Source organism: Dreissena polymorpha, chromosome 14, assembly GCF_020536995.1.
Source record: "Dreissena polymorpha isolate Duluth1 chromosome 14, UMN_Dpol_1.0, whole genome shotgun sequence".
Lineage (NCBI taxonomy): Eukaryota > Metazoa > Mollusca > Bivalvia > Myida > Dreissenidae > Dreissena > Dreissena polymorpha.
Window position 1 is genome coordinate 32,443,706 of NC_068368.1, and position 120,000 is coordinate 32,563,705.

Here is a 120,000-nt window from a genome sequence, read left to right on the forward strand (position 1 = left end):
GACAAAAAAAAATTTACACAGCATACCTGTGAAATGTATTTTTTAAGCTTTTACACTAACGTGCAGTGTGGAAATGGGCTTTGATGAGCTTAGATTCATAATTTGGATGTAAATAACTGATCTGAAAAAGGGAGGTAATTCAAATATTAAAAAATGGCTATTTTCAGCTGGAATCCGCAGAAAGCTCTTACAGTGATTTGGCTGTCGGACATCCAGTTGTTATTATTTTATCACGTTACTCTTACCGTTACATGTTATTTGAGTGTTTCTCATGTTCTTAGTGTCTTATGTATGCTTAAACAGTTGTATTAATGTAAAGAAAAGGAGGAAATAGACAAAAATCAAGGACATTGGCACTCCGCAGGCTGAAAAATCAACTATTTTTCTCAAAATTAGGTCCAGACATGTTGGGAAAGGTATCGGCTGTGCAAATAAGATGTATATAAGCATGAGCAGAGTGTTTACAGGGTTCAAAAAGGATTCAGGAGACATTTTAAGTGTGTCTTTCTTAGAACTCTGAAATCATGAATGATCAGTGTAATAGGAGGAAAGGTGTCACTTCGGGTTAAGTGTTTGGTGTGAATAAAGACAGGCTTTTTGCAAAACAGTCGATTGAAAAACGTCTGTTTTTTAGGATTGTCTAAAATACTAGAAAAGATGCTTTAAAACAGTTTGAAAAAGAGTAATTGGTGTCCTTAATTGGTAAACTGACAATTTTTTTACACCAGCCTGGCCTGTGAAAATGTATTTTTTTTAAGATTTTCACCAACGTCCAGTCAAGAAATGGGATTGGATGAGCTCAGTTTTCATAATTTGGATGTTAATAACTGATCTAAATAAGGGAAATGATTCGAATATTGAAAAATGCTATTTATGTCCCCACAGTCTATTCTGAGGGACATATTGTTTTTTGCCCTGTCTGTTCTTGTTCGTTGGTTTGTTTGTTTGCGTCACACTTTTACATTTACCATAACTTATGCAATATTAAAGATAGCAACTTGATATTTGGCATGCATGTGTATCTCATGGAGCTGCACATTTTGAGTGGTGAAAGGTCAGGTCAAAGTCATCCTTCAAGGTTAAAGGTCAAGGTCAAAGGTCAAATTTGGCAATATTGAAGATAGCAACTTGATATCTGGCATGCATGTGTACCTCATGGAGCTGCACATTTTGAGTGGTGAAAGGTCAAGGTCATCCGTCAATGTCAAAGGTCAAGTTCAAAGGTCATATATATGAGGGGGGTGTACAAAGTGTTTCACAAACACATCTTGTTTCAGCTGGAATCAGAAAAAAGCTCTTAACAGTGAAATGGCTGTCCGACATCGCGTTTGTTATTATTTTATCAGGTTATTCTTACTGTTTCATGTTATTTGAGTGTTTCTCATGTTCTTAGTGTCTTATGTATGCTAAAACAGTTGTATTCATGTAGGAGAAGGAGCAAAATAGACAAAAGTCAAGGAAATTGGCACCCCAGGGGCTGAAAAATCAACTATTTTTTTAAAAATTAGGTCCAGACATGTTGGAAAAGGTATCTGCTGTGCAAGTAAGATGTATATAAGCATGAGTAGAGTGTTTATAAAAAGGAAAAAGGTTTGAAAGGTGTCTAAAAGGTTCCAGGAGACATTTAAAGAGTCTCTCACTCAGAACTCTGAATGCATGAATTCTCTGAAATAGAAGTAAAGTGTGCACTTTGGGTTAAGTGTTTGATATGAAGAAAGACAGTCTTTTTTGCAGTACAGTTGAGTGAAAACAGTGTGTTTTTGTCAGGAATAGTCTAAAATACTAGAAAAAGATGCTTTTGCAGAAATGAAAAAGAATAATTGATGTCCTTAAGGTAGCAGTACACGGTAGGAAGCAGAAATATGCGAATTGGCCCCGGTCAAAAAGTGAAATATTGGGAAAGGGTTGGTTTCAATGTCAAATTTGAGGGTAATAGGTCCTTATTGTACCCCCAAATTGCATTAAATCCTAAGAATATGACCATTTTCAAATGCGAAACTGTGGGGTCATGACCTCTTGTTGTTGTTGTGTTCTTTGTTACTCAGGAAGGGCTACTGCGGTAGGCATATTGTATTTTGGGTTCTTTTAAGCTGGAATCGCTAGTAGGGTCACGCTGTGAATTATTGCGCGAAAACCACTTGGATACCTGGTATTTATTCATGGTTTGATGGGTTGTGCTATGTTTTGCGTGTACAAATATCATTCCAAAAGCAGGCTATCATTACGTTTCATTCGTCCCCAGCCACTTTCGTACATGGTAAAAAGTTGATTTTGAAGCCCCTTTTTGCGGCCTTGTCATTCTTTCATTTTTGTCATTAGTATCTCCTGTACAGGTTCCATATGCTCTTTTTTTATCTTAAATGTAAGTTTCAGACTACTTGTGTGCAGTGAATGTGTTTTTATGATTGCAGGTTCGTGGTTTTCTGAATTGAGCGTGGTGGAGATCAAGAAGGCGTCCGCGGCTCCGAGAGAGTGTGTGTCTACTGTGGTCTGCTACCTTAAGTGGTAAATGACAAAAAAAATTTACACAGCCTACCTGTGAAATGTATTTTTTTAAGCTTTTACACTAACGTGCAGTGTGGAAATGGGCTTTGATGAGCTTAGATTTCATAATTTGGATGTAAATAACTGATCTGAAAAAGGGAGGTAATTCAAATATTAAAAAATGGCTATTTTCAGCTGGAATCCGCAGAAAGCTCTTACAGTGATTTGGCTGTCGGACATCCAGTTTGTTATTATTTTATCACGTTACTCTTACCGTTACATGTTATTTGAGTGTTTCTCATGTTCTTAGTGTCTTATGTATGCTTAAACAGTTGTATTAATGTAAGAAAAGGAGGAAAATAGACAAAAATCAAGGACATTGGCACTCCGCAGGCTGAAAAATCAACTATTTTTCTCAAAAATTAGGTCCAGACATGTTGGGAAAGGTATCGGCTGTGCAAATAAGATGTATATAAGCATGAGCAGAGTGTTTACAGGGTTTCAAAAAGGATTCAGGAGACATTTTAAGTGTGTCTTTCTTAGAACTCTGAAATCATGAATTATCAGTGTAATAGGAGGAAAGTGTCACTTCGGGTTAAGTGTTTGGTGTGAAGAAAGACAGTCTTTTTTGCAAAACAGTCGATTGAAAACAGTCTGTTTTTTTAGGAATTGTCTAAAATACTAGAAAAAGATGCTTTAACAGTTATGAAAAAGAGTAATTGGTGTCCTTAATTGGTAAACTGACAATTTTTTTTACACAGCCGGCCTGTGAAATGTATTTTTTTAAGATTTTACACCAACGTCCAGTCAAGAAATGGGATTGGATGAGCTCAGTTTTCATAATTTGGATGTAATAACTGATCTAAATAAGGGAAATGATTCGAATATTGAAAAATGGCTATTTATGTTCCCCAGTCTATTCTGAGGGACATATTGTTTTTGCCCTGTCTGTTCGTTTGTTCGTTGGTTTGTTTGTTTGCGTCACACTTTTACATTTACCATAACTTATGCAATATTAAAGATAGCAACTTGATATTTGGCATGCATGTGTATCTCATGGAGCTGCACATTTTGAGTGGTGAAAGGTCAAGGTCAAAGTCATCCTTCAAGGTTAAAGGTCAAGGTCAAAGGTCAAATTTGGCAATATTGAAGATAGCAACTTGATATCTGGCATGCATGTGTACCTCATGGAGCTGCACATTTTGAGTGGTGAAAGGTCAAGGTCATCCGTCAATGTCAAAGGTCAAGTTCAAAGGTCATATATATGAGGGGGGTGTACAAAGTGTTTCACAAACACATCTTGTTTCAGCTGGAATCAGAAAAAAAGCTCTTAACAGTGAAATGGCTGTCCGACATCGCGTTTGTTATTATTTTATCAGGTTATTCTTACTGTTTCATGTTATTTGAGTGTTTCTCATGTTCTTAGTGTCTTATGTATGCTAAAACAGTTGTATTCATGTAGGAGAAGGAGCAAAATAGACAAAAGTCAAGGAAATTGGCACCCCAGGGGCTGAAAAATCAACTATTTTTTCTCAAAAATTAGGTCCAGACATGTTGGAAAAGGTATCTGCTGTGCAAGTAAGATGTATATAAGCATGAGTAGAGTGTTTATAAAAAGGAAAAAGGTTTGAAAGGTGTCTAAAAGGTTCCAGGAGACATTTAAAGAGTCTCTCACTCAGAACTCTGAATGCATGAATTCTCTTGAAATAGAAGTAAAGTGTGCACTTTGGGTTAAGTGTTTGATATGAAGAAAGACAGTCTTTTTTGCAGTACAGTTGAGTGAAAACAGTGTGTTTTTGTCAGGAATAGTCTAAAATACTAGAAAAAGATGCTTTTGCAGAAATGAAAAAGAATAATTGATGTCCTTAAGGTAGCAGTACACGGTAGGAAGCAGAAATATGCGAATTGGCCCCGGTCAAAAAGTGAAATATTGGGAAAGGGTTGGTTTCAATGTCAAATTTGAGGGTAATAGGTCCTTATTGTACCCCCAAATTGCATTAAATCCTAAGAATATGACCATTTTCAAATGCGAAACTGTGGGGTCATGACCTCTTGTTGTTGTTGTGTTCTTTGTTACTCAGGAAGGGCTACTGCGGTAGGCATATTGTATTTTGGGTTCTTTTTAAGCTGGAATCGCTAGTAGGGTCACGCTGTGAATTATTGCGCGAAAACCACTTGGATACCTGGTATTTATTCATGGTTTGATGGGTTGTGCTATGTTTTGCGTGTACAAATATCATTCCAAAAGCAGGCTATCATTACGTTTCATTCGTCCCCAGCCACTTTCGTACATGGTAAAAAGTTGATTTTGAAGCCCCTTTTTGCGGCCTTGTCATTCTTTCATTTTTGTCATTAGTATCTCCTGTACAGGTTCCATATGCTCTTTTTTTATCTTAAATGTAAGTTTCAGACTACTTGTGTGCAGTGAATGTGTTTTTATGATTGCAGGTTCGTGGTTTTCTGAATTGAGCGTGGTGGAGATCAAGAAGGCGTCCGCGGCTCCGAGAGAGTGTGTGTCTACTGTGGTCTGCTACCTTAAGTGGTAAATGACAAAAAAAATTTTACACAGCCTACCTGTGAAATGTATTTTTTTAAGCTTTTACACTAACGTGCAGTGTGGAAATGGGCTTTGATGAGCTTAGATTTCATAATTTGGATGTAAATAACTGATCTGAAAAAGGGAGGTAATTCAAATATTAAAAAATGGCTATTTTCAGCTGGAATCCGCAGAAAGCTCTTACAGTGATTTGGCTGTCGGACATCCAGTTTGTTATTATTTTATCACGTTACTCTTACCGTTACATGTTATTTGAGTGTTTCTCATGTTCTTAGTGTCTTATGTATGCTTAAACAGTTGTATTAATGTAAGAAAAGGAGGAAAATAGACAAAAATCAAGGACATTGGCACTCCGCAGGCTGAAAAATCAACTATTTTTCTCAAAAATTAGGTCCAGACATGTTGGGAAAGGTATCGGCTGTGCAAATAAGATGTATATAAGCATGAGCAGAGTGTTTACAGGGTTTCAAAAAGGATTCAGGAGACATTTTAAGTGTGTCTTTCTTAGAACTCTGAAATCATGAATTATCAGTGTAATAGGAGGAAAGTGTCACTTCGGGTTAAGTGTTTGGTGTGAAGAAAGACAGTCTTTTTTGCAAAACAGTCGATTGAAAACAGTCTGTTTTTTTAGGAATTGTCTAAAATACTAGAAAAAGATGCTTTAACAGTTATGAAAAAGAGTAATTGGTGTCCTTAATTGGTAAACTGACAATTTTTTTTTACACAGCCGGCCTGTGAAATGTATTTTTTTAAGATTTTACACCAACGTCCAGTCAAGAAATGGGATTGGATGAGCTCAGTTTTCATAATTTGGATGTTAATAACTGATCTAAATAAGGGAAATGATTCGAATATTGAAAAATGGCTATTTATGTCCCCCAGTCTATTCTGAGGGACATATTGTTTTTGCCCTGTCTGTTCGTTTGTTCGTTGGTTTGTTTGTTTGCGTCACACTTTTACATTTACCATAACTTATGCAATATTAAAGATAGCAACTTGATATTTGGCATGCATGTGTATCTCATGGAGCTGCACATTTTGAGTGGTGAAAGGTCAAGGTCAAAGTCATCCTTCAAGGTTAAAGGTCAAGGTCAAAGGTCAAATTTGGCAATATTGAAGATAGCAACTTGATATCTGGCATGCATGTGTACCTCATGGAGCTGCACATTTTGAGTGGTGAAAGGTCAAGGTCATCCGTCAATGTCAAAGGTCAAGTTCAAAGGTCATATATATGAGGGGGGTGTACAAAGTGTTTCACAAACACATCTTGTTTCAGCTGGAATCAGAAAAAAGCTCTTAACAGTGAAATGGCTGTCCGACATCGCGTTTGTTATTATTTTATCAGGTTATTCTTACTGTTTCATGTTATTTGAGTGTTTCTCATGTTCTTAGTGTCTTATGTATGCTAAAACAGTTGTATTCATGTAGGAGAAGGAGCAAAATAGACAAAAGTCAAGGAAATTGGCACCCCAGGGGCTGAAAAATCAACTATTTTTTTTAAAAATTAGGTCCAGACATGTTGGAAAAGGTATCTGCTGTGCAAGTAAGATGTATATAAGCATGAGTAGAGTGTTTATAAAAAGGAAAAAGGTTTGAAAGGTGTCTAAAAGGTTCCAGGAGACATTTAAAGAGTCTCTCACTCAGAACTCTGAATGCATGAATTCTCTGAAATAGAAGTAAAGTGTGCACTTTGGGTTAAGTGTTTGATATGAAGAAAGACAGTCTTTTTTGCAGTACAGTTGAGTGAAAACAGTGTGTTTTTGTCAGGAATAGTCTAAAATACTAGAAAAAGATGCTTTTGCAGAAATGAAAAAGAATAATTGATGTCCTTAAGGTAGCAGTACACGGTAGGAAGCAGAAATATGCGAATTGGCCCCGGTCAAAAAGTGAAATATTGGGAAAGGGTTGGTTTCAATGTCAAATTTGAGGGTAATAGGCCTTATTGTACCCCCAAATTGCATTAAATCCTAAGAATATGACCATTTTCAAATGCGAAACTGTGGGGTCATGACCTCTTGTTGTTGTTGTGTTCTTTGTTACTCAGGAAGGGCTACTGCGGTAGGCATATTGTATTTTGGGTTCTTTTTAAGCTGGAATCGCTAGTAGGGTCACGCTGTGAATTATTGCGCGAAAACCACTTGGATACCTGGTATTTATTCATGGTTTGATGGGTTGTGCTATGTTTTGCGTGTACAAATATCATTCCAAAAGCAGGCTATCATTACGTTTCATTCGTCCCCAGCCACTTTCGTACATGGTAAAAAGTTGATTTTGAAGCCCCTTTTTGCGGCCTTGTCATTCTTTCATTTTTGTCATTAGTATCTCCTGTACAGGTTCCATATGCTCTTTTTTTATCTTAAATGTAAGTTTCAGACTACTTGTGTGCAGTGAATGTGTTTTTATGATTGCAGGTTCGTGGTTTTCTGAATTGAGCGTGGTGGAGATCAAGAAGGCGTCCGCGGCTCCGAGAGAGTGTGTGTCTACTGTGGTCTGCTACCTTAAGTGGTAAATGACAAAAAAAATTTACACAGCCTACCTGTGAAATGTATTTTTTTAAGCTTTTACACTAACGTGCAGTGTGGAAATGGGCTTTGATGAGCTTAGATTTCATAATTTGGATGTAAATAACTGATCTGAAAAAGGGAGGTAATTCAAATATTAAAAAATGGCTATTTTCAGCTGGAATCCGCAGAAAGCTCTTACAGTGATTTGGCTGTCGGACATCCAGTTTGTTATTATTTTATCACGTTACTCTTACCGTTACATGTTATTTGAGTGTTTCTCATGTTCTTAGTGTCTTATGTATGCTTAAACAGTTGTATTAATGTAAGAAAAGGAGGAAAATAGACAAAAATCAAGGACATTGGCACTCCGCAGGCTGAAAAATCAACTATTTTTCTCAAAAATTAGGTCCAGACATGTTGGGAAAGGTATCGGCTGTGCAAATAAGATGTATATAAGCATGAGCAGAGTGTTTACAGGGTTTCAAAAAGGATTCAGGAGACATTTTAAGTGTGTCTTTCTTAGAACTCTGAAATCATGAATTATCAGTGTAATAGGAGGAAAGTGTCACTTCGGGTTAAGTGTTTGGTGTGAAGAAAGACAGTCTTTTTTGCAAAACAGTCGATTGAAAACAGTCTGTTTTTTTAGGAATTGTCTAAAATACTAGAAAAAGATGCTTTAACAGTTATGAAAAAGAGTAATTGGTGTCCTTAATTGGTAAACGACAATTTTTTTTTACACAGCCGGCCTGTGAAATGTATTTTTTTAAGATTTTACACCAACGTCCAGTCAAGAAATGGGATTGGATGAGCTCAGTTTTCATAATTTGGATGTTAATAACTGATCTAAATAAGGGAAATGATTCGAATATTGAAAAATGGCTATTTATGTCCCCCAGTCTATTCTGAGGGACATATTGTTTTTGCCCTGTCTGTTCGTTTGTTCGTTGGTTTGTTTGTTTGCGTCACACTTTTACATTTACCATAACTTATGCAATATTAAAGATAGCAACTTGATATTTGGCATGCATGTGTATCTCATGGAGCTGCACATTTTGAGTGGTGAAAGGTCAAGGTCAAAGTCATCCTTCAAGGTTAAAGGTCAAGGTCAAAGGTCAAATTTGGCAATATTGAAGATAGCAACTTGATATCTGGCATGCATGTGTACCTCATGGAGCTGCACATTTTGAGTGGTGAAAGGTCAAGGTCATCCGTCAATGTCAAAGGTCAAGTTCAAAGGTCATATATATGAGGGGGGTGTACAAAGTGTTTCACAAACACATCTTGTTTCAGCTGGAATCAGAAAAAAAGCTCTTAACAGTGAAATGGCTGTCCGACATCGCGTTTGTTATTATTTTATCAGGTTATTCTTACTGTTTCATGTTATTTGAGTGTTTCTCATGTTCTTAGTGTCTTATGTATGCTAAAACAGTTGTATTCATGTAGGAGAAGGAGCAAAATAGACAAAAGTCAAGGAAATTGGCACCCCAGGGGCTGAAAAATCAACTATTTTTTTTAAAAATTAGGTCCAGACATGTTGGAAAAGGTATCTGCTGTGCAAGTAAGATGTATATAAGCATGAGTAGAGTGTTTATAAAAAGGAAAAAGGTTTGAAAGGTGTCTAAAAGGTTCCAGGAGACATTTAAAGAGTCTCTCACTCAGAACTCTGAATGCATGAATTCTCTGAAATAGAAGTAAAGTGTGCACTTTGGGTTAAGTGTTTGATATGAAGAAAGACAGTCTTTTTTGCAGTACAGTTGAGTGAAAACAGTGTGTTTTTGTCAGGAATAGTCTAAAATACTAGAAAAAGATGCTTTTGCAGAAATGAAAAAGAATAATTGATGTCCTTAAGGTAGCAGTACACGGTAGGAAGCAGAAATATGCGAATTGGCCCCGGTCAAAAAGTGAAATATTGGGAAAGGGTTGGTTTCAATGTCAAATTTGAGGGTAATAGGCCTTATTGTACCCCCAAATTGCATTAAATCCTAAGAATATGACCATTTTCAAATGCGAAACTGTGGGGTCATGACCTCTTGTTGTTGTTGTGTTCTTTGTTACTCAGGAAGGGCTACTGCGGTAGGCATATTGTATTTTGGGTTCTTTTTAAGCTGGAATCGCTAGTAGGGTCACGCTGTGAATTATTGCGCGAAAACCACTTGGATACCTGGTATTTATTCATGGTTTGATGGGTTGTGCTATGTTTTGCGTGTACAAATATCATTCCAAAAGCAGGCTATCATTACGTTTCATTCGTCCCCAGCCACTTTCGTACATGGTAAAAAGTTGATTTTGAAGCCCCTTTTTGCGGCCTTGTCATTCTTTCATTTTTGTCATTAGTATCTCCTGTACAGGTTCCATATGCTCTTTTTTTATCTTAAATGTAAGTTTCAGACTACTTGTGTGCAGTGAATGTGTTTTTATGATTGCAGGTTCGTGGTTTTCTGAATTGAGCGTGGTGGAGATCAAGAAGGCGTCCGCGGCTCCGAGAGAGTGTGTGTCTACTGTGGTCTGCTACCTTAAGTGGTAAATGACAAAAAAAAATTTACACAGCCTACCTGTGAAATGTATTTTTTTAAGCTTTTACACTAACGTGCAGTGTGGAAATGGGCTTTGATGAGCTTAGATTTCATAATTTGGATGTAAATAACTGATCTGAAAAAGGGAGGTAATTCAAATATTAAAAAATGGCTATTTTCAGCTGGAATCCGCAGAAAGCTCTTACAGTGATTTGGCTGTCGGACATCCAGTTTGTTATTATTTTATCACGTTACTCTTACCGTTACATGTTATTTGAGTGTTTCTCATGTTCTTAGTGTCTTATGTATGCTTAAACAGTTGTATTAATGTAAGAAAAGGAGGAAAATAGACAAAAATCAAGGACATTGGCACTCCGCAGGCTGAAAAATCAACTATTTTTCTCAAAAATTAGGTCCAGACATGTTGGGAAAGGTATCGGCTGTGCAAATAAGATGTATATAAGCATGAGCAGAGTGTTTACAGGGTTTCAAAAAGGATTCAGGAGACATTTTAAGTGTGTCTTTCTTAGAACTCTGAAATCATGAATTATCAGTGTAATAGGAGGAAAGTGTCACTTCGGGTTAAGTGTTTGGTGTGAAGAAAGACAGTCTTTTTTGCAAAACAGTCGATTGAAAACAGTCTGTTTTTTTAGGAATTGTCTAAAATACTAGAAAAAGATGCTTTAACAGTTATGAAAAAGAGTAATTGGTGTCCTTAATTGGTAAACGACAATTTTTTTTTACACAGCCGGCCTGTGAAATGTATTTTTTTAAGATTTTACACCAACGTCCAGTCAAGAAATGGGATTGGATGAGCTCAGTTTTCATAATTTGGATGTTAATAACTGATCTAAATAAGGGAAATGATTCGAATATTGAAAAATGGCTATTTATGTCCCCCAGTCTATTCTGAGGGACATATTGTTTTTGCCCTGTCTGTTCGTTTGTTCGTTGGTTTGTTTGTTTGCGTCACACTTTTACATTTACCATAACTTATGCAATATTAAAGATAGCAACTTGATATTTGGCATGCATGTGTATCTCATGGAGCTGCACATTTTGAGTGGTGAAAGGTCAAGGTCAAAGTCATCCTTCAAGGTTAAAGGTCAAGGTCAAAGGTCAAATTTGGCAATATTGAAGATAGCAACTTGATATCTGGCATGCATGTGTACCTCATGGAGCTGCACATTTTGAGTGGTGAAAGGTCAAGGTCATCCGTCAATGTCAAAGGTCAAGTTCAAAGGTCATATATATGAGGGGGGTGTACAAAGTGTTTCACAAACACATCTTGTTTCAGCTGGAATCAGAAAAAAAGCTCTTAACAGTGAAATGGCTGTCCGACATCGCGTTTGTTATTATTTTATCAGGTTATTCTTACTGTTTCATGTTATTTGAGTGTTTCTCATGTTCTTAGTGTCTTATGTATGCTAAAACAGTTGTATTCATGTAGGAGAAGGAGCAAAATAGACAAAAGTCAAGGAAATTGGCACCCCAGGGGCTGAAAAATCAACTATTTTTTTTAAAAATTAGGTCCAGACATGTTGGAAAAGGTATCTGCTGTGCAAGTAAGATGTATATAAGCATGAGTAGAGTGTTTATAAAAAGGAAAAAGGTTTGAAAGGTGTCTAAAAGGTTCCAGGAGACATTTAAAGAGTCTCTCACTCAGAACTCTGAATGCATGAATTCTCTGAAATAGAAGTAAAGTGTGCACTTTGGGTTAAGTGTTTGATATGAAGAAAGACAGTCTTTTTTGCAGTACAGTTGAGTGAAAACAGTGTGTTTTTGTCAGGAATAGTCTAAAATACTAGAAAAAGATGCTTTTGCAGAAATGAAAAAGAATAATTGATGTCCTTAAGGTAGCAGTACACGGTAGGAAGCAGAAATATGCGAATTGGCCCCGGTCAAAAAGTGAAATATTGGGAAAGGGTTGGTTTCAATGTCAAATTTGAGGGTAATAGGCCTTATTGTACCCCCAAATTGCATTAAATCCTAAGAATATGACCATTTTCAAATGCGAAACTGTGGGGTCATGACCTCTTGTTGTTGTTGTGTTCTTTGTTACTCAGGAAGGGCTACTGCGGTAGGCATATTGTATTTTGGGTTCTTTTTAAGCTGGAATCGCTAGTAGGGTCACGCTGTGAATTATTGCGCGAAAACCACTTGGATACCTGGTATTTATTCATGGTTTGATGGGTTGTGCTATGTTTTGCGTGTACAAATATCATTCCAAAAGCAGGCTATCATTACGTTTCATTCGTCCCCAGCCACTTTCGTACATGGTAAAAAGTTGATTTTGAAGCCCCTTTTTGCGGCCTTGTCATTCTTTCATTTTTGTCATTAGTATCTCCTGTACAGGTTCCATATGCTCTTTTTTTATCTTAAATGTAAGTTTCAGACTACTTGTGTGCAGTGAATGTGTTTTTATGATTGCAGGTTCGTGGTTTTCTGAATTGAGCGTGGTGGAGATCAAGAAGGCGTCCGCGGCTCCGAGAGAGTGTGTGTCTACTGTGGTCTGCTACCTTAAGTGGTAAATGACAAAAAAAAATTTACACAGCCTACCTGTGAAATGTATTTTTTTAAGCTTTTACACTAACGTGCAGTGTGGAAATGGGCTTTGATGAGCTTAGATTTCATAATTTGGATGTAAATAACTGATCTGAAAAAGGGAGGTAATTCAAATATTAAAAAATGGCTATTTTCAGCTGGAATCCGCAGAAAGCTCTTACAGTGATTTGGCTGTCGGACATCCAGTTTGTTATTATTTTATCACGTTACTCTTACCGTTACATGTTATTTGAGTGTTTCTCATGTTCTTAGTGTCTTATGTATGCTTAAACAGTTGTATTAATGTAAGAAAAGGAGGAAAATAGACAAAAATCAAGGACATTGGCACTCCGCAGGCTGAAAAATCAACTATTTTTCTCAAAAATTAGGTCCAGACATGTTGGGAAAGGTATCGGCTGTGCAAATAAGATGTATATAAGCATGAGCAGAGTGTTTACAGGGTTTCAAAAAGGATTCAGGAGACATTTTAAGTGTGTCTTTCTTAGAACTCTGAAATCATGAATTATCAGTGTAATAGGAGGAAAGTGTCACTTCGGGTTAAGTGTTTGGTGTGAAGAAAGACAGTCTTTTTTGCAAAACAGTCGATTGAAAACAGTCTGTTTTTTTAGGAATTGTCTAAAATACTAGAAAAAGATGCTTTAACAGTTATGAAAAAGAGTAATTGGTGTCCTTAATTGGTAAACGACAATTTTTTTTTACACAGCCGGCCTGTGAAATGTATTTTTTTAAGATTTTACACCAACGTCCAGTCAAGAAATGGGATTGGATGAGCTCAGTTTTCATAATTTGGATGTTAATAACTGATCTAAATAAGGGAAATGATTCGAATATTGAAAAATGGCTATTTATGTCCCCCAGTCTATTCTGAGGGACATATTGTTTTTGCCCTGTCTGTTCGTTTGTTCGTTGGTTTGTTTGTTTGCGTCACACTTTTACATTTACCATAACTTATGCAATATTAAAGATAGCAACTTGATATTTGGCATGCATGTGTATCTCATGGAGCTGCACATTTTGAGTGGTGAAAGGTCAAGGTCAAAGTCATCCTTCAAGGTTAAAGGTCAAGGTCAAAGGTCAAATTTGGCAATATTGAAGATAGCAACTTGATATCTGGCATGCATGTGTACCTCATGGAGCTGCACATTTTGAGTGGTGAAAGGTCAAGGTCATCCGTCAATGTCAAAGGTCAAGTTCAAAGGTCATATATATGAGGGGGGTGTACAAAGTGTTTCACAAACACATCTTGTTTCAGCTGGAATCAGAAAAAAAGCTCTTAACAGTGAAATGGCTGTCCGACATCGCGTTTGTTATTATTTTATCAGGTTATTCTTACTGTTTCATGTTATTTGAGTGTTTCTCATGTTCTTAGTGTCTTATGTATGCTAAAACAGTTGTATTCATGTAGGAGAAGGAGCAAAATAGACAAAAGTCAAGGAAATTGGCACCCCAGGGGCTGAAAAATCAACTATTTTTTTTTAAAAATTAGGTCCAGACATGTTGGAAAAGGTATCTGCTGTGCAAGTAAGATGTATATAAGCATGAGTAGAGTGTTTATAAAAAGGAAAAAGGTTTGAAAGGTGTCTAAAAGGTTCCAGGAGACATTTAAAGAGTCTCTCACTCAGAACTCTGAATGCATGAATTCTCTGAAATAGAAGTAAAGTGTGCACTTTGGGTTAAGTGTTTGATATGAAGAAAGACAGTCTTTTTTGCAGTACAGTTGAGTGAAAACAGTGTGTTTTTGTCAGGAATAGTCTAAAATACTAGAAAAAGATGCTTTTGCAGAAATGAAAAAGAATAATTGATGTCCTTAAGGTAGCAGTACACGGTAGGAAGCAGAAATATGCGAATTGGCCCCGGTCAAAAAGTGAAATATTGGGAAAGGGTTGGTTTCAATGTCAAATTTGAGGGTAATAGGCCTTATTGTACCCCCAAATTGCATTAAATCCTAAGAATATGACCATTTTCAAATGCGAAACTGTGGGGTCATGACCTCTTGTTGTTGTTGTGTTCTTTGTTACTCAGGAAGGGCTACTGCGGTAGGCATATTGTATTTTGGGTTCTTTTTAAGCTGGAATCGCTAGTAGGGTCACGCTGTGAATTATTGCGCGAAAACCACTTGGATACCTGGTATTTATTCATGGTTTGATGGGTTGTGCTATGTTTTGCGTGTACAAATATCATTCCAAAAGCAGGCTATCATTACGTTTCATTCGTCCCCAGCCACTTTCGTACATGGTAAAAAGTTGATTTTGAAGCCCCTTTTTGCGGCCTTGTCATTCTTTCATTTTTGTCATTAGTATCTCCTGTACAGGTTCCATATGCTCTTTTTTTATCTTAAATGTAAGTTTCAGACTACTTGTGTGCAGTGAATGTGTTTTTATGATTGCAGGTTCGTGGTTTTCTGAATTGAGCGTGGTGGAGATCAAGAAGGCGTCCGCGGCTCCGAGAGAGTGTGTGTCTACTGTGGTCTGCTACCTTAAGTGGTAAATGACAAAAAAAAATTTACACAGCCTACCTGTGAAATGTATTTTTTTAAGCTTTTACACTAACGTGCAGTGTGGAAATGGGCTTTGATGAGCTTAGATTTCATAATTTGGATGTAAATAACTGATCTGAAAAAGGGAGGTAATTCAAATATTAAAAAATGGCTATTTTCAGCTGGAATCCGCAGAAAGCTCTTACAGTGATTTGGCTGTCGGACATCCAGTTTGTTATTATTTTATCACGTTACTCTTACCGTTACATGTTATTTGAGTGTTTCTCATGTTCTTAGTGTCTTATGTATGCTTAAACAGTTGTATTAATGTAAGAAAAGGAGGAAAATAGACAAAAATCAAGGACATTGGCACTCCGCAGGCTGAAAAATCAACTATTTTTCTCAAAAATTAGGTCCAGACATGTTGGGAAAGGTATCGGCTGTGCAAATAAGATGTATATAAGCATGAGCAGAGTGTTTACAGGGTTTCAAAAAGGATTCAGGAGACATTTTAAGTGTGTCTTTCTTAGAACTCTGAAATCATGAATTATCAGTGTAATAGGAGGAAAGTGTCACTTCGGGTTAAGTGTTTGGTGTGAAGAAAGACAGTCTTTTTTGCAAAACAGTCGATTGAAAACAGTCTGTTTTTTTAGGAATTGTCTAAAATACTAGAAAAAGATGCTTTAACAGTTATGAAAAAGAGTAATTGGTGTCCTTAATTGGTAAACGACAATTTTTTTTTACACAGCCGGCCTGTGAAATGTATTTTTTTAAGATTTTACACCAACGTCCAGTCAAGAAATGGGATTGGATGAGCTCAGTTTTCATAATTTGGATGTTAATAACTGATCTAAATAAGGGAAATGATTCGAATATTGAAAAATGGCTATTTATGTCCCCCAGTCTATTCTGAGGGACATATTGTTTTTGCCCTGTCTGTTCGTTTGTTCGTTGGTTTGTTTGTTTGCGTCACACTTTTACATTTACCATAACTTATGCAATATTAAAGATAGCAACTTGATATTTGGCATGCATGTGTATCTCATGGAGCTGCACATTTTGAGTGGTGAAAGGTCAAGGTCAAAGTCATCCTTCAAGGTTAAAGGTCAAGGTCAAAGGTCAAATTTGGCAATATTGAAGATAGCAACTTGATATCTGGCATGCATGTGTACCTCATGGAGCTGCACATTTTGAGTGGTGAAAGGTCAAGGTCATCCGTCAATGTCAAAGGTCAAGTTCAAAGGTCATATATATGAGGGGGGTGTACAAAGTGTTTCACAAACACATCTTGTTTCAGCTGGAATCAGAAAAAAAGCTCTTAACAGTGAAATGGCTGTCCGACATCGCGTTTGTTATTATTTTATCAGGTTATTCTTACTGTTTCATGTTATTTGAGTGTTTCTCATGTTCTTAGTGTCTTATGTATGCTAAAACAGTTGTATTCATGTAGGAGAAGGAGCAAAATAGACAAAAGTCAAGGAAATTGGCACCCCAGGGGCTGAAAAATCAACTATTTTTTTTTAAAAATTAGGTCCAGACATGTTGGAAAAGGTATCTGCTGTGCAAGTAAGATGTATATAAGCATGAGTAGAGTGTTTATAAAAAGGAAAAAGGTTTGAAAGGTGTCTAAAAGGTTCCAGGAGACATTTAAAGAGTCTCTCACTCAGAACTCTGAATGCATGAATTCTCTGAAATAGAAGTAAAGTGTGCACTTTGGGTTAAGTGTTTGATATGAAGAAAGACAGTCTTTTTTGCAGTACAGTTGAGTGAAAACAGTGTGTTTTTGTCAGGAATAGTCTAAAATACTAGAAAAAGATGCTTTTGCAGAAATGAAAAAGAATAATTGATGTCCTTAAGGTAGCAGTACACGGTAGGAAGCAGAAATATGCGAATTGGCCCCGGTCAAAAAGTGAAATATTGGGAAAGGGTTGGTTTCAATGTCAAATTTGAGGGTAATAGGCCTTATTGTACCCCCAAATTGCATTAAATCCTAAGAATATGACCATTTTCAAATGCGAAACTGTGGGGTCATGACCTCTTGTTGTTGTTGTGTTCTTTGTTACTCAGGAAGGGCTACTGCGGTAGGCATATTGTATTTTGGGTTCTTTTTAAGCTGGAATCGCTAGTAGGGTCACGCTGTGAATTATTGCGCGAAAACCACTTGGATACCTGGTATTTATTCATGGTTTGATGGGTTGTGCTATGTTTTGCGTGTACAAATATCATTCCAAAAGCAGGCTATCATTACGTTTCATTCGTCCCCAGCCACTTTCGTACATGGTAAAAAGTTGATTTTGAAGCCCCTTTTTGCGGCCTTGTCATTCTTTCATTTTTGTCATTAGTATCTCCTGTACAGGTTCCATATGCTCTTTTTTTATCTTAAATGTAAGTTTCAGACTACTTGTGTGCAGTGAATGTGTTTTTATGATTGCAGGTTCGTGGTTTTCTGAATTGAGCGTGGTGGAGATCAAGAAGGCGTCCGCGGCTCCGAGAGAGTGTGTGTCTACTGTGGTCTGCTACCTTAAGTGGTAAATGACAAAAAAAAATTTACACAGCCTACCTGTGAAATGTATTTTTTTAAGCTTTTACACTAACGTGCAGTGTGGAAATGGGCTTTGATGAGCTTAGATTTCATAATTTGGATGTAAATAACTGATCTGAAAAAGGGAGGTAATTCAAATATTAAAAAATGGCTATTTTCAGCTGGAATCCGCAGAAAGCTCTTACAGTGATTTGGCTGTCGGACATCCAGTTTGTTATTATTTTATCACGTTACTCTTACCGTTACATGTTATTTGAGTGTTTCTCATGTTCTTAGTGTCTTATGTATGCTTAAACAGTTGTATTAATGTAAGAAAAGGAGGAAAATAGACAAAAATCAAGGACATTGGCACTCCGCAGGCTGAAAAATCAACTATTTTTCTCAAAAATTAGGTCCAGACATGTTGGGAAAGGTATCGGCTGTGCAAATAAGATGTATATAAGCATGAGCAGAGTGTTTACAGGGTTTCAAAAAGGATTCAGGAGACATTTTAAGTGTGTCTTTCTTAGAACTCTGAAATCATGAATTATCAGTGTAATAGGAGGAAAGTGTCACTTCGGGTTAAGTGTTTGGTGTGAAGAAAGACAGTCTTTTTTGCAAAACAGTCGATTGAAAACAGTCTGTTTTTTTAGGAATTGTCTAAAATACTAGAAAAAGATGCTTTAACAGTTATGAAAAAGAGTAATTGGTGTCCTTAATTGGTAAACGACAATTTTTTTTTACACAGCCGGCCTGTGAAATGTATTTTTTTAAGATTTTACACCAACGTCCAGTCAAGAAATGGGATTGGATGAGCTCAGTTTTCATAATTTGGATGTTAATAACTGATCTAAATAAGGGAAATGATTCGAATATTGAAAAATGGCTATTTATGTCCCCCAGTCTATTCTGAGGGACATATTGTTTTTGCCCTGTCTGTTCGTTTGTTCGTTGGTTTGTTTGTTTGCGTCACACTTTTACATTTACCATAACTTATGCAATATTAAAGATAGCAACTTGATATTTGGCATGCATGTGTATCTCATGGAGCTGCACATTTTGAGTGGTGAAAGGTCAAGGTCAAAGTCATCCTTCAAGGTTAAAGGTCAAGGTCAAAGGTCAAATTTGGCAATATTGAAGATAGCAACTTGATATCTGGCATGCATGTGTACCTCATGGAGCTGCACATTTTGAGTGGTGAAAGGTCAAGGTCATCCGTCAATGTCAAAGGTCAAGTTCAAAGGTCATATATATGAGGGGGGTGTACAAAGTGTTTCACAAACACATCTTGTTTCAGCTGGAATCAGAAAAAAAGCTCTTAACAGTGAAATGGCTGTCCGACATCGCGTTTGTTATTATTTTATCAGGTTATTCTTACTGTTTCATGTTATTTGAGTGTTTCTCATGTTCTTAGTGTCTTATGTATGCTAAAACAGTTGTATTCATGTAGGAGAAGGAGCAAAATAGACAAAAGTCAAGGAAATTGGCACCCCAGGGGCTGAAAAATCAACTATTTTTTTTTAAAAATTAGGTCCAGACATGTTGGAAAAGGTATCTGCTGTGCAAGTAAGATGTATATAAGCATGAGTAGAGTGTTTATAAAAAGGAAAAAGGTTTGAAAGGTGTCTAAAAGGTTCCAGGAGACATTTAAAGAGTCTCTCACTCAGAACTCTGAATGCATGAATTCTCTGAAATAGAAGTAAAGTGTGCACTTTGGGTTAAGTGTTTGATATGAAGAAAGACAGTCTTTTTTGCAGTACAGTTGAGTGAAAACAGTGTGTTTTTGTCAGGAATAGTCTAAAATACTAGAAAAAGATGCTTTTGCAGAAATGAAAAAGAATAATTGATGTCCTTAAGGTAGCAGTACACGGTAGGAAGCAGAAATATGCGAATTGGCCCCGGTCAAAAAGTGAAATATTGGGAAAGGGTTGGTTTCAATGTCAAATTTGAGGGTAATAGGCCTTATTGTACCCCCAAATTGCATTAAATCCTAAGAATATGACCATTTTCAAATGCGAAACTGTGGGGTCATGACCTCTTGTTGTTGTTGTGTTCTTTGTTACTCAGGAAGGGCTACTGCGGTAGGCATATTGTATTTTGGGTTCTTTTTAAGCTGGAATCGCTAGTAGGGTCACGCTGTGAATTATTGCGCGAAAACCACTTGGATACCTGGTATTTATTCATGGTTTGATGGGTTGTGCTATGTTTTGCGTGTACAAATATCATTCCAAAAGCAGGCTATCATTACGTTTCATTCGTCCCCAGCCACTTTCGTACATGGTAAAAAGTTGATTTTGAAGCCCCTTTTTGCGGCCTTGTCATTCTTTCATTTTTGTCATTAGTATCTCCTGTACAGGTTCCATATGCTCTTTTTTTATCTTAAATGTAAGTTTCAGACTACTTGTGTGCAGTGAATGTGTTTTTATGATTGCAGGTTCGTGGTTTTCTGAATTGAGCGTGGTGGAGATCAAGAAGGCGTCCGCGGCTCCGAGAGAGTGTGTGTCTACTGTGGTCTGCTACCTTAAGTGGTAAATGACAAAAAAAAATTTACACAGCCTACCTGTGAAATGTATTTTTTTAAGCTTTTACACTAACGTGCAGTGTGGAAATGGGCTTTGATGAGCTTAGATTTCATAATTTGGATGTAAATAACTGATCTGAAAAAGGGAGGTAATTCAAATATTAAAAAATGGCTATTTTCAGCTGGAATCCGCAGAAAGCTCTTACAGTGATTTGGCTGTCGGACATCCAGTTTGTTATTATTTTATCACGTTACTCTTACCGTTACATGTTATTTGAGTGTTTCTCATGTTCTTAGTGTCTTATGTATGCTTAAACAGTTGTATTAATGTAAGAAAAGGAGGAAAATAGACAAAAATCAAGGACATTGGCACTCCGCAGGCTGAAAAATCAACTATTTTTCTCAAAAATTAGGTCCAGACATGTTGGGAAAGGTATCGGCTGTGCAAATAAGATGTATATAAGCATGAGCAGAGTGTTTACAGGGTTTCAAAAAGGATTCAGGAGACATTTTAAGTGTGTCTTTCTTAGAACTCTGAAATCATGAATTATCAGTGTAATAGGAGGAAAGTGTCACTTCGGGTTAAGTGTTTGGTGTGAAGAAAGACAGTCTTTTTTGCAAAACAGTCGATTGAAAACAGTCTGTTTTTTTAGGAATTGTCTAAAATACTAGAAAAAGATGCTTTAACAGTTATGAAAAAGAGTAATTGGTGTCCTTAATTGGTAAACGACAATTTTTTTTTACACAGCCGGCCTGTGAAATGTATTTTTTTAAGATTTTACACCAACGTCCAGTCAAGAAATGGGATTGGATGAGCTCAGTTTTCATAATTTGGATGTTAATAACTGATCTAAATAAGGGAAATGATTCGAATATTGAAAAATGGCTATTTATGTCCCCCAGTCTATTCTGAGGGACATATTGTTTTTGCCCTGTCTGTTCGTTTGTTCGTTGGTTTGTTTGTTTGCGTCACACTTTTACATTTACCATAACTTATGCAATATTAAAGATAGCAACTTGATATTTGGCATGCATGTGTATCTCATGGAGCTGCACATTTTGAGTGGTGAAAGGTCAAGGTCAAAGTCATCCTTCAAGGTTAAAGGTCAAGGTCAAAGGTCAAATTTGGCAATATTGAAGATAGCAACTTGATATCTGGCATGCATGTGTACCTCATGGAGCTGCACATTTTGAGTGGTGAAAGGTCAAGGTCATCCGTCAATGTCAAAGGTCAAGTTCAAAGGTCATATATATGAGGGGGGTGTACAAAGTGTTTCACAAACACATCTTGTTTCAGCTGGAATCAGAAAAAAAGCTCTTAACAGTGAAATGGCTGTCCGACATCGCGTTTGTTATTATTTTATCAGGTTATTCTTACTGTTTCATGTTATTTGAGTGTTTCTCATGTTCTTAGTGTCTTATGTATGCTAAAACAGTTGTATTCATGTAGGAGAAGGAGCAAAATAGACAAAAGTCAAGGAAATTGGCACCCCAGGGGCTGAAAAATCAACTATTTTTTTTAAAAATTAGGTCCAGACATGTTGGAAAAGGTATCTGCTGTGCAAGTAAGATGTATATAAGCATGAGTAGAGTGTTTATAAAAAGGAAAAAGGTTTGAAAGGTGTCTAAAAGGTTCCAGGAGACATTTAAAGAGTCTCTCACTCAGAACTCTGAATGCATGAATTCTCTGAAATAGAAGTAAAGTGTGCACTTTGGGTTAAGTGTTTGATATGAAGAAAGACAGTCTTTTTTGCAGTACAGTTGAGTGAAAACAGTGTGTTTTTGTCAGGAATAGTCTAAAATACTAGAAAAAGATGCTTTTGCAGAAATGAAAAAGAATAATTGATGTCCTTAAGGTAGCAGTACACGGTAGGAAGCAGAAATATGCGAATTGGCCCCGGTCAAAAAGTGAAATATTGGGAAAGGGTTGGTTTCAATGTCAAATTTGAGGGTAATAGGCCTTATTGTACCCCCAAATTGCATTAAATCCTAAGAATATGACCATTTTCAAATGCGAAACTGTGGGGTCATGACCTCTTGTTGTTGTTGTGTTCTTTGTTACTCAGGAAGGGCTACTGCGGTAGGCATATTGTATTTTGGGTTCTTTTTAAGCTGGAATCGCTAGTAGGGTCACGCTGTGAATTATTGCGCGAAAACCACTTGGATACCTGGTATTTATTCATGGTTTGATGGGTTGTGCTATGTTTTGCGTGTACAAATATCATTCCAAAAGCAGGCTATCATTACGTTTCATTCGTCCCCAGCCACTTTCGTACATGGTAAAAAGTTGATTTTGAAGCCCCTTTTTGCGGCCTTGTCATTCTTTCATTTTTGTCATTAGTATCTCCTGTACAGGTTCCATATGCTCTTTTTTTATCTTAAATGTAAGTTTCAGACTACTTGTGTGCAGTGAATGTGTTTTTATGATTGCAGGTTCGTGGTTTTCTGAATTGAGCGTGGTGGAGATCAAGAAGGCGTCCGCGGCTCCGAGAGAGTGTGTGTCTACTGTGGTCTGCTACCTTAAGTGGTAAATGACAAAAAAAAATTTACACAGCCTACCTGTGAAATGTATTTTTTTAAGCTTTTACACTAACGTGCAGTGTGGAAATGGGCTTTGATGAGCTTAGATTTCATAATTTGGATGTAAATAACTGATCTGAAAAAGGGAGGTAATTCAAATATTAAAAAATGGCTATTTTCAGCTGGAATCCGCAGAAAGCTCTTACAGTGATTTGGCTGTCGGACATCCAGTTTGTTATTATTTTATCACGTTACTCTTACCGTTACATGTTATTTGAGTGTTTCTCATGTTCTTAGTGTCTTATGTATGCTTAAACAGTTGTATTAATGTAAGAAAAGGAGGAAAATAGACAAAAATCAAGGACATTGGCACTCCGCAGGCTGAAAAATCAACTATTTTTCTCAAAAATTAGGTCCAGACATGTTGGGAAAGGTATCGGCTGTGCAAATAAGATGTATATAAGCATGAGCAGAGTGTTTACAGGGTTTCAAAAAGGATTCAGGAGACATTTTAAGTGTGTCTTTCTTAGAACTCTGAAATCATGAATTATCAGTGTAATAGGAGGAAAGTGTCACTTCGGGTTAAGTGTTTGGTGTGAAGAAAGACAGTCTTTTTTGCAAAACAGTCGATTGAAAACAGTCTGTTTTTTTAGGAATTGTCTAAAATACTAGAAAAAGATGCTTTAACAGTTATGAAAAAGAGTAATTGGTGTCCTTAATTGGTAAACGACAATTTTTTTTTACACAGCCGGCCTGTGAAATGTATTTTTTTAAGATTTTACACCAACGTCCAGTCAAGAAATGGGATTGGATGAGCTCAGTTTTCATAATTTGGATGTTAATAACTGATCTAAATAAGGGAAATGATTCGAATATTGAAAAATGGCTATTTATGTCCCCCAGTCTATTCTGAGGGACATATTGTTTTTGCCCTGTCTGTTCGTTTGTTCGTTGGTTTGTTTGTTTGCGTCACACTTTTACATTTACCATAACTTATGCAATATTAAAGATAGCAACTTGATATTTGGCATGCATGTGTATCTCATGGAGCTGCACATTTTGAGTGGTGAAAGGTCAAGGTCAAAGTCATCCTTCAAGGTTAAAGGTCAAGGTCAAAGGTCAAATTTGGCAATATTGAAGATAGCAACTTGATATCTGGCATGCATGTGTACCTCATGGAGCTGCACATTTTGAGTGGTGAAAGGTCAAGGTCATCCGTCAATGTCAAAGGTCAAGTTCAAAGGTCATATATATGAGGGGGGTGTACAAAGTGTTTCACAAACACATCTTGTTTCAGCTGGAATCAGAAAAAAAGCTCTTAACAGTGAAATGGCTGTCCGACATCGCGTTTGTTATTATTTTATCAGGTTATTCTTACTGTTTCATGTTATTTGAGTGTTTCTCATGTTCTTAGTGTCTTATGTATGCTAAAACAGTTGTATTCATGTAGGAGAAGGAGCAAAATAGACAAAAGTCAAGGAAATTGGCACCCCAGGGGCTGAAAAATCAACTATTTTTTTTAAAAATTAGGTCCAGACATGTTGGAAAAGGTATCTGCTGTGCAAGTAAGATGTATATAAGCATGAGTAGAGTGTTTATAAAAAGGAAAAAGGTTTGAAAGGTGTCTAAAAGGTTCCAGGAGACATTTAAAGAGTCTCTCACTCAGAACTCTGAATGCATGAATTCTCTGAAATAGAAGTAAAGTGTGCACTTTGGGTTAAGTGTTTGATATGAAGAAAGACAGTCTTTTTTGCAGTACAGTTGAGTGAAAACAGTGTGTTTTTGTCAGGAATAGTCTAAAATACTAGAAAAAGATGCTTTTGCAGAAATGAAAAAGAATAATTGATGTCCTTAAGGTAGCAGTACACGGTAGGAAGCAGAAATATGCGAATTGGCCCCGGTCAAAAAGTGAAATATTGGGAAAGGGTTGGTTTCAATGTCAAATTTGAGGGTAATAGGCCTTATTGTACCCCCAAATTGCATTAAATCCTAAGAATATGACCATTTTCAAATGCGAAACTGTGGGGTCATGACCTCTTGTTGTTGTTGTGTTCTTTGTTACTCAGGAAGGGCTACTGCGGTAGGCATATTGTATTTTGGGTTCTTTTTAAGCTGGAATCGCTAGTAGGGTCACGCTGTGAATTATTGCGCGAAAACCACTTGGATACCTGGTATTTATTCATGGTTTGATGGGTTGTGCTATGTTTTGCGTGTACAAATATCATTCCAAAAGCAGGCTATCATTACGTTTCATTCGTCCCCAGCCACTTTCGTACATGGTAAAAAGTTGATTTTGAAGCCCCTTTTTGCGGCCTTGTCATTCTTTCATTTTTGTCATTAGTATCTCCTGTACAGGTTCCATATGCTCTTTTTTTATCTTAAATGTAAGTTTCAGACTACTTGTGTGCAGTGAATGTGTTTTTATGATTGCAGGTTCGTGGTTTTCTGAATTGAGCGTGGTGGAGATCAAGAAGGCGTCCGCGGCTCCGAGAGAGTGTGTGTCTACTGTGGTCTGCTACCTTAAGTGGTAAATGACAAAAAAAAATTTACACAGCCTACCTGTGAAATGTATTTTTTTAAGCTTTTACACTAACGTGCAGTGTGGAAATGGGCTTTGATGAGCTTAGATTTCATAATTTGGATGTAAATAACTGATCTGAAAAAGGGAGGTAATTCAAATATTAAAAAATGGCTATTTTCAGCTGGAATCCGCAGAAAGCTCTTACAGTGATTTGGCTGTCGGACATCCAGTTTGTTATTATTTTATCACGTTACTCTTACCGTTACATGTTATTTGAGTGTTTCTCATGTTCTTAGTGTCTTATGTATGCTTAAACAGTTGTATTAATGTAAGAAAAGGAGGAAAATAGACAAAAATCAAGGACATTGGCACTCCGCAGGCTGAAAAATCAACTATTTTTCTCAAAAATTAGGTCCAGACATGTTGGGAAAGGTATCGGCTGTGCAAATAAGATGTATATAAGCATGAGCAGAGTGTTTACAGGGTTTCAAAAAGGATTCAGGAGACATTTTAAGTGTGTCTTTCTTAGAACTCTGAAATCATGAATTATCAGTGTAATAGGAGGAAAGTGTCACTTCGGGTTAAGTGTTTGGTGTGAAGAAAGACAGTCTTTTTTGCAAAACAGTCGATTGAAAACAGTCTGTTTTTTTAGGAATTGTCTAAAATACTAGAAAAAGATGCTTTAACAGTTATGAAAAAGAGTAATTGGTGTCCTTAATTGGTAAACGACAATTTTTTTTTACACAGCCGGCCTGTGAAATGTATTTTTTTAAGATTTTACACCAACGTCCAGTCAAGAAATGGGATTGGATGAGCTCAGTTTTCATAATTTGGATGTTAATAACTGATCTAAATAAGGGAAATGATTCGAATATTGAAAAATGGCTATTTATGTCCCCAGTCTATTCTGAGGGACATATTGTTTTTGCCCTGTCTGTTCGTTTGTTCGTTGGTTTGTTTGTTTGCGTCACACTTTTACATTTACCATAACTTATGCAATATTAAAGATAGCAACTTGATATTTGGCATGCATGTGTATCTCATGGAGCTGCACATTTTGAGTGGTGAAAGGTCAAGGTCAAAGTCATCCTTCAAGGTTAAAGGTCAAGGTCAAAGGTCAAATTTGGCAATATTGAAGATAGCAACTTGATATCTGGCATGCATGTGTACCTCATGGAGCTGCACATTTTGAGTGGTGAAAGGTCAAGGTCATCCGTCAATGTCAAAGGTCAAGTTCAAAGGTCATATATATGAGGGGGGTGTACAAAGTGTTTCACAAACACATCTTGTTTCAGCTGGAATCAGAAAAAAAGCTCTTAACAGTGAAATGGCTGTCCGACATCGCGTTTGTTATTATTTTATCAGGTTATTCTTACTGTTTCATGTTATTTGAGTGTTTCTCATGTTCTTAGTGTCTTATGTATGCTAAAACAGTTGTATTCATGTAGGAGAAGGAGCAAAATAGACAAAAGTCAAGGAAATTGGCACCCCAGGGGCTGAAAAATCAACTATTTTTTTTAAAAATTAGGTCCAGACATGTTGGAAAAGGTATCTGCTGTGCAAGTAAGATGTATATAAGCATGAGTAGAGTGTTTATAAAAAGGAAAAAGGTTTGAAAGGTGTCTAAAAGGTTCCAGGAGACATTTAAAGAGTCTCTCACTCAGAACTCTGAATGCATGAATTCTCTGAAATAGAAGTAAAGTGTGCACTTTGGGTTAAGTGTTTGATATGAAGAAAGACAGTCTTTTTTGCAGTACAGTTGAGTGAAAACAGTGTGTTTTTGTCAGGAATAGTCTAAAATACTAGAAAAAGATGCTTTTGCAGAAATGAAAAAGAATAATTGATGTCCTTAAGGTAGCAGTACACGGTAGGAAGCAGAAATATGCGAATTGGCCCCGGTCAAAAAGTGAAATATTGGGAAAGGGTTGGTTTCAATGTCAAATTTGAGGGTAATAGGCCTTATTGTACCCCCAAATTGCATTAAATCCTAAGAATATGACCATTTTCAAATGCGAAACTGTGGGGTCATGACCTCTTGTTGTTGTTGTGTTCTTTGTTACTCAGGAAGGGCTACTGCGGTAGGCATATTGTATTTTGGGTTCTTTTTAAGCTGGAATCGCTAGTAGGGTCACGCTGTGAATTATTGCGCGAAAACCACTTGGATACCTGGTATTTATTCATGGTTTGATGGGTTGTGCTATGTTTTGCGTGTACAAATATCATTCCAAAAGCAGGCTATCATTACGTTTCATTCGTCCCCAGCCACTTTCGTACATGGTAAAAAGTTGATTTTGAAGCCCCTTTTTGCGGCCTTGTCATTCTTTCATTTTTGTCATTAGTATCTCCTGTACAGGTTCCATATGCTCTTTTTTTATCTTAAATGTAAGTTTCAGACTACTTGTGTGCAGTGAATGTGTTTTTATGATTGCAGGTTCGTGGTTTTCTGAATTGAGCGTGGTGGAGATCAAGAAGGCGTCCGCGGCTCCGAGAGAGTGTGTGTCTACTGTGGTCTGCTACCTTAAGTGGTAAATGACAAAAAAAATTTACACAGCCTACCTGTGAAATGTATTTTTTTAAGCTTTTACACTAACGTGCAGTGTGGAAATGGGCTTTGATGAGCTTAGATTTCATAATTTGGATGTAAATAACTGATCTGAAAAAGGGAGGTAATTCAAATATTAAAAAATGGCTATTTTCAGCTGGAATCCGCAGAAAGCTCTTACAGTGATTTGGCTGTCGGACATCCAGTTTGTTATTATTTTATCACGTTACTCTTACCGTTACATGTTATTTGAGTGTTTCTCATGTTCTTAGTGTCTTATGTATGCTTAAACAGTTGTATTAATGTAAGAAAAGGAGGAAAATAGACAAAAATCAAGGACATTGGCACTCCGCAGGCTGAAAAATCAACTATTTTTCTCAAAAATTAGGTCCAGACATGTTGGGAAAGGTATCGGCTGTGCAAATAAGATGTATATAAGCATGAGCAGAGTGTTTACAGGGTTTCAAAAAGGATTCAGGAGACATTTTAAGTGTGTCTTTCTTAGAACTCTGAAATCATGAATTATCAGTGTAATAGGAGGAAAGTGTCACTTCGGGTTAAGTGTTTGGTGTGAAGAAAGACAGTCTTTTTTGCAAAACAGTCGATTGAAAACAGTCTGTTTTTTTAGGAATTGTCTAAAATACTAGAAAAAGATGCTTTAACAGTTATGAAAAAGAGTAATTGGTGTCCTTAATTGGTAAATGACAATTTTTTTTTACACAGCCGGCCTGTGAAATGTATTTTTTTAAGATTTTACACCAACGTCCAGTCAAGAAATGGGATTGGATGAGCTCAGTTTTCATAATTTGGATGTAAATAACTGATCTAAATAAGGGAAATGATTCAAATATTGAAAAATGGCTATTTATGTTCCCCAGTCTATTCTGGGGGACATATTGTTTTTGCCCTGTCTGTTCGTTTGTTCGTTGGTTTGTTTGTTTGCGTCACACTTTTACATTTACCATAACTTATGCAATATTAAAGATAGCAACTTGATATTTGGCATGCATGTGTATCTCATGGAGCTGCACATTTTGAGTGGTGAAAGGTCAAGGTCAAAGTCATCCTTCAAGGTTAAAGGTCAAGGTCAAAGGTCAAATTTGGCAATATTGAAGATAGCAACTTGATATCTGGCATGCATGTGTACCTCATGGAGCTGCACATTTTGAGTGGTGAAAGGTCAAGGTCATCCGTCAATGTCAAAGGTCAAGTTCAAAGGTCATATATATGAGGGGGGTGTACAAAGTGTTTCACAAACACATCTTGTTTCAGCTGGAATCAGAAAAAAGCTCTTAACAGTGAAATGGCTGTCCGACATCGCGTTTGTTATTATTTTATCAGGTTATTCTTACTGTTTCATGTTATTTGAGTGTTTCTCATGTTCTTAGTGTCTTATGTATGCTAAAACAGTTGTATTCATGTAGGAGAAGGAGCAAAATAGACAAAAGTCAAGGAAATTGGCACCCCAGGGGCTGAAAAATCAACTATTTTTTCTCAAAAATTAGGTCCAGACATGTTGGAAAAGGTATCTGCTGTGCAAGTAAGATGTATATAAGCATGAGTAGAGTGTTTATAAAAAGGAAAAAGGTTTGAAAGGTGTCTAAAAGGTTCCAGGAGACATTTAAAGAGTCTCTCACTCAGAACTCTGAATGCATGAATTCTCTGTGAAATAGAAGTAAAGTGTGCACTTTGGGTTAAGTGTTTGATATGAAGAAAGACAGTCTTTTTTGCAGTACAGTTGAGTGAAAACAGTGTGTTTTTGTCAGGAATAGTCTAAAATACTAGAAAAAGATGCTTTTGCAGAAATGAAAAAGAATAATTGATGTCCTTAAGGTAGCAGTACACGGTAGGAAGCAGAAATATGCGAATTGGCCCCGGTCAAAAAGTGAAATATTGGGAAAGGGTTGGTTTCAATGTCAAATTTGAGGGTAATAGGTCTTATTGTACCCCCAAATTGCATTAAATCCTAAGAATATGACCATTTTCAAATGCGAAACTGTGGGGTCATGACCTCTTGTTGTTGTTGTGTTCTTTGTTACTCAGGAAGGGCTACTGCGGTAGGCATATTGTATTTTGGGTTCTTTTTAAGCTGGAATCGCTAGTAGGGTCACGCTGTGAATTATTGCGCGAAAACCACTTGGATACCTGGTATTTATTCATGGTTTGATGGGTTGTGCTATGTTTTGCGTGTACAAATATCATTCCAAAAGCAGGCTATCATTACGTTTCATTCGTCCCCAGCCACTTTCGTACATGGTAAAAAGTTGATTTTGAAGCCCCTTTTTGCGGCCTTGTCATTCTTTCATTTTTGTCATTAGTATCACCTGTACAGGTTCCATATGCTCTTTTTTTTATCTTAAATGTAAGTTTCAGACTACTTGTGTGCAGTGAATGTGTTTTTATGATTGCAGGTTCGTGGTTTTCTGAATTGAGCGTGGTGGAGATCAAGAAGGCGTCCGCGGCTCCGAGAGAGTGTGTGTCTACTGTGGTCTGCTACCTTAAGTGGTAAATGACAAAAAAAATTTTACACAGCCTACCTGTGAAATGTATTTTTTTAAGCTTTTACACTAACGTGCAGTGTGGAAATGGGCTTTGATGAGCTTAGATTTCATAATTTGGATGTAAATAACTGATCTGCAAAAGGGAGGTAATTCAAATATTAAAAAATGGCTATTTTCAGCTGGAATCCGCAGAAAGCTCTTACAGTGATTTGGCTGTCGGACATCCAGTTTGTTATTATTTTATCACGTTACTCTTACCGTTACATGTTATTTGAGTGTTTCTCATGTTCTTAGTGTCTTATGTATGCTTAAACAGTTGTATTAATGTAAGAAAAGGAGGAAAATAGACAAAAATCAAGGACATTGGCACTCCGCAGGCTGAAAAATCAACTATTTTTCTCAAAAATTAGGTCCAGACATGTTGGGAAAGGTATCGGCTGTGCAAATAAGATGTATATAAGCATGAGCAGAGTGTTTACAGGGTTTCAAAAAGGATTCAGGAGACATTTTAAGTGTGTCTTTCTTAGAACTCTGAAATCATGAATTATCAGTGTAATAGGAGGAAAGTGTCACTTCGGGTTAAGTGTTTGGTGTGAAGAAAGACAGTCTTTTTTGCAAAACAGTCGATTGAAAAACAGTCTGTTTTTTTAGGAATTGTCTAAAATACTAGAAAAAGATGCTTTAACAGTTATGATAAAGAGTAATTGGTGTCCTTAATTGGTAAATGACAATTTTTTTTACACAGCCGGCCTGTGAAATGTATTTTTTTAAGATTTTACACCAACGTCCAGTCAAGAAATGGGATTGGATGAGCTCAGTTTTCATAATTTGGATGTAAATAACTGATCTAAATAAGGGAAATGATTCAAATATTGAAAAATGGCTATTTATGTTCCCCAGTCTATTCTGGGGGACATATTGTTTTTGCCCTGTCTGTTCGTTTGTTCGTTGGTTTGTTTGTTTGCGTCACACTTTTACATTTACCATAACTTATGCAATATTAAAGATAGCAACTTGATATTTGGCATGCATGTGTATCTCATGGAGCTGCACATTTTGAGTGGTGAAAGGTCAAGGTCAAAGTCATCCTTCAAGGTTAAAGGTCAAGGTCAAAGGTCAAATTTGGCAATATTGAAGATAGCAACTTGATATCTGGCATGCATGTGTACCTCATGGAGCTGCACATTTTGAGTGGTGAAAGGTCAAGGTCATCCGTCAATGTCAAAGGTCAAGTTCAAAGGTCATATATATGAGGGGGGTGTACAAAGTGTTTCACAAACACATCTTGTTTCAGCTGGAATCAGAAAAAAAGCTCTTAACAGTGAAATGGCTGTCCGACATCGCGTTTGTTATTATTTTATCAGGTTATTCTTACTGTTTCATGTTATTTGAGTGTTTCTCATGTTCTTAGTGTCTTATGTATGCTAAAACAGTTGTATTCATGTAGGAGAAGGAGCAAAATAGACAAAAGTCAAGGAAATTGGCACCCCAGGGGCTGAAAAATCAACTATTTTTCTCAAAAATTAGGTCCAGACATGTTGGAAAAGGTATCTGCTGTGCAAGTAAGATGTATATAAGCATGAGTAGAGTGTTTATAAAAAGGAAAAAGGTTTGAAAGGTGTCTAAAAGGTTCCAGGAGACATTTAAAGAGTCTCTCACTCAGAACTCTGAATGCATGAATTCTCTGTGAAATAGAAGTAAAGTGTGCACTTTGGGTTAAGTGTTTGATATGAAGAAAGACAGTCTTTTTTGCAGTACAGTTGAGTGAAAACAGTGTGTTTTTGTCAGGAATAGTCTAAAATACTAGAAAAAGATGCTTTTGCAGAAATGAAAAAGAATAATTGATGTCCTTAAGGTAGCAGTACACGGTAGGAAGCAGAAATATGCGAATTGGCCCCGGTCAAAAAGTGAAATATTGGGAAAGGGTTGGTTTCAATGTCAAATTTGAGGGTAATAGGTCTTATTGTACCCCCAAATTGCATTAAATCCTAAGAATATGACCATTTTCAAATGCGAAACTGTGGGGTCATGACCTCTTGTTGTTGTTGTGTTCTTTGTTACTCAGGAAGGGCTACTGCGGTAGGCATATTGTATTTTGGGTTCTTTTTAAGCTGGAATCGCTAGTAGGGTCACGCTGTGAATTATTGCGCGAAAACCACTTGGATACCTGGTATTTATTCATGGTTTGATGGGTTGTGCTATGTTTTGCGTGTACAAATATCATTCCAAAAGCAGGCTATCATTACGTTTCATTCGTCCCCAGCCACTTTCGTACATGGTAAAAAGTTGATTTTGAAGCCCCTTTTTGCGGCCTTGTCATTCTTTCATTTTTGTCATTAGTATCACCTGTACAGGTTCCATATGCTCTTTTTTTATCTTAAATGTAAGTTTCAGACTACTTGTGTGCAGTGAATGTGTTTTTATGATTGCAGGTTCGTGGTTTTCTGAATTGAGCGTGGTGGAGATCAAGAAGGCGTCCGCGGCTCCGAGAGAGTGTGTGTCTACTGTGGTCTGCTACCTTAAGTGGTAAATGACAAAAAAAATTTTACACAGCCTACCTGTGAAATGTATTTTTTTAAGCTTTTACACTAACGTGCAGTGTGGAAATGGGCTTTGATGAGCTTAGATTTCATAATTTGGATGTAAATAACTGATCTGCAAAAGGGAGGTAATTCAAATATTAAAAAATGGCTATTTTCAGCTGGAATCCGCAGAAAGCTCTTACAGTGATTTGGCTGTCGGACATCCAGTTTGTTATTATTTTATCACGTTACTCTTACCGTTACATGTTATTTGAGTGTTTCTCATGTTCTTAGTGTCTTATGTATGCTTAAACAGTTGTATTAATGTAAGAAAAGGAGGAAAATAGACAAAAATCAAGGACATTGGCACTCCGCAGGCTGAAAAATCAACTATTTTTCTCAAAAATTAGGTCCAGACATGTTGGGAAAGGTATCGGCTGTGCAAATAAGATGTATATAAGCATGAGCAGAGTGTTTACAGGGTTTCAAAAAGGATTCAGGAGACATTTTAAGTGTGTCTTTCTTAGAACTCTGAAATCATGAATTATCAGTGTAATAGGAGGAAAGTGTCACTTCGGGTTAAGTGTTTGGTGTGAAGAAAGACAGTCTTTTTTGCAAAACAGTCGATTGAAAACAGTCTGTTTTTTTAGGAATTGTCTAAAATACTAGAAAAAGATGCTTTAACAGTTATGATAAAGAGTAATTGGTGTCCTTAATTGGTAAATGACAAATTTTTTTTACACAGCCGGCCTGTGAAATGTATTTTTTTAAGATTTTACACCAACGTCCAGTCAAGAAATGGGATTGGATGAGCTCAGTTTTCATAATTTGGATGTAAATAACTGATCTAAATAAGGGAAATGATTCAAATATTGAAAAATGGCTATTTATGTTCCCCAGTCTATTCTGGGGGACATATTGTTTTTGCCCTGTCTGTTCGTTTGTTCGTTGGTTTGTTTGTTTGCGTCACACTTTTACATTTACCATAACTTATGCAATATTAAAGATAGCAACTTGATATTTGGCATGCATGTGTATTCTCATGGAGCTGCACATTTTGAGTGGTGAAAGGTCAAGGTCAAAGTCATCCTTCAAGGTTAAAGGTCAAGGTCAAAGGTCAAATTTGGCAATATTGAAGATAGCAACTTGATATCTGGCATGCATGTGTACCTCATGGAGCTGCACATTTTGAGTGGTGAAAGGTCAAGGTCATCCGTCAATGTCAAAGGTCAAGTTCAAAGGTCATATATATGAGGGGGGTGTACAAAGTGTTTCACAAACACATCTTGTTTCAGCTGGAATCAGAAAAAAGCTCTTAACAGTGAAATGGCTGTCCGACATCGCGTTTGTTATTATTTTATCAGGTTATTCTTACTGTTTCATGTTATTTGAGTGTTTCTCATGTTCTTAGTGTCTTATGTATGCTAAAACAGTTGTATTCATGTAGGAGAAGGAGCAAAATAGACAAAAGTCAAGGAAATTGGCACCCCAGGGGCTGAAAAATCAACTATTTTTCTCAAAAATTAGGTCCAGACATGTTGGAAAAGGTATCTGCTGTGCAAGTAAGATGTATATAAGCATGAGTAGAGTGTTTATAAAAAGGAAAAAGGTTTGAAAGGTGTCTAAAAGGTTCCAGGAGACATTTAAAGAGTCTCTCACTCAGAACTCTGAATGCATGAATTCTCTGTGAAATAGAAGTAAAGTGTGCACTTTGGGTTAAGTGTTTGATATGAAGAAAGACAGTCTTTTTTGCAGTACAGTTGAGTGAAAACAGTGTGTTTTTGTCAGGAATAGTCTAAAATACTAGAAAAAGATGCTTTTGCAGAAATGAAAAAGAATAATTGATGTCCTTAAGGTAGCAGTACACGGTAGGAAGCAGAAATATGCGAATTGGCCCCGGTCAAAAAGTGAAATATTGGGAAAGGGTTGGTTTCAATGTCAAATTTGAGGGTAATAGGTCTTATTGTACCCCCAAATTGCATTAAATCCTAAGAATATGACCATTTTCAAATGCGAAACTGTGGGGTCATGACCTCTTGTTGTTGTTGTGTTCTTTGTTACTCAGGAAGGGCTACTGCGGTAGGCATATTGTATTTTGGGTTCTTTTTAAGCTGGAATCGCTAGTAGGGTCACGCTGTGAATTATTGCGCGAAAACCACTTGGATACCTGGTATTTATTCATGGTTTGATGGGTTGTGCTATGTTTTGCGTGTACAAATATCATTCCAAAAGCAGGCTATCATTACGTTTCATTCGTCCCCAGCCACTTTCGTACATGGTAAAAAGTTGATTTTGAAGCCCCTTTTTGCGGCCTTGTCATTCTTTCATTTTTGTCATTAGTATCACCTGTACAGGTTCCATATGCTCTTTTTTTTATCTTAAATGTAAGTTTCAGACTACTTGTGTGCAGTGAATGTGTTTTTATGATTGCAGGTTCGTGGTTTTCTGAATTGAGCGTGGTGGAGATCAAGAAGGCGTCCGCGGCTCCGAGAGAGTGTGTGTCTACTGTGGTCTGCTACCTTAAGTGGTAAATGACAAAAAAAATTTTACACAGCCTACCTGTGAAATGTATTTTTTTAAGCTTTTACACTAACGTGCAGTGTGGAAATGGGCTTTGATGAGCTTAGATTTCATAATTTGGATGTAAATAACTGATCTGCAAAAGGGAGGTAATTCAAATATTAAAAAATGGCTATTTTCAGCTGGAATCCGCAGAAAGCTCTTACAGTGATTTGGCTGTCGGACATCCAGTTTGTTATTATTTTTTCACGTTACTCTTACCGTTACATGTTATTTGAGTGTTTCTCATGTTCTTAGTGTCTTATGTATGCTTAAACAGTTGTATTAATGTAAGAAAAGGAGGAAAATAGACAAAAATCAAGGACATTGGCACTCCGCAGGCTGAAAAATCAACTATTTTTCTCAAAAATTAGGTCCAGACATGTTGGGAAAGGTATCGGCTGTGCAAATAAGATGTATATAAGCATGAGCAGAGTGTTTACAGGGTTTCAAAAAGGATTCAGGAGACATTTTAAGTGTGTCTTTCTTAGAACTCTGAAATCATGAATTGTCAGTGTAATAGGAGGAAAGTGTCACTTCGGGTTAAGTGTTTGGTGTGAAGAAAGACAGTCTTTTTTGCAAAACAGTCGATTGAAAAACAGTCTGTTTTTTTAGGAATTGTCTAAAATACTAGAAAAAGATGCTTTAACAGTTATGATAAAGAGTAATTGGTGTCCTTAATTGGTAAATGACAAATTTTTTTTACACAGCCGGCCTGTGAAATGTATTTTTTTAAGATTTTACACCAACGTCCAGTCAAGAAATGGGATTGGATGAGCTCAGTTTTCATAATTTGGATGTAAATAACTGATCTAAATAAGGGAAATGATTCAAATATTGAAAAATGGCTATTTATGTTCCCCAGTCTATTCTGGGGGACATATTGTTTTTGCCCTGTCTGTTCGTTTGTTCGTTGGTTTGTTTGTTTGCGTCACACTTTTACATTTACCATAACTTATGCAATATTAAAGATAGCAACTTGATATTTGGCATGCATGTGTATCTCATGGAGCTGCACATTTTGAGTGGTGAAAGGTCAAGGTCAAAGTCATCCTTCAAGGTTAAAGGTCAAGGTCAAAGGTCAAATTTGGCAATATTGAAGATAGCAACTTGATATCTGGCATGCATGTGTACCTCATGGAGCTGCACATTTTGAGTGGTGAAAGGTCAAGGTCATCCGTCAATGTCAAAGGTCAAGTTCAAAGGTCATATATATGAGGGGGGTGTACAAAGTGTTTCACAAACACATCTTGTTTCAGCTGGAATCAGAAAAAAGCTCTTAACAGTGAAATGGCTGTCCGACATCGCGTTTGTTATTATTTTATCAGGTTATTCTTACTGTTTCATGTTATTTGAGTGTTTCTCATGTTCTTAGTGTCTTATGTATGCTAAAACAGTTGTATTCATGTAGGAGAAGGAGCAAAATAGACAAAAGTCAAGGAAATTGGCACCCCAGGGGCTGAAAAATCAACTATTTTTCTCAAAAATTAGGTCCAGACATGTTGGAAAAGGTATCTGCTGTGCAAGTAAGATGTATATAAGCATGAGTAGAGTGTTTATAAAAAGGAAAAAGGTTTGAAAGGTGTCTAAAAGGTTCCAGGAGACATTTAAAGAGTCTCTCACTCAGAACTCTGAATGCATGAATTCTCTGTGAAATAGAAGTAAAGTGTGCACTTTGGGTAAGTGTTTGATATGAAGAAAGACAGTCTTTTTTGCAGTACAGTTGAGTGAAAACAGTGTGTTTTTGTCAGGAATAGTCTAAAATACTAGAAAAAGATGCTTTTGCAGAAATGAAAAAGAATAATTGATGTCCTTAAGGTAGCAGTACACGGTAGGAAGCAGAAATATGCGAATTGGCCCCGGTCAAAAAGTGAAATATTGGGAAAGGGTTGGTTTCAATGTCAAATTTGAGGGTAATAGGTCTTATTGTACCCCCAAATTGCATTAAATCCTAAGAATATGACCATTTTCAAATGCGAAACTGTGGGGTCATGACCTCTTGTTGTTGTTGTGTTCTTTGTTACTCAGGAAGGGCTACTGCGGTAGGCATATTGTATTTTGGGTTCTTTTTAAGCTGGAATCGCTAGTAGGGTCACGCTGTGAATTATTGCGCGAAAACCACTTGGATACCTGGTATTTATTCATGGTTTGATGGGTTGTGCTATGTTTTGCGTGTACAAATATCATTCCAAAAGCAGGCTATCATTACGTTTCATTCGTCCCCAGCCACTTTCGTACATGGTAAAAAGGTTGATTTTGAAGCCCCTTTTTGCGGCCTTGTCATTCTTTCATTTTGTCATTAGTATCACCTGTACAGGTTCATATGCTCTTTTTTTATCTGAAATGTAGTTTCAGACTACTTGTGTGCAGTGAATGTGTTTTTATGATTGCAGGTTCGTGGTTTTCTGAATTGAGGCGTGGTGGAGATCAAGAAGGCGTCCGCGGCTCCGAGAGAGTGTGTGTCTACTGTGGTCTGCTACCTTAATGGTGAAATGAAAAACCATTTATGGCCTACCTGGAAATGTATTGTTTTAAGCTTTTACCTCGTGCCAGTGTGCCCGCCATCGGCTAATGATCTTAATTTCATAATTTGGACAAATACCTGTTTGAAAAATAAATTATTCAAATATTAAAAATGGCTATTTTCAGCTTTGAATCCGCAGAAAGCTCTACATTATTCCTGTAAATCTCAAGTTTATAATTAACAATTTATTCCACATCAAGATAATACATTACATTTTAAATTTGAGTGTCTTCTCATGTTCATAGGTCTTATGTATGCTTAAACAGTTGCATTAATGTAAGAAAAGAGGTAGATAGACAAAAATCAAGGACATTGGCACAAGCAAATGAAAAATCAACTATTTTATAACTTTAAAATTATTAAACATGTTGGAATTATCACTGTGCAAAGAAAATGTATATAAGCATGAATCAGAGTGTTTACAGGGTTTCAAAAGGATTCAGGAACATTTTAAGTGAATCTTTCTTAGAACTTTGAAATCACAATATCAGTGAATGGATGAAAGTGTCACTTCTGGTTAAGTTTATGCTATCTATTAACTACAATCATAAGTTTGCAAAACCTTTAAATAAAACCATAAAGCTTTATTTCATTTGATAACAATTCTGTTGCAATCTTTGTTTACATTTTAAAAATATGAAACTGTAGAATTTCTCTGGAAAAGTAACATCATAACGTCATAAACAGTGAAATTGATCATTTAAATGTTTGACACATTATATTAACAGTTTTACATCACTCAACGTTCCCTGTAAAACACAAGAAAGCACACATTAATTTGGAAGAGTTGTGTTTAAGCTAAACATTTTAATAAAAAATCAACATAGAAAGTGATAATACAATCATAATGTATTATAAGTTCATGCTTAGTTAAATATAAACTGTTTATAGAAAATAAAAGGCAAACTTTGCCATTATTGGCTCATGCATTTGTTTAGTTCTTAGATTATCTGTAAATCTTTAGTTCAAATACATACAAAATTGATAGTATGATAAGCAGTAACATTAAATGGCATACTTAAGTAATGCACTAAATTAAAACCTGCCTTAAACCCTTTCAGTGCGGGAACCGGATTTTAAAGGCCTTTGCAAACAGTTTGGATCCAGATGAGACGCCACAGAACGTGGCGTCTCATCAGGATCCAAACTGTTTGCTGTTCTGATAGTATTCTTTGAAAAAAAATCGAAGAAAATGCTAATTTAGAAATTCTGCAGACGACATTTTAGGCAGACGACAAATTTCCCAGCATGCAAAGGGTTAAACAATAATTTAACAACAGCCTATTATCTAATGCAGCATTTCAGAAACCAGTAATATCGGGAGTATAAATAATATAAGAATATCCCATTAATAAATTTGTCCTTTTTATCGGATATTGAAAAAAGGAACATTTAATTCAATTCAGTCCCATGCATTGTATCCATTGATAAAATTAAATATCTCATAGTTTTCAACATATTTTGTCATTTTAAATACGTTTTCAAATATGTCAAGTAACAAAGATATGCTATTGAAATGTTGAATGAAAGTTTAACGAACCTTACATTGACGACATTAATTAAATATCATGAACAAATCAGACATAAAGAGAACACATTGTCAACATTTTTGTTGGTATTGTATATGCCACTTTAAAATAATGTTTATACATGTACATGTATAATAAAATGAAGCAACTAAACTTGCATTATCTGTAAAATAAAGAGCGATATATAGGAAACACAATGCCTTTCCACTTGCATGTTGTTTAAAAACAAAAATTCTATTCTAATCATTCAACCTTACAATATAAAGGCAATAATATTAACTGAAATAATTATGCATCTTTTAATGAGATTGCATGTTATATTGCATTAATACACTTAAAATCAATGGAGAACAAATTAATGAAACTGTATGGTTAATGCAGTATATTAATGAAGACAACATTGATTTTAAGTCAATCTAAGGTCAACTTCATTCTATCACTTTTTATTTTAAAGATTTATTACTCAACAAGGATTATTAAAACATTCAGGAAAGGTTTACAGATAACCAGTGTTATTTATCATGATAAACGTCCTTCAGAGGTTAACAGGTTACAAAACACACTATATTCAGAGATAAAATGTCATTATGGGCTCAGTTTACTGTTTCTGTAATTTAAGTCAAGAGAAATTCAATCCAAAAGTGTCATTATATTTTGACATTGGGCTGACCTTAACAAATTGTTTGTTGGGAGTTTAACCCGACCCAAATTTTTTAAGGTGGGTAGGTAGGTAGTAATATTTTTTTTTGTTTTTGCTATATGGTATAAAATAATACAAAGATGAGAAACCCTATATGGTACTTGGTGTATTTAAGGACATCTTGTACATGATTAAAAGGCAAACTAATATCTAATGAACATTTATTTTTCAGGTTTAACACTGATGTACATGTTGTCATTTCTTCTATGTCATTTCTTCTAGTGTTCTTATGAACACTGGCTGGTTTTCGTGAACTAAAAAAACAACTCTTGGAAGGCTAACAAACATATCAGTCAGGGGGATTTTAGTGAGTCTGTCGGGTAACTCCAAACAAACAATTTATTAAGGTCAGCCTTGTTCACCACTGAAAATAACCCGAAAGTGAAATAAGGAATTTTATATCAAAATACAACTTTGAAGCTTAGGCATAAAAAAAAATATGCAAACAAAGTAAATCTCTTAACAAGAGATGGTAATTATTAGATTTTAAATTGGGGAAAAAACTAACAAAAAAAGGTTATTCAGCAGCTTAGTAACAAATTAAAATTTGTATAAATCAACAAATCAACATTTGTTCAACTTTTGGCACAAAAACAAAAAAAAAATTTTTTTAAATATGGACATAAACATTTTTTTTTAAATAATGTTATAATAATGAGTTATCAGCATTCAAAAATAATAAATGTATGAAAGGTTTAATCTGAAATAAATCAGTATATTTCTGTTTCTTTGCAGTATAATACTGTTTGACTCACACTCATCACTGCAATAGAGTTGTTTTATCACTGTTAGTTTAACCTTCTTTTGATCCTGACTTATACTAGGGGCTAAGACAAAATAACATTTATATAATGCTTGCATCACATTATTTTATGATATTCAATAAACAAAAATTCTCCCCAAACTGAAATTATTTTCAGAGGAATGACTAGCAGACCAACCAACCATCTGAGCAACAAATCTATTGACAGAGTGACTCTAACATTATCCCTCTACAAGTTTGTTTGCATGAATAATACATGTATCAGGGTTTTTTTTTAGGGAAAGGGGAAGACGCTGGACACTGGGTGAAAGGGGAAAATAGAGTGCAAAAGAGACATATTTGGGTGAAAAATAAAAACTGTTTAATCAAATGTCTATAACTCATCTACTCTGATTTTAGGCAGGTTTTTTGGGGGGTTGTGGGGGATGGGGCCTTTAGCCCTTATGTGGGGGAAATTTTACGCACGATTTTCTACTTTGGGGGGAAAATACTTACTCTCTCATTATAACATTTGTACATGTTTGGACTATATTGATTGCTTTTTTTTATAATTTAGTACGTTTAGCAAGATTAAATTAAAATAGAATTGAGATATTATAATCATGAGACACATCTTTCTATTAAAAAAAAAAAAAATTTTTTAGGGGGAATTTTTTGGACCGGAAAGGGGGAAAAACAGCCTAGTTTGGTGGGGGAAGACGCCGATATTCGGCGTCTGTTATATAAGGTAAAAAACCCCTGTGTATAAGTAACTGCAATAGCCGTGATTCACAGGTATACACGGTAAGTATGTCTTTTTTTCATGCACATTTTTGGGGCCAGCATATATTTTCCCAAATGGGACCAAAAAATTCCCAATTTAAGGTTTAGATATCAACATTAAATTTTATTTCCTCTCCAATCCAGCTCTCTAAGTTGAAACTTACTTAATTTAATATTGAAAACACTTATAATCTTAGTTTTGAAGCATTTGTTAGCAAAACAACAACAACACTACTTTCCCAATTTTAGTTAAAACGCCGCATTTTTCCCCAATCCAAAGTGACATGGCCCCATTCCCAAAATGGTGAAAAATGCACAGCAAAATTAATCAACATTCTTAACAAGCTAATATGGCACAGAATAGCACTTATCAACTAATAGGATCAAAATCAAACACCTGAAACATTATCAGAAAGAACAATTTGTGTTACCATCTGCTAGTTAGAAGGTTTGCTAATTACATTTTGTCAATCATAAGAAAATAATATAAAACAAGAGATGTGTTTGTCAGAAACACAATGCCCCCTACTGCGCCCCTTTAATACATTTTTTTGGGACATTTGACCTTGAAGAATGACCTTGACCTTTCACCACTCAAATTGTGCAGCTCCATGAGATACACATGCATGCCAAATATCAAGTTGCTACTTGTATGTGAAGGGACATAGAAGTTATTAGCATTTTTTGAAACCTATACGCGAAACCTAAACGCAAGTGTGACAGAAGGACGGACAGACGGACGGACGGTCTGATTACTATATGCCTTCCTTCGGGGGCATAAAAACGTAGCCAAAACATGTACATATCAATTTAAAATATGTTTATACAATTAAAATTTAAGAAAATCTAAATGGAATTTGGCTTCTGGATTACTCTTACTGCAAGTGAAGGGCTGATGATGCATTTGGTTTCCATAGCAACACCTTAAACAAAATTGAAAATTCAAAGAAATACACTTCTTTTCAGACTTGTTGTCTGTTCTTATTCTACTATTATTCATACAAAACTGCATCACTTCATTTGGTTCTAAAGGTTAAACGCACAACATAAATATACAGCAGAACTATGAAATGCCTTTTAGAGCTATGAATCAGCAGTAGAGCAATCAAATAGCATTCAGCAGCTTTTAGCTATGAATCACAGCAATAAGCTCAATTTCCCTTAAACATGTGTATGATACCTGTTTATATATTCATTAATGTGATATAAATTGGTCATGGTTACTTTTGTTGCACTGAATAGTCAGTCACAACTCACACATCATGTCGATCCACTGTTTAAGGTTACCCTCCACACATATAAACTAAGCTTTCACCTATTATTTTCCTTTTTTTTTCGGAGCATTTTCATAGTCTTCCTCGTCATCTTTTCGTTTCAAGTCTTTTGTATTTTCATAGTCCTCCAAATCAGCTTTACCATCTGCATCCACTGTTGAATCTCCTTTGGCAGATTTCTCTCCCTTGTGAACTCTTCTTTCAGCCTTACCTATTACATTTCCTTTCTCTATCTCAGCATTTTCATAATCCTCTTCGACAGAGTCACTTAATTCATTGCCAGCTTTCAGGTCAATCTCAACCTTAGAGGCAGCACCACCAGCATTTGTTGTTGGAATTCTTAACATAGGTTTAGTGCCAACTTTTCTTGCTCCTGCGCCTGCGATAGGCTTAGAACCAGTTTTTGTTGTTGCAGTATTTGCAATAGGATTTGCACCTATTACTTTTCCTTTCTCCACCTCAGCATTTTCATAATCCTCTTCGACAGAGTCACTTAGTTCTTTGTCAGCTTTCAGGGCAATCTCAACCTTAGCAGCAGCACCACCAGCATTTGTTGTTGGAGGTCTAACCATAGCTTTTCTTGCTCCTGCGCCTGCAATAGGCTTAGAACCAGTTTTTGTTGTTGCTGGGCTTGCAATAGACTTTGCACCACTTTTAACAAGTTTAACAGTGCTCTCTTTTGTTTTATTTTGGAAAGCAACGTTTTCATATGGCGTATACTCTTCAGCCAAATGTTTGGTCCCAGGAAGTATTGGTGCATCAATTTTGCTGTTCATCTGTTCATAATCTTCAGGCTCGTCCTCGTCAACTTTCGCAGCAACTTTAAAATCAAACAGATTTAAATGCATGTAGGCCATGCAGTAAAATAGTAAAATTAAACAATGTCTTCAAATTTTTAGGACCATGATTTTACACAAAGTAGAACAAAGGCCCAAAGGAGGTCATCTGATGACCCTTGGAACTTAATTGTTCTGAGCAGGTAGTGTTCACAAGGTTAAACAACAGACTCATAAGGAAAACTACCAACACCCGGCAGCAATGTTCCCAAACAAACATCAAACAGTTTCAAACTACCCCAACACCCGGCAGCAATTTTCCCAAACAAACATCAAACAGTTTCAAACTCAGCCCAGATATGTTCTATTATTCAATTCTCTCAGCAAGTTTCACAATTAGTGCGTTCAATGTGTACACTGCCTGCCTCATGTCAGCAACGTTTTTCAATGGGAAATCATTTCAAATTTGCTCGAGATAACACTGGGAAAAATATTCTAACCAAGTTTCATCACCATTGGGCTCTAAATATGGGGATTGGTCAAAAGGCAATTGTTGTCAACTTGACAATTCATTACTAACCATGTGTACTAACAAATTGACAATTTTCTAATTTTGTGACTTAACTACAAAAATTATCTTCATAAAATCTAAAAATAAACCTAATTATTTGCGATATCTTGAAGGAAACAGACATGCTTTTCAGTATCATACAATGATGTTCATAAAACCTGGAATGATGGATATTATACAATCAAAAAGGTAGGAAAAAAAATCCTTTATCATATCACAGCCATGTTTTGTTTTGATTTGTGTAATTTCTTCAGTTTTCATCAGTATTTTAGTTAAACTATGTCGGTCAGTGATCTACTCTCTCATTACATGTGCTAGCTGGTTTATCTGTACTAATGTACACATACCTACGGCAGTTACTAAAACGTCTCTCTCACTCTCTCTCAATGCCTGGCTTAGCCTTTATTTGTCAGTCAGCATTCTGCTGAAACATGACTGGCATGTATGTGCCCCGACCCGGGATCGAACCAGGGACCTCTGGATTTCAACGCAAGCGCCTTATCCACTGAGCTATGGAGGCAACAACTTAGGCAACTAAAAACCTACCATTTTGAATATGAGGTCAAAGTAGAACACCAAGAGAAATGATTTCATTACCATTCCCCACACAAGTTATGCACATAATGCTGCCAGGCAGAAAATCTTACCCGCACTTCTTGTATTTGTAGTCCTGCATTTTATAAACTAAGATAGCCAACAAGTTTCACAGACTATAAACATTTGATGTAAAGAAGACAAAGTGTACAAATTGTTGGTTGTTTCCTTGGGCAATTAACAATGAGTATTCAACATGAAACTATTATTCCTGCTTCACGTTTCTATTCAAAATATAATAGTTACATGCTCCATTAATTCTTAATACGTCTGCTGCTTCAACAACCTGTGTCTGTACAAATCTGTTTTACATTTTACAAAATCTAACCAAAACATACCAATAGGTTTGCTCTCTTTTGCTTTGGGTTTCTTTGACTCTCCTTTGCTTAATTGAGGAGGGGGAGGAGCAGTCCCCAGCTTGGCCACTGTCTTACGTTCTTTGATCTTTTCCTCTATTTCATGAATGTCCATATTTGATGTGTCCTCCAGTTTCTGTAACTCAGCCACCTCGTTATTTTCGTAGATTTCATCCTCGTCTAAACCTGTGACCTAATTATTTGGACAAAAGGGGATAATTTATTCATGTTTGAGATTTCAATATCACATAACGTTAGAAAAATGATGATCCCTTTAAGAAAAGTCTATTTTTAACAGTTTCTTTGCAGTTTAAAGACCTAATTTTGAAACACAATCGAAAGGTATCCACTTAACCCTTCACCACTTAGATACTGATTTTTACGCATTTGTAGTCGCTATTAAAGTTAAATTTAATTCAAGACCTTTCTTACTAAATTTAAGTTTTAGAGGCATCAACTCCAACTCTTATAAACTGAAGAGCAGGCTGTTCTGGTTTTATGCTGTTTGCTCATGGCCATTTTCACTATATGCTTCTGAGAAGGAAAGGTTTTAAAGAAGCAAATCAAATCCTGAATATAGGAAGTTGATGAGAATAGTAAACCTTGCACTAGATGGAGAGGCCACAGAAGCCCAATGCCTCATTCACTAAAGGTGAAAATATGAAAACCTTCAGAACAAATTGCAAATGTTGGGTAACACAAAGACGAGTTTCTGGCGAACGTTGGAAATTGAAAGCTTATGCAATCAGGAGGTAGTTCACTTACAAAACTAAAATGGTATACGGGTATGTTGCGGCAGAAATTACAGCAACACATATATGTTATTTTTCGCCTTCTCGAAAAGTGACCCAATGTATTAATGATGAAAACAAAAACTTACCGAATTTTTTGGGACAACGAGGTTCTTGGTAGGATCAGCTGTGTAGCGGGTAACGTTGTCATGACCATGCTGAATGTCCCGTGTTGTTGGCAAGGTGTTTGTGGTGTTCTCGTAGTTGGGACGTCCCAAGGTGTTGGGCTTAGGAGTGCCAGGTTTTGGCTCCTGCAATCCTTGTCTAGCCTGAACAAAGGTGAAATAAAATTAACAAGAAACTGTCGGAGACGGGTGATGCTCCCAAAAGTTTTTTTTGTCACAATATTGCACTATATATTCAGATAAAAGGAAACGTCTTGAGGGGCATAACTTTGTAAAAAATAATACGATGGATGGTTTAGCAACTTAAAAATTTCAAAGGGCCATAACTCTCTATACTAGTGACCTGAAAATCGATAGGGGTCATCTGCCAGTCATGATCAATGTACCTATGAAGTTTCATGATCCTAGCCATAAGCGTTCTTGAGTTATCATCCGGAAACCATTTTACTATTTCGGGTCACTGTGACCTTGACCTTTGACCTAGTGACCTGAAAATCAATAGTGGTCATTTGCGAGTCATGATCAATCTACCTATCAAGTTTCATGATCCTAGGAATAAGGGTTCTTCAGTTATCATACGGAAACCATTTTACTATTTTGGGTCACCATGAACTTGACCTTTGACCTAGTGACCTCAAAATTGATAGGGGTCATCTGCGAGTCATGATCAATGTACTTATGAAGTTTCATGATCCTAGGCATAAGCGTTCTTGATTTATCATCCGGAAACCATTTTACTATTTCGGGTCACCATGACCTTGACCTTTGACCTAGTGACCTCAAAATCAATAGGGGTCATCTGCGCATCATGATCAATGTACCTATGAAGTTTCATGATCGTAGCCATAAGCGTTCTTGAGTTATCATCCGGAAACCATTTTACTATTTCAGGTCACCGTGACCTTGACCTTCGATATAGTGACCTGAAAATCAATAGGGGTCAACTGGGAGTCATGATCAATCTACCTATAAAGTTTCATGATCCTAGGCATAAGCGTTCTTGAGTTATCATCCGGAAACCATTTTATTATTTCTGGTCATTGTGACCTTGACCTTTGACCTAGTGACCTGAAAATCAATAGGGGTCATCTGCGAGTCATGATCAATGTACCTATGAAGTTTCATGATCCTAGGCATAAGCGTTCTTGAGTTATCATTCGGAAACCATTTTACTATTACGGGTCACCGTGACCTTGACCTTTGACCTAGTGACCTGAAAATCAATAGGGGTCATTTGCCAGCCATTATCAATCTACCTACGAAGTTTCATGATCCTAGGCATAAGCGTTCTTGAGTTATCATCCGGAAACCATTTTACTCTTTCGGGTCACTGTGACCTTGACCTTTGACCTAGTGACCTGAAAATCAATAGGGGTCATCTGCGAGTCATGATCAATCTACCCATCAAGTTTCATGATCTTAGGCCTAAGCGTTCTTGAGTTATCATCCGGAAACCATTTTACTATTTCGGGTCACCATGACCTTGACCTTTGACCTAGTGACCTCAAAATCAATAGGGGTCATCTGTGTTTCATGATCCTAGGCATAAGCGTTCTTGAGTAATCATCCGGAAACCACCTGGTGGACGGACCGACAGACCGACCGACAGACCGACATGTGCAAAGCAATATACCCCCTCTTCTTCGAAGGGGGGCATAATAGATCATCTTAACAGAACCCACAAATAACATGCGCATCTCCTCAAGGTAGTTAAGCTTCCCATAAAGCTTCATTGAATTCCAGTCAGTACAGTAGTTGGGGGGACAAGAATTGCACTATATGTACAGTTAATGGAAACTTTCAAAAGGCCATAACTCTGTGAAAAATCACCCAACCAGAACCCGCTGATAATATGCACATCTCCTCTTGGTAGTGAAGCTTCCCATAAAGTTTCATTGAATTCCCGTCATTAGTTGCTGAGAAATAGCCCGGAATATTTTTTTTGCACGGACGGAAGGACACACGGACAGACGAAGCCGCGACTATATGCTCCCCCCAAAATAAAATTTTAGGGGAGCATAATTAACAAGAGCAACGCATAACTGGTGCCATGCTCGGCTACAAAAGCTTGTCAGAATTTTAGAGGTCACAGTGACCTTGACCTTTGACCTAGTGACCCAAAATGGGTGCGGCGTGTAGAACTCATCAAGGTGCATCTACAGATGAAGTTTCACAGTTGTAGGTTGAAGCACTTTGATTTTAGAGCCAATGTATAGGTTTTAGCACGACGCCCGCGGACAGCGAACATCAAGCAGGCTATGACAATACCTCGTGTTTTCTCCGAAAACAGCCTCGCTAAAAAGTTAATTGAATATTTTCTTCTGCCAGAAGATTTGCTGCTTAAACAGACATTCCCAAAAGTGCCGGACCGGTCCGTATGTCCGGCAAATAATTCAAGAGCGAAGTTTATTTATGTCATAGAATTAACACATGAAAACAAAAGAGTGCTATTATGAAATATGAGCAGTAAAATGTACATCCCATTTTTGTTAACATTCATGAAAATTTACTCCAAATGCCCACCGAACACTTCCTCCTATGCGAGTTAATATGTTGTCAATAGTCTTTTTACGGTTAAACAAAAACTAGTTCTGCAACTCAGATCATTGTAATCGGGGTATTAAAAGCTCGTTCCTGATCAAATTTATGTTTTATAGTGTGTTTTCATTGATTTATATATCTTTTTTGCCTGTTGTTTTAGATACTCTATTGATTCCTAACAAGAATAAATGTGCTTTATTGTATAAAAATAATTTGATTACTTTCTTCAGTCAATGTCACACTTAACAAATATCAGTCTCTGAAAACACTTGTTTTCACAGCAATTTGCATACCAGTATACAATTCTGGAATTTTCAATTGAGAAATTGCATTGTTTTTAAATTATGTTAGGGGTAAATATTTTTCTTAAGAAAAATGTGAGTGTTATAATTTGTTAGTGTTCAGTGTTGTGTTGTTTATTTTACATTTCATTTTTCCAATTGTCATTATTTCAATAAATTTGTGTTTGTGACATGATGTTTCGGTCCTAATGAATCCCATTTCAGTCCTGCAATTTTTTAAGTCCACGGGACCAAATGTCCTGAGGACTTTAAATACTTTTGGGAATGTCTGCTTAAGCCAAAAAGGAGATGGTTAAAATGATGGATAAATCAGGATAACTTGTTTTTTACTAGTTAACCATTAACCTTTGGAAATATTGAGCATATCATTTTTCTTAAATTTATCACTCATTAAACTTTGAACAAATCACAATCTTGGTGTTCAAATCTGCATTATAAAACTAATCATGATTAGTCAGCATTTTACAATCACAATTTCATTTTTGGAGTTGACAAGGATATTAACCTGTTACTGAAATGCGATTGTGATTACTGAATTACATTCATTTTTCACAAATAATGATTTATATTGTAGGGCCTTGAAAATGCAGATTTACCACTTTCTCTAAATAACTGTTAAACTCAGGTCCATAACACAATTCACTTTGTATTTAACTGTACAATTTAAACATTGAATAAACTGTTAAACTAAGGTCCATAACACAATTCACTTTGTATTTAACTGTACAATTTAAACATTGACTAAATTAAACATTAGAGATGTGTTTGTCAGAAACACAATGCCCCCTTCTGCGCCGCTTTGAAGCCATGCATTTGACCTTTAAGGTTGACCTAAACCTTTCACCACTCAAAATGTGCAGCTCAACGAGAAGTAAGTAAGAAATTAAATGGAGAAATGAAAATTATTTTTTTTATTTTTGACCTTGAAGGATGACCTTGACCTTTCACCACTCAAAATGAGCAGCTCCACGAGATACACATGCATGCCAAATATGAAGTTGATGTGTTCAATATTAAAAAAGTTATGATAAAACTTTAACGAAGGTTAAAGTTTTAGGAAAGAAAAATACCGTTGACCTTGAAGGATGACCTTGACTTTTCACCACTCAAAATGAGCAGCTCCATGAGATACACATGCATGGTAAATATCAAGTTGCTATGTTCAATATTGCAAAAGATATCAAACTTTAACCAAGGTTAAAGTTTTGGGACAGAATGACAGACAGACAGACAGGGCAAAAACAATATACTTGGAGTGGCCGATCTATCGATCTGGGGGCATAAAAACAAACATACTGTGCGTTCGTTTTCTAATAGCTTAATTATTAAGATCATATCTGCATTTTTATTGAATTAAATAATCTCACACCAGTTTATTCAGGAAATTAAACCATATATGTGAAAATAAACACAGGATAATACAGGAAACTATTAATAAATTTCATGCAAACATCTGTGACATCAATTAACATGATAAATTATTGTATGAGATGGTAATCAATGGTTTAGTTTCAGCATTGCTAATTTCTTTCATAACCCATTCAAGATGTTTTACTGGCAACATCATGTTTGAAACATGGTTACAATCTTAAAAGACAAGAGGGCCATGGGCCCTAAGGCGCTCACCTGAGACCCAAAGGAACTAAACTATTCTGGGAAGGTGGAGTTCAAAATAACAAGGGCTGTTTGTAAAACATGCATGCCCCCCTATATGGGCTATAAGTTGTAGTAGCAGCCATTGTGTGAATACGTTTTTTTGTCACTGTGAATGGTGGTGGTGGTGGTGGTGGTGGTGGTGGTGGCGGTGGTGGTGGCAGAAGAAATAGTAGTAGTAGTAGTAGTAGTAGTAGTAGTAGTAGTAGTAGTAGTAGTAGTAGTAGTAGTAGTAGTAGTAATAGAGTAGTAGTAGAAGTAGGTGGTGGTGGTGGTAGCAGAAGAAATAGTAGTAGTAGTAGTAGTAGTAGTAGTAGTAGTAGTAGTAGTAGTAGTAGTAGTAGAAGTAGTAGTAGTAGTAGTAGTAGTAGTAGTAGTAGTAGTAGTAGTAGTAGTAGTAGTAGTAGTAGTAGTAGTAGAGCAGTAGTAGAAGTAGTAGTAGTAGTAGTAGTTAGTAGTAGTAGTAGTAGTAGTAGTAGTAGTAGTAGTAGTAGTAGTAGAGCAGTAGTAGTAGTAGTAGTAGTAGTAGTAGTAGTAGTAGTAGTAGTAGTAGTAGTAGTAGTAGCAGTAGTAGCAGTAGAAGTAGTAGTAGTAGTAGTAGTAGTAGTAGTAGTAGTAGAAGAAGTAGTAGTAGTAGTAGTAGCAGCAGCAGCAGCTGCAGCAGCAGCAGCAGCAGCAGCAGCAGCAGTAGTAGCAGTAGTAGTAGTAGTAGTAGTAGTAGTAGTAGTAGTAGTAGTAGTAGTAGTAGTAGTAGTAGTAGTATGCATTACAAAAATGCAGTTAGCCTTACATTTGGTAAAATTTAAATATATTACAAGGGAGGCAAATCTGTAACAATAAATTTAAACTTATTGCATTTGTTTCCCCTGTAGTGTATTACCTCCCCTGTCCTGCTTATATTTATATTAATTAACAAAATTAAACATTAACACAATATTTAACATACAAAATATACAAAAAATCTCATATTCTGATAATATTTTTACTGATTCACTATATTTTACTAAAAGGATGATGTTTCATTGGACTGATAATTATAGATTTAGGATTACAGACCAGTTGCTTCAGTAATATTGTTCAGAGTGTGCCCTGTTGGCCGCGTATGCATTCTTAAATTATCATTCAAATGAAAGTTTTCACAAAATAGGCAAAAACGAATAAACATGCAAAGTTCAACGAGCTCCTGCGGCCATGTTTTTTGACGAATTAAATTTCTTTGAACACCTTTTTCAGGGGAGCCTTCAAAGGTCATCCCTGTGAAATTTTTTGAAAATCTGATGAGCGGTTTCTGACAAGAAGATTTTTTAAGGTTTTTACCATATATGGTTATGGCGGCCATCTTGGTCATGTGATCAAATTTTTTTTAACAATTCTTTCGTCCCATGACCTAGGGATGCTCCACATGAAATTTAGTTGAAATTGGCTCAATGGTTTAGTAGAAGAAGATGTTTACAAATTGTTTACGGACGGACGACGGACGCTGAGTGATCACAATAGCTCACCCCGAGCTATCGCTCAGGTGAGCTAATAAGTACACACCACTTAGTATAACAAGGCCTCTATTGTTTACTTATAAATGTTGCACATAGATTATTCCTATGTATATATATATATATATATATATATATATATATATATATATATATATATATATATATATATATATATATATATATATATATATTTGTTTATTTTCCTCTGTATATAGGGACAATGTGATGAACCAACCAATTAATTATTACAACAAGAAAGATTGCATGGGCACAAAACCAGATGTTCTGAGGTTTTTAATTTAATCAATTGTGCAGTCCCAAGCTATAAGGTTGGCTGTAGCAATTACCTTGACCCCACAATTCCCAAATACATTCCCAAGATATATCTCTATGCAAGCTTAGTAATTCCATCAGGACTGGTCTACGCAAAGTAAAGTAATTGACCAGAAAACCACCAGGTAAGTTTTGCTATAGTGACATAAAGTTAACTTCCCTGCATTTTTATGGCCAGGTTTTTCAACAGACCAGGCCTTGAAGAATTTTTCCAGAGCCACTCGCCCTGCAGGGCGAGTAGCTAGGTCTGACAATCCACTTGCCCTTCACTTTAATCTACTCGTCCTGCTTTAAAAATATATATATATTTATAGTTATGATCAACCAGAACAATTTAACCTACGTAACATAGTGACACTAAACTGCAAACAAATTAACTACATTATCTGATGGATTGTATTTGCTTTCCTTATGTTTTCTGCACCTGTTTCCCTTTCTCAATACTTTCCGCTTCTCGTTTTGATGACCTTTCTTTCGGTTCCCTCAGTCTCCACCACCTTGCATATATTTTTAAATAGAACCCTTTTCCATGCTGAGTTTTAATATTTCAGACGAACTTTTACTGAAAGACACGCTTGATTGACAAATGGTTACAATATGGTAAATTTTGGCTAAGGCTTCTGATAACGAATTATTATTCTGTTTATTAATAATTATTTTCCTGTTTATTTTTAATTAAATATAAGAAGTATTATAATTAACCAGTTATGTTTTATTTTTTTATTGATATTTACATTAAAATGAAATTTTATTCTTCACGGAATGACCAATACATTTAACTGTTTTTTCACTTTTAATCGATTAGCTAAGAGCACTGACACCTACGAAAAGAGCGCAGCCGATTACGAGAATTATTTTTACTGTGCCCAATTGACGTCATTTTTCAATGTCAAAACGAAAGTGCAGTTTCTTTGTGTAGTAAATCTACTTTTTGTTCGTTTAAATTTTTTTTCGCAATTGGTATCGATGTGGCAGGAGTTCTGAAACTGAATTTATATTTCTCAACTTGAAAAACAGCACTCGCCGGGTCGGTCGAGTATTTAACAAACTTTACTTGCCCGACCGTCAACTTCACTCGCATATGCGCGCGGTCGAGTGGATTCTTCAAGGCCTGCAGACTAAAACCCTTTGCAAACTAGGGCCCTGATATAACTAATTCAAATATTCTGAGCAAGTTTCATAATTATTGAAAAAAAAGTAACTTTTAGAGTGTTCACGGGTGCTATTTAAAGTTGACTCAGATACCTTAGTTTCAAACTAGCTAGATTTCATGAAGACCCACCACAAAAAACGAACAACAGACCACTTATAACAGACAAATGGTGTACCACTTAGCTCACAAGAAGCACATTGCTCAAAAGGTACCACCCTGGGAAAACAGGTTCATGATCTTCATGCATTTATTCATGAACTTCATGAATTTACTTCATTAACTTCATGAACCAGTTCATGAATGGACAAAATATTCATGAATAACACATACGTATTCATGGACTCCAAGTTCTTGAACTTGAAACAGGTTTGTGAACTTCATGAATTGATTCATGAACTTCTTGAACTTGTCATGAACTTCATGAACCAGTTCAATAATGGACAACATATTCATGAATAACACAAGTATTCATCAGTGTGTGAAATTCAGATTGTGAAGTTATAAATACCCTAAGTTCTTATACACCTATATAAAAAGTAAAATTTCAAAGTAGCCTGACTATATAGATTTTAAAAAATCCCACTAGCCCAAATAGATTTTCACTAGCCAAAACCCTTCCGGCTAGTGGGAATTTCACACACTGATTCATGAACTCCAATTTCATTAACTTGAAACAGGTTAATAAATTTCATGAATTTATTCATGAACTTAATACACTAAATGAACTGGCTCATGAATAGAATATTGCTGTTTTTACAAAGTTAGAATATTGTGTGCACGGGAAGTTGAAATGGAATTTAGCAAGCTGAATGAAGCCACATGGTTTATGTTTTTTTGAAATGTAAGTCTTTAATAAATTAACGGCTAAACTGATCAGCCATTGGTTTCATTTCAACTTCTTTGGCACTGCGTTCACTTATGTTTCCCAATTTTTGCTACATTGTATCACTCTTTCCTCTGCTTTATGAATGTTTTGTCATCAACAGAATCAGAAGCATAACCAATCATTTCATACTCATAAACTGTACTAACATGCCGATGAAGTATCAGCAATTCTAATGATTTTATCAGAATGTTGAATTTAATCTTTAAGTTCTTTAAATTTACAAGGAATATCGCTCCTGTAGATTTTAATGACTGTGCTAAATAAGCTTTAGTACATAACTTTGTTGAGTTATTCGTTGTCTTTTAAATGAAGATCCTCAAATCATAAAATGTTTATGAAAATATTAAACTGCAAATAAAACAACATTTTTCTGTTATTATCATATTTCCATTGTTTGTCCTGTTAAAATATTTCTCAAGTTGTCTTTTAACAGCTCTATATTTTTCTTTGTGAAACTGTTCATGAACAAATTCATAAGGTTCATGAACCTTTTTTGGTTCAGAGTTCATGAATTTGTTCATGAATAATTTTATTAAATTTAAAAATTCATGAAACATAAATTATGCTTTTCATTGATATCTTGTTCATGAATTGATTAATGAATATTTTCATGAAGTTCATGGACTTTTTCAGAGTTCACAAATGTTTTCATGAATAAGTTCATGAATTCTAAAAGTTTGTGAAACATAAATTTTGCTTTACATGAAAATCTTTTTTATGAATTGATTCGTGAATAATTTCCTGAAGTTCATGATCGATCCTGTTTCCCTGGGGCAATCTGAAGGTCTTTAAACATTGAGTGTTTTGTAACCATGTTCAAACATGACCTGTATTTCATGATATCATATTAAAACTGTGAACCTTAAGTAGATTAAGAATGTGAATTCTTTAGTTATCATCATGAGTAAACCATGTGTTCTGAGTTCAGAGTTCAAAGACTGTGATCAACATTATGTGTTTAGTAACCAAATTCAAAGAGATTTTTGTAATCTAACCGTTTGTTTGAATTTAAATTAAATGAAAAAAGAGGCCATTACTCAATCAACATAATGCGTTTATATAAACTAATTTGACTGTAAGCCCTAATTTATGATAATACATTATTATTAGGACCAGATAAGGCCATCCTTAAAAATTATTTTGTTTTTTTTTTTTTTTTTTGAATTTATAGCGTTTATTCACCTCCATACATTACAAAGTGTATCATTAGTTTGTTTGGCATAACCTGACCGACCCACTAAAATCGGCCCGACTGAATTTTTTTTGTCACATTTCAAAAAAATTTTTTTTGCTCGCAGAAAATTCTTTCCGCTAAATTTTGCCTTTCCGCTTTTTATCCTTTCCGGTTATTTGCGTCATTTAATTGAATGCTCTTTCAAGGATATCTAGAATAGCAATGAACAAAACGCATACCGGTATTTATTTGAGTCGCCTATTTATTTGACATACCCGGGTGTACATTGTCCAGGGTAATCATGGAACTTAGGCTGGAAATCCATGGTATAACATGGAATTCCATGGAAATCCCTGGAATTTGAAACAGTTTCCAGGGTTTTCCAGGGTTTTGTTCTAGAAATGTCCATGAAACGTGGACTTTTTTTCCAAGCATTTTCCAGCCTTGGATGGAAAAGCATGGAAAAGGAATGGAAAACGCTGGATTTAGGCTGGATAACCATGGAAAATATTTCCAGATAGCATGGAAAGTGGAACATAGAATTTTTTAAGCATGGAAAAGACTCTAACATTTTCAGCTGACCCTGGAAAAAACTTAGACTTTATAAGAGGAGAAAATAACTTATAAAAATGCAACACATTTTATTCAAAGTAAATCAGAGTTCAACAATTTACACAACATATGAATAAAACATAAAACATAAAACAATGTGCATAGTTTGGGCAGAAATAGTAGTAGTTATAGTAGTAGTAGTAGTGGTAGAAGTAGTAATGCTGAGGCTGGCAGTAGAATATGTTGTAGGAGTAGAAGTAAAAGTAGTTGTTGTATAAGTTGTATAAGCAGTTAAACTACTGATAATTATACTATTGGTGCAAATTTAAGTGACAGTAGCAGTAGTAGCAGTTATTATTGTGTTGTTGTTTAAGCATTTACAGGAATAGTAGCAGTAACGGTAGCAATAGTAGAGTAAATAATAATAACAATACTAGTAGCAGCAGTAGTAGAAGTAGTTAAGGAAGTAGCATTAGCAGCAGCAGCAGTAGTAGTAGTAGAAGTAGTAGTAGTAGAAGTAGTAGTAGTAGAAGTAGCAGCAGCAGCAGTAGTAGCAGTAGCAGCATCAGTAGCAGTAGTAGTAGCAGTAGTAGTAGCAATAGTAGTTGAAGTACTAGTAGTAGTAGTAGTAGTAGTAGCAGTAGTAGTAGTAGTAGTAGTAGTAGTGGTAGTGGTAGTAGTAGTAGTAGTAGTAGTAACAGCAGCAGCAGCAGTAGTAGTAGTAGTAGTCGCTGCAGCAGGAGTTGTAGTAGTAGTAGCAGCAGCAGCAGCAGTAGCAGTAGTAGTAGTAGCAGCAGCAGCAGGAGTAGTAGCAGCAGTAGCAGCAGCAGTAGTAGTAGTAGTAGTTGAAGCAGTAGTAGTAGTTGAAGCAGTAGTAGTAGTAGTAGCAGTAGTAGCAGCAGTAGTAGTAGTAGTAATAGTAGTAGTAGAAGTAGTAGTAGTAGTAGTATAAGTAGAAGTAGCAGTAGTAGTAGTAGTAGTAGTAGTAGTAGTAGTAGAAGTAGTAGTAGTAGTAGTAGTAGTAGTAGTTGTTGTTGTTGTTGTGGCTGTTGTAATAGTAGTAGTAGTTTTGCAGAAGTAGTAGTAGTAGTAGTAGTACTAGTAGTAGAAGTAATAGTAGTAACTTTCAAAGCAATGTCTACAAGTTTAAATTCTTTAACCCTGTTCAAGGTGTATACACACTCAATATTTAACTACAGTCCAGGTTTGCCATTAAGGTTACAATACACTAAATACTTTTGGTGTTCAATGCTATACCCTCTAAAAACAAAATCTTCATTTATTTGAAGACACAATTCTCTGTACGGGCACTTGCCATGACTTTATTTTTGAATATTTCTGTGTTCATGTGGTAGGGAAAACATTGTTGTATACTACAAATTCCCTGTTTTGCTTTTAGGTTGGAGACTACATAAGACTTTGACAGTTGGCGGGAAACCATCATCAACTGGATTGATGTCGGTAAAAAGATGGCCATAAAACAGTGACCACTGATTCGCATTGAGTTCTTTCTTACATATTGGATGACCTATGTTTTTTATTGTTTAAATCATTGCGGCTTGGAATGCTCTTTAAGAAAAGGTATGGTTATGGGGGTGTCTACGCGCAAAAGTTTGACTTTATTTTTTGTTAAAGTTATTGCTTTTACATTGAATTTGTGCAGGAAATCTTTTGGTATGTTGTGACCTAAACTAACTTATGATAAAAATGAAATATCATCTGCAAGTGCAAAATATGACTGGAAAAGCAGATTTTTGGTCATTTCTCAGCAAAAGGGAAGAAAATAAGTGCATTAAATGCATGAATTCAGATTATTTGACCTGGAATAGTTGTTTTTCAAGTTGACCCCCCACCCTTATATATTGGAATAAGGGCTAAATTGCTTTCCGACTTAAATTCAACCGCATATTGGTTGACCGTGTCGCGTTAATGTGTTACATGAAGTTAGAATTCAACGCCAGGGACTCCGTGATCGAGTAACGCAACTAAAACTTTTGCGAAAAGCATGAACATTCAAACAGAGCCCCATTTCACCGACATGGAATGGCAGGCATTTTTACAGTATGGACAGTGCAGCAGATGCTTAACTGAGCCAGCCTTCATATTTAGTACAATCATGAATTGAGCAAGATTTTATCACTTCATATTATTCATAAAAGTACACTTAAAATACATAAATGCATGTTTTTGTTTCATTTTTTTATCTTTTTCTATTGGGTATTTTGACTTTTTCAGGAAGAGGAATGTCTGCGACTAAGTCAAGGGCCACTGGATAAGGGTTGTTGATGGCAAAACAGGTAATAATATCATTTTGTTATCATGTACACAAGCAAATAAGCATATGTATGATGCTTTAGGTGTGAAAGACTGTCATAATCAGGATTGTGGTCACTCACACCCTTGCCGTCATGTAATTCTCCTCGCAGTTTGTATTGATAGTTCCGCGTCCTGACATGTAAAGCTCGTGCTTTGTTGGCAGCTGAAGTTGGCACTTAACAGGGTTATCCTTGTTCCTGAGCATGTATGCAGTACAGCTGAGTTGATTTGCTACTTGTTACCCTACAATTAGCTTGTTTTTTGTATTGTTTTCTCACAATATGCTTATATTCATGTTTCCGGCTTAAAATGGTGTCGCGCCTTACTTAAACATAGGATTGTTATAGCAAGTGTCCCCTTCATCATTTACCTTAGAGGGATTTTTTTGACAAAATTTGGCACTTTCAGCAACTTGTTTTGTTTTTTATTTGGTACATGGTTCTCTCATTCAGTGATTTAATGACAGTATTGTCCTTATTCTTTTTTCTTTGCATAGAAAGGTGACATGAATCATTGATATTTGTTGTGTTGAGAATTCTGCAGGAAGCTGTGTCCCCAAAAGAAGTACTAGAAACCCCTTTCAGGACACTGCCTTGATCTGAACTGCCTTTCTACCCCTGTTACTACATGGAACATCATTGCTAAGCTTATAATGCTTGCCTACATATGTGTTTTTTGTTCAATTTAACTTTTCCTTCCAGCTTAAAACCCTTCCCCCCCCCCCCCCCCCCCCAACAAATGAGCATTGTATTCTTTCGCTTGGTTACAAACTCCCATTTGGACCAGATTACCACCATAAAAATAGCCTAAAGTACTTATTTTGTGTCCAAAATATGAAAATTTGTATTGTCTTGAACCTCTAAATGAGAGCTGGCAATGCATTTTGACCATCTGCTGCAGTTAAAAGGCACCCATGACATTACATGCTAGAATATTTCATTGGCGGCTGGTAAATAAATGGGCACCGATCGACAAGGCGCTTTCAAGATTTTACACTTTTATTGGTGTGAAATAACAAGTTATTGGAAGCTTATTGATTTCTACACTTCAAAGTATCTTTGATCTCTTATTTTGACTAATAAGTTTATTGTCTTGGATGAAATTGGATTGTTTTTGCTTTGAAATTGGCATTTTTGGGATGATTAAAAAAAACACACAAAACAGACATTATCAAAATTGCTTAGAGTGAAAATATCTAACAAATTCATTCTTTCCCCACCACACATTAGCCCCACTTGCATGTCTTTTTGGTTTGTTTTGGTATTTTATTGCAGATATTGAACACAACAGCTTTAAATCTTAAAGGGGCAGTTAAGCTTTAACAGGCCTAATATCGCCTTCTTCGGACTGAAAACACCCGCGTGTGAAAATATGATACAGAATGGCCAAATGGACAGCTTATCCAGCCAAACTTAAGATATTGGTGCAATATGGATGGGATGATAATAATATGAAAGAAAAACACATTTCAGTAAAAATAAATTTCTCTTATAGGTTACAATACACTAAATACTTTTGGTGTTCAATGCTATACCCTCTAAAAACAAAATCTTCATTTATTTGAAGACACAATTCTCTGTACGGGCACTTGCCATGACTTTATTTTTGAATATTTCTGTGTTCATGTGGTAGGGAAAACATTGTTGTATACTACAAATTCCCTGTTTTGCTTTTAGGTTGGAGACTACATAAGACTTTGACAGTTGGCGGGAAACCATCATCAACTGGATTGATGTCGGTAAAAAGATGGCCATAAAACAGTGACCACTGATTCGCATTGAGTTCTTTCTTACATATTGGATGACCTATGTTTTTTATTGTTTAAATCATTGCGGCTTGGAATGCTCTTTAAGAAAAGGTATGGTTATGGGGGTGTCTACGCGCAAAAGTTTGACTTTATTTTTTGTTAAAGTTATTGCTTTTACATTGAATTTGTGCAGGAAATCTTTTGGTATGTTGTGACCTTAACAAACTATCTGATAAACCTGTGTGTGAGTCAGATATGTCTGCTGCTAATCTATTGGTTATAAAATATCACAGCCTTTTCTGATTGGCTGAGTTCAAATACAGAAAGTTTACCTGTTAGATTGAAATTCTGGCGTATTGCAGAAAATATGCAGGTTAAACTTGTTGTTAAAATGAAGTTAATGTGATGTTCACAAACAGTAGAGTTAATGAGGTTTTCCATTAACAAGAATTTCTTAAAATTATAATGTATGGATATCATTTGGAAAGTGACATGAAATGTTGTTAAAAAGTGATGCATATAAGTGTTTCAGAAGTCTGTCTAGGAATAGAACAACAACTGAAGGTTTGTGCTTTTCATTATTTCTAAATATTCCTTTAAATTTATTCTTCTTATGTCATCATTGTAGACCTTTTTTTATGTGACATTTTAGGTAAAAGTATGGCAAATATAGAAGTTTAAAAGCAGCTGTCACACACATTTTCACTAAGTGCAGTTTGCAGCTTGATAAAGGAAGTCCTATGTGGAGATATTAATAAGCTTGAATGTAGTATCGGAAGTTTATAATGCATGGCTAGGGAACTGAGGCTAAGGGAGTTATGTGCTGTGCATGATGAGAACTCAATGCTCATTAATGCTGTTAATGTTTATAAATAAATTAATTAAACCAATAGCATTGTTTTTTAGGTTTCACTGTGCATTTTCATACCAATAGAATTACACATCATTCTAATTATAGCAATAATAAATTTGTACTAATCATACCTACAAATTTTTTTATGCTATGCTTTGTGATGCATACATGCCATAATTTTTTAGGTCCAAAGCGGGACATTCCATAAAAATTGTCGGGACATTTGACCAAAAAGCGGGACACCTAAAACGATCTATCATTCCACCTTTACTGTAGTCAGTATAGTATAGTACTAACAAATACTCTTGATACTTTTATTCAAGACACAAAACATCTGATATGAAGAATGGAATCTAAAACATAACAATAACAGTTTTATAAAGTAATACAATAGCAAACAACGAGGATAATATTCATCTTTTATAGTACAAAATCTGGAACATTACGACAACAATACTCATTATATTAATTTCAATGGCAAACATTAACGCGAGGGAGGCTATCCAGTACACTGAAATTACGGGTTACAGTAAACTATCTACCGAACAGTTACATCAGTTACACACGGAATGCGCGGCCGTACACATTTCCGAGGTAGGTTTTTGGTGCAAACCGTCTTTGTGTTCATTTTAACTCTCAACAACGCCTCAACCGTTTTTACACCAACAAAAACAAAAGGACAAAAGAAGTCTATGGATGCTTTACTCGAATTATTTTTCTCTAATGTTAATAATCATATTTTGTTTTCTTCTTATATATACAGATTAAACTGAATTGTGAATTGTCAGGCGCTGTATTGGGGTAGTGTCAAACTGTCATGAATAACAACACGTTGTTTTTATTACAATAACACAAGACAAGATGGGTACCACTTTTACTGTTTGTTGCGATGTTTTTTAAGCATGTATCCATGCGCAGTTTGTTACTTGTCAATTGTAGCGGCTTAATTGGAGTAGGGTCAAACTGTCATGCATAGCACCTCGTTGTTTTTAGCTTAATTGGAGTAGGGTCAAACTGTCATGCATAGCACCTCGTTGTTTTTATTACAATTACACCCAATTACACTAGACAGGATGGGTATCACTTATTGGACTGTTTGTTGCGATTTTGGTATATTGCACATTCGGATTATCCCGCCATTTATGAACTAAACATTGAATGTTAAAGACTCATTAATGACGCAGCGTTAATTTTACAAAACAATTGTTTTGTAAACCGTTTCCAACAAATACAAAAATAAACACAATTTCAACATTTATTTCATTATAATACAACTATCGATAGCAATAAGCGACCACTATCTTGAAGACCACCATGGTGTGAATGCCTGATGAAATCAATAATTAGCCGATAAATCGCAGATAAGGTGTCATAAACAACACTGGTACACACGATAAGTAGAATCGGATTGTTAATTGGGGGCAATAAAGGGATTAGCGGGGGTAAGTGTTAGCGAAACAGAGCTTGAATAGCGAATTTTATTGGGAACCTATAGACCTTACATCGTTTTTTACGAATGTCGGGACAAATCGTCTCATATCGGGACGGCGGGACAAAGGGCCCAAAAGCGGGACTGTCCCGCCGAGATCGGGACGTATGGCATGTATGGTGATGTATTAACTTCATTGTAAGTTATGATTTAAAGACCATTTTACTAAATATTTAAAACAATACTTGAATTATTTTCTATATACATTTTCATTATGTGCTTTAACTGTAGCTGACCAGTTGATGGAAGATACTGCAGAGTTTGGCAGGGAAATAACCCAAGACAGCAAAGCGGCTCTTTTGGCGCATTTACCAAGAGGACTAACATGGCCACAAATTCATGGTAAATATTGTTATGCCCCGGGCTCATATAAGTAATTTAGTGTTAACCACCTGAAAGTATTTTGTCTTTTTGGTATCCAATATTTTGGTCTAGTTTCAATTACAGGTTATTTTTATATGAATTAGCAAATTAGCATAACTTTCATATAGCAATATCTGAATATAAAATTCCTATATATGTTTGAGTTTCCAGATACATGCTACTGTACCCTGTTTTGGGGCATTTAAGAAAACAACAATATAAATTTCAAAATAAAAGAGAGTCATATAAAGATATAAGTTAAATCACCAATTTATTCACTTGAAAGTCTCAGTTTTCCTGTGTGGTTGCCTGTTTGCAAGTAGATTAAAGCCCGCTTGCAAACTTTAAGAGAATAAATTTCAGTAAATGGAAAAGAAATAATTGCTAACTACTTAGGATCGTAAATGTTCGCTCAAATACAAAAAAGCCAGATGTACCGAATTGAGCAGTGATATGAAATATCTAAAATATATTAAAATATGAATGAGCATTGAAGTATAGATATTCAATCATATGATTGCTGCACATTAACTTTTACAGATAAATGTAAAAAACTTATGACTTTCTTGTAATATTGTTTGCTTTGTTTTTCTTTCAGAGATCATGCAGGAGCCGTACAGTATAACAGCAGTACAAGTTCTATAAAAGATCCACGACCTACTGAAGCCTAGCTAATTAACAAAAAAGTTTTTAAAAAACTGTAATTTTATCCCACCTGGGTACTTATAATTTACTAAGCTGCCTTCACAAGTTTTAGACTTGCAATTATATTTTAAACTGTCACTTGGAAAGTAATACATGTACATGCATTATGATCTGAATTTCTTTGAACAATAAAATTATATAAAAGTATTTTAATGAAATTTAGCACCTAAATTGCATTAAAGTGAAAGTAGCTGAGAAAAATAGTATCCTTGTGCTCATGGGCAGCTACATATATTGTGACAAACATGAAGTAGCTAAAATAACTTTAATTTTTCATTTTGTTTCTTGTATATCGTTTGTACAGGGTTCGTGAATTGTTACTGTATATTACTTGACTTGCTTGTATTTTGTTACTTTGAATACATGTTGTTAAGGTTGCATTATACTTTTTAACTTTTAAAGTAGCGCCTGTTCTGTTATGTAAGGGCCTGATTTATGATAATGGACCTAGAGGCTTTGTAAGCATGTATTAAACAACACTTGTTTGATCTGAATAATTTATTAAATAAATGTAACACAATTTGTAATCTGATGTTATATTTTGATGAATTGTGAACAAAATAATACATCGAAGAAACTAAGGCATTATGTTGATTTTTTGTTTTGTTTTAATCTAACCTTAAATTATGATTTATTTAAGCTGTGAGTATTGTATTCATTTAATACATGAATATTGTTTTTAGACCAGAAATTTCTTTTTCTATTCAGTGACCATGGTAAACGCTGGACAATTTTCAATGTTATACCAGGCATCCATGGAATATTAAACAAAGAAAAACCCTGGAACATTTTCCAGGGTTTTCCAGCCAGCATGGAAAAAATACCGTCCGAATACTCCATGTAATCTGGAAAACCCTGGAAAAAAATCCATGGTTTTCCAGATTACATGGAGTATTCGAACGGTATTTATTCCATGCTGGCTGGAAAACCCTGGAAATTGTTTCATGGTAATTATTCCAGGGAGCCTGGAAAACCATGGAAACTATTCCAGGCTATTTTCACATACCATGGACAATTTTCCACCCTTTTTTTTTAAATATTGACGCTGGAAAAGGCTGGAAACTTAGTCCGAATACTCCAGCCTCATATTTTCCATGGATTTCCATGGAAAACCCTGGATTAAGTACACCCGGGTATGCATATGCGATTAATTAGACTTTAAATACAATTAAACGGCTCCTGTTTTTCTCGTATCCCTTTAATTAAAATACGCTGCTGTCGTTCAGGATAGTTTGGGAGTAAAAAACAAATTGATTAATTATCACCGCTCAATTTAATTCAGCAATCGGCAGAGATGTGTAATATTATTGCCATATAACTAATTATTTAATTATCACTCTTTAATTCAGATCGGTAAATATTCGGAAGAAAGATGAAAAGTGGTCAGCTTAGAAATATTTATTAACGGGTATTGTCACGTTTTTGTTTCATTTGTTTATCTCTAGCGACCGGCCGCTATTTTGAAGGCAGACTGCGATATTAAATGTGTATTCAAATTATACAACATCTGCGCATAAATGACCCAATATTATCCGATTGCTCCACCCTTTCTCACGTTTCATTCGACAACGTCATGTCATGTGAAAGCAAGCTCAATGTTGATTGGCCAGCTACCATGTGCACTTCAATAAAAATAAGGTCAGGTCAAGCGATGTCTAATCGGGTACAGACCGGGTTTTGTTAATTGTTCGAATTGCGAACACTTTCATTGAAACAAAGAGACAAATATAGAAAACCAGTCCAGATTAAAATGGCGGGTGTTTTCAACGAAATTTTATTAGATTTTCGAATTTTTGCAATTTAGATTTTTCTTGAGCCAAATTCTCAATATTTTTGCAAATGGCGCAGATGGCTCAAATGGCGAACGACATCACGAGCATTCCAAACGTGTTATTATTGGAATAAATAATCACTTTTACAGGGCTCGCGCTGTCGTTCGCCATTTGCAAAAATGTAGCGATTTTGGCTCAAGAAAAATATAATTTGCGAATATGCTAAAATCTCGTTAAATTTCATTGAAAACATCCGCCATTTTAATCCGGATTGTTTTCTTAAAACTATTTTTTGCTCTTTTTTTCCATAGACGTTTTGAAGCGCATAATGGTAGCTGGCCAATCAACATTGAGTTCGCTATGGGGTAATATTGGGTAATTCATGCGCAAATAATGGAATACACAATCATGCAGTTGAAATTGTCGTCTGCCTGCAATATAATGGCGGATGGCAAAAGTCGTATAAAAAATAAGCAAATGAAAATAAGCGTAACACTTAATGAATTATTTTTAAGCTGATCATTTTACAACTTTCTACCGTCTATCGATCTGAATTAAAGGATGATAATTAAATAATTAGTTACATGTCAAAGATGTTACACCTTTCTGTTCTTGATTGAAATTAAAATGTTATAATTACTTTGTTGCTTTTTACTCACACTTAACTATGCTATTGTAAAGTTATACGTCAACCAAATAGTATATTAATTACGTATTTGCTAGGTTACTTGTTTTTATTTTCTGTAGTCAAACGATATGCACATTTTCATGTGCAAAATGCGTACAATTTTTCTGACTCATGTTATCGGATAAAGTATTTTTTGTCGATTATATAATATTTTCGATGTTCTTTATACAAAAAAATAGAGTTACGAATACACATGCGGTGATACGGACGGTGCAGAAAAAAATTTACCAATTTCCTTACATGAGGCAGAAGACTTGGAGCTTTATTTGATTATTACCTTTCAGTTTGGTATATGTCAGAGTTCAATGTCAGAAAAAAAAATTACTAAAGAAAAATAAAATCCCTACCTACCGACCCACCCAAATTTACCTTGGTTGGGTTATGCCAAACAAACAATTTTTTAAGGATGGCCTAATATTAAAATATATCATGTCATTTTTCACTTTCAAGTTATCATCCAAAAACGATGAAAACCACTAGGCATATTAACAGACGGATATACTAATGCTTCTATAATCAACAAGAAACTGTACATGCTTGTTATCAACATTATTGTGAGACTTAAATAACCATAATACATACATTTAATATATTAAAAATGCATTATAATGACATTAAAGAAGCTATTAGACACGGAATTGAAATGATCTCCTAAAGTATACAGTTAATTAAATATAACATATTTTTATGATTTGGTTATATTTGCATAGTATGTTATACCAGCGATTTTCTTCCTTCTTTATAAAGTACCGGTAAACGGTACTTTCCCAATCAAGCAAAAATTCCCAAATTCCCAAATCGGCATCTGAAAAAATCCCAATTGACGTCCGAATTTTTTCTCAAAACGACCAAAATTTTCGTTACAAAAAACAACTTTCGGCGAGCGAACAAAGAAAATCGTATAGTTGTGTGTAACCACGCGCTCGATTAATTTGGGGTTTTATTATTCAGCGCATGCAATCAATAGTGTCGTTACTGTTTCCGGTTCTTTTGTCAGGCAGCCAGCGTACTGTTTTATGTTGGTTTGTAACCTTGCCTCTGTGGAAAGGGTGTTCAGTCTAATGAACAATCTTTGCACAAACAATCGGGACCGTCTATCACACGACACATTGACAGCACTAATGATGCTGTGCAGAGAGGTATGCCAGCAACTGATAGATGATCAAACATCAAAGATTGTTGAAATTTTCAAAAAAATGAAAGACAGAGACATTGCTTAACAAGAGATTAAAACAACTTGTAATTGATTTTGTGTGTTCTTTATAATATTTTGTTATTTATTTCAACTTAATTACTTAATGGTCATTAAGGCATGCCTGCAAATGATTCTTTTAATGGGTATGTTCAATTAAGTATGAACTGTATGATGTATTCAATAAGACCCAAACTTCACGACGCGATTTTCCCAATTTAAGGATTTCACGACTCGATTTTTTCCCAATTTTGAGGTTTTCACGACTCAATTTTTCCCAAATGGACCGGTACGGGTACTTTTCCCAATTGGACAAGGAAAATCACTGGTTATACATTTACTTCCTCTATTAAGATGTAACACGTGGTAGATCAGATAATAAAAGTGTTATCATTATTTATTATCATCACATTCCTGTGACATAGAGAACATGATAATAATAACAAGTACAAGTATGTGCATGACGTACAGAAAATCCCATCTGGCAAATTTGAAGTATTGATAAAAAATATTTTCAGGAACAGCTATGACAAATACAAGGAAATATAATATGCAAGTTATTTTCAAACAACACATCATATATTTCACACTTGTACATATTTATCACTAAGTTGCTCTTTGATCTTAAATAAAAATTATCAGAAACACGGAATGAATCTCTTTGAAAGTTTAGTCAGGAATACTATTGTGTGTATATGTTATTAATAATTGTTAGAATATATTATTCCTATTATTATTCAACCATTCAAATATAATGCCTACAATGGGGAATAAATTAATTACAATGTAATAAGAGAATTATTAATTATTTTTTTAATTTTTTTTTTAAGGGCAGGGGGGGCCCTAGGAAGGGCAGGGCGGAGGTTCAGATGGGGCAGTGTGGGGCACCCCACAATTTAGGCCTAGCTGGAGCACTGCATATGTTGGATGTTAGTGTTTGATAAAGCGCAAGACCATAACACATCAGGGCTATGATTTTTACTTTACGAATGAAGTTCAAACATTTTAAACTACTCACTCTACTCCTGATGAAAATAATAGAGCCAGACAAAATGACATTGTTCTTTGTAAAGGAGAAGTTGAATGGCTTACCTCATTGATTTCACTCATAGCTGTCCTTTGCGGCTTTGTCCTTTTGTCTCTAATATTGACTTTTCTAGCCACATCCTGGAAGCAACACACTTTCTTTCTACGACAACAGAACACAGCAAGGATCACTACCAGAATGGCAAGCAGCCCGCCACCGCCAGCACAGACTCCTATTATAATGGTCTGATAGTTGACTTCCTCATCATTTGATTTAGGCCTACTGCACGTTGACCCACAGATTTCATCAGTCCCATTTGGACATGAAGAATTTTTTATTTCAACAGTTCCATTTGGACATGCCGAATGACATGTTTCGTTGAATTCATATTTACATTGAATGCACCCTAATGGACCTGTTCCATTGCAATCTATGCACGATTGGTCACATTCTACACATGTCAATTTGTTCTTGTCATAAAATGAATGTGTTGGACACTCTTTAATACAATAAATGTATTCTGATATGTTGTTAGTTGCATTGTCCTTGGATGGTGATGCTGCTGTTGTGAGTGTTGTCACTGTTGCTGGTGTTGTTGTCATGATTTGTTGACACTTGGTTTCATTTATCCTTAAGTAGCCGTCATTGCATTTGCATGTTTCCACATCTGGGCAGAGGCAGCATGTCCCATTTTCACGGGTTTCACATTGGCCAACCGAGTTTTTAGATTCCTGGAAGAAAAGAACAAGTAACAAAATTTATATTTTAAGTACTTTACAGAAAAAGTGAAAGCAAGAAATAAAGAAAAGGCAAACAGCTGCCTTAAAATTAATGATTATGTATCTTTAGCTCTGAGATATATCATTTGTGTTAGGGCTTTTTTTCCTTCTGTGAGAATGGCCGTTTTTCACAATGTTGGAAAATTCGCGACTCAAATTTTCACATTTCAAGAAGTTTGCGACTAAAATGTTCACAATTGTAGAAAGTTTGTGACCCATTTCTTCACAATTTTGAACAGTTTGCGACACATTTTTTTCACAAAATTGGGAGTCAAGGCCACTTAACAAAAACAGGGAAAAAGCCCTGTTTGTGTAAGTTTTTATTTCATTTTGTCCCATTAACTGGTCAAAACACATCAATCAAGATATGTGCATAACCTTCACTTTGCTCATTTGTCTATACATGGTTCATAATGCCAAAACTTATATTCGAAGCTGAATTGTTGTATTTTAGTTCTATTTTTTGCTAACAATTTGACAAGATATTAGAGATCTTGTGATATTAGAATTTAGTACACATCATTATACCCATGATTGGATATTAAATGTCTAATACACATGCACAAACTTTCTTTACTGCATCTTAATAGGCATTTTAGTTTATGTACAGTGACTTGACGTTTGACATCTGGTGCATCCTGGATACACTGTTTAAGCCGACCTTTGACCTTATATATGCATGCTGACATTGTTGTTTATAAGTAGAACTAAACTTTAAAAAAGTTATCAATTGTTTTACTTATCGTACATGATCTAGTATTGTGAAACCAGAGGAAGGGACTTATATTATGTCCACCAAAAGTCTGAGAAACATTCAAATCTGGCAAAAACTTCAACAAACATTATAAATATTTTTTTGCTGCTAAATTTTATGATAAAACTTTAACATAAATATGCAGCATGGCCATCGCTATCTATTGATCGGCACATGATTTAACCCTTTGCATGCTGGGAAATTTGTCGTCTGCTAAAATGTTGTCTGCTGAATTTCTAAAATCAGCATTTTCTTCACTTTTTTCAAAGACCACTATCAAAATAGCAAACAGTTTGGATTCTGATGACACGCCACGTTCTGTGGCATCTCATCTGGATCCAAACTGTTTGCAAAGGCCTTTAAAATTCGGTTCCAGCGCTGAAAGGGTTAACCTAAAAATGTAATGTTTAATGACAACTCTATTTTTTTTCAAAGAATACTATCAGAATAGCAAACAGTTTGGATCCTGATGAGACGCCACGTTCTGTGGCATCTCATCTGGATCCAAACTGTTTGCAAAGGCCTTTAAAATTCGGTTCCAGCGCTGAAAGGGTTAACCTAAAAATGTAATGTTTAATGACAACTTGATGTCTTAAAGCTAACTTAGAGCCCAACAGCCTGCTATTTGGGCTTTAAGACAAAAAATAAAAACGATTGTATTTTAGTATCTCTTTAAATCTATGTTACCATACCACATCTAGCATTGAAATTTTGGCTATTGCTAGAAGGAGCACTAAAGTTTAATGGTTTCACTAATGTACAAAATATTTTGCAAAATATTTGTTGATTTTAAGTATTTATGTTACTTGAAGGATATAAATTGAAACAAGAGGGCCTGAAAGGCCCAAAGTCGCTCACCTGAGATAAAAAATGACCTGTACTTTGCAGCCCAAGATATCAATGGAACAAATGTTCTAACCAAGTATCATGAAGAATAAACAAAAAATGGCCCCTTGGCGGCCATCTTTTTTTAACAGACCTGAACCATTTTTTAACTCTTCCAAGATATGTCCAAATTTCATGATGATTGGGAAAAAATGTGTATTCTAGACTGTTCACATGTTGTCACTATATACATATAAAGAAAACTACCCCACTCCCTGGCGGCCATGTTTTTTCACTGATCATGACCATTTTCAAAATCGTCCGAGACATCCACATAACTAATGTTTTGACAAAATTTCATGATGATTAGGCAAAACATGTGACTTCTAGAGTGTTCACAAGCTTTTTAACTATATAAATATAAGGAAAAAGACCCCCCCCCCCCTTGGCGGCCATGTTTTTTTACCGATCCAAACCATTATCAAACTCATCTGTCCTATCCAGGTGTGGTAGTGCCATCTCCTTCGCTTACGCAAATGAACCGGTCACAGGACGGTTACAAGTTATGTAACTTTGTGAGCACTTATGTAATGCGGAAATATTTAGTTTAATAACAAGTTTCATGAAGATCGGAAAATAAATGTGTCCTCTAGAGTGTTAACAAGGTTTTACTATAGCCATATAAAGAAAAATGCCCCGCCCCCTGAAGGCCATGTTTTTCAACCAACCGACATCATTTTCCAACTTGTCCAAGATATCATTGGGATGAATCTTCTGACCAAGTTTCATGAGGATCGGACAATAAATGTGGCCTCTAGAGTGTTAACAAGATTTTGTTTAAGCCATTATATAGCCATATAAGGAAAAATGCCCCGCCCCTTAGCAGCCATGTTTTTCAAGCAAACGTAACCATTTTCGAACTCATCCAAGATATCATTGAAACCAATCTTCTGACCAAATTTCATGAAGATTGGACAATAAATGTGGCCTCTAGAGAGTGAACAACGCAAATGTTTGCGTCGCACAACGGACAACGCACGACGGACAATGCACGACGGCCGATGGACAAAAGGCGATCACAAAGCTCACAATGAGCACGTTGTGCTCAGGTGAGCTAAAAAAACACAAGGATTTATATTTTGTCGTATAAGTTATCATACCATGAAACAAGAGCTGTCAGAGGACAGCGCGCTGCAGGACTTTTCGAGTGCCTGACAGTATAACGTAAGCCTTATGGGAAAATTGATCATATTCAATAATTTATTAGACGATCTTTCAAAAATAAAAAAAGGAAAAATAAAATTTTTTTTTTTTTGGGGGGGGGGGGGGGTAGGGGGTATAGAGGGGGGTATAATGTGGGGTGTGGTAATTTATTAGATGATGTTTACAAAAAATATTTTTTTGTGGGGTGGGTAAGAGGGGTAGGGGGGGGGGGGGGTGAGAGGGGTGTATAATGTGGGCTGTGGTAATTTATGAGATGTTTAAAAAAAAAAAAAAAATGGGGTGGGGGAGGTTGGGGGAAGGGATTCTGGGTAGGGGCGTGCGGTATTGTTTGGGTAGAATCCATTGTGGTATTCAGGTAAGTGTTGTTTTGTCAAAGTTATAATAAAAATTATGTGATCATAAATAAAGAAGTTATGGCAATTTAAGCAAAATGTTCAATTATCTGAGTGTAAAAGGGGCCATAATTATGAAAATTTATTTCGGTCCCCCTTTTTTTTTTCCTACCCCAATTTTTTTTTTACCCATTTTTTTGGCATAATTTTTGTACCCACAATTGTTTTGTACCCAAAATTTTCGTACCCACATACACAATTTTGGTGATGTAGATTAACTTAAATTGATGCTTTAATATCCATCCTCTTCAAAAGCATCGTCACATGATCAGTTCTGTCAGTACTTTGATTTGAGCTTCAAGCATAACATTTACAATGTCTGTATTTTTATCATACACATACTTACGCTAGCAGTGGACAATGACTGTTGCATGGAAAAATTATTTTAATACTTTTCTAAGCATTTTAGGGCAATACCTATGTATGAAAACATTACATTTGATAAGAAAAAAATAAGACAAATAATTTCCCCAATAATGCTTTTGTCTATGAAAATTCTTCCCAATTTGAAAGATTTCGTGACTGGAAAAATCCCACTTTTGCTAGATACTTTTTCCCAAAATAGACAGAAAAGGGCCTGAAAAAAAAAACTTTCAGCGCTGGAACTGAAGTTTAAAGGCCTTTGCAAACAGTTTGGATCCAGATGAGACGCCACAGAACCTGGCGTCTCATCAGGATCCAAACTGTTTGCTATTCTGATAGTTTTCTTTGAAAAAAATAAAAGAAAATGCTAATTTTAGAAATTCAGCAGACAACATTTTAGCAAACGACAAATTTCCCAGCATGCAAAGGGTTAAAGGATGTCAGTGTCCATAAAACCTTGAGATCCTCCTACCAACTGGCAGTGGGGAAATCATATCTAAATAAACATGAACAGGATAGTATAGGAAGTAATTGTCAATAAAGAAGTCATGATTGTTTAATTTTGATAATTAGGATGACTCACTTAGGAAGTAATTAATGGAAAACCACTTGATGTAGAAAAAAAATGGCTAAAGCCTTTGTAATATGGACATAAAAATTAAATTAGGACTGCGCAAAAGATTGATAAAATTTATTTTAATTATACAAAACATCTTTTGGAAATATCAATTACAATATTTAGGCATTATTATAATGTATATAAAGTGCATTTTTTATTATGATAACAGAATGGAGAATTGTTTTCATTTACATTGTATACTTTGCTAATTCAAAGTTATTTCATGGTCCCATTATTGCCTATTGAAATATTGTTGTTCAACTGTTTTTAAAAACGCTGGCTTTGCAGTCTGTTCAGGACCTTGTTGGCTAAATGCTACAGAGCGACGCAATCTTTTGTGGTCTCATTAGCAGACTGCCGTAAATAATGACCAGACTGTGTGGTTGCACAGGCTTGTCTCAAGCCAATCTGCCCCTAAATGGCATATGACCCATTTTTGTATGAAGCAGGTCATATGTGCTGTTTTTCCAAAAAGCATGTTTTTGGTTAAGGTACAAACAGCGTTTTGCTGTTGTTTTTTGTGTGTGTATTTACCAAAGATTGTTGATATTCAAAAATAGAATTATAGCCAAAGTGATAACAACAGAAAATGTGCTTAAACGTTACAAATAGTAAACTAACGTCACAATTGCATTACCTCACGGAGATTTCATCGGAAACAACAAGCTTGACTGAAAAAAGGGGAAACTTGACAATTTTAGGAAAGGCTTACAATGTTTGTTTTTCCTCTTAATCCACCTACCACTATTTAAAATGAAAGTGTAAACAAGAAAACTGATGATATCATTCTATGATGTTGTCTGAAGGTTAAAATATTTTACTTCACAACATATATATTTTTTCTTCCTGTTATAGAGGAGGGTAATAAGCTAACACTTAGCAAAACACTTAACAGTTCTTAAAAACTAGCCAAACAATAGTAATCAGGATATCATGAAACGTGCTAGCTCTTATGCCTGAATCACTGGTTATTTGTATAAAAAAACGCACATCAGAACAGCTGCAGGAACTTGCTTTAAGCGGTGCACTTGTGTACAAATAATTGGTTTTGTTTTCTTTCTTCCTTGAAACTGCAATTGACCTTTGTTGACTATTGTTTTAATTATTTCAAAATGTAGCCTACGTATAATTACACTTCAGTTACAGTTTTATACAAGAGCACCGCATAATGGGTGCCACGCTCGGCTATGGGTGCAGTTTTGAATAAATGAAAGCTTGTCAGAATTATTTTTTTTTTTTAGAGGTCAGTGACCTTGACCTTTGACCTAGTGACCCCAAAATGGGTGTGGTGTGTACAACTCATCAAGGTGCATCTACATAATTTATGAAGTTTCAAAATTGTAGGTGGAAGCACTTTGATTTTAGAGCCAATGTTAAGGTTTTAGCATGATGCGGACAGCGGACGTCAGACGGCGGATGTCAGACGGTGGACGACAAGCTGGCTATGACAATACTTCGGGTTTTCTCCGAAAACGCCGAGCTGCTAAAAATGATGAGATCACATAATCTTACAGACATGGTAACAGCCCAATTACCCGTCGGACATGCCGACAAACAATTAACAAGGGACAAAATTGTCACAAAACCAGGTTTTCATTGTGAAAAAAAAATCTGATAAAGGGAGAAAACTCAAACTGAACTTTTGAAATGAACAAACAAAATTAACCCCCTTTGTAAGTTTGTTTTTAAAAAAAATCTATTTTTAGTCGTGGCGACCTTGACATTGGAGATATTGACGTGATTCTTTCGTGCGACACACCGTCTCATGATGGTGAACAAATGTGCCAAATGATTTTAAGATCTCACAATGAATGACATAGTTTTGGCCAGGACAAGCTCATTTATGGCCATTGATGACCTTTGAACTCAAAGTGTGACCTTGACCTTGGAGATATCGACGTAATTATTTCGCGCGACACACCGTCCAATGATGGTGAACAAATGTGCCAAATGATTTTAAAATCTGACAATGAACGACATAGTTATGGCCCGGACAAGCTTGTTCCGCCCGCCCGCCAGCCCGCCCGCCCGCATTCGCCAATCTAATAACCAGTTTTTTCCTTTGGAAAACCTGGTTAAAAAGGGCGACGGTAAAATGCAAGATAGTGGGACTTACCGTCCGGTTATTTTTGCTTTCAAAAATTGTAACCCACTTGCAGTTTTCACAAATACATAAGTCAGTAGTATATTGCATCATCGATAAATTCCGAGAATTATTCCAAATGTGAAGGAAGCATCTCGCATAGTTGCGAAAGTAGTCGGACTTTTACCATTATTTGTTGCTTTGCACGCATGTCACAAATATTCCAAGATGGCAGACAATAAATAGAAATTACGATTCTCAGCAAAAATGAAAATGAAAATCAAATTAACGATGGACATAATAATTAAAATTAGCATGGATTAATGAAAAGCATTAGTTATTGAACGATGGAATACGTTTCAGTCACAAATATAACAAAAACAGCAGATTAACACTCAAAATTCTGTCTTTGATTCTCATTTGTAACGCGAATAAATGTTAATAAACTTTTTTGCAAATTTGTTAACTGCATATTCAGCATGAAACAATTTTATCTCTAACAAATGGTTTAAGGGATAGAACAGTCCCTGTGCCTATACCACGTGAATTTTTCGGATCTGTGTTGGGAGAATAAAGCGCGACCCAGGTAACATTTTTAAGGATTGCTTTTAAAATATTTTAGCATTTTTAATGGGATAAAGTGGGGAGCCCGCTCATTCGTAAGAGTTTTCTAAAGGTATCATGATCTTTTTAAACAAGTATTTTTTCAGTAAAGTGCAACCGCGCGTCTTAACAGTTAGAAACATGTGGGATCAGTGTGAGGACTTCATATTACAAACGCGCGGTTGCACATTACTGAAAATATCGTGTGGAATTTGTAAAAATTGTCATACATGCCAGACGTCCCGATCTTGGCAGGACAGACCTGCTTTGGGGTGTTTGTCCCGGTGTCCCGATGTGACACAATTGTCCTGACATTGGTAAAATCGACATACGTTCTATAAGGTCAAAATAAAATTTGTTTTTCAAGCTCCGTCTGGCTTAGATTACCATTGCTAATCCCTTTATTGCGCCCCATTAACAAACCATATCTATAGTAGTCAAGTGATCCAGTGTGGTTTTTGACACCTTATCAGCGATCTATTGGCAAATTATTTATTTTATCGGGCATTCACACCATGGTGTTTTTATTATAGGGGTCGCTAAGGGTTATGGAGGTTTCGGTAAATGACAAGTTCGGTAAATTGATTTATATAGTAAATGACGTGGAGGTTTCGGTAAATTGGTATAAATAGGGATTATCGCACCTTTTGTCGATAAGCGTGTACATTAATTGAGTTGTTTGGCACTAATTAAATTATCTGTTTAAATGTACGGAGTTGATTTTATCAATTTAGAGATGTTTGCAAAGTGTTAATATTAATTATCCTGGCTTGCAACCTATTAATATTCTAATCAAGGGAGGTAAATTATATATTAAAAGTTTATCTTTAGGTCAAGATCGTTTTGTATTTTATATATGTTTTTAAACAATTAGTTGATAAAAACCTTAATTAAAGCGTATCAGATAAAAAAAATTAATAATGTGGCTCTTACAAGAGGTGGCCTCCACGTGGCAAGAGCTGGGCAACATATTCATTATGTTGGCAAACTACCTCATGTTTATATAGTGAGAAATTGAGTGTTTATCGGTGGTCTAAAATACTATTGCGCTTAATATTTAAACTGAAATCATTTTAATTCAATCATGTCTACTATATTTTACAAGAAACTTTTTTAAATAGCATTAAACTTAATTGAAGATCTTACATTGATAACGTCATAAATCATTATTTATTATTACTATTATGTTATTTAAATAAAAGCACCAATTATTAAAAAAAACAACAGTATTGCGTTATTTAAATCGTAAATTTACCTACAATTTCCTAACAGAGTTCGTTTTTCAGAGGTAGCTCATTCATTTCCCTTAATTCTTTACCGTAGGCATAGCATTAATTACTCAACTCAAAATTAATCCACAGTTTGCAAATAAATGCCCCTGATGTTATTGTAAGCCAATAATAGGTGTCATTAACACCTCGTTGTAGGTATACCACCTCTATAAAAACCAATTTACCGAAACCTCTACGGCATTTACTTTATGAATCAATTTACCGAACTTGTCATTTACCGAAACCTCCAGCACCCGTCGCTAATACCCCGGCAAAATGTTGTTCATTATTTCATGAACACTTCAAGCCAATCAAGAACTCATGAACGGTTCTGAAAAAGTTCCTGAGCTTGGTTCATGAACTTTTGGACATAAACTGTTCTTAAGACATGTTCATGAACTGTTTATGAATTATTGTTGAACATTTCAAAGTTCATGAACAGTTCTTCATCTAACCATAAATACTTAGTGATGAACATTTCATGCACAAGTATTTCTAATGACTTTTCTGAGACAGACTTTAAGGATCCATCATGAATAATTCATGAATTCCTTTGTGCTAGATTTTTCATACATATTTTTGAATGTAATATTGAAAATCTAGCATACAAATCTTGTAGATTTGTGAAACCTGTGAAGTTAGTATGAATATGCATAGTACTTTCACCACTGTAAGTTAGAGTTCTTGACCTGTTCTAGAGAATTTTAAGAACATTTGTACAAGAACTGTTCAAGAACTGCCTTCAGGAACACTTCAATAACTTTTTAAGGACCTTTCTTGTTCTTGAATTATTCTTAAACTATTCTTGAACACTTTAAGAACTTTTTTGAACAACATGTTTCCTTCTGATGTTCTTTAAAACAGGTCTACACAATGTTTTAGAACGTATGATGGACTTTTTAAGAATCCAATATGTTCTTAAAAGGATCTGTCATTGTTCTTGGAAGACTTAAAAGACAAGTTTAAGAACGTTTTAAGGACATCTTATTTCAAGAACAGTTTAAGATGATATCAAGAACTCAATGTACATTGCATTGCTGTTTTTACAAAGAAAGAATATTGTGTGCACAGGAAGTTGAAACGGAAGGCACATGGTTTATGTTATATTTGAAAATGTAAGTCTTTAATAAATTACCGGCTGAACTGATCAGCCATTGGTTCCATTTCAAGTTCTTTGGCACTGTTAGTGTAACCATTTCAGGGAAACCATTGATTAGTAAATGATTCTTGAACTGAAAATGAGACTATTCATAATCTTTTCAATACATGAATTATTCATGAACATATAGTGCAAAGTTGTAATATGAAATTTAAAGAGTATTATCAAACCACTTGTATCTCAGTTATTAGTGTTATATTTAAATTATTGTTATATGTTGCTATCAATATGTTAAGTGCTAATACAAGACTTGTTTCTTCTTATCCTGACCTGTTTGTTGAGCTTGAGTAACACTTATGATAACCTTTGCATAAATTGACAAATTCTTGTTCATGAATAGTTCATGAACACTTCATGCCACCTCAGTTCATGAACTCTTGAAGAACTATGGTTCATGAACTATTCACTTACAGTTCGTGAACAGAAAATGAGCCATTGAAAAATAGAAGGAAAATGTTCATGAACTGTTCATGAACAGCAAAACCCTGAATAATTTTTCAAGAATTGTGTTGTTCATGAACTGTTCAAGAACACTTCATGCCATTGATGTTCATGAATAGTTCATGAACATTTCATGCCATAATGGTTCAAGAATAGTTCATGAACACTTCATGCCACACAGGTTCAAGAATAGTTCATGAACACTTCATGCCATAAGGGTTCAAGAATAGTTCATGAACACTTCATGCCATTAGGTTTCAAGAATATTTCATGAACACTTCATGCCATTAGTGTTCATGAACAGTTCATGAACTAAAATTTCAAGAACTTTTCACAGACGTGGCTCATTCTCTGTTTACGAACTATTCGTGAACAATTCATGAACTCAGTTCATGAACAGTTCATGAACTGTTCACGAATTATTCGTGAACTGCAGAACAACATTTTGCAGGGGTAGCAAGAGATGCATCGTTGTGAATTAAAAGCAGACTGCTTTTGTTTTTCATACCAAAATAAAGTCCAATGATACTATTACATGGTATTCTGTGTATTATACCACCTGAGGCTAAAAAACCTGTCATAACACCAGTTTTGTATATCAAACAAATTGAGCACTTACCGATACACATTGATGTTTCACATAAATTTACTTTTGTTTTTGACTGATTTTCAGAAAATAATTTGTACATATTGCATCAATCTAAATTTAGAGCTAATTGATGGTCTAATAAAAACATTGCTCGATGCACTCACATGGCGTTGAAGAATTAGGCATGCCTCTGTCCCATATTGAACTCAAATTGTAGCAAGCCCCAGATTTCAAATTCACGTTATGGATTCATCCGCATAGTGCACATGTGTGTTTACTTCAGGAAAATAGAGAATGTCTGTGTTCATAAAATTCTTAAATACATAATGTCATTTATTGTCAATGTTTGACAGAATTAATCATAGGCGCTTGATGGCAATGTTTTTTAAAAATTTATTTATTCTTTTATTATTTTCTTTTTAGTTACCCGTTGTTTATTATAATGCATACACATACTAAATCAATAAAAATCTTCCGACAAAAGGTCTTCTTAAAAAAAAGATAGTTTGACTATGTACATAGATTTTTATTAAAAAAATTAAATTAAAAAACATTGCCATCTAGCGCCTATGGAAATAATGAGTTTTTGTAAGTAATTAATATACTTATTACTGACTGCAGTAAAGGTGGAATGATGGATTGTTTTATGTGCCCAACTTTTTGGTCAAATGACCTGACATTTTTAATGAAATGTCTTGATTCTGACCTGACAAATATCATATATGATAATTGTAGTTTGGTTTTGCTGTCGTGTACATTGACATTGTCTGCAAATGTAAACAATGATCAGGGTAGTTATTGCCGAAACTAGTCAACTGGTACCAAAGTCAACCAAAGTTCTTGCTACCATAACTTTAAAGGCTTTTTATGATTTTTGACTGGCGGGACAGGTCTGTCATATGTAAAAACTGTTCGCTGAAGTTTCTTTAGCAATGACCAGGGTACCGTTTTACTAAGCTACTTACGCAATTTGTAGAATTACCCACGTATTTTGAATTCAGTATTCAGTTCCTTCAAATTCTTGCTACATTAAAATTTGGTATGTTTGAAATGAAATTCATAATATAATGTTATATTCTAAGTAAAAATTAATTTGCCTCAATCTGATATAAATGAATTTCAATTTTAAATCGTTAAAAATAATTGATATTATCACTGATTATGTTCACACACAAAAATGACTGTCCAGGGCAGTGTTCGACACTAACAGATGTCCGGGAGTCTGAGACTCCTAGAAATGAGACTCTGACTCCTTGTTTTTGTGTCAAGGCTGTCCGTTGGGCACCTTGAAAATCATCTTTCAATTATAAAAATATCCATTGATTTACTTTTTCGTATCTTGAGATCGGAATGTCCGAACTTTTGCACATCCCAAAACGTATGTCACTCATCATTTTGCTTGAACACATTGACAAATAAACAAACATTCCGAATTATTTATTTAGTTTCCCTGTCGCAGTCCTTGCGTGTAGTAAAAAGGGAACTCTAGAACTCCAAATTTACTCGATCGTGGCCGTTTTTTTTCTCTCTGCCATTTTTGCTAAATTAAACTAAATTTCGCCGAACAGTCTCTTATCACTATAAAAATCATAATGATAACCGAAATTGTTTACACAATGCATGTCTCATGGACCCAAGTAACTGAAGATAGAAAATGCGTGAATAACCACGTGTCGCTATCAATCAATTATTTCAGAGGTTAATTGCAGTTCGTTGACTTTGTTATACCGACCACACTTATCTTTCCCTACGGTATATCCCTCCACGATAAAATTGTTGCCAGTTACTTAGAGACTGATGATGGCAACCCGGTGTAATCCTCGTGGAAATTGTGCTTTTCATGCATAAATAATACTAAAAAACATTTTTCGACACGTAAAGCGTTAGAACAAATTATCATTGAAATCATTTCACAACTTACTATGAATGTTTTGTTGAATTATCCAATGAGCATAATACAAAATTTAATCCGAAACACACTTCCGAATTTTAATGTTAACGTCACATTAACAAATACTATATTCAAATCAACAGTGCTCATGTATTTCATGTTGATCGTTTGTTCCGATAAAAAGCGCGCGAAAATTATGCTGCATGTACAAAGCCATCTCAACCGCATGGAAAGCGATGATGTATTGATTGTTGCATGTGTACACACCTTGTTATAATTGCAGAGAACATTACGATCTTTTAATTTTTGTTAAAAGTTTCGTAGTTAATTTAAAAAAAATTATATGGCGAATAGTTTTTTAATTGACATTTCATCTAAATTAATTTCCAATCAAACACGCTGTATCTTTATCGTTACAGCAGGGCCCTCGTTTGGCCGTTTTTACTGCCGATATTATGTGCGGATTCCCCCATGAAAAATTATACTTTTTTCCCTTTTTTCAGCTAAAAATTCCTCCTCCAAAAAAAAAATTATTATTTTTTTTTTTAGACTTTTATACCTTTGTTGCCAGCTGGTATGGTGCTACTAACCTTTGATTAAAAATGTATATTTATGTAAATCACATTAAAATATAGCAATTTTAGGTGTTGAATGGTTGGTGAAAAGATCTTCTTAACTTCCCCTTTTCGCCCAAAACGACGCGAAATTCCCCCTAATGAGGGCTGTGGGTGGCTTCCCCTAGCGGCTAGAGGGGGCCCTGTACGGTCTTTAAGATAAGTAGAAATCTAATTATTGAAACAGTTATTGTACTTTATACATATTAAACAGAAAATCTGGACAAAACTGGAATTAGTGTTAGGCGTTTTGAAAATATGCTTAGACTGCCTGTAGACCTTGATGTTTTGACAAAAGTTATTAAAATGTGGGAATGTAACTCTGCCGATGTGGTCAGTAATGACTGGTAATACTTTGTTCTGAATCGCATTATTGTTTAAATTAATAATTTCTTAGAAATATTATTGAGCAAAAATATATAAAGCAAGGAAACATATATGACTGTAACACCTGTAAGATGTGAATCATTAACTATGACACTAACAAAACACAATTCTCCGATTATGGTTTTTAACCTTAATCCCAATGTTAACAAGCAAGCATACATATAAATGCATAATTAACAAATGTATATTGTTTAAACCTTACAATAATTAACTTAAATTGTATTTGAATGGGTTAAATAATGTTGCAATGATAGATAACATATAATAACAATTATTGAACTTCGATCTGAAACCAAACATGACAGAGAATTAAACATATCATGGATTAACACGTGTAATAACCCGAACAATAATCTATATACAAAGTATCTGATTGTTGGACTCCCTGAAGTCTGTTTGGACTCCTAATTTTTTAAAGTAAGGAGTCCAAAGGACTCCTTACTCAGATAAGTTAGTGTCGAACACTGCAGGGCTTGTGAGACTTTTAAGGGCTTAAACAAAATTATTAATAATTATATAAATACAGTTGGTAATTGGTATTGTATTGAACAGTGTCCTATTGGACATGTGAACTATTATTTGTTTAATACTAGAACCTGTAAAATATAATTTGACTTTAATAGTTCACTTGATTTTGTGATTGTCTTTAACTAATAGTAGTAATTTAGCTACAGCTATATGATAGTTATTTATTTATAATTATCACATATTTTGAACATGTGAATAATGTCTTTACATAATGGCATAATGTTTTTCTTTTATAAAATGTGTTAGAGCAGAGCCAGACCTAGAAGCGGCAACTTAGCCGCAACTATAGTAGCCAGAAAGCTCATTTGCATACAAATAACAACTATGACCCTAATTAAGTAGCAGCAACTTAGCCCCTACTAGTTGCCACAGGGCCTAGCTGAAATAATTCGCGTTCAGAATAAATCTGAACGCTGAAACTCCGGTCTGCAAAAACCATAACGAAAAATAAATACAATACTATTGTGGGAATTACAGTATTTACAAGTGTATATATCTAAACTCTACCCGTGGTTTGACAAATATGAACTAAGGTCACAAAAATTACCTGAATTTCATTCGAAATCATAGACATTGAACGATCATTTTCTCAAAGGCAACCATTTTGGCATTGTTGTTGTTGTTCCTATTTCGTACCATAGCTATTTCGTACGTTTTACTTTTGGGGTATTTCGTTACCGTCGATTCTATTATTTTGAGTTATAATAGTTATAATTATTCTTTTGCTTCTTCTTCTTCTTATGATTATTATTTCCAATTTTATTTCTTACTGTTTTGTGCATATTGCACACTTTTTTGTTCGAACTCAGTTACAAACATAGTTGAATTTAACCTCCACCAAGGGAGATAACATGAACCTTTACTATACAAGGATTTATATTGGATGAAACAAACTCGAAATATAGTTTATTAACAGGTAAATTTCGATATATTTTGCTCAATATATACTATTTAGGCAACTTTCTTTCATAATAGTCACAAATATGTGTGTATTTAAATTCAGGAGTGATGCGACCGAAATTCGTGTCGGAACTCTCGCTATTTAAAAGATAGAGTGGACTATTGATGCCAAGAGTCTGCCAAAGCAAAAATCATCAAAAGACTCTAAGGCGGCAATTTATATTGACTACCACAGGGCCTAAATTTTCGTAAGGGTCATGACTTGAAACAAGTGGTGTTTGGCCTCTAGTTCTTCTCGAATGATTTGAGCTTTAATGAGTATATAAGCACCTAGAGGGTCAGTAGCTGGGAGTTACATAATTGCAACTTCTTTAGCTCACTGATCTACACTGTTATTTTAATGCAAATATTGAAAATGACTAAACCTTTAAAGTACTTACCGATTCACATTCAATTAGCACTTGCAACATAAACGACAAAATAACAACGTTGCAAACAATAGTCCATACTTTCCCCATTGTTATTCGGGTTACATTGTTCTTTGTTGTATTAAATTTAAATGAATGAGTTGATGACACTACTCATGGAAACCGAATTCCCCTCTAAAGTCCATTCACTGAATCAGGAAGTTTAAAAAGTTTACAATCCCATGATTGGGCCGCTTGCCTCACTATCAATTGTAAATTATTCTTTTCGCGGAAAAGCCGGGCCGCTTACACCATAACATCACATTCAACCTGGTATCGGGTCCGTTCGCCCTAGTTACACGTTCGCCCTGGGTCCGTTCGCCCTGGGTTCGTTCGCCCTATATTATCATTTCCATATCGGGGAATGAACACAAATGTACACAATATAAAGTGCATCATTTATTATTTTATATATAAGCTGTATATATTAAATTTATAAATTATTTGTACATTAATATGTGTATTATAATCATTAAGATTATGAGATTTTGAGTGTAACTTCTTGCGTTGTTTATGGTTCTTTCATTCAGCAATATATAACCACCGTCTGTCGGATTATCTATATTCTTGTAATCTTGTCGATCCCTGCATAGGCAAATAAATTTAAAATTCCTATAAACATCATTAAATCTCAATAAAAACATCATCAATATTCAATTTACTAAACTGATCAATTTCCAATAATTATCGCGTGTATTGCGCTGTGTGAAGTAGCAACTGGCCTTTATTGATCGTTGTCGATTAATTAAAAGATTAAAGAGATAATGGTCTGTGTAAATTGATTGATTGAGTGTCGTTTTAACCTAATTTAGTTAACATTGAGAACAATTACTAAATCATATAGAAATTAGTTATGTAGAATATGATTATTAAGTTGAAACTATTATCCTAAAGAGTATACTAAATATTGATGCATGCATAAATCATGTTTATAAAACAGAACTGTTATTATTATTTTTTTTAGAAATTATCTTTAATATGATTATTAGCGTATGATTAAGTAAATAAACATAAATTATGTAAATGAAACAGAGCGGTATATTTTAAATTGTGTAGAAATTGGCCTCAAAGAAAATGTTCAATTATAATAAATACATTAAGGTATAAGATTATTATTATTTAATTATATAAATATTAAAATGGTAAGCAGCGCAACTTAAAGGCCAATTTCGTAAATTATGTAAACGGTCTCCAAACGGAGAGATAAAATGTCAATTTATATTATAACCTTAGTCGATTTCGTCCGCCTTATCAATTAAAAAGACCATTTATTGTATAAGCAAACCAAAAAGACCGATATATATGATAAATGACGTCTTCGGTGATAGGTTTCTCTTCCGCAATGAGGCCTATCGTCAGGCCCAACGGAATGATGGTTTGCATTTCATATGCAAACAGTGTGAGGAAAGAAACTGGCCAGAAATCACCGACACCGATGCGGATGAAGATGAAAGAGCACTCACCAACACTGACCAACAATCGATGGGCAACTCAATTTACGAGAACGCTTCATTAATGATTATGAATTTCATAAAATGTGCTTAACTATATTATACTCGATTGCCATGTAAGATAATACACATATTTCCAGAATGCTAACAAGAGTTCCACATTCTGGCGATGTAGCGTGCGAAGTAAAAAAATGCGTTGTCACGCGACAGTCCTACAGAAAGGCAGTGACTTCCGTCTATGCTCCAATGCGCACGTGCACCCAGCTGACCCGAAGCTTCCTCTTCGAGCGAAGTCTTCCACCATTGTAAGTTATTGTAAATGAAACGTTATGTTTTAACACATTTAAATTATTCATTAAAACATGGGACGACAATTTCAGCTTTTATGGAATTTTTCGTTTAAATGATGTCTCCAGTTAAGTTAAGGCGGAAAGTGTAGTCCCTGATTAGCCCGTGCGAACTGCACAGGCTAATCTGGGACGACACTTTACGCACATGCATAATTCCCAGTAAAACATTATCGTATTTATGTTTTGTTATAGGTCAAACAGCGTATCAAGGAACAGCCTCATGCCCGGGCAATAAAGGTGTAACATAAAGTTTTCATTAATTAATATAATAAACAATTAGAGAAAATTACTGGCCTTTGACGGCTTTGTTACAAACACGCTTACACGGTTAAAGAGCGCCGTCTTGATTTTTCACACATGTTGGCAATTTTGTAGCTTAAGTTGTCATTATATATTAAAATGTTTAAAAGATAACAAATTTCGTTATATTTATTGCTTCCCTGCTTTGATAATAAAATTTAGGGCGAACGGACCCAGGGCGAACAGGATTTAGGGCGAACAGAAATTAGGGCGAACGGACCCGGATTCCATTAACCTTGCTTGCTAACTATTATCACAGGCATTCGGCATTAGCTACTACCTCCCATGACAAAAAGAAAACTCGTCGAAAAAAAAAATTAAAATTAAAACTTTAACGTTTGTTAGGATTATTACGGTTCAATATGACATGAAAGTTAACCCTTCTTCATTAGTAAACATATTGTGACGATAAAGAATTCACTGTATTTGGTTTTCAATGTGATCTGTATTTAATTAAGACCACAGCTAGGATTTGGGCGCGTGGCCAAGTCACTTTAACACTATTAATATGTCATAAAACAAGTTTTTACATAAAAAATATATAAACTTCTGATATAATATATATAAATGAATATATATGAATAATAAAATATCGTGCGTCGCCGCGACTGTCGCGAAAAATATCAGTATCGCTTCGTGTGTCTAGTGTCGCCCTTGATGAAAGAAGGGCGAGATTATATATGGCACTATCCGGATTCCGTAGTATTTAGGTAACAATGACATCCTGCTTTATAATTGTGTCACGATTCTTGATGGTAATTTCAATTTGTAAGGATGACACATTTTCATGCTTGATGACACTGTTGCGCCGTTAAATGTCGCATCGCCGTTATATGTCGCAGGCTACGAGATATGTCGCAAACTTGACGATAAATGTCGCAAGGACCGATAAATGTCGCAAATCCTACTGACGATGTGTGTCGCAACTTTAACGATAAAAGTCGCAAAAATTTCAACTGCATTTCAAATGCAGGGACGACACTTCCGCCTAAATTAGATTTTTGCTAAAAAGAGACTTCATTTAAACGAAAAATGTCATGAAAGCGGAAAGTGTCATCCCTGATTAGCTTGTGCGGACTGCAAAGGCTAATCTGGGACGACACTTTACGCACATGCAGTATGCCCAGTTTTCTCAGAACGCGACTCAAATAAAGCAAGTGGCTTAAGCTCCGTTTTCCCAGAGCGAGGTTGATAAACAGATTTGAAAGCCTCAGTATAAGGTTATGATATACAAATTAAAACGCAAACTTCACTAATTTGTTGTGATGATGTAAGTAACTTGGTTATCCTACATTCAGTAACATTTTAACTTGAGAAGAGCAAAAATATTGCAATAAAATGAAACGAAAAGATAAGGTATTCTTTGCCTATTTTTAAAAGTTTTATTACACTGGCCCGGTGATGTTCACTGTAATGCATGAACAGTTCACGGTTTGCAGCAAAACAACGCAAATCTGGCTCATTTATCGTGAATATATGACTATTTTGGCTTGCGATTCTGCAACACGTGGACCTAAATAGGATACTACGTTGCAATAAAACGGACAGAAAACATACTCGTTTCACATAATTTCAATTAATCTGCACTTACTTTTTAAATGCTTATTAGTATACTTATCGTTTTCTACAATTGGCTACTGTACGTTAAATACACCGATGAGTTAAATAAACAGAACATCGTTCAAGCTTTGCAAATACTGATATTTTTGCTCATGATTGGTTTCACCTTCAATCTTAAATGTAGTCTTACACAGCGGCTACAGCTAGAAAAAGTTGTTAAATAGACATTGCTTGTTTTATAACAACCTCTTAAAGTTGTGTAACAAAATCTAGAAAGTATAGCCCTTCACATAATCCATGTGTGCCTAGCGTCTAGAAAAAAGGCCTTGGCAAACAGCGTAGACCCAGATGAGACGCCACATGAATTTCTGTAAGTAATATTCTAAATATAGAAATCAATATACTAGACATCCCTAATTTTGGACATAAATTGATTCCAATTAGAAGGATGGGAGAGTCCACTAGGCATAAATGGGTTAGTGTTCTAAACATATCACTTTTTGGTTAGCCTACTAAGGCGACAAGCTATTTCACGTGGTCTTACAAGTGAAAAACATCGCAATAAAAATAAAATATGCTTTGTATCATCAAAGCAATGATCGAATCCTGCATATATACAGTTGTTAGCAATAAAAGTTAATGTATTTTACCACTAAAACGAAATGAATCGTATATTTTGACAACCCTGGGGACATAAAGATTAGATCCTAAAATGTTCGAGTTTTGCAACACGCAGTTTGTTTTAGTCGTTTCGCTGTACTTAGTTTGTGCTTTGAAAACAAATGTCTTTCAACGTGATTTCATATACTTTGTATACTGATTAACTGGTTTTTCTCGTTTTGTAGACTGCCTTATTCTGTAACTTTAAAAATAGCTCATGCTTAAAAATAACAAATAAAAAACACACAAGGATTTATTTATTGAAACGCAAAATAACGTTCATGCATTTTACCGTATTAATGTAACAAACAATATTAACGTTCGCGAATAACAAACTAGAAGTTAAGTTTCAGAACAAAAGGTTCCTTAATATCGACGAAATCATCGTGTATACAAGTGCAAATACTGTTTGTACAGTCGAAAAGTATTTTGTGTAAACTCGATGTCAAGGCTTATAATGCATTCTATTAAGGTCAGATTTTCAATAACATTTGATTAGTTTATTAATTGATTAACTGTCCTAAACTAAGCAATTAATCAATGGTATGGAATAATTGCTGATAATAAAGCCAGGAAGCTTGAGGAAAGTTATACATTGACATTGGCTTTATTTTGTTTTCAATTCAATACATTGTCTGGAGCTTTACTTTAAACTCGGGCCATACGCTACACTTTTCTTTATGTTTCAAACCATAGAAGTACTTCTGTTTGCAAACCATAAATGATGTGAAAGGAGCCTACCGGGCTACTAAACACCTGAGCTCCCAGCCTCCCAGTAATGGAGACGTAAACTATTTTTTCCTCCCAAAACACCTCGTATCAAAGACCACTCAGCTAAATCTAAGTGGTTTTTGCTAATAAAACTGTATTTAAAATCGCTTACAATCGTGTCGTTAATAATGTAAAGAGTTTTGTTAATGCGAGTCATGGTATCGAGTGATGACAGAATATCCAACAAGGCAATGACTGGTTTTCTGCTATAATAAATTCAAATTATTATTTGCATGATAAATCACCATTTTGGAAGTGTAATTCAATACACGTACTAAATGTTACACGCATGTTACACGTATAAACAAATTTAATCATACCATACCAAGACAGAGATGGCTCGTGTTAAGACAATTTTAATATCTTAAAACAATTTGTCATTGAATAAGTGGCTCGAAAAGATATTTAACCTCGTTTTAAATGTCAAAATTGTGCACGCACACAGAAAGTAATTAAGTAAGAAATATAATCACATTTTGTCACAGATAAATAACACGAAACATTGTGATTATTGTGATGTATTGATATTTATACTGCCATGTAATACAATAGTTTTATACGCATGCAATGTTTGTGTGTATTAAACTGTTTACTATAATCATATCATATAATCATGAAAGCAACTATCATACGCACTTTACACTGTGTAGCTAAGACCAATGTATGTTGTGTCGTGAAATTGCACTGAACCCTGTATTATGACTTAATGTCACTTAATCAATTCAAACGTATTAGCAGATTTAGCCTATTTATTAAGTTTCTTATATAAGTTAAAACATAGAGCCTGTAAACTATATTCAGCCTATTAAGCAGCAGCAAATGATAACCATTTGTTATCAAGAGACAACTTGTCGCACAAAACACCCGTGCCTTAAGCTCCTAGGGTCGAGATGAAACATAAAGATCACAGCGAAAGAATGGCAATTCTATTGACGGGTTTAATCCCGTGACGTGTTCGAGTTCAAATTCCAAAAGGATCGGGAATCTAATACGGTAATACAAAATTACTGTGTACGGAGGATGATCATTGACACTGTTACTCACCAAATACTTTTATATTCACGAAAGTAAAGGAAATAACTAACAGAAGGCTGATAAACGTTCACTGATAAACGGTGATGAGGTATTTTTCACAAGATTGATACCCTGCGGCGAGTCAGTGAATCGGCGACATAAAATACCGCTGCCTATATGTAAAGCATTAATTGAAGGCAACGACATTGAAAAAATAAAAAGAACATATCAGTCTTTAGTCAGTTCATGTACTACTACATGTAACTAACATACAATATTCAATACAATTTTATCGTAATGTGTGTTGCTGTAATAATATTACAGTTTTATCACATCTTACAACCTTTTCCAATCTTGATCACAGCAGTCCATTTAGCACAGGGAAATCAACAACTTAATACTTGAGCCAAGAATTATAAGAATTGATTGGGTCAATATCGACCACAGCTAACCATTTCGGACAATATTGACCGCAACTGACATTTATGAAAAATACTGACCACGACTGACCATTTCGGACAATACATAAAAAACTGACCATTTTGGTAGAACCTCGTCGGGTAATCTAGAGTTTACCTTAAAGTATTAGTCATTTTACTTCAACTTTTCTTTTTTTTAATGACTAACAAAGGTGTGCGGCATTGATCGTTAATGTTGCGACATATATCGGCAGTTGGCGTGTTTGCGACATTTATCATTAAAGTTGCGACATAAATAATCAGTAGGATTTGCGACATTAATAGTTCATTGCGACATTTATCGTCGACGTTGCGACAAATCTCGTAGCTTGCGACATTTAACGGCGTTGCGACATTTAACGGCGCTACAGACCCTTACATCCTGCCTGAAGACGAATGTCTTTTTGCATTCGGACTAATGGTATCATTCAAGCGTACAGATGCAACAATCTTGTTCGTACATTGCATGCTGGGTATGTGTATGTTGATTTAACGCGATGTCAAAATGTGAGTTTCATCAAAGCACAAAGCATCATACAATCCCAGATAACAATCTATATGGGACCCATATGGGTCCCATGTGGGCACCTATATTGGCCACATGTGGGCTGCCAACATGGGATCCAGATGGGGAGTGCAACCGGGCTCCATATGGGTCCCATCTGGGCTGCCCCATGTATGTACCGTTATATGGGGCAGCCCAGATGCCATGGGGGCCATTATGGAGCCCGATTGCACTCTCCATATGGGTCCCATGTGGGCAGCCAACATGGGACCCATATAGGTGCCTATATGGGTCCCACATGTGCAGCCCTTTAACTCAATATGGGCTACATACGGGTAGCCCTTTTACTCAATATGGGCTACATACGGACAGCCCTTTTACTCAATATGGGCTTCAAACGGGTAGCATTGTATTCAATATGGGTCACACACTAACACAGAGCCTGTACAATTTTGGACAACGCATGGTTAGATGCATTAATGGAAATTCATGTTATGTTTGAAATAGTATGTAGGCTGCAAACATGAAATATTGTATGTTCAAATTGAACATCAGACAAAAGATTCTTGTACGTGTACTTCCATTTTTATTTTTTATGTTTTATCTATTTCTTCTTTCTGGATAAGAGTGAAATTATAGGGTTTAATAGCTAAATAGCAATATCCTGCAAGAAATACAACAAGGTTTATGTTAAAAGACTTAAAAAATTATTTAAGTAATCTCAAATTTTATTCACATATAGTATTACACACATTTACATGGATACAAACGTACATAGCAGGAGGATCCCATGTTAACTATTCTACCAGAAAATTCTAAAACATATGGTGAGTCCTTACTTTTTGAATGTCAGCAAAAATAGTTACATGAAATTGCAAACAAAAACATGTTTCTATCTAATGTTCTATCAGCATGGAGTAATGTTAATCATACTCTAGAAACCCAAACCAACAGTAAAACTATTTTATGGAACAATAAAGACATAACTTCAAACAATAAGACGTTTTTCTATAAACATTGGTTTGAACGAAACATTAAATATGTCGACCAGTTATACGACTATAGAATTAAGAACTTCTATTCTTTTGATATAATATGTATTCGGAATACCATCAAGTAATATCCTGATGTACTAAACATTACTACATATTAATCAAAAGCATACCCATGCATATTAAATATATAACCGATACAAATAACACTCCATGTACTCAAACAACATTCGTAGAAAACATAATCGCAAGACAAAACAAAACAAACAAAATATTTGTTACACTGCAAATAACAAACCCTGCAGAAAACTCCAAAACTCAAAATAAATGGCACTCCTTTTTCGAGAACAAGAATTTAATTGGAAACACATATTTATCATGTCATAAAAAGCAGCTGTTGATAGCACACTGAGTAATTTTCAATATAAATACGTCCATAGAATCATAGCTACAAATAAATATCCTTTAAAATGCAACCTCTCCAACACAAATTTATGTGATACTGCAGCGAACATATTGAAAAATAGAACACCTCTTCTGGGTGTATAAACATATTAAAACTCTATGGAACCAATTGACAATATTTCTAGAGAAACAACAACTTTAAACAACGAATGGCAAAAAAAAAGAAAAGAAATACCGTATTGTTTACAATTATTAGTTTATATTGATTAAAATATCGGGACTGGTATATTACATTACTTAAAAAAAGAAGTTAAGTTTTCATATTCTCAGTAATAAATGATTTAGGATCAATGGAGAAATAACTGTCAATTACATTTACAATTAACATTGCTTATATTTGATAAAACAACTATGCAGCAGTCCTAGAAAAGATGGATCAGTGTTTCAGTTTCATTTTTTGCAAACTATGCTGAATCTGATTAGAAGAAATGCGTTCTGACATCAGTATCATTGGTGGTGTTCAGTTGCATCACACCAACTCACCTGATACATAATGTCGGAAAACGTCACTTCTAATCAGATTCAGCATTTTCTGCTCACACTTACTCACCTGATACATAATGTCAGAACACATCACTTCTAATCAGATTCAGCATTTTCTGCTCACACCAACTCACCTGATACATAATGTCAGAACACATCACTTTTAATCAGATTCTGCTTTTTTTTGCTCACACAAACTCACCTGATACATAATGTCGGAACACATCACTTCTAATCAGATTCAGCATTTTCTGCTCACACCAACTCACCTGAAACATAATGTCGGAACACATCACTTCTAATCAGATTCAGCATTTTCTGCTCACACCAACTCACCCGATACATAATGTCGGAATACATCACTTCTAATCAGATTCAGCATTTTCTGCTCACACCAACTCACCTGATACATAATGTCGGAACACATCACTTCTAATCAGATTCAGCATTTTCTGCTCACACCAACTTACACCCTGATACAAAATGTCAGAACACATCACTTCTAATCAGATTCAGCATTTTCTGCTCACACCAACTCACCCGATACATAATGTCAGAACACATCACTTCTAATCAGATTCAGCATTTTCTGCTCACACCAACTCACCTGATACACAATGTCGGAACACATCACTTTTAATCAGATTCAGCCTTTTCTGCTCACACCAACTCACCTGATACATAATGTCGGAACACATCACTTCTAATCAGATTCAGCATTTTCTGCTCACACCAACTCACCTGATACATAATGTCAGAACACATCACTTCTAATCAGATTCAGCATTTTCTGCTCACACCAACTCACCCGATACATAATGTCAGAACACATCACTTCTAATCAGATTCAGCATTTTCTGCTCACACCAACTCACCTGATACACAATGTCGGAACACATCACTTTTAATCAGATTCAGCATTTTCTGCTCACACCAACTCACCTGATACATAATGTCGGAACACATCACTTCTAATCAGATTCAGCATTTTCTGCTCACACCAACTCACCTGATACATAATGTCGGGACACATCACTTCTAATCAGATTCAGCACTTTCTGCTCACACCAACTCACCTGATACATAATGTCGGAACACATCACTTCTAATCAGATTCAGCATTTTCTGCTCACACCAACTCACCCGATACAAAATGTCGGAACACATCACTTCTAATCAGTTTCAGCATTTTCTGCTCACACCAACTCACCTGATACATAATGTGGGAACACATCACTTCTAATCAGATTCAGCATTTTCTGCTCACACCAACTCACCTGATACATAATGTCGGAACACATCACTTCTAATCAGATTCAGCATTTTCTGCTCACACCAACTCACCTGATACATAATGTCGGAACACATCACTTGTAATCAGATTCAGCATTTTCTGCTCACACCAACTCACCTGCTACATAATGTCAGAACACATCACTTCTAATCAGATTCAGCATTTTCTGCTCACACCAACTCACCCGATACAAAATGTCAGAACACATCACTTCTAATCAGATTCAGCATTTTCTGCTCACACCAACTCACCTGATACATAATGTTGGAACACATCACTTTTAATCAGATTCAGCATTTTCTGCTCACACCAACTCACCTGATACATAATGTCAGAACACATCACTTCTAATCAGATTCTACTTTTTTTGCTTACACAAACTCACCTGATACATAATGTGGGAACACATCACTTCTAATCAGATTCAGCATTTTCTGCTCACACCAACTCACCTGATACATAATGTCGGAACACATCACTTCTAATCAGATTCTGCTTTTTTTGCTCACACCAACTCACCTGATACATTATGTCAGAACACATCACTTCTAATCAGATTCAGCATTTTCTGCTCACACCAACTCACCTGATACATAATGTCGGAACACATCACTTTTAATCAGATTCAGCATTTTCTGCTCACACCAACTCACCTGATACATAATGTCGGAACACATCACTTCTAATCAGATTCAGCATTTTCTGCTCACACCAACTCACCTGATACATAATGTCGGAACACATCACTTCTAATCAGATTCAGCATTTTCTGCTCACACCAACTCACCTTATACATTATGTCGGAACACATCACTTCTAATCAGATTCAGCATTTTCTGCTCACACCAACTCACCCGATACATAATGTCAGAACACACCACTTCTAATCAGATTCAGCATTTTCTGCTCACACCAACTCACCTGATACATAATGTCGGAACACATCACTTCTTATCAGATTCAGCATTTTCTGCTCACACCAACTCACCTGATACATAATGTCGGAACACATCACTTCTAATCAGATTCAGCATTTTCTGCTCACACCAACTCACCTGATACATAATGTCGGAACACATCACTTCTAATCAGATTCAGCATTTTCTGCTCACACCAACTCACCCGATACATAATGTCAGAACACATCACTTCTAATCAGATTCAGCATTTTCTGCTCACACCACCTCACCTGATACATAATGTCGGAACACATCACTTTTAATCAGATTCAGCATTTTCTGCTCACACCAACTCACCTGATACATAATGTCGGAACACATCACTTCTAATCAGATTCAGCATTTTCTGCTCACACCAACTCACCTGATACATAATGTCGGAACACATCACTTCTAATCAGATTCAGCATTTTCTACTTACACCAACTCACCCGATACATAATGGCAGAACACATCACTTCTAATCAGATTCAGCATTTTCTGCTCACGCCAACTCACCTGATACATAATGTCGGAACACATCACTTCTAATCAGATTCTGCTTTTTTTGCTCACACCAACTCACCTGATACATAATGTCGGAACACATCACTTCTAATCAGATTCAGCATTTTCTGCTCACACCAACTCACCTGATACATAATGTCGGAACACATCACTTCTAATCAGATTCAGCATTTTCTGCTCACACCAACTCACCTGATACATAATGTCGGAACACATCACTTCTAATCAGATTCAGCATTTTCTGCTCACACCAACTCACCTTATACATTATGTCGGAACACATCACTTCTAATCAGATTCAGCATTTTCTGCTGCTTGTGCTTCAGGCTGGGACTGGGGTGTTTTATTCCTTTCCACCCCTCTCCCGGTCTCTTGTCCCAGCTAGCAATTTTGCGACTTCCGTCTCCACGTCCTTCCTCTTGGCATTCCTCTTTTTTCCATTTCTTTGTACACACCATAGAAAATAAAAATTACTATAATATTTAACAATAAAATGCAGCAGGGCCCTCGCTCTGTATTTGGGAGAAGGTGTGGCAGAGGGATTTTCTAGCTGTTTTTCGCTAAAGGGGGAATTTGTATGTCCCCCACCACTATAGTTGGGGACATATTGTTTTTGCCATGTCTGTTGGTTTGTTGCTTTGTTTGTGTGTTTGTGTGTTTGATTGTTTGTTTGCGTCAAACTTTAACATTTGCCATAACTTTTGCAATATTGAAGTTAGCAACTTCATATTTGGCATGCATGTGTATCTCATGGAGCTGCACAATTTGAGTGATGAAAGGTCAGGTTACGGTTATCCTTTAAGGTCAAAGGTCAAATATATGGGTCAAAATCGCTTATTTAATGTACACATTTGCAATATTGAAGATAGCAACTTGATATGTGGCATGCATGTGTATCTCATAGAGCTGCACATTTTGAGTGGTGAAAGGTCAAGGTCATCCTTCAAGGTCAAAGGTCAAATATATGGGGACATAGTGTTTCACAAACACATATTGTTGTTTGATGAATTTCACTCTTTACTCTAGTAGGCACTATCCCTGTGTCCACTTCACAGAGTAAAGAGAAATCAATACTTAATATTCAGTTATAATGGTAGTTAGACTGTATATCCAATCTAATCTACTGGTAATTGTCATTTTCCCTCAGATTCTGATAGGGAAATTTTGGAGCTCATGAAAAATTGTACTGCTATAAGCTACCTTTATAAGGTAGCATGCAGAAACCGAAGAGTGCACGGCTCTGTTAAATACAATTTAAGTACATTTTATAATTTGAAAAATGCCTGTTCAGTGAAGTTTTTTAAATAGCAGAATATAGTGGAATCACCATTACTTCTGGTGTTTTAAAAGATTATTTGACCAGAAATATTATGTGTATGCCCATGTAATAAGTAAACATAAAATGCTTACAACACACATTCTATTGGCTATCTTCAGTTCAAATTCTAACAAGCAATGAATGTATATATGTTAAACATCAAAGAGCTAATCATAATGAAACTCAAATTGCAAATATTGCAACATATCAAATCAAATCGACTTACTATAAAAGACGTTCAACAGCTAGAGGCCCTCAATATTTTTTTATTTTTTTTTATAGCCCTTCACATAATATCCTCTCGCCAGCTGGTTCGACATATGGCCTCCTTCATAATCCTTTCAACCGACTCGCGAACATTGCCCCACCAAATATGGAAAGGAACCTCACCTTAAATGAATACATAAACTTGTTTGTACAAATTACCATGCAGATATAAACACCATGAATATTAGAAATAATATGCTGACTGCTAAAAGTAATATGGTGTATTTTAAAGGAAAGTGTTACTTAATGATCATGCATGATACAATGATGTCAATTGACAGTCGTTCCGAAATGCTACGGACGACTACCAAAATTTACGGCGTATAGTGGACATTTTATGTTATGGCAGAAGTTGCGCCCCATAAGATATAATTAGTTGGTCCTAATTTTGAAATGTTAAGTAGATTATCGACTTAAAAAGGGAAACACTTCAGCACTATTGTCTGGATATGTATTTTATAACTTATTATGTTATGTGTATTATTTAACTTTTAGATTAAACCTATAATTATGTTGTTCAATCTAAAAGTTATCTACATATCTATTTAAAAATAGTTTTCCCTGCCTAGGGCGGATGAATATTGTTTTGGCATTGTCTATCCGTCCGCCGTTCATCCCTCCGTCAGTGTTTGTCGGGATCTGTTTCTGGGTAACTTGCATGGGATTGAATGGAACTTAAACATGAATGTATATTATCGCCAATCGAGTCGCCCGTGTTCGCACGCGAGCATGGCCGCGGCGACCGCGCTCGTTCCGCCGAAATAACGCGCGGCAAGTCGGCCGGCCGACCGACTCACTCACCATTTGGGAAGCTGCGCTATGCGATAGGAGCCGATTATGCGCGTGCTACCTCGTACGTTCGACTGGTCGCCGCCCGGCTTCCGTATTGAAGGCACGGAAGCCGTGTCCGACTGAGTGTCTCGGGACTGACTAGTTCTAGTACCGTTCGCACCGGCGGCCGAGCTTCTTGTATTTGCCAACCGGTTCCTAGTGCTGGTCGCCCCCGCTGGTAGGGCTACCGATAGAGTATTGGCCGAGAGCAGGCCTATGGAAGCCATCGCTGAGACGAGGCCCTCCGGCAGTGTACGCTGGCTCGGCCCGCCGTGTTCGGCAGGGCGTCCGCGGTCCCAGGCAGAGACAAACGGCCCCAAAGGTCCCGAGCGAGACAGCCAGGCGATCAGGCCTCGCGAACTCGGTTGCCCGACTAGGCCCGCGAGACCAACCCCAACCAAAGGCGAGTCCCGGCTAAGGCCGCCGTTCACCGCGCTCCGCGAGAATCATCCTAGCGTTCAGGCCGCGCAAGCTCGGTTGCCCGGCCCGCACCACAAGGCCCGCGAGACTTATTATTACTCGAATTGTGCGATTCGATTGTAATTTAAGTGAAACGAGATTCTGTCATGGAGGCAATTTTCTATAATAAAAGCACTTTAAAAGCCATATTATAAATACACCAAATGCAAATTATACATTTTCTGAACATTCCCATTGTTGTCACTTTCCAAATCAGCGACGTAGCATCTTCAACAGTAATGAGATAATCAATACTTTCTACCATAGGCATCAAACCTTGCTTGGTTGATACACTATTGCCTAAGTCAAAGTGTAAAAGGGGCCTTTTCATAGATTTTGGAATGTATTGAAGTTTGTCATTAAATGCTTTGTATTGATAAATGTAAACATTGGATCTAAAAGCTTCAGTAAAAAAAAGAATAACATTAAAGAAAGAAAAAAACAACCTCAACTGGACTCGAACCACTGACCCTGGAGTAAAAGTCTAGCGCTTAGACCACTAGGCCATCCGTCCTCATACAATCACTGATGCGTTTCATACTTTATATAAGCAATCCTCGTAGTATCACAAAATATAACGACAACAGCAGAACTCTCCAAATTATGAATCGTTTCGCGTTACAACGTTTTATAATTTTCAGGTTTTTAAATCGTCAAAAGATGCATATAATGGCTATTTTAGAGCGTGGCAAATGTACAGTATTACTGTTTCCTCACAAATATCATAACTAAATCGAGAATTTGCGAATCTGAAACAACTTTTTAAAATTTTGTCAATTTACCAAAACGTAAAAAATGCCCCTTTAAACTGTTAAATACTCACTACTTTAATATGATAACATGTATATTTTAATGGTATCTTTGTGACCTTAAGTACGTTAAGAAAACTGAAACGTTTTTAATGTGCACATGCCACTTTAATAAACTTTTTACTTACTTATTCTACTAACTTACAAAAATACATATCAATATGCCAACCTGTCGATTAACAACTGGAAGCACTGCAGAATGTATCGTGTCAATTTAACATTCAGAAGTTTACGGTAATAGACTAGCTGCCTAAAACATATTATGGACACACAGGGAAAAGGCTGTTGCTAAAACATGTAGCGAAACGAATTTAGAACTGACCTTGTAGATTGGAAATCATAATGGACTATTTAAACTCTAACATTTTGGTACTTTTAGATCGAAAATCATAATAAACTAAATACACTTAAACATTTTGTACTTGTAGACTGAAAAACATAATGGACTCTATAAACTCTAACATGGTTGTACTTGTAGACTGGAAATCATAATGGACTCTATATCCTCTTACATTGTTGTACTTGTAGACTGGTAAGCATAATGGACTCTATAAACTATAACATTGTAGTACTTGTAGACTGGAAAGCATAATGGACTCTATAAACTCTAACGTTGTAGTACTTGTAGACTGGAAAGCATAATGGACTCTATAAACTCTAACGTTGTAGTACTTGTAGACTGGAAATCATAATTGACAAAATACACCTTAACCTTGTACTTGTAGATTGGAAATCATAATGGACTAAATTCACACTAACATGGTTGGGTTCTGATTTATGTGATGATGCATGGGCTAAACTATGCCAATTAAAATCTGCTATAAGAGTACATATTAGCAGGCGCAGAAACTGTGCGCACGTTTATTTTCATTAATCTTTACTTATGGTGTCGAGAAAAGTTTAAATGATGAAGCTTATTATCGAGTGGCAAACAATACCAGTAAGCTTGTTTTCGTCCGTCTGAATCATTAGTCAGATTAATATCCTCGAATACACGCTTTGTTTTCCCTAACAACGAACAAATGTCCTATCTGTTACGAAATACGCGCATGCAATAGGTCTGGGATTTACAGAGCGTGGCACACAAAGAATATACATTTTGTTTACTTGTAATTTAGTTAGTCAATGATTTAATATTTAGCAGAGACGTTACTCAAGAACTCTGTACGATGGTCGCTCAATAGCAATGACACAATTACGTCAGGTGTGTTTGCGGTTTTTACTTATTCGAAACTGTTTCACGTTGTCAAAAGTTAGAAAACAAGCATTGGATGTGTCGCCGCAATGTCTATCGCGTAATTTGTTATAGCACTTAAAGGGGCCTTTGGACGCTGTGGTAAATTGACAAAATAAAAAAGTGTTTCAAATTCGCAATTTTCGTTGTAGTTATGATATTTGAGAGTATTTGTGACTCCTTACTTTTTGAATATAATATCGACAATAATATCTTAGACGAAATTTCAACCCAAAACATATGTCTATCGACTGTTCTATCGGCATGGTGTAAAGTTACTCATAATTTAAAAACTAAAATAAACAGTAAAATCTTTCTATGGAACAATAAAGACATAACTACTAACAATAAAACGTTTTTCTATAAACATTGGTTCGAACGCAACATAAAATATGTAGATCGATTGTACGACTACAGAATGAACGACCTCTTTTCTTTTGATAACTAATGCTACATATTCGGAATACCTAGTAATTTCCTGATGTACTACACATTGATCAAAAGTATACACATACACATTAAAGCTGTCACCAATACAAATAACATACCATGTACTCAAAAACATTCTGAGAAAACATAAATGCAAAAAGAACGAACACAATATTTTACACATTTCAAATTAAAAACCCTGCCGAAATCTCTAAAGCTCAAACTGAATGGCAAACAATTCTTGGAGAAAAATAATTTAATTCGAAACACATATTTGTCATGCCATATAAATCGACTACTGATAGCATACTGAGAAATTTTCAATATAAATACATCCAGAGAATCATAGCTACAAATAAATACCTTGTTAAGTTCAACCTATCCAACACACATCTATGTGATATGTGTAGTGAACATATTGAAACAATATAACACCTTTTCTGGGAGTGCAAACATATTCAATCTCTATCGAATCAATTGACAACCTTTCTAGAGAAACAATAATCAAATGTTAAACTATCTCTCTTAGACATCAGTTTAGGGGTAAACACCTTCAAAATACAAGATGTTAATAACGCTGTAAATTACATAATTATATTAACGAAATATTTTATATGCAGCATAAAATACAGAAAACAAACACCTACAATGAACTGTTTTATCAATTATCTAAAACTGAAGATTCAAATTGAAAAAAAGAAATAGCCCTAAACAATGATACACCACATATATTTGAACAAAAATGGAAACACATCAAACTTCCATAAACAAGACCAGTATGCTTTCTACCCACTTTATGCAACTCATCCTTATTCATAGCTATTATGTTGTTTCCTTTTTTTTTTAAAGAAACCTATCACAAACAACCAAATAAAAATATACATATTAACCTTTTTTTAAATCAAAAGGAAACCACAAGGTAAAAAAGTATATATTAGCATATATTGTATAACATGTTTGAACATTATTGCTGCTACATGGTATTACTTTGTTTTATGATCATATACATGTATACATTGTATGTCTTGAATATAAAAAAGATATTTGAGAGGAAACAGTAAACATTTACCGTGTTCTAAAATATCCATTGTATGCATCTTTTGACGATTTAAAACCCTGAAAATTATAAAGCGTTGCAACGCGAAACGATTGAATAATTTGCAGAGTTCTACAGTAATCGTTATATTTTATGATACTACGAGGATTGCTTTTATAAAGGATACAATACATAAGTTATTGTATGGGCACGGATGCCCGAGTGGACTAACCGATAAACTTTTACTCCATGGATCAGTGGTTCGAGCCCAGTTGAGGGTTACTTTTTATGCCCCCGGATCTAAAGATCGGGGGCATATTGTTTTTGGCCTGTCTGTCTGTCTGTCTGTCTGTCTGTCTGTCTGTCTGTCATTGTGTCAGTCATTGTATGTGTGTGTCCCAAAATTTTAACCTTGGTTAAAGTTTTGCAATAACTTTTGCAATATGGAAGATAGCAACTTGATATTTGGCATGCATGTGTATCTCATGGAGCTGCACATTTTGAGTGGTGAAAGGTCAAGGTGAATGTCATCCTTCAGGTCAAAGGTCAAATTTATGGCTTCAAAGCGGCGCAATAGGGGGCATTGTGTTTCTGACAAACACATCTCTTGTTTCTTTCTTTTATTGTATTTGTGTTTGTTTTTACTGGAGATCCAATGTTTACATTTACTAATATAAAGCATTGAATGACAAACTTCCATACATGCCAAAATCCGTGAAAAGGCCCCTTTAAATGTAAATGAAATTAAAACGATACACTGTTTCAATATAAATTTTTTTTTTTCAAATTATTGACATGTTCCATTTGTAAGCTCGCTTCTATTTAGACTTCGTCCAGTAGATGTCACAGTTAATAAACAGCGTTTTACGTTGAAAACGCATTGGACCATGACACAATGATGATTCTAAACGCCGATGACAACATATTGCAAAATTAGGAATAGATTGTGGCTTATACCATCCCATGAAAATATGTTAAAGGAAAAAGCCATATGCTAATTATACTTTAAGCTAGATTTAAATCATTTAAAGGTAACAATTGTATATTAATTTAATGTATAGTTATTCGCTGTCGTCCCTTTGGTGAAAATTAGTGGGGGTAGACAACATTTACACATTAGAGCACAAAAATGTAACACGCTGAAAAGTAAACACAAATGACAAAAAAAGAGAAATGATTTGACGATTACAAAATAACGACAACAAATGTTGTTTATGTAATTTTCCCGTCCTATCACGATACAGAAAGAGCTAAATGAGGTTTCCCTGGTCGCCATCGTGGCCCCCGAGACTTTGCGAGACTTTGACTTGCCAAGACTATGCAGAAACTGGGTCACGTTGTGGGCGGCCAATGACCTGTTGTTGCAGGTATTGTTACGAACCGCCCGAGAGCCTACTTGTGAAGTCGCTGTTTCCGGAATTCCAGTTTGAGTATGCCTGGTTGACGAAGCTGCCCTCTAAGTTAGTGTTCTTGATATTGCCCACCGTTAGGGCTGTACTTCAGGCGTGACATATTGCAAGGTCTTTCGTCTGATTTGTTTTAATATACTTATGTTAATTAATTGTCAAGTGTAAATGCACAATATATCATATCTCATCATGAACTGATTATCATTGTGACGAATATAACGTATGCAAGGTGTAAAAAAAACTAATTTTGCAAAAATCTCATGATACTGAAGCTACGAAAACATATCAAACTACGTTGCATGATAATAACGTTTTTTCTGGCTTCGTCGTTTTATATTTGCGTTTGGGAAAACAGAAATGTATCGGTTGATAAGGCAAAGTGGATGTTAAAAATTTATATCTATCAATCGCGATGGCCAACAATTAATAAACGATCGTGAATCGTTCCGTTTATATAATCATAATTATATAGTACAAACAGTGCTAACATATGTATTCATTGACCGCTTCAACAACAAATTTACTCACTATTGGTGTGTCGAACGCATAACACATATCCCACCTTACGTGTATGTATTGAATACATTAAACAATATTTTAAAAATAGTTTAACATTGATCAAAGTGAATAGTTTTCATTGAACAATAATATTAATATTTGAAAGTACATCTACGTGGATGTCCAACGTAATAATACACTTATTATTAAAAAAATAAATGTTCCGTAACATCTGAAAGTCACATGAATCAACCCTGTCCACAAATAGCACCAGCGCCGTTGAGGTCCGAAATAGAATGTTCATGGTGACTTCAGCGATGGCCAGACTGAGCAGGTTATGGACAAGCAGCTCCATCGGCTTTCACAACAAGTACATGTTCTGCAAGTCTCTCTAAGAAAACTCAATCGTACTGAACGGCTCCGTGTCCTTTATGCTTCAAACGAAGACATTTCACTACATTTGGGCACGTCACCAGGCACGACTGTGTTTCAGGGCACGCTAGAGGAAGGTCGCCGTCGAGGCTGTCAGAAATAGTCAGTATCGACAATGTGAAAGAGTTGAAGTCAAAGCCGTTTAATGGGCTACTCATAGCAGCCAACAACATACTTGACGGTCGGATGATATATATGTCGTCCCTCTTTTGCCTAACAACGGCCAGACCTGGAAAGGGAAGAAGAATGAGAAGCAGAAGATGATGATGCATTATCTTTAAAGTAACAGAAGCGTACATACACTACTTGATAGAAAAACCATTCTCTCAATTACACCGAATTTGTTTCTGATTATAGAACTGTTTGACACGCATTTGAGTTGAGAGCATACATCATCAGCGGAAGCGTTTGCTAGCCGTAGCTATGAGTTCCTGTCCTGAAATGTTTCCAAATGGTTCTTGATGGCAACTTGTCGAGAAACATGTGGAACTTGGGCAATAAACATGTCGGGTTTGTCGTTGTGTATTTCATTACAAACCCCCCGTACCGCATTTCCGTTTCAGTAAGACCGCTTTCGGCTTTTCTCACTACGCATGCTGAGGGAAACCTGTTTCTTAATCATATCCGGGACCGGAAAAACAACAATTGCATCGATATTGGGACATGATCTGACGATCCATTCAGTTATTTTGGAGAAACGTTCACTCCACCGGAGATGAGCATGTTAGGCTAGGCTTTCGACCCATGACATACAGCTCGCCTTCTTCCGACATATTTCCAATGTCATCCGATTTGAATATTCAGACGTCAGTACATACTTACGCTGCTTTGGTTTTGTTTTTGTCATTCCAGTACGACAAAGAGATGGTCGACGATTTTATATAATACCCTGCATTATTCACTGCGATATTATATTCGCCATCGACACTTGTAAATAAGCTTTTGTTTCCATTAATGACCCTACCACCGGAATATTTTTCCACGGTAGCCAATGTAACAGGGCACCATATAGGCATATCAGTTTTTCACAGACTGTGCCGACGCAGTCCGCGGTGTTCTTCGTCAGTGGCTGGCCTCCAGTGCTGATACTTTAATAGTCCAGTTCGTCCTGCGACAGAAAATTGCTAAATATATTAATTAACACGGCTCTTACTGAACCAGGCATCCATACACGCTCTCGCACATACTTACTACCGTAACCTTTATCACATGGGAGGGACCAGACATACGCCGTGTAACGAATTTATTTGACAGGGTACTATTGCCGAAATTAATATCTGTACATATAAGCTACCGTATTTCCCTTACCGAAAGAACAGGCCTCCTGCAAACTGTTCTTGCTAATTTGCAGCAAAGTTGCAGCAATGTTGCCGCAAACATGCTTTCTTGCAAACTTTTACCATGCAAATGAGCTTTGCGGCAACTTTGCCGCACACTTCATTTGCATATGGGTTTGAAGCAACTTTGCCGCAAACTTAATTTACATGGTAAACGTTTGCTGCAAATTTGCCGCAAAGTTCTTGCCATGCTCCTGCAAACTTCATTTGCATATGGGAGTTTGCGGTAACTTTGCTGCAAAGTTCTTGCAAAGTTGCTGCAGAGTTGCCGCAAAGTTCTTGCAAAGTTCTCGCAAACTTCATTTGCATACGGGACTTTGCGGTAATTTTGCCGCAAAGTTCTTGCAAAGTTGCCGCAAAGTTCTTGCAAAGTTGCCGCAAAGTTTTTGCAAAGTTGTCACATGGTGAATGTTCTGTAAATGAAATTACAAGCATACAAATATATAGCTTTCTTTTGTAAATGTTAGAAATGTCATATGAATGCTTTCACCAAGCATAAAACTAAAACAGAACAGTTTTAGGTTTGATTGACTATTGTATAATTTTGATTAAGTTTCAAACTTTATTATATAAAGTTTTTGCTTTACACCTTTTAAGCGATAGCAATAGCTTTCTTATATATGTAAGTGGAAAAAAAGGCTTAACAATTCGTGGCAGAGTAGTTATTTATAAATAAATCTAAGTATTGGTTACATTGCCATTTCATTTGGTCACTGATTTAGCAAATGATTGTTAGAACTATGTTGTTTTTGTAAGATAGAGATACCTTTTACTGACTTAATATGTCTTTTATGTGACCTACTGCAAAGATAATTTGTTTCATCACTAATTTTAAATGTAAATCACCCACCAAAACAGGTATTTGAAACTGTTAAACAATATCATTAAATTAAACTTAACATTATAAGAAAAACAATACAAACCTGTTTGATAGTTCAAAGCATTTCCAAAAGGGCCACTTCATAATTAACTCACTGAATTCCTCCTTTAGACTTGTTGACACACAAAATGTTGATTTCTACCTTCTACTTAATTGTTTAAGAATGCTCATCAAAGTCAGTATTTCAGAATATTGTTAAAACTTTAACTTTAAAAAGTCCAAACATTGCTTTCAAACTACATTTCAAACCAGTAACAGGTCCTGCGTGGATCTATGCATGTTTACACATTCAAATTTGGCTCACAATCTGCAATGAACCAATCAGAAGAGATCCCCTACAGAAACAGAATGTTTGCTGCAACTTTTTTGTTTGCGGGAAGGTTTGCAAGCAAAAAATGTGCTGGAGCTATTGTCTTCAATCTGCCATCTGAGTCAGTGTGAATTGTTGGCTAAAGAGGAAACTTGTTAATCTGGATAACGATAGAAAATTAAAGTATTATATACTAGTATATTATTTACGGTTACAAGATGAAATATACAGTGGCACGTGTGAGGTCAAAATTTAGATAAATTTAAGTTTTTCTTTAAGTCAATTTTGTATTAAAAACTATTCTAGATATCCACTTCAAACTTGGACCCAGGACATCAGTCCACTCTATAGTGGCAAGGCTGGTAACCCTGTGACATGTATTCATAAAGTTATCTACCCTTGTTTTGACTTATTACATAACTATAATGGCCATTTTCAACTTAGATGGATTCTCAAAAACTATCAAATCTTTCAACTAGAAACTTTATGCACATTATAATTCGATGACCTATATACTTCTATTGACTTGAGGCGACAACTCTGTCAAGAATTCGTAAAGGTTATTCCCCCTTTTTACTAAAAAAATAGTATTCGTCAAGCACCTGAAGTCGAAAGTCCAGCATCCTTTGTCAGTGCTTTTGTCGTCTGAAGAATAACTCCAATATAAGGAAGGGATTCTACTGAATTATTTTTTTGTAAATACATTTTCATACCAATAGAAATTAAAAAGATTGCACTTTTAAATAAACTTACTTAACCATACAATTAATGTTTTTTTTATAGTATTTCCCTATTTAACTTTACGTACAATTCAAATAATAAGGAGAGCTATCATACTATTCACCAGAGCTTCTGCATTATTGTCTTAATGCTACTTTGAAATATTATTTAGTCCATTGACATATTTTATTGTTTGTAATGTTGCGCAATTGTTTACAATCATGACCTCAAATTTAAATCAGGCAAGAGTAGGCAACTCTCTGATGCATTTTGTTGAAAGTATGCCCATTTGTGACTAAGAAAACTACTATTACTATAGTAAGCTAATGTTAAGAGTTTTTACAACAGTAATATTAATAGGATCAAACTCAGTACATATTCTTATATTGACATGTAGGGCATAAACATCTGTCATAAAATCCGGAGTTTCTGGCAAAGTTTCTGCAACATCAATATTATATCAAAGTTTCTTGCAAAGTTCCTGCAATTTCAATAATTTTAATAAATGTTTCTTGCAAAGTTCCTACAACACTAATATTTTGAAAAAGTTTCTTGCAAACTTTGCGGCTAGCCGCAAAGTTCTTGCAACTTTGCGGCAACTTTGCAGAAACTTTGCGGTTAGCCGCAAAGTCCTGCAAAGTTCTTGCAAACCTTCCCGCAAACAAAAAGGTTTGCCGCAAAGTTGCGACAAAGTTGCAGAAAACATTCTGTTTCTGTAGGCCTAAGGGTTATTGATCTATAAACGCTTACTCTGTATACCCGCTTAACTAACTGGATATGAACCAGTGCTATCCTTATATATATATATATATATATATATATATATATATATCAATGTAACTACCATATCGTTATGAAAGTATGAAAGTTACATATCAATTAAGACTTAATAATAACATAACTGCGAGTCTTGTCCACTTTAAAATAAAAAAATACCCAACTATAATTACTATGCACTTTCGTTTAAGCGTGTATTATGCGGTTGTTGATTTTTTTAAATCACTATATGAGCAGTCGCAGATTTAATTTTATTATTTGTAAAATACTTGTGTGCGACTGTTTTTAATGTTTTGGTTTGCATATTGAATGCACGACAGCTTCGTATAACACATATTTCTCATTCATCGTCACCGACAATAATTATTTGCTATATGACTCCCGCTGAGGCAAGCCAAACATTTACTGATACTTATGACTATTGACATCAAAATATCTTTGTACGGTCAGATACCAGCGGAGTGGTATGATACACAGTCCCTATCTGACAACAAACAGACACGAATGCTCTGTACGCCGTAAGCTAATGTTTAATGTTCAGTGCTTTAATAAATCAAATAAGATTGGAATCTAAGGACTTAATTATCATACTTGTGAGCAGGAATGAATAAGAAAACGTATTGGTTGTATGCTCTTACAAAACAATGAAACCGGGAACGCCAATTTAAGCTTACGATTGTATTTTAAATTCTAGCATAAATTGTATTCACATTCAGATAAAAGTTGACTAATGAATAAATATATATAAGACCGTGCACACATTTTCCACAACCTTAACCGTATCATTAATGTATTAATGCATACAGCTAAGATTAGAAGTTGTTCAAAACATGTACACATACCTTTCGCATAACTAACTCGATCAGAAATGGAGGCAAGGTTAGCAAAACGTTGCACTTCTCTCTATATCGATTATTTTCGTAAGCATAGTGAAGAGACCTTCTCGTGTTTGACATAAGAAATCGCTGAAAGGAAAGTCTCCTATCCATTGAAACGGGCGGTCGTTGTATAAATTGAAATCCGGACATTGGAAACATTCGATGCGAAGGCCAAGATAGCCTTGCGACACTTGCATTAGGGGAACGCTGAGGCGGTGCCCCATAATAAGATCGGAAAGAGCGCGCATCCCAACCATAAACGACGTTTTAATTTCATGACAAAGCAGGTACTTAAAAGATGGCATCTTTGACATGTTCATAGTTTCGAATTGACTTTAGCTGCCAATCAATCTCTTGAAGATGTTCCAGTTTAAACCATGTGCTCCAGCATCCAAAATCACTATTGCGCACGTCTGCAGTTTTGTCACGACTTTAATTACGTCACACCCATCAGAATAGTTGAATACAACACGCTGATCTGTGTTATTTCTGCAATCATTGCACCAAAGACGACGTATAGCCATTGCAAGTACGGTTCGTCCTAGGGCTTCAGTCCTTAATCCATTTATGCCTAGTGGACTCTCCCATCCTTCTAAATTGGATCAATTTATTTCCAAAATTAGGGATGTCTAGTATATTTATTTATATATTTAGAATATTCTTTACATAAATTATTTTAAGCAAACAGTGCAGACCCTGATGAGACGCCGCATAATGCGGCGTCTCATCTGGGTCTGCTCTGTTTGTCAAGGCATTTTTTCTAGACGCTAGGCATAAATGGGTTAAACAATACACATATGTTTTAAAGTTCCTTAAAAAGTGAGGACAATGTATGATTGTCTGGTATGCGTCAGGTTTGTCAGAAAATACGAGAGTATCATGCCTTAAACAGTATATAGCGTATATATGAAAGCATTCCTTGGAAAGTGCTATTAAAATATAACTGTCGGAATGGCATGTGTTTCTGGGAAGTCTAGTGCTTCAGCCCTAAATTGATATTGACCTTGTTTCCATTTCAGAGTAAGTATTCATATGTTCGTCCATATAATTAAAAATTGCAACGATCATCAATAGTGTAACAGCTTAACAAACACATGACGAAAACGCATACTGATTAACTTTTACCGCCACTATAGTTTGGTCAAATGAAAGTAACCAAGAACCAATTTGCTGCTAAAATTGACGGGAGTCCTTTTGGTGAACCCAATATATATCTTTCTTTTGTTCAACGCTCTTTTATAATAAGATATAGATTAATCTCATTGGGAGAAAAACAAGTTTTTACATATCTCAACAGTACAATATAAATAATTATAACAACTAAATATCTTTTGAAAAGACACAGTATCTTATGAACTAGGAGATAGGATTTCTAATTAGAACTGCTCAGTGGTTTGCAAGAACAGCTAAAGTTAATAGTGGCGTTTTGAAATTCGATATGCCGAACACTACCGTTCACCAAATCACGCAAAATCGAGGATTAAATGCAATCCGCACCGAGAAGTAGTGCGCGGATTTATACTTTACGTAATGAAAAGTAGTCCAGTATACTGGTCACGTGGAGACTGAATTCGGGTAGCGAAAAAGTATACTTTACATAACTTTTTGCCTAATGAAAATAGTCTACTGCGTGTTACTTTATAACCGCGTAACACAGCTCTCATTAAACGTCACAGGGGCAGGTCAGCCAATAGATGCATACGCGAAGACACAGCAGGACTTCTAAATAAACTCAAAAACACACACAACGTGCGAAGAAGAGGCTATAAGTTACCAACTTTAATAACATCCAATGGGAGAAAAACGGTAAAGTCCAATACTTGTGTACTAAGTGACCGCCCGCCCGCCCGACCGCCCCACGCCCGCCCGCCCATCCGTCCGTCCGTCCGTGAGTCCGTCCGTCCGTCCGTCCGTCCGTCAGTCAGTCCGTCTGTCCGTCCGTCCGTCCGTCTGTCTGTCCGTGCGTGCGTCCGTCCGTCCGTTTGTCTGTCTGTCTGTCTGTCTGTCTGTCTGTCTGTCTGTCTGTCTGTCTGTCTGTCTGTCTGTCTGTCTGTCTGTCTGTCTGTCTCTCTGTCTGTCTGTCTGTCTGTCTGTCTGTCTGTCTGTCTGTCTGTCTGTCTGTCTGTCTGTCTGTCTGTCTGTCTGTCTGTCTGTCTTCCAGTAACGTAGATATCGAACGCCTTTGAGAAGTCAGCAAAATGAGGTTAACTTGGCTTCTAAGGTTTACAGCCTGAAGAATATCATCAATAAGCATTATACGTTGGAATTGATATGACCTCTTTTCTCGAAACCCGTGCTGCAGATTATAGAAAATATTAGATTTTGTGAGTGCTTAGTGATGCTAGATGAGACTATGTGTTCCAGGGCTTTACACAGGATACAGGTAAGAGAGATAGGGCGGTAGTTAGCTGGGTCTGACTGGGGCCTATTTGTAAACTGGGGCCACATTTGCCATTTTCCATATTTCAGGGATGGAGCCATGCTGCAGTGATTTTTTGAATAACTCTAACAGAATTGGGGCAAGTTCTTTACTGAGATTTTTAAGAACTATTGGTCTTATTTGGTCAGGCCCTGCAGCTTTATTAGGATTGAGATTTTTTAGGAGTTTTTCAATACCGTTAGTGGAGAGTTCAATGTCAGGCATGGAGTTATGAGAACTAAACGTTTCATTTGGGGTCTCTCTTCCTGTTTTGTCTTGTTCCTTCAATTCGGCCAAGGATTTAAGCAAGATAGAAGATTTGGATGTAAATACAGACTGAGCTGTGGCTTTGTCTTGGTCAGATGTGTAAAGTTGAAGTTTTTCTTAAGTGAGTCCATGCCAGTTGAGTCTTGCTTTGCATGCTTGAGCAGTGAGTATAGTTTTTTGGTGTTTGGTCTGTTGAGCTGTATTTGTGATCTGGTGTACTGTTGATGTTGAGGATATATGCAAGGTAGTTTTGGTATGCATGTCTTGTTTTTTTTCTGCATTGATGTTTGAGAGCAATGTAGTGTTCTTTGTGTTTGTCAGTTTTGTGTTGCATGTATCTTCTAAATGCTTTATCCCGTTTCCTATAAAGGCGTTTAAGGGTGACCTGTATCCATGGGAGCTTGTTTTTGGAGGATGACATTTTGACGGGATAAAAGTGTTAACCCCTTCTTCTATGGACCTGGAAATGGAATGCCAGAGTTCTTCTACGGATTTATCTTATAATTGTTTGACCAGGTAAGAAATGTATGTAGGTCATTAATGTGGGCCTTAAAGTCCTCCCAGTTTGCTTCTTTGAAGAGATGTATTTTTCTAGGTTTTTGGGGTTTCATACGAGCAGATGTATTTGTGTCAACTAGGACTGCATCATGGTCATTTATACCAGGGATAATAATAGCTATGTTTACAATGGAAAGATTATTGGTCAAAAACAGGTAAAGGATATGGTTTTCTCGGGTATGGTCTTGGGCAATTTGGGTCAGGTTGTTGTCATATAGGGTATCAATAAAATCGCGGTAGTAGGATTGATTTTTGCAGTCATCAGTTGGGGCAATGTTTGACCAGTTCAACTTTGGCATATTATAGTCCCCGCCAACCCATACATTTGCTTTAGAATTCTTCCAGGCTATGTGGGTCATATTCTTTGGGTCTGTAGTAGGAGCCAATCAGAAGGTACTTGGATGTCTATCTTGACCCAGACGTTTTCACAGTCTCTATGCAGGTGTGTTGCATCCTGAGCTACGAGGTAATTGTTAACAGCATAATGATAAGTAAAATAGTTTTTTGAGAACATTCTTGCCAAACGGAAATAATTTATCCATATTCGTTAAAACTCAACAAAACAACAAATCTGTTTTGGTTATTATCAATGCTAGTGTGTGTCATATATGCTTAAATAATACTTCGCATTTTGACTTGGTACTCGGTCACTAAATCAATCAATATACCAGCTGGCGATAAATGTTGAAACGTTAAAAAAATCTAGGTTATTTTTAACATATTAAAGCATTCCCTAGTTTAAACGTGCTCGGTCAGCAGTTGTAGCGTGCACGTCGCCTCCTGGGCGAGAGTCACCCGCAGCATATTTTCTTAAAGACTCGCCAAGCGGAATGGTAATTGTCCGTAGGTGGAAAGCGGTTTCAGTACATCGTATGAAAAGGGTCGGGAAGGGAAACTTCTGCGGGCGGCTCTGTTAATCAAGCAAGTACCGTCATTTCTCGACCCGGCCGGGCGTCTTCCTCCGCGTGACTTCCAGTAATTGGAAGGATCGCCAAGCGAAATGGTAATTGTCCGTAGGTGGATAGTTGTTTTAAGAGGAATGTGAGCAGCGGATGTGGCAACGTAGAAGACGGAATGGACAGACTTGTGCAGAGATACAGACCAGGATATCGAAGGGTAGGCGCAATGAAGATACTGGAAGTGTCCAAAGACGGTGGTACTCAGTAAGTTCAACGTGCTAGGGAAACCGTTCGGGATATCGGTCGACGGCTTTTGCGTCTAGAGGCCATAAAAAAGGGCGCAGCGAGCGATTAGCGGGAAGGTCTTTTTAATTGTCAGCACTCCTTGGCGGAGTAACATTGTCCTTTTAAGGGCAACCAGACATGATTTGTCTTTAAATTGTCTACCTGTGCACATTCAAGTCTCATTGGCCATCATGCACTGGTCTATTGGATTAAAATTATTTCGTTGGTAAATACCCGGGCAGCTGATGTAAATTTGACATACTTTGTCTCAAAATAAATATGTTTTCCTGAATAGTCATAGGGACAAGTCTGCACATAATGTAGTTGTCGGACTCAAACTTCTGAAGTGCACACACACTTTACGACGAAGTTTTTATGAATACGTCTATATGCCCGGAATGTAATTTTATTTTGATCGTAGCTTTTATATTACGATAGTTATGCTTTCAGTGGCGTTGAAAACTTGTTTGGTGATACACAAAAACGTCATACAAATTAAAAACAACACCAAACTACAGATACAATCTGCAATCACAATTATTATCACAAAATTGATGTTAAACGCTGTACAAATATTACCTTAATTTAGCAGTAACCTCGCCACATTTAGAGAAGAGAGTTGCTCTATGTGACTGTCACGCAGGATGTGTCCCCAACCTCTCCTTCATCCACGGAGTCTCTGCAAAGTGCCGCAGAAAATAATGCACTGTTTTAATTTCTCCTAAACAGGTAGCGAGGGGTTATACCAAATTCATAGTTTTCTGCTCATCATGTTACTTTCTAAGCAGTATATTTCCTCAATCTCGAAAAAGACGAGATAACCACTGTCATTGCGATCAATTTTCAACATCTATGTTCGATCACTCCAGGAGTACAAAGCGGACCGAAGAAAGATTGATGGGTGCAAGAACCTGCATTTAGTAAATATACATTTGCTCACTCTGAAGTGTGCTCAGTTTTTAACAAAATTATAATGTAACCCAACGGTTACTTTTCTTTATCAAACGATTAGTGTAGTTTTCAAAACACTCAAAGAACTTAACCTGTTATCACCGCCTAATTCAAAGAGCTTAAAGAAAATTCACGAAATTAACTAAAAATACGGTAGTGTATTAATATGTGGAATATATCATGCGCTAGACGAATTATATTACACAAAGAAGCATGAAATTGTATATCTTGCAAATTTACCTGTTGTGCTTGTCTGGGTTCAATTCAGTTTTGAATGGTGTTTATTTTATGTATATCTATTAAGACATTTACAATATTTATGTAATAAGAAAAGATTTTTATTTTGTTTCACATCAAGTACGTCACATTTCGTCCGGGACCCTGACGCTGACGAAGGGAACGAGATCGCCTAATAATATTCTTTTATCATAAGTAAAAATGAATTTATTATGAATGAAGAAAAGTACCGTTGATACTTATCATGACCTTAAATTGTGATTTTGACCTTTGACATGCAGACCCGTTGCACTGTGCCGTAAAATGATAAGGAAATCCCTCGAAGCTCGTCGAAGAAATCATACGGACATAGTTTTGTTGGCAGTTTTTATAGATGACCGTTTTATATTGAGATTTGATTAAGTGTTTATCATACTGTTTAACATAATGAATTGTACGAATGTATAAGTTAATGAATATTACGTCACCTAAAAATGGTACGTATGCGATTGATAGAGACGACACAATCTTAAGAGTTTAGAGTCGCGTTCTGAGAAAACTAGGCATAATGCATGTGCGTAAAGTGTCGTCCTAGATTAGCCTGTGCAGTCCGCAGAGGCTAATCAAGGACGAAACTTTCCGCTGTTATGACATTGTTCGTTTAAATGAAGTCACTTCTTAGCAAAAATGCAATTTAGGCGTATAGTGTCGTCCCTCATTAGCCTGTGCGGACTGCACATGCCAATCTGGGACGACACTTAACGCACATGTATTATTCCCAGTTTTGTCAGAACGCGACTCATTTAGATTAATACCAGAATAGGCAGTATAGACACTAAGTGAAATTCATATTAATAAATATAACAGTGAGTTTATGAAATACTTTCAGTAAACGTTTAAGTATTTGAAATTGTATTTGATGATTATTATGTCAGTTATTTGAAACGTATACGTCTTGTTTTAATTGTGCTTCATTAAATTACACGGAGTAAATCGGAAGTTAAATATTGCTATATATTAAGGGACATTCTGTATTTTTTATAAACGATATAGCAATTCAACCATTATGTTGATGTATACTGTATTATTTTGTGTCATAGAGTCCTAAACGTCGTCATTTGAACCAGTTATGAATTTCAAGTTGTGTGGCAGTTGCGAAAAAGGTGTTCTTGATCGAATTCTTTAAGTCCTACCGCGTCTTCATGACGTGATGTTTAGGTTACTCTAATACCGACCGAAAATATATTCACTCGTCATCCCGATACTTCGATATACGGATTGCTATTCGATATGAGAGGGAAACGAAAGCAATTTGCGAAAGATAAGTTCCTCAGTCTGTTTTAAATGTATATCTTAAACATAAGTCTTTTAGACACATGGCACGGTAATGTTTTGGCCAACATTGAGACAATTCCATCGAAAAACATCATGGACTGGATTATCAGTACACATTTTAACAAAATAAAAATATCGCTCTAAATGTTTTTTACTCCAGCATGTTAAGTAATTACTTTTTTCAACTGTTGAAATTGTGATATTATTGAATGGAATATGAATAGGTGATATTAATTATGTTGTAGACATTTTATTCCGGATAAAGGACAAGTCGAAAAACGGGGACTCAAATGATCAGTTAAAAGTGTCCATTAAATTGTAGCAACCGACTATTTAATTATTTGAATTCTCTTAATTACGTTAGGAAACTACCAACTAAACACGTCTCGCTGACATGTACAGTTCGCCGGCTGTTCCCCACTTACTTAGTTTGGATAGAATTGAGCCTTCGCTTCCTGATCAACGGCATGATTTAAACTTAGGTTGATCGCTATTTTACATATAGCTTATTGTATTATATAATTAAAACAAAAAACATGTCCCTCGTGAAAACTAACAATATCAGCATTATCAGACGATTGACTGTGTGAGCGCGTTTGAAAAAGGTTCAATTTTCGGCTAGATTAATGCGGCGGACCCGATTAATACACTAACAGGGTTACAAACACATGTTTTGGGTCCTTGATTAGTGATTAAGACAAAGCGAAAGTTGATGCGTAATGGAATTACATGAATAGCTTTAAACGCAGACAAATTTAATTAAAAATAATATATAATATATAATACTTCATAACGGGTACATCCATAATTATTCTAAAAGCAGCATCACACACAATGATTATGATAGGTAACAAATGTTACTGAACTCGATTGGTCTGCTAATATTAATTCACACCCAACACCCACAGTGCATATTTACTCGCGCATTTTTACGGTAGAAAGTACAATAAGCCATGACATAACGGCGTCAATTCCCTAAAAGTAGCAGAACATTGTCCGCCGAATGAACTGTCACCTTTTAGCCACAGCATCTTTTATTAGTGTTGGCAGTACAAATACAAGTTTAGCGCGGTAGGAAAGACATCTTTTATTACTAGAAGTACACTAAAAAGTCTAATAACTTTCTAGTAGCAGTAGCTCATAAAACAGGATCTGGTGCTCTCCTATCTAATGAGACCACGACACCTTGCGTGATTTATAGCGGACAGCGCAACTCCTGACCGTGCAGACAGGGCCTTAGCTACGTTAGCCAACGTGTCATAAGACCCATTTTCGCATGACGCGGCTCGAAAAGTATGATTTGAATGTTACAAAAGGAATCTGCGTGTTACTCAAATATTAGGATACCATTTATTACGATGGTGAAAAAATATATCATGATCAGCAATGTGAGGACAAAAATGAAGTGATATGATAATTTTATTTACGAACATGTACGTGTGGTTTTAATACACGTGCAATTAATAACACACATTTCATGAGGTGAATATGCAACAAACAAGTGACCAATAAAAACAGAAACAATTTAAACTTTGTTGATATATTGCATTATTTAAAACGGATTTTTCTAACTTTATTTCAAAGTCAGTATATTATATTTTAGCGTTTGCATTCGACACAATCGCAACTGGCGATTTAATCTGTCAGCGGACAATTAAAGCTAACGATGTAAAAGAAAAAAAAGGTGATTGTCAAAAATAATCAAGGTTACTCTATAAATGTTATAGTTTTCATAGTTTAAAAGAGCTCGGTCAGAAGCTGGAGCCTGCAAGTAATCCGCAAAAGATTTTCTTGAATTCTCCGAAGAATCGCCAAAAAGAATTGTAATTGTTCTCTGCGGCTGGCTCTGTTCATTAAGCGAGTACCGTCATCCTGGACGTCTTCTTCTGTGTACTTCGCTGACTCCCGGCATTTGGAAGGATCGCCTATCGCAATGTTTATTGTCTACATCGCTGGACGAGGGACGGAAGCAGCGGAGGTTGCAGCTTACAGGACGGCCGGGCGGACCTTGAGCAGAAAAACAGGCTAGGCATTCGAGGGGGTGGCCCTATGAAGATAATAGAATTGTCCCAGGACGGCGTTACTCAGAGAGGCCATACAAGCGGTGCAGCGCGCGAGGAGTGCGAAGGTCGTTTTAAATTTTCTTCACTCCATTGTCGGAGTTACCTATTCCTTTTAAGGGCCACCTGACATGAATTGTCTTTTAATTGTCTTCCTGTGCTCATGGAGTTGTAATTTGCCACCGTCCATTTGGATCAAAATTATTTCGTTGGCGAATACCCGGTCAGCTGAGGTAAATGTGACAAACCACATTACAGTTAATGCCTCAGTCACTTATAATCCGGAACGCCGGCCGATGTGTCCGATCTCCAGGCATCGGAAAGACCGGACACGTCGGAGCCGTCCGCCGTCCGATGAGTGACAAAGTTTAAAACCTCAGTCACAAATAGATGCCGATCACCGTCCGATAAGCGGCCGACGTTTTCTTCCGGCCGATGATCGCACGCACATCGGGTCATTATGTAGCATCGGGCGGCGTCCGGATTAATTTTTTATATCACAGTTTGTTTTACCCGACATCGGGCCCGGAAAGCAATCGAGTTGAGATCGGAAAAAGATCGGACGATCAACGAACGGTTATCGCCCGGCGTGCGCCCGACATCGGATTCATTGTACGTGTATCATAACGAGCATCGTCCGACGTCCGACGGGAATCGTGCGGAGGCCTTCCGGCAATCAGACGTTCGCCGGCCGAGTTATATGCATCTGGGAAATACCTTTACTTTCGCCGATACACGTTCAATGAATCCGATGTCGGGCGATCGCCGAGCGATACCAGTGCGTTGATCGTCCGATATTGTTTCTATCTCAACCCGATTCCTTCCCGGGCTCGACGTCGGGAAATTTTTTAAGTGAGACTTAAAATTAAATGGACGCCGCCCGATGCTACAAATTGGCCCGGTTTCCGTGCGATCATCGGCCGGTCGCCAGCCCGATTAGCGGAAAAAGACGTCGGCCGCTGATCGGACGTTGATCGGTGTCTATTTGTGACTGAGGTGTGTACTTATAAAGATGCGTCACGAGAAATTCTCAGGTTACTTTTTAAACGCCTAACTGCAATTTTCGCCGTCCAATCGGTTCCGAAAATGCATATGAGGGCGGGATTGACTGGCGACTGCTATTTTTAATTGACGTCGGACGATAAAGTAAGTTTGCCACATATTGCAACAAAATAATTACAGTTTTGTCATTTACGTAATATACAACGGTAATGAATACTGAACATTTAAGACATTGTCGGGCATCATCCTCGCATCTTTTAAACTGTAAACAACAGTTACTTATGAAACGTTAAAAGCAAATTGCGAGCAATTGAATCATTATGGCGAATAAGTTGTGGAAACAACAATGTTTAATGAATCTACGAGGTGGCAATTTAATTTAAGTACATGTATATTTCGCTTCTTTATAGCCATGC

General features: G+C 36.0%; 1 protein-coding gene across 2 annotated transcripts; it reads right to left on the reverse strand.

Annotated features, from left to right (window-relative positions):
• Positions 1 to 39,042: 39,042 nt before the first annotated feature.
• Positions 39,043 to 84,424, reverse strand: LOC127857688 (uncharacterized). 2 transcript variants are annotated; one of them, XM_052394310.1, is made up of 6 exons: positions 84,173 to 84,424; positions 68,376 to 69,041; positions 46,036 to 46,215; positions 45,293 to 45,348; positions 45,138 to 45,220; positions 39,043 to 43,678 (listed from the first exon to the last, which is right to left on the reverse strand). In XM_052394310.1, the coding sequence occupies exons 1-6, from the start codon at positions 84,248 to 84,250 to the stop codon at positions 42,903 to 42,905; spliced, it is 1,839 nt and encodes a 612-aa protein (XP_052250270.1). In that variant the 5' UTR covers positions 84,251 to 84,424; the 3' UTR covers positions 39,043 to 42,902. The 2 variants fall into 2 exon arrangements, with proteins under 2 accessions (XP_052250270.1, XP_052250269.1); XM_052394309.1 differs by having other exon boundaries at positions 45,138 to 45,348; positions 84,173 to 84,423.
• Between the last annotated feature and the right edge of the window lie 35,576 nt (positions 84,425 to 120,000).

Bases quoted from the DNA above. Each gene is read 5' to 3' on its own strand.
- LOC127857688 (XM_052394309.1), bottom strand. From the start codon at position 84,250: ATGGGGAAAGTATGGACTATTGTTTGCAACGTTGTTATTTTGTCGTTT. The intron at 69,042-84,172 runs GTAAGTACTTTA...CTTTTCTTCCAG, and splicing joins TGCTAATTGAATGTGAATCG to GAATCTAAAAACTCGGTTGG. The intron at 46,216-68,375 runs GTAAGCCATTCA...ACCTTTGTTCAG, and splicing joins CTATGAGTGAAATCAATGAG to GCTAGACAAGGATTGCAGGA.